The 123,214-nt window shown below is 43.2% G+C and overlaps 1 protein-coding gene across 1 annotated transcript; it reads right to left on the bottom strand.

Moving 5' to 3' along the window:
* Positions 1-1,590: 1,590 nt before the first annotated feature.
* Positions 1,591-40,392, bottom strand: DUSP10 (dual specificity phosphatase 10). The gene is made up of 4 exons (XM_025892183.2): positions 40,257-40,392; positions 37,205-38,058; positions 5,975-6,346; positions 1,591-2,670 (listed from the first exon to the last, which is right to left on the bottom strand). Exons 2-4 carry the CDS (start codon positions 38,013-38,015, stop codon positions 2,405-2,407), a joined length of 1,449 nt encoding a protein of 482 aa, XP_025747968.1. The 5' UTR covers positions 38,016-38,058; positions 40,257-40,392; the 3' UTR covers positions 1,591-2,404.
* Between the last annotated feature and the right edge of the window lie 82,822 nt (positions 40,393-123,214).

The raw sequence follows: 123,214 nt of genomic DNA, 5'->3' as shown, positions 1-123,214 counted from the left end.
GAAAAGAAAGGAAAGGAAAGGAAAGGAAAAGGAAAGGGAAAAAAAAGCCTTACATTACACTCTATCATAAATTTAACATTTGGATTTAGAATAAACAAAAAGAAATGCCTAGTAAATCACCATGTATTTTAAATTACTAATCATGTAACAACTTGACTTCTTAAACATGCTCTAGCACCAAGGAAATTGTTAATCTGAAGAATAGAAAACACTGTAAGAGAAATTTACTTTTCACCTGATTAACTCTCTCGTAAGAATAATTCAAACAGCTCTCAGTTAATTCCTGTTAAGTTTGGTCTTCACTTTTCTTTTTCACTTCTAGTAGAAAAGCTATTTAAAAAAATAAATGTCAAAACATACTATGTCATAGCAGTTCTAAGCAATGTTCACAAAAATAGGTCAAACGTAGTCATCTAGAACTGGACATGCCCGAACTCTTCAATTCTGTTACTCACTCCAGGCAAATTTCAGTTTGCTGTGAATCTTCCCCTTGGCCAAGTCCCTCTAGACATGTATTTTATTTTATTTAAGATTTTATTTATTTATTTGACAGAGAGAGACACAGCGAGAGAGGGAACACAAGCAGGGGGAGTGGGAGAGGGAGAAGCAGGCCTCCCGCTGAGCAGGGAGCCCGATGTGGGGCTCGATCCCAGGACCCTGGGATCATGACCTGAGCCGAAGGCAGTCGCTTAACGACTGAGCCACCCAGGCGCCCCTAGACATGTATTTTAATAAAATGTAGAAAACTTTGAGATCATGTTCTTCCCCTACCCCCATGCCCTCTTTTCCGTGCATTGGGAACTCACGGAACACAAGCTATGTATTAACCAAGTGTGGTAAGAAAGCTATATTCATGATGCTGAGTTCAATTTGCTGCCTTGCACTCTCCATGGTTAATGTTACCAAAAGATGTGAAGTGAGCAAGTGGCAAGGGGAGTGACAAGGGGGCAGGGGAGGAACCATCAAGAACCCTAGATGGCAGATGGTCACAAATATTTATCAGATAGCCACTGGAAAGGTCACAGAATTCTAACCAATCAATCTGGCAGTGACCTGTCATCAGAGCTCAAAGGCTGGGGTAGAACCCCCCTCATCCCTCTAAGGTGACTTCACCTGAGGTTTTCCCTCTGCAGAAAATTGCATTTGCAGAAGAGGGTAGAGTGCTGTGAGAACAGAGGGGATGATGGCAGACTGATAACCGGAGCTCTTTGGTTTCCTTGCTTATTCTCTCTGAATCACGCTGAGAACAGAGAATATTTTCCCTTCCTCATCTCTCTTTCCCCCATAAAAACACGTGTGTATTTCCACGTATGTTACATGTACAAGTTACCAGAGGTAAGAGATGCTTGAACCTGACTTGAGGAAAACAGGAGGAAAAAAGACACGTCCCCAAATGAGTTTCATTTATATAATGAAAATAAATTTTTACACAATCAACAGAAACACATCAAGTTGGTTTTTTTTTGCGAAAAATATTTTTAAATAAATTTTTGTCTTTTTTTTTTTTACAGTCTGATATACATATGTAACAAGGTTTATGGCACTGTAACCAGAATCAAATCAAAAAAAAAAAATTAAAGGAAAAAGGTGGGAAGGAAAGTAATTGATTTTTATTGAATTCCTTTCGATCTCCAAGCTGGCAAATTTGCACTATTTGTCTATTATTCGGCTGCCAGCTCTAACTTGTTTGCACACTCAAAACACCGTATTATTGCACAAGAAGCCAGTGAAGGCATATGGTATAATTGTCAGTTCCTCGCTATTTCAAAAAAAATCTCTTAAACCCAGAGAGGGGGGGAAATAATCCCGAGTATGAAACACACAAAATCAACAGTATCTTTTGTCTCTTTAAAGAATGTGAAGGGTTCTTAGACCACTTAAGCTGCCCTGATTTTCTCTTTGCACCAGTGAGTACAACAGGGCTTGGTTTGGTTGGGTTTTTGTTTCCTGTGTGGACGGCCCAGGCAGCTCTCGGGCCTTCGTGATTCAATGTCTTTTCTGTCTCTTACTTTTGGTTCTTTTTAATTTGTGTAAGTTGTAGTATCTTCGGTCTATGAACCTGCACAGACTATTTAATCATAAACTCTACAAATAGCTTAAAAGGAAAAGGGGAAGAAACAAGTTTTATTATATTTTTATTGTTGGCTTAAAAAAATTACTCCTTTAGCCTCCCTGCTTTATCAGTTCGTGGGAAGGAAATCTCAACGGCATCAAAAGATAAATTCTTCTCACACTTGTGAAAAATAAAAAGTTTTTAAACAAGTTTTGTTTCCATTCACAAACTTTACCCCATCTAAAAAAAAAGAAGGAGAAGAAAGAAAGAAAAAGGAAAAAAGAAAGAATCCATCCTTCTTTCTCTTCGTCTCTTAATGGAGACGAGTAATCCTTTCCATCCAGACTTTTGTCAGACGACCGTTTCCACGCCCATCAGCTTTGGTGTAAGAATTCGCGGTGTCACACCGTTGTTCAGGTCTTCCTCAAACTCCAGTAATTGCCCCATGAAGTTAAGGTTTGGGGAAATAATTGGTCGTTTGCCTTTGACAAATTTATAAGCATCAGTCATGGTCATCCGAGTGTGCTTCATCAAGTACGCAATGACGATGGTGGCAGAACGGGACACCCCCGCCTGGCAATGGATGAGAAGCCCTTTCCCACACTGGTGAGCTTCCTCTGGGAAAAGGGAGAAAGCCAAGAGGTGCAGGAAGGAAGAAAGAGATGGAAAAAGAGAGATTAGCTTTTATCCAGACTTGACAATGTTATATTTTGTAGAGAGAGAAAAAAATAAATAAATTCAAATGGCTTTAAAGCTAAGTATAATTTACTAGTTAATTGTGTAGACTTATGGTTGCAACCTCCAGAACTGGCTAAAAGCAATATTAGCATGAATAAGAATTTACATTTCTCCATTTAAAGAGGGGAGTAGGGAAAGGAATCATTCATAGTAACAGTTCACTTCAACTTATTGCAGCCAACACAGTTAACTTCCATGTTAAGCAAGCCACTGATTAAGTAGACCCTTTTGATAAAGGATGTTAATTCCAATCACTAGGTTGTGTGGCTTATCAAAACTAGTGCTGTTAACAATGTCTCTCCCAGCTGTGATAGAGAAAAAACCATTTCTTTCTTTACATTATAGAATTGCTCTGTACAGGAACTGGTATTAAATGGATTAAGGATTTCAGTCTTACTAAACTCTGAGGTTAAAGAAACAAAACCCAACCAGAAAGTTGCTATGTTCAGCTTCATACCAGAATAGCCTATTATTGCAAATGTAGCTAAAGACTTGCAGTTATCAGGCACAAGGCGTCACCTATATCTGAACTGTCCAACCTCCCCACATCTGAGTCTGCTGTTCCAACATGGCGGTGATGACAAAGACGGAGGAATTCTAGTGATGGCGCAAAAATCAGAGCAACTGAAAGAAGCAGTATTTTATAAGTTTTCAGATACATTAGAAGCTCAGGGGAGTGGCTTATGGGCACTGCCTAAATAGATTCTTAATGACACTTCTAGACTAAAAGGCGTCCCATAGAAAGAATCCCTGAAGGAATATCAAGTAGATGAAGAGTACGGCAGGGGAGTAAGGAGGAGTGATCTAACTTAAACCACTTTTTTTTTTAGTTTATTTATTTATTTAAGTAATCTCTACACCCAATGTAGGGCTCGAACTCATGACCCAGAGATCAAGAGTTGCATGCTCTTCCAACTGAGCCAGTCAGGTGCCCCTAACTTAAACTAGTTCTACTGGCTACCCACCAGTGGATCGAGAAAAGAAACATCATGCAAAATTCCATCTTAAAAATCTATGAATTAAGCTTGTTTCTCATAGATAAAAGTATCTGAAGAAAGAATTTCCCTTTTGCAATTTCTTCTCTTCAGCACACACTATTTACTGACCTCCACACCAAGACTGAGAGGCATGGTGATAGGAAGATGAGCTGCAAAGTGCTAGGTTTGACCACTGGTTCCACTACACACTAGATGAGTAATCAGGTCTGAGTCACTTAACTCCCCAGAGCTTCACCCCTCTGTCTACATAATGGGAGTAATATTCACTAACAAGGCTCAGGGAATATGGGAATATCATCCAATTCAGGAATAAATAAATTGGCATAGTTAAACCCTAAACATACACTCTGCTTAGTTTATATTATTAGACTCTCTGTAAATGTCATTATGGTTACAAAAACTGCTGCTTCCCCTAAAGCTAGACCATACTATTTCAGTTTATCTAATGATATAACAATGAAAATAACATTGTGCCTATGCAGGCTATGATGCTGAATTGTTCTTCAGGTTAAATGCCATTTGTTACTTGTTTTGTTTTCCTTCTAAAAAAATCAGATAAGCCTGAATAACCTGTAAGGAATGCAGGTGCCTTGCTTGAAATCCTGTTGGGACAAGCATGCCTGATGCTACTCATTAAATGGAAAACAATCTCTTAACTTCCCCCAGCTGGGATTAAGTCAGATAAAATTGCAGTCATAACATCATATATCAACCAGAAAGTTCCTCATCTACTTGGTGACAAATGTTTCTTCCTCGGGGCTCAAGGTTTGATTCAAATATCATTAATAAAGAATCTAAGGTGTCTTTGCATCCACAAATGTTGCCATTCCGGAACTAACAGAGCATTGGGAACTTTGCCCCAGCAAAGATAGAAAGGCCCCTATCTCAGAGTCAAGAGCCTTGCATTCTGCTCCCTTCTGACTCTAAAATTCTTACAATCTTGGAGAAGTCACTTTATTTTTCTGAGTTCAGTGACCACCCAGACTTTCCTTCCAGACTGAGTAGTCCATGGTCCTGCACTGAAGGCACAATTAGCAAGGAAAACAGCTGGGTGACATGAGCAGAACTGCCAAGTCTACAGCAAATCTACCAGACCCAAGCCCTTTTTTCTGATAAAGGAGCACCAAACATGAGTGCATTCTTCCTGGGACCTTGGCCAGTAACAATCTGCTACAATATTTAGGAAAAGTACTGATCACCTTTTTGTGGTAATGAAGGTTGTTGTCACTTGAAAAAAAAAAATTGAGTGTCTACTAGGTGCCTGGTGTTCCCCCCAAATAATAATTTGAGCCTTAAAACAATTCGAGGCTATAGAAGCAGCAAAAGTTAAAGTTAGGATTAGGGTTAGGCTGGCAGTTACTTCCTTCTGGAGATTAAAGTCTGCTGTTGTTAGATTTTTCCCCTCCCTGGGAACTACTCAGGCTACACAACCTGATCTTTCCTACTTTAGTGAGTTTGGAGCAAGTCCTATGAAATCTAGTACCATCTCACTAACGCTCATATTCACACCCTTCTGCTACCCAGTGTTTAAGAACTGAAACAAAGCAAGTAGAAGGGAAAAACAACACAGCCCTCTGCTCCTGTCTCTTCTTCATTGATGTGACTGACATGTAAAGATGTTCACAACAGCACTGTTTTACTGAAAAACATTCTTTAGAAGCAGCCTTTCAGCAAATGCCACCTTTGCCTCAACCTCGTGTAAAGAAGCTATACCAACTGCAGATTAATTTAGCCCAATGTAAGAGAGGCATGGGTGAGTTTGGAGATGGTGTCGTCTTCCCTGTATTTTACCTCTCGCAAGGTCCGACAGACATGGTAGACCAGATAGCCACAGCAGCAGCCGCTCTGGCCTCCATTGCTTTCTTCTTGATTACTTCTTTTGAAATTCTGGGACAAAACATATCCATGCTCTTCCCTAACACCTTTTCATTGAGAACTAGAGGGACATGGATTTCCCCACAAAACGGAATCACTGTTTCTTTACACCCATCCCAGGGTCTCCCATGCATTTGTTCAACGGGCTGTGACTTAGAAGAACACTTTGGCAGCACCAGGTGGCAGAGCCTGAAAACACCTCAGAGCAGCTTTTCTGCAATGCAGGCATAAACTTTAGGCTTGATATCAAAGCAAAAGCCAGAGGGGAAAGGAAGGTGGAAGACCAGAAGTCCCCTTGGGAGATAGTTACCAATGAACTCAAATGCCTCTTCAAAGTATTGCCGCAGGTTCTGCTTGTTACTGTCAGTAGCCGGCAGCCTCTTGTAGTTGAACAGGCCTTTCTCGTAGTGGTAGAGGGGCAGGTGAGTGGTGACATTGATGACGTAGCCGATGTTCAGCCGCTGCATCGTGTCCAGGTCCTGAGCGTCCTGCTCATTGCCAAGGAACAGGAAGGGCAAGATGGGCGTCAGCTCTGCATTCTCGATGTCAGGGGTGGTGGGGATGGACTGAGGTAGCATGCTCGAGGCTGCAGATGCGCCGCCCCCCACCTCTCGGCATTCTTGGAGCTGGAGGGAGTTGTCACAGAGGTTTTCATGGTTCTGCTTAAAACTGCTAAGTCCACCTGGAGCAAACACACAGAAAGTGACAATGACCATCCCTAGAACTTCAGAGCTGGCAGAAAAGGCCACTATCCCCAGAGACATAAGTGTACATTCCTGCAGGTGCACGTATTTAAAAATAATATCAGAACAAAAACGCAAGGCCATTTGGGGATCCAGGACAAGCTTCAGAAGATCTCACTGCATGTGGTACTTTGGCAATGTGGCTCTTTACGCAAACTGTGGCATGTTCCCCTGGAAAGAGTTCATTTGTAGCACCAGGCAATTTTACCAGCAGCAGATTTGATCTGCCTCAAAGAGCCATATGCTCAGTGGCCTACATAGAACCTTGTACTTTGGGAGCCAAGGAAAGCATGGTCGACCTCCTCGGGCACTGTAGGCATGTCTTGCACTCTTCCATAAGCTGACCTCACCCAGAAAGACAAGTTTGCTCCCAATACACAAGAGCGGCTATGGACAAGGACCTTGGAAGACCCAGATTACCTTGGCTATAGTCCCAGTAACAACTTCTTGGCTCTGTGACTTAAGCAAGTTAATTTCTCTCTCTGTGCTTTTGGTTTCCCATCTGTAAGATGAGGGTAATAGCATCTACCTTTTAGTGTGGTTGGAAGTCTAGACTGAATGAATACAGGCAAAGTGTGCAAACCTCCCCATCAACAAGTGCAGCATCATTTTGGGGAATATAGCTTAAGAAAGTGATCTAACCAAAGATATCTAGCTAGATGTACAAAGAGGTTTACTACAGCATTATCTGTTTTACAGAAAAGGCCAAGGACCAAAACAAATTTTAAAAAAAGAAAAGTTATTATATTCATCCAATGGAATATTATGAAGCCATTAAAAGTTATGAAAGGAATATGGAAACAAAGAAAATATTTCTATATTTAATGTTAAATGAAACAAAGCCAATTCAAAAACATTCATCATACACGTGATCAAAAACTAAAGGACCATGCAAAAAAGAGCACTTCTTTAAGGTAGGAAATTTATGGATCACAGTTTATTATTTAAATTTTTCCTTTAATATTTATTAGATGTATCACACACATGCATAAACCCAAAGGATTATCAGGAGGGTCAAATGACACAATGTACATATAAGGGCCAGGAAATCTGAGTTGATACTATTCCCACCAAGTGGGCTCTATTTCTCATATTACCTTAGCCTTCCTTTTGAAAGGAGGGGGAAGTTAGAGACTTCTTATAAGCTGAAAGCCTCCAGAACACAACATTTATGCCCTCTGATAGACGTCCTACAACTGTCCTGATAGTTTTAGGAGATAAGACCGGAAAACACAAAGCGTGGACAGGATACGATTGTGTTGAAATAAAGACAGGAAGTCTATCTGTCCACTAGTTTCTGAACGTAACATAAGCCTTTCCCCATTTCAAGTCTCATCTTTGGCATCTACAGCAGGAAGCTCCAGACTATAACCTAGACCAACTCTCAGCGCTGTGCTCGCCCAGTACACAGCCAGCTAGGCGTGACGACTGAGCAAGTCATATTTTCATTAAGGTCCAGCGGTGACACAAAGATCATTCAAAGAGGGTAATATTATGGTCACTCACTGCATCCATCAGTAAGTGCAAAAACCTACCTTTGCTTTTTGAAAAGAAAAACAGGAGCTATAAATTCATTTTAATGGATTCTAGAATTAAACTCTGCCTTTACATATTACTAGTTTACTCTGCTATGAAATCATGATTAAAAAGTTTGTCTGGGCCCTAAGAGATTATTTTTAAAGTAGACAGAAGAAATGGAAAACCAGAAAGATTTCAGTAGTCACTACTTTCTAAAAAAAATTGAAATTACCCACCATCACCATTACAAACCCCACGAAAGAGACTTTAAAGAGTTATTTTTAAATCCGCTCAGCTTTGCCTCCATAAAATCCAAGTAAACAATTCACACTGATTTTGTGATGGGACCCTAAATCACTTTTTTTTTTTCCCTTAAGAAAAAGGCAGTGGTTACACTTTTTCATATAAGATGAGAGGAAAGAACAACAAAATAAATTCAAAAGAAGTCCCTAAGGGGTTGCGGGGGGGGGAACTTTTGTCTGTTCTTATTTAGGGTACTCAAGCTGTAATTTGTCTTAAAAGCAGCTAGTTTAAAAAAAAAATGCATGCCAAAAAAAAACCCACACACAGAAAAAAGCAGCATACAGCTTTTTAAAATTCTGTCTCTACACCTCCTTTCCCCATGACATCAGCTGGAGGCTCCCCACCTGCCCAGTTGCCATAGCAGTTACACAAAGACATACAATGACATCAGTTGGCATGATATCAGCTCTTTGAGTACAAACAATACAAGAAGAACTACTTTGTTTAAGGCCTTTGGTGCAACTGTGTTCTGGGGAACCAATGATGTAATGCTAACAGGTGGCATGGGCCTTCCATTTGCCTAATGGGGGGAAAAAACATGGGGGAGGGGAGAAGGGAATTTGAGACAGACAGACACAGAATGCTCTGAATCCCAGGGGGTGCTCATGTGCAAAACTACATGTACATTGTATGTTTAAGCCATGCCGGAACTCTGCTCATAGAATATTTGGAGATGGAGAGGACAGAAAAGGAAATATTATAACTCAAATACATGAGTTGGACAAGGAAATTCTCCTTGAGGGGCATGAAGAAACAGTCTCCTGTTCACTTGCCGGTCAGCTGACCAGCGTAGGCATCAGTTCTCACTAAGGGTCATGCAAATCCACCCACAGCAGCCACGCAATTCTCCCGGGATGGAGCTTCAAACAAAATCAACCAGTCGAATCTCACAATGGTGGTTTTTTAGAGAGATGTCTGCAGGGAAGATGGTTTTCTTCTCTTAGGGAATTGGAATTAGAAGCTGGGGAAGGAGGGGTGGGCACACTAAGGCTAATATGGTTTTCTCTTCCAACCACCTTCCCCCCGCCCTAACCCACTAGCGGCTAAACTGTCTGATCACTTAATGAGGAGCTTTGATTATGTCCTGTTCCTTATTACTACATAAGAGCCTTCTAACAGGATAACTAACAAGTGAGGTAGAGACAAAGTAGCTGGTGATTAAGAACCCATGTTAGAGGCAGACAGACCCAGGCTGCAATGCTGATTCTGCCCCATAAGAGCTGTGAGTCCTGGTGCAAATCATCGTCCTTCACTAAGCTTCGGTTTACTGATCTGTAAAGTGGGCATAATGTCACCTACGCATAGAGTTGTGGTATGGACAGCCTGTGTAAACATGCTGATATATAACCAGGCATTTGATAAACAATGTCTTCTTACCCCGCTATCAGCACTTGCCCTCATCGCCCTTTGATCCGTCCACACTGCAGTCCGTGAGAACCCTAAGTGCTATGCAGTGGTTCTCAGGCCAGACGGCTTGGCTCTGAGTCCCAGCCCTGGCGACACCAGGTACCAGACCCTGAGTAAAATTTCTTAGCTCCTGGTTCCTCAGTTTCCCCAGATATAAAACAGGGACAATAATCGTACCTACCTCACACTCCCATCTTGAGGATTAGACTGGTTAGTAAAAATAAAGTATTTTGAAACAACATCTATCCATGGTAAGCACTTTTTTTGTTTTCATTACTTCAGAAAACTGCTATTTGAAAGATCTAAAAAAAAAATTTCTTTTGCTTAATATAAAGACTCTAAATGATCAGTAAGCTAATATTCCAGAGTTTTTACTTTTTATTTTATTTTATTTTATTATGTTAATCACCACACATTAGTTTTAATATTTTATTTAAAAAGAGCTAGGGACCAATGTACCTGAGCAGTTTTAACACTTAAATAATATATTTTTATCCTAAAGAAAGCCGCAGCTCCCTATCCTTCCCTAAACAATAGATCTGATTTCATTTGTGTGCCCTCGCTTCCCCAGTAAAAACTGCATATTTTTTGAATTCCTGTGTGGTTGTTTTTTGTTGTTGTTGTTGTTTTGGTTTTGGGGGGGTTTGTTTGTTTGTTTTTTCCAGAAGAGGAGTATGTTTTAAATAAAATGGCTCTTGGCCCATCCCTCCCCCCTGTCCTTGTCGCCACCAGGCTGAGCCATCTTCTTACGCACACGATTGCTTGCAGTCACAGTGCAAATATTTTCAAGGCATGAGCAACATTGCTGGGGGCAAACATTTCCAACCTTATCTCAAAACTGTGTTCTCTGACAAAATTAGCATGGTCAGCACTTTGATTCTGAATGGGAACAACAAGGAAGATTCCACCCCTAAAGAAAAACATGTAGAAATTTAAGTCCCAGTTTCTTCCAACAGTACGGCAACAGACCCACTGAAGCAATGGAGTCTAGTTTTAGTGGGAAACTCTCTGTAGATCGGTTTCAGCTCCTGCTTGGCGGTTTTGCAGTCCCAGAAACAGCAGAGCCTTCTGTAATGTGATTCAGAAGCAGCTCTTTGGGTGGCAAAGGAAAGAACCATGTCTAAATATGGAATCTATAAACCAGAGATTTCCATATTCTGAAGATGGACAGCACTGTCGCACACACGTTTTTTGGTTTCATGCGAAGCTGGAAAGTGAGCACTCTCCAGAAATGTCAGGAAAACTCTCACTGAAGGCCAGCAAATGGAATGAACCCCCAAAGAGAGGTACAGGGAATGAAAATGCAACTCTTCTCTACCAACTTGCTGCGAGCATACCGAACACCCCTTTTTGTTGTCTACTTTCTCTTAGTGGGTGACTAGACTTTTATTTTTTTAATTTTTTTTAAAAAGATTTATTTATTTATTTTAGAGAAAGAGAGAGAGTGCGAGCAAGGGGAGGGGCAGAGAGAGAAAGAGAGAGAGAATCTCCAGCAGACTCCGCGCTGAGCACGGAGCCCGACGTGGGGCTCAATCTCACAACCCTGAGATCATGACCTCAGCTGAAATCAAGAGTTAGACGCTCAACCAACTGGGTAAGCCTGGGTGAACAGTCTTTTAAAGTAAAATAGTACTGGGGCGCCTGGATGGCTCAGTGGTTAAGCATCTGCCTTCAGCTCAGGTCATGATCCCAGAGTCCTGGGATCGAGCCCCACATCGGGCTCCCTGCTCAGCAGGGAGTCTGCTTCTCCCTCTCCTGCTCCCGACCCTGCTTGTGTTCCCTCTCTTGCTGTGTCTCTCTCTGTCAAATAAATAAATAAAATCTTTTAAAACATTTTTAAAATGATAAAAAAATAAAGTAAAACCATACTTTGATGATAGTGGCTAAGAACACAGACTCTGGAGTCACAGATGGCTTGGTTTTAAAATCCTGGCTGCCATCACTAACTAGATGTGCTACCTTGGGCAAATTATTTAATATCCCTGCCCCTCTGTTTCCACATCCACATTATGTAGTTAACCCTGGTATCTATTTCCTAGGCCTCTTAACATGGATAAAATGCTACATGAATTGATATTATTACTACCAAGGGGAGAGATACTGGTGTAAAATGGGCCCTAGAGGATCCTATTTTGTGGGTCCTCCGTGGAAACTGCAGTGCATCAAAGCAGACTCTCAAGATTCTATATACATAAGGATTCTTGTGGAAGAAACAAAGCCTGGATAAACTGGAGGGGAGGCCATGATTCCTGTGCTGAAATGCTCAAAGACGGGGTCATGGTGACATCATACTTTTCAAGGCAGAAAATCACCCACCTTCACAGGAGAAATATTTGGGATAGCAGCTAAATCCATACAGGACACTGTTCCTGCTTGCTTTACATGGAATTGTCTTTATAGTCCACAGAATATATTTTATAGTAGGAATGATTTCAAGTCCAGGGCCAGGTGGCATCCCCTAAACTGTCTTATGATCCTGTCCCCAGGCAACGTGTGGGGCGGCTATATTAAAGAGAGAGGATGAGTCAAGTGAAAGCGCTGTGTCAGTAGGTATAGGAAGAAACAAAGGGATTAAGAAACACTTTTATTACCCGAGGAAGAGAGAGATTTGAGAGGCTGCGTCCAGCAGTTCGGTCAGTGGGATCATGAGTCAGTGATGAGTCTCCCTGTGATCCCTACAGTCATGTCATTTCATCGTTTACATGTGAAATGTCCAACGTGTGAAAAGACATAAGCAAAGAGGTATCATTAAGCTTAATCTTAACAACATCAGGATCTTGAATCCAACCAAGCACGTACTGATGATTTGGGCAAATAGTGTTAATGTTCCAGGGAGATATATCTATGTTGCCTCGTGGGTTTTTTGTTGTTGTTGTTGTTTTTAAATTCTCTGGTCTCTTTGATAGGAGATAACAAGTTATCTACAGATATATTAAAGCCAACTCTAGAAGGCAGTCTATGATGTATAAGGCAGCAGGGGGAAAGCTTTGCCTTGACTCAGAATAGTGGCTCAGCCACAAGCCAGCAGTGTGGCCTTCTGAAAGTTACTGGGTGTTTCTGGACTACTTTTCCTTAAGTATAAAATGGGAATACGACTACTCAGGTCTCTTGTAATGATTCAGTGAAACTACTGGTAAAATATCCATCCTGGTATCTTTAAGAAGGTATTCAAACCCCATAGCTATTTGGATAAGAATTGTCCGTGGGTCCACAAAGATAAGGAGTACCCTGGGTGGTCAGGTGCTGGAGGATGACCGTGCTCTGGCGCGGTAAGAGTTGGGGGTTGAGCTTGAAGGAAGGTACAGTTGGTTCAGAGACATGAAGAAAAGAACATCTGCTAGCACCAGTCCCAAGCAAGGGAAAGAGTGCCAAAGCAGAGGCCACAGGGCACACTGCCTACAGCCCTGCTCTTGTAAAGGTCATATTCAGTGCTGTTGGGTCCCAGCTGAGACTCCACCAATGCAAGAGAAAATGGCACACAGAATGGGGGCTAGGTCTGGTGGCTGATGGTCTCCCCTGGAAACTTCCTTATATTTAGTTATTCATGTTCTAAGATTTCAATAGAGGGAAGATACATAGGGTGATCAACTACACATAAATGCATTCCTGGCAAATTTTCTGGAGATACGTATACACACACACACACACACACACACACACACACACACACACACACACCCCACATATATTTCTAGAAATTTTAGAAATAGAAATATAGAAAAATTGTGTGTGTGTGTGTGTGTGTGTGTGTGTGTGTGTGTGTGTGTGTAACTTTTCTATACTTATAATTCCCCAATTAGTTGAGATGTTCAAAATTTTGCTCGGGGTCACTGTATAAAATCTTAGTTTAAGCATCTGTAATATGAACACATGCAACGTCGCTTCACAGCTAAAACTGCACTTTCAATATTTCCTCATTTTTTTTGTATTTTTCTTCCTACGTATATCTAAATTAAAAGCTTTAATAGAACTTTGGTTCTTGGAGAGCAGGAATAGTCTTATTTAAATCCCTCAGTACACAGGGCTTTGCCAAATGTCACAGGAAGACAGGTGGTTTGTTGATATGTTTGATACGAACAACTGCAGGGAAGAGATATTGAGATAGATGATCAATCCCTTTTTGGAAATAATTTACAAACATTAAAAGATAAAGTAAAAGGATCTCTCCAGTGCCTACTTTACCTAGTGACAAATCATAGGTAGAAAGTATTTCAAGAATACCCCTCACAGTGGTGCTGGGTGGCTCAGTTGGTTAAGCACTGCCTTCAGCTCAGGTCATGATCCTGGAGTCTGGGGTTCAAGCCCCACTTCGGCGGGGGGGGGGGGGGGGTCCCTGCTCAGCAGGGAGTCTGCTTCTCCCTCTGACCCTCCCCCTTCTTGTGCTCTCTTTTGTGCACGCTTTCTCTCTCTCAAATAAATAAATAAAATCTTAAAAAAAAAAAGAATGCCCTCACAAAACTGTCTTCCTATAACAGACTATAGGTCACTCTTTTTCTTACCCTTAATATTACTTAATCTAACCAAGTGATATTTAGTTATGTTTCAAAGAAAATTCCTGAAAAGTTTATACTAGAATTTTCTCAAATTTTGAATTAATAATAAAGTCCTTTCATTGCATTTTTTGCTGGACAGAAATCATAATTTAGACCTCTGACGCTTACCCCAAATAAACATTGCTTGTCTAGTCATCGTAACTCAAGTAACTTACTTATTTGTGTATCCTTCAGATTACAACCCATTGCTCCCACCACAATGTGGTAGATCAATAAAATCCAGCATTCTGGAAATAGGTTAATACCTGACCATAATGTATACTGAGAACTAAAATCAACTCTTGCTCTTTCCCAGTCTTTGTACAATTTGCAATGAGCTCTCAGTTTCATTTTTGTCTCTATATACTTCTACAGCTATTTTCAATCATTAACTTGTTTGGGTGCCCTTCTTTCTTGTTTCAAAATACAGTGCTTCCTTCTTTGATTGATAAAAATCTTTGCAGTGTCCTCAATGGAAAGAATTTTTTTTAATAAATCCCTGCCTAAATAGTTACCTCAAAAAAGTAAACTGAATCAGAAAGATCCAATGACTGAGGAACCGTGATTTTAAAAAAGTGGAAAATGAAGCCCTAGTCACACACCTTCCAATAAACGCTGATCCTGGCACGTTTCTTTTTCTTTTTTTTTTTCAAAGATTTTATTTATTTATTTGAGAGAGAGAATGAGATAGAGATAGAGAGCACGAGAGGGGAGAGGGTCAGAGGGAGAAGCAGACCCCCCGCTGAGCAGGGAGCCCGATGCAGGACTCGATCCCGGGACTCCAGGATCATGACCTGAGCCGAAGGCAGTCGCTCAACCGACTGAGCCACCCAGGTGCCCCTGGCACATTTCTGTCCAAACTGCAAAGATTCTCCTTCTGTCCCCAGCACCCCACGCACCTCCCAGCTCAGAAGTTGCCTCCCCGGGCATCCAAGAGCCCTCACAGCAGAATAGGTCAGAGCAGGCCCCCCACCCCATTACCTCTCAGCCTGCTGCTGGAGCTCCACTGAACTAAAAAAAGCACTTTGTCCTATGAAGGGAGGTGCACTTCTAATGCCCCCCCTCCTACCACCCCTACATTAAGGCTTTCAGGGGTAACCAGGGTTTAGGATACCCCAAGTTTAATTTGGGCGTGTTGGAAGAACACAGCTGGATGGTTGGCGAGGATTCTTCACAAGGATGTAAATAGAGCCTGTTTCTTTAAATCTGTGACCTCATGTATTTACATTAGAACAGAAAGCAGGGCCAGAAGCAACAGCTGATGACAGTCATGTAATTTTCCACAAAGACAACAATCAAACAGCTACGTGTTATTTTAATGAGCAGATGACTTTTCTGTGAGTGGGACTCGAACTGTAAGATTTCAGAGTTCCCACAGCCCCAGGAGCCCCCTCAGGTTTTTGCAGGAGTCAATGGGACTTGAAGGGAGAGCACCCTTTGGCCCCTCTTCTCCAGAACCAGCTCCCCTTTGCTCCCTCTCCCCGCCTCCCCCTGCCTCCCTCAGAAGCCCTACAGGAGAATAAGGGAAGGAAACAAGAAAGAGAGGGGAGATTCTACCTGAAACAGGTGTGATGCTTGGCCTGCCAATGAATCCACAGATTATTTTTGAAACCTATTTTTAAAGAATCCAGGGTAGGGGTGGGAAAAGAGGTCAGGTCCCTTCTCCAGTCTGCCCCTATATAGTGAGGTCCCGTTAATGCAGAGAACCCTATCTTGACACCCACTCTCCCCATTCTGTCAGGAAGGTTTCCAGAAAAACCACCTGGAAGGCAGCGGTGAGCATCATTGACTCCTGGGAGTCAGCCCCTCTGCCTGAGAGGCTGGGGCAAGCCTCCCCCGTGCCCTTGAGCCTGGCTGGACTGGGCAGAGCCAGAGTCGCTGTCCCTGCTGGGTCTGGTTGCCCCCTTCAGCCTCCCTCTCTGTCCGAAGCCCCGCCTGTGGGATCTCATTTTCGCAGGGAGTCCACCTGGCTCTGGAATGAGCTTCCCCCCCACTACCAAAAATGCCAGTAAACGCAAGAGAATGTAATTATTTTCTTTTCACGACAGGGCTTTGGGATTCAATCGTGTGAATGGCTTCCCATGAAGAAGAAAGGTGCCTCTCAAAATACAGCCTGGGTGTGTAGAGGGAAAAGAACGGGGGACCGGAGGGAGTTCTAGCCCTATGTCCCTGGAAACCTCCAAGTTCGGATTTCCCTCTTGTTCCTTTAACCCTCCATGTCTAAACCGTTCCAAAGTCTCAGCACAGACCAACCAGCTCCCAGTGAGAAAGGCACACCTGAAACAGTCAGCTCAAGCCTCTGGGTTCTCTTAACAGACACACCAGAGATACCAGCATATGTTTCCCCTTTATAATCTCTTTTATCTAAGAACAAGCCCACCCAAACTTCTTGGGATTTGAGTGATGTGCTGAAGATGCCCCTTCCCTCTCTCCCTCCCCACAGGTCAGGGTCCAGTGGGAGGAGATGGATGATAAACATATAAACACACAGAAAAAGGTAATGATTAATTATGATAAGGGCCGTGAGGTGTCCTCCAGTTCCTGGGAGCTGCGAGAGGGAACTAATTAGATGGGGTTCAGGGAGAGCCTCCCTGGGGATGAGAAGGGACTGGCTGGTTTGGGAAAGGGGTAGAGGGCAGAGAGAACCACACCGTTGGCAAGGCAGGACACCCGCCCCATGTTTGAAGCCTAATGAGCAGGCAGGGGGAGGGAGTGACCAGCAGAGGTCAAAGAACCCTGCAGAGGGCCTCTTAGGGACAGGAAGCAGTGAGGATTTTATTCTAAGTTCAGCGGGAAGTTCCTGAATGTTCAGAAGTCCATAATAGGGGATTACTATGTGTTTGAAAAGAAAAAAGGGGCTCAAGAAAAAAAGGGGGAAAAATTAATTTACCAGATGGTGCGATTTACCTCTACTCCAAAACCTGGGCAAAAATCACTCCCTTTCTTTCCCAAAATACATCTTTTGTACCTGCTAAAGACTGAACTATGTCCCCCACCCCACGCCTCCAAATTCACATGTTGAAGCCCGACACCCCCCCCCACTCCAAAATGTGGTGGTATTTGGAGATGGGGGCCTTTGAGAGATCATCAGGTTTAGATGAGGTCATGGGGGTGGAGGGAGTCCTTGTGACGAGCTTAGTGCCCTTCTAAGAAGAGACAGAGAGCTTGGCAACTGTCCACCATCGAGGACACAGTGAGAAGGTGAGTGTGTGCAAACCAGGAAGAGGACTCTCACCAGAACCTGACCATCCTGCCCCCAGATCTCAGACTTTCAGCCCCCAGAACTGGGAGAAAATAAACCTCTGTTGTTTAAGTGACCCAGTCCTGGTATTTTGCAGACTAAAACAGCACCACTTTTCATCACCAATACAGCTTACTTGTTAAAAATACAAATCATAATTCCTACTTTTGAAGAACCACGCCCAAGCCTATGGACTGCCTGAGAACCTGGCCCCTGGGAGCCAAACCAAGTCAGTACCATATCTTAAAATCAAGCCAGAGACATTCCAAGGTCAGGATGAGGATGCTGCCTATAGGGCCAGCATGGCCATTACAATCAAGTCCATGGAACCTTCCAGAACTTTAGTTCCTTGAGCCAGCTGCAAGCGGAGAAGCCCACTCCTTTCCCAAAGACACCTACGTCATTCGTTACACACTCTTGTGGGTCAGCATTGACCCATGCCCTCCCCACAGCACCTCTCTGGGCTGAAGAACATTTTTGTTGGACAATTTCTGTGTATTTGGGAGGCTACTCTCTACCACATTAGGGCTCCACCTTCTCTATTCGCTAAAAAGCTCAATCCCGGTTAATCCATCAAGGCGGATTAAGGGAGGGGAAAAAAATCCATGAGATCATACTGGAAAGCTGCAGAGGGAAGAATGTTAAACAGGAGGAGAGCGCTATAAAACACAAAGCCATATTTTTCCCAAGAGCTCAACCAGATACTCTCCATTATTGTTTAATTCTCTGAAAAGAGGGAAAACATTCTTTGCTTTTCAGTGCAGAAGTTTAAATAATGAAGCATTGCTAAACAAACAAACCGAGGAAAGCCCAGTGAAGCTATTCATTAAACAACCCCACTGAACGAAAAGGAGCATGGCTGCTAACAGTCCGGCTCCCGCGAGGACCGACATTTGTCTTAGACCCCAAATTAAACACATCACAACTTCACAGCAAAAGTATGTTTTCCAATGGGATTTAAGTAGAGTCCAATTAAATAAATCTCTAGAAATATCAAGAGCAAGCCTCAAGGGAGAGCATATTTCTACTGTGAAACATTCTCATTGGAAATTACATTCACAAAAGGTCATCTAGAAACATCCATGGCAAGAGGAGGGGAGGAAAGGCAGGAAGCAAGGCAAAGTGACACACACGAAGCCCGGGTGGTTTCACAACCATCGTGGATGGCAGCGCCAGGCCAACAATCTTGGGTGCAGCTCAGCTTGCTTTGAATGAAAGCCCCGTGTCCAAACAAACAGCTTTTATGATGATGTGTTTTAATAGGCTCTGGAGGTCAAAGGCTGTAGCTTAGGGAATTCAGGAAGTGGTAGGGGAAAAGATCAAGTGTCAACATCGAAATCTGAATTGTTTTACAGAACCCATGTTTTCAGTTCACGAAAAGCATAGCAACAAGTTCCTCAAGTCACCGAGCCGAATTCTATATTTGGCAAGAATAACGAAGCAAGCCTGAGCATTTAACGATCAACAGCCAGAAAGAGCAGGCGTGAGCTCCACTTGCAACGGACTCCACCCAGCCGGCCCGTGCCCCACAGTCAGACCACGGAGTGAAGGCTGAGCTCGGAAGGGTGGGCCGGAAGCCAGGGGAGGCCTCGGAGCACAGAGAGAGACATGAGGTCACACCAGGTCAAAAGCTAGCAGGTCCCCACATTGTGGACCACCTTCTGAAATCAAGGGAAAATCACCAAGAGTCCAGTGCATCTCTGAGGAGGGGGGCTGGGATGATATACCATGGACACGGACTTGAGGCTAAGTGGAGGGCCAGCCAAGTCATGGTCAGTTCAACCTGGGACATGTGTGGTGAAGAGCTGGCCTGAGATGCACCCCACATCTGGCACCGTCACACCGCCCAGCCACGTCCCCTTGGAGGCCACGCCAATGCTCCACATTGCTCAGGGTGACAGAAGTCTCAATGGGCCAGCACTCGAAACACAGTCCTTCTTTCCACACTCAAGGGATCCCGGGGACCTCTGCTGCCACTTCTGTGAAGTCAGGAGTTTGGAGAATCTACCCTCCAAATGTTAGCACTCGGTAATTTCAACACCGCTTCGATAAACCAGCTATGGATGGACAGTGGCAAGAATGAGAGGGAAGCTGTCTTACGGTGGCGAGGCCTGGGTGGTCTGCCTCCCACCTCAGGGGCCCCAGCACTTGCTGCTCTCTCTTCCTGGAACCATCTTCCGCTCATTCCTCACATAGGTGGTTCAGACCTTGGATCAGATGTGGTCTCCTCTTGAGTGTCTTCCCGATGCCCAATTTACAGCAAACCTCTCTGGTCGCTCTTTTGTTTTATATCATCAAGTCTCAAAGTTCTATTGTCTTCAGGGCACTTACCACAATCTGAAATTACTTGTTATTTCTTCACTTGTGTATTGTGATTATTAAAGTGGCAAGCCTCACAACCCACCCCCACCCAAGAATGTCGATATGCTGTTTGTCTTTGAGGAAATGGAGCCTAACAGTTCACTGTGCTGGGGTCTGAGCTGCCTCCACGACTTCCTAGCTGTGGGATCTTGGCTAGGCTGCTTAACCCTCTCGTACCCTAGTTTCCTCATTTGTAAAATGGTATGAATAATAATGCCAACGAGCAACAACAGAGTTTTGCAAGAATTGAATGAGCTAATGCTGGTAGTTATTAACAGAAATTATAAAGGTATTTACTGTCCGGCACCCAGAGCAACACCCAATTTGTATAGGTGCTCATGAAATATTTCTAGTTATGTGACCTTTGGAATGAGATGGGGAAAGGCCAGTTAGTTGACAAGCACCTATTATGTGTGGTTCAGCATAATGTTATGGATTTGAGAGAACAAAATAATTTATATATATATATGTATACATATTCTCTGAAAATAAGCCTAATGAGACAAAGAAGGACGAAGGAACATTAGAGGAAACTTAACAAAAGGACTGGCAGAAATCTTTTAAGAACCTACTGAGGGGGCACCTAGGTGGCTCAGTCAGTGAAGCATCTGCCTTCTGCTCAGGTCATGATCATAGGTCCTGGGATTGAGCCCCACGTCGGGCTCCCTGCTCAGCGGGGATTCTGCTTCTTCCTCTCCCTCTGCCCTTCCCCCTGCTCATGCTCTCTCTCTCTCTCTCTCTCTCTAATAAATAAATAAAATCTTTAAAAATTTTTTAAATAGATTTTTTTTAATTAAAAAAAAAAAAGAACCTACTGAAGAGCAACCTGACACGCCACCACCCAGCTGTGGCTCGTATAAGGCAGGTTCAGGGCCCGACAGGTGAGGTCAGCATGAGGACACAGAGATCCCGGCACTCTCTGGCTGGGAAGGAGGGCTAGCAAGGCTCCCAGAGAAGTGGCAGCCTACGGGAGGACCAGGCCTTGCATGTGATAAGTAGCTATGACTTGAGAGGGCTGGAGCCAGAGACAATGTACACCTGGTGGCCTGGTGGCTTCCGACGCTTTCTCCCCTTCCCAGACCTCCCCCCTTGGACATTCTAGATGAGTGATGAGGAGGGGAGATGGATGGAAAGCAGCCATAAGGGAGAAACAAAGGCTCAGGAGGGACGCCAGGTCTCAGGGATATCAGGGACGGTGTGAGGAGCCCCCAGTTCAGTTCCACACACATTTACTAAGCACTGAATATGGGCTGGGGGCTCAGAACTGAGCATACAAATCTCAACAAGCTCTGTTCAGCCTTCTCTGAGCTCACCGGCCCTCCCACCTGGGCATGGCAAGCAGGAACAGATAGATGATTCAAGAAGAGCATCTTCACCACCCCAGGGGCTGTTTCTTCTACCTCTGGTTGAAGGGACACAACGCTGGATCTAAAAATCAAGAATTCTGGGTTCCTCTTACCCCTCTCATTAACCATGCCCCTTTGGGCAAGTTACTTAATCTTAAGATCACTTTAAAGCATGATCATATCATCAGAGCTTTTTCTTCAAATACAGGAGCTTCCTCTTCCCTAAAAAAAGGGCTGTCACAACCCTTGCTCTCTCACGGGAGTAACATTATGGGTGTTCTTGAAAGGCAGACAAGGGGCCTCAGGACCTCTGGTCCTCCGGAAGGGGAGAGGCTCAAGGGCCAGGAGTGAGAATGGAATGCCTAGCTTTCTGTACCTCTTTAATTGTTTCTGATGATCCAACTTCCCTCCTAGAAACTAGGACTGACTAACACTCCTCAATCACTGAGAGTGGCGGGGAGAGCTGCCCAAGGGTTAACTGTCCTCTACCTTGAAAATGACCAGTTCTGAAGAGCAAGCCTGGCATAGGGGCAGGATGAAGAGTACCCAGGCCTGGCCCAAGTTAGAGAGAAATCAAGTCATCTTGGGTACTTCAAAAGACCTCTTTTATACCTCTAGAACCCTTTTTGTTTTATTTCCAGCTTTCACTGGTAAAGGAATCTTCCTTTGCAATCACTACAGAGTTTAGGTTTGTCTCTTCTTAGAAATGTGCCTTCGAGGGCCACCTCAAGATGCCCTTACAGGACTCCACTTTCTAGGAGCTGGTGACCTAAGAGGGCTTGCAGGACCAAGGGCCAGGCCTGAGTAGGAACAGAAGGGTAATGGTTAGTAGGACCACAGGCAAGAGACCATGTCTATTTTAAGCAGGGAAGGAGAAACCAAACAAAAATAAATAAAGCACACAGGATCCTGGCTTAAAAATCCAAACGAAAGCCTCCAAAGAAAAGACAATTGATTTGAACACGGTGTTTATGAGATGTAACGGAACCACAAAAGTATGAATCTAGAGGTGCCTGGGTGGCTCAGTCGGTTAAGCGACTGCCTTTGGCTCAGGTCATGACCCTGGAGTCCTGGGATCGAGTCCCGCGTTGGGCTCCCTGCTCAGCAGGGAGTCTGCTTCTCCCTCTTCCCCTCACCCTGCTCATGCTCTCTCTCTCTCGATTTCAAGTAAATAAATAAAATCTTTAAAAAAAAAGTATGGTTCTAGACAATTAAAACTACTAAAAAAATAACCTACAAAAATACTCCTTACTCATAGCATCACCCTCTATCAGTTTCCTATAAAGAACTCTATCCCAAATCAATATTTAAGAATCTCTGGTATCAAGGAGGTGCTGGTAGGTCATATATGTATGTCACCACCATCATGTGGTACTGTCTGGGGAACGAAGACGCAGAGGCGACCCTAAGAGTTGCAGGCTCGAGGATACTGACGGTGGTAGTGTCAGAGACTTCCCCATCTCCAGGCTGAACCTAGTGGTCAAAAGCTTTGACTAGTGGTTAATGACTCAAAGGCTGAGTCATTTTACATGTCTAGAATGGAACTAGCCACTGTCCCCCATGATATGGGGTCAGGGAAACAAGCAAGTGAAGGTACAGTCCTTCACTTTCCCAATGACCATGCCCCTAAAATATATATTCAGAGGAAAGGGGTGTCCTCTTGTAAGGCTGCAGTACAATCCTGACCCTAACAACACAGAGTCAGCACAGACTCCACAAGTTAAGGCCACAGTCCCCAACAAAACTGTTCTCATTTCAGATGCTAGCCCCAAGTTCAGGAGTCCCAGGCCGTCCACACTTCTGACCAGTGGGCTAAAATTCTGGGATTCCCACACCCCTCAGGTTGGATAATTCACTACAATGACTTATAAAATTCAGGAAAATGCTGTACTTACTTTTACAGTTTTATTATAAAGGATACAAATCAGAACCAGCCAAATGAGGAGACACAGAGAGCAAGGTCTGGGAGGGTCATCATATGGAACTTCCACGCTCCAAGGACCCCATCACCCTCCCAGCACATCAACATGTTCATTAATCAGGAAGCTGAGCTGAGCTCTTGTGTTCAGAGTTTTTACTGGGGTTTAATCACATTGGCATGATTGATTGAACCATTTGGTCATGTGACTAAACTCAATTTCCAGCCCTTCTTCTTACCAGGAGGAGGTCTGGCTAATAACAAAGCCCCCATCCTCTAATCACATTGTTTGTCTTCCTGATGGCCCACCCTTATTCTGAATCATTTCATTAGCGTAAGCTATCTCATTAGCGTAAGCTCAGGGGTGATTAGAAGTTATGACCCAGGAACCAAGGACAAAAGCCAGACAAATTCTCTATCATACAGTTCAGCGGTGGGGAAGAGTGTGGGCTCCAGATTCAGATGGCTCTGAGTTTGGCTTTCTGCTATGTGATTCTGGGCAATTTACCGAACCTCTCTCAGGTTCAGTGTCCTCATCTAAAAAGTAGCTCTGGATAATAATACTGTTATTACTATATAGAGATCAGCACCATTCAATAGAAATATAATGCTAGCTACTATGTAACAAAATTTTTTTCTAGTAGCTGCATTTATAAAAGTAAAAAATAACTGATAAAATTAACATTAATAATATATTTTACTTACCTCAACATGCCCCAGATAGTATCATTTCAACATGCAATCAATGTTAAAACATTTTTTTTGAGAGACAGAGAGAGAGAGACGTAGGGGTGGGGCAGAGGGAGAGGGAGAGAGAGAACCTTAAGCAGGCTCCACATGCCCAGCATGGAGCCCAACACAGGGCTTGATCTCACAATCCTGAGATCATTCATGACCCTGAGCCAAAATCAAGAGTCAGACACTTAGTCAACTGAGCCACCCAGGTGCCCCAATGTTAAAAAAATTATTAATGAAATATTTTACATTCTTCTTTTACACAAAGTCTTTGAAATCTGTGGTAGTGTCAGAGACTTCCCCATCTCTAGGCTGAACCTAGTGGTCTTTTTTACACATGCGACACGTCTCCATTCAGACTAGCCCCACTTCAAAGGCTCAGGAGCCACATGTGACTCCTGGCTACCATATTGGATAGTGCAGATAGAGATCATAGCTGTTGTTATTTCCACTAAATGAGTAACAGCTCAGAGCCATACCATCCCCACTTAAAAGTGTGAACTGAAATATGTATGTGCACATGCTCACACACAGGCAGAAGCAGTGGCAAATGACTAAAACCCAAGATGCCATAAGCCACACTATGTCAGTCAGCTCCACAGAACATGAGATAGCCCCTCTCTTCTCAGGAAAAGAACCACTTCAACTTGGAGTAGAGAGGCTCTTGCATAGATAATCCATAGCGTGTTTTTTATTCCTATGCTCCCACATCTCCCCGACACACGTTTCAAATAGCAAAATCAAGTGACTGTGGGCAATAGCTTTCAATGGGAAAAGACTCCCCAAAGCACGGTGCAGCCAGATGAGGATGTGCAAGGAGCTGTGAATGGCTGGGGGGGGGGCGGGGGGGGGGTGGAAAAAAAAACATACAGAGGCGTTTAGGCTCCTTGAGTCACTGAGGAGCTCCTCCTCACCACGGGCCACCTCCCAGAGTCACTGCCCTGCCACCAGCTAAGTATACCAAACCAGTCACCCCACCCTTCACTCCCTGGAAAAAGTTCTGCACTGTAAATCCAGAAGAATGTCACTAGTAGGGGATGGATTTCAAGGCAATTATTTAAGCAGCTTTGTAGCATCTGATTCTCAGGTCCCAAAGCATCCTCAAGGGGTTTGTTTTGTTTTGTTTTTGTTTTAAACAATGCAGATATTAATGTGAAAGCTCTGTCTCTTTTAATGGCAGCACCCCACATTCAGCTCTCCCAACTTTTGCAAGGGAGAGGTGCCCAACACCCCGACATTCATCCAATTCATTCAATTCTCACTGGAGTTGGGGTGGGGGCGGTGCCAGCCACCCTCAAGGTAGGAATAAAGAGATCCACCTAATAAGGGCAGACGAATGCATTTTTACATAATATGCAAGATTAATTATAATAAATGCAATCCAATTCACATACCTTAACAAGGAAGACAAGCTAATTATCTGTCAGAGAATTAGCTCCTATTTAAAGGGCATTTTACCTCAGTTTGGCAAAAAGAACTAATGGGAATTTCTCTCCATTCTGACGGGTTCTTTTGACTGCATTTGCTTAAACACTCCAACGACTTCAACACCGCCCTAAAACCCCAGGGTCTGAGAAGGGGGGAAGAGGGAGGAGCGCAGAAACACGTATTACTCAGCATCTCACAAAGTCTTAACTCTTTGTGCTGTTATTGTAATGTTGTCCCCTTTAGAGTATCTTATCAGCAGCATGAAACTGGGGGTGACTCATATTTATGAAACGAGGTGGTGTTGGCCTGGCCAGATCGTCCACTTCCACAATGGCTTCTGTTTCTTAAAGTGCTGACTGGCACCTCCACACTTCCTCGCTCTGTCCACCGAAGCAGAAGCCCAAGATTTACAACACACGTCTTATTCGGGGACGTGTGCTACACACACAGTTGAGATGTGTGTGCAGACCTATGATGGAGGACAAAAACATCTCTAAAAATCGGTAATTTCGCTGGGTAGTTGGTTCTCATATTTTGGACAGAAAAGCAGGAATGAACAATATAAGGCCAAGGTAGCTGGCCCTAGCCTCCATTCTTCAAGGTGAGGCAGGGGGTGAAAAAGATTCCAGACAAGGGATTCCCTCAAGAGGTTTCTCTTATAAGACCAAAAACTTGGAAGTAATCTTAATGTCGATAGGCAGATTAGTTAAGTAAAATGTGAGGAATCCATAAAATAAGACATGTTATAACATTAAAAGAAAATCTGTCGGTGATGAGGGAAGCAAAACTACGTGCAATATAAAGTGAAAATGAATTTCAGTTTCCATATGAGAAACGCTGCAAAATATGCACATATATGGGTAAAGAATGAAGAGAATATGTAAAAATGAAACTAGGCCAGGCAGGGGGATGAGTATATCATCTGTTTTCTCCTTTCTAAAATTTTCTTGATATTCCAACAATGGATATATAATTGAGTCTTTGCTGAGACTTACTTTTTGAGATTTCCTTACAGAGAAATAGTCTATAATTTTCCAGTATGGCACCGAGTCAGAAAAAAGCACGGATGTACTTATCTCTCCACCCCATTGGGTTTTTCCAAACCTTTAAACCAAAATCTACCAAGCATTAAGAAGTTGTTTCTATTTATATTGTACCAGGGGCAATGTCGGTTCATTTTTCTGAATTACATCATTCGTATATCCCCTGGACATAAATAGACAATGATGAATTATTCTTGCAGGTATTTCATATTATAATTATGGGACATTTTTAATAAATGCTAGTCATTATGTGTCTGGCAGTGTCCAAAGCACTTGTACATGTGTTATCTAATTTAATCCTCAATTAATTCCACCAGGAAAGTATCCTTACCCTCCCCATTTCATGGATAAGAAAACCAGTGCACACCAAATTTAATGCGCTCAAGTTCATGTTTCTACTAAGCGGCAAAGTCAGAATTCAAGCTCAGCAGTCTGGCTCTGGAATCTGTGTGGTTAACCTCCCTATTATACTTGGTGTGCTAGGAGAGATTTAAATTCTGAAGAAGAGTGACGACAAACACAAATCAGCAGACCAATTCATTGAGAAATCACGTACTAAGCTCACTACAAAGGGAAAGGGAACAAAAACATGGAGTGATCTGGCCAAACACGTGGACCCCCAAGAGTCTTTTGATAACAACTCAGATACAAACCAAAGGATTACGCTCCCACTGGGGTTAAAACAAATTACCGAACCAAGAGTGAGGAAACATGGATCCTATGCTAGTTCTGCTACCAGCTACTTAGATGCTCTTGGGTAAGTCAGCAGTGTTCACATCTGCAAAATGGGACAGTTGGAACAAATGCTCAATAAGTCTGCCTGAATGAATGCTGCTTCTGGCCCAGTTTCCCAGGGGTCTGTTCTGCCAGCCTTTAAGGGTATCAGCTAGGCTTTTTCTAGGGTCCATCCCTGCCATACTCCCTGATGATCTGAGCTGTACTTGTAGGCTTAGGCTGTAGAAGGGAAGAAGGAAGATAAGAAAGGAGAAGGAAGGAGAAGAGAAAAATAATAAAAATCAAATAGTTCGATAAGATCTCTGTTCACTCATCCCAGAGAATTAACTTTCTCAAAGGATAATGATAACACTACTAGAAATTCCTTCCTCATGTAATTCGGCGGGGGGGTGGGGGGGTGGGGGGAATCTACAGTTAATGTTATTATCCACACTAATAGAGTGGATAATGAATATAAAGCAATCAAATACCTTTGAGTATTAGATTCTTGGGGATGTCATCATATATCATCTCATACCATACATCATATCACATATTCCATCATACATTCTTCTTAATCACTATATCTAACTTTGTACCTATCTTTCTTCTGGCTCATTGAATTCCCCCTCTAGAAAGTGAATATATTAATATGAACAGAAGGAACAACACCCGCATATCCATAGGCTACTAGAAGAATGCATCTGAAGGTTCTCTACATTGAAAATGCACCCAGCAGAAGCATAACAGTGCTGGCCCCAGGCTCGAACAGCTGAATGACCTTGGACAAGGACCTGGATCTCCCTGAGTCTCAGTCACTCCCATATAAGCTAGAGTGTTATCATGAGATATAAAGCTTTGAGCACTGAGTCTGGTACATAATAAACACTTCATAAATGTTAGAGATAATTATTACAGTTTTCAAAGTTTCTTTATTCAATCTGTTACTCCTTAAAAGCCTCTGCCATCACCAAAGTTTGAAGTTAGCCTCTGCCATCACCAAAGTTTGAAGTTGCCAAAAGCTGAGACAGCTCTCCTCTGAGAACACAGAGTGGGCCAATTTTCTTAGCGGTGGCATTTTCAATTGAGGGTATACAAGAAAACAGAAGGGAGGGGGGAGTAATATAACCTAGGGCACCTCAGAGATAAAACACAGTTAAAGTAATCATAAGGAATGAGATCTATAGCTCACTCATCAATAAGCATGCAGCCAGCTTGGAAGGAACCTAGGCCTCAACATCCTAAGAACTGGAGTTCCATTCTTGTTTACCAACTCACTAGTTAATAACATGGGAGAAAAATGCTGAGTCTGTTCCTCAAATTCTGCATCTGTAAAACCAGGGATCTACAACATCTCTCACAAAGCTGCTCTGAGAACAAAATAAGACACAGATATGACTGCCCGATGCCCAACTTCCCAAACTATCTGGGAAATAATTTTTTTTAATTTCAGGGATGATAGGTTGGCCAGACCCAGAGCAGTTATATGTGATTAAAGAGTGTTCTGCTGTCAGATTAAATTATCACTTCATGAGAACCATAAAACCCTTCTTATAAAGTCTCATCATAATAATATGCTATTTTAATAAGACTAGAAATACAAGACCCAAGAAAATGCCCCCTATCCCTCCAAGGAAGCCCCCCCCCCCACTTAGAAGTCTGTGTCTAGACTTATTATTTTAAGAAGGAAGCAGACACTCCAGTAGCTAATGACAATAATGCACTGTCTTGAACATTGGAACCCAGGACTCAAGTCCAGGACCTGGAAGGTCCTGTCACTGTGCCCTCCAGGGGATCCTCCCCCTCACCCTGTTCTGTTCCTTCTATTCTACTGCCCCTCCCCCCACTCCCCCCTTTGGGTTTTCTTTTCACTTGCCAGTAGCAACAGCTGGTAATGTTTAGCCCAGTGGTTGTGGACCTTGGGGCCATGATTCAAACTATGTGGGATGATTCCTTCCATAGAATAACTGTAAAGGAAACTGGAGAGCAACGCTCTGCCAGAAAGCGCTGACTGCCTCGTCACCTGCAGACACCAGCTAAGATCGGCTAAGCTCACTCATAACCCAAGAGGTTTATATGCCTCAAAGGGGGCACCAGCCGGGCGCGACCTCTGGATTAGGTAGTTATATCTATTTACCTGGTTGAGAAACTGGACAACAGATGCCCAATGGGGGTCTCGTCTGGGTGGTGAGACAAAGAAAAATGAAACCCTTTGGTGGAGCCCCAAGGAAGTTTGGCCCTGTTTTGTTTTCCATGAAATTCGAGTCTTAGAAGGTGAAAATAAGATGACGAGGCCTTCACTGAAAGTAAAACCTTAACGGCAACACAGATAGTTTGATGAATCCACAAACCCTTTGCTTCCCGTTGGTGATCTTCCACTTTGCCAGAGGCAGGGCTAGGGGTAACAGCCTTTATCTTCCATGAAAGTACGGCTGCACGGCTCATTTCCTGATCCAAGAGCAGAGGCTCAAGGTTTCTTTTCCTTTCAGCTACACATAAAATAGGGGTCTTGCTGGGGTAGAGGAGTGGAATGTATATACGTATGTATATGTATATGTGTGTATATATATATCCCCACACCTTTAATAATAGATGAAACAGGCATAAACTAAAAAAAAAAAAAAAAGGATGCTACTCTATCTTCCTCTTGGCTTATGGATGAAAACATCTCAAAGACTTCATAATTAGAAAATACACATCAATGTCAAATAAAATGTGTATTTCTAATGGACGGTAAAATTCAGGCTGTGATTCATACTCATCACTTTCTCTTCCCTCCAATTTTTCTGAATTAGTAAGGTTATACAATATGAGTAGAGTAGAGTACATAGTATATGCAAATGTAGCCAATGGAACTTTGCCCAAGAGGGACCCACATGGTTCAGGGGAAATAACACAGGCTTTGAGAGGACAGACTTGTGTTTTTATCCCAGCCCTGTCTCCTGGAGTGGTTTTTAATTGTACTTGCAAACTTTTTTTATTTTTTTTCCTTTTTCCTGAGCAGGTTAAAACCTTGTCTTTGAAATATCATGTACAATGCTTCTTTGCTTAGCATGCCCTCTTTTCATAAATAGCATGCAGGAAAAAATAAACGCCAGCCGTGTTCCTATCAGCAACATGTCCAAAATTAGTGAGGTCCAAATTACAAAGTTCCACTCTAATGCACAGAGAGGGCCTGCCAGCCTCGAGCTTCTAAGGCAGAGAGAGAATGAATATTCCCTTTTCCATTAAAAACCAACAATTAAAAAAAAAATCATTTCTCTTTGGATCAAGTCTTTGGAAAGAAATTCTGTTGGCCCATGAAGATGGGCTTATTAGAAAAAGCCAGACTTTATCTTGCAAGGGAAAAAGAAAGGAAGGCCAAATGCCTCACCAACATGTACTTCCCGGGAGAACAACACCCCTGAAGATGAACGGCTCCCTGAACAGGGTTGGACAAGAGGATGTAAAATTCAGGTACATGATCTCCAAGGTAGAAAGATCTGGAATGCCGGCCTGGTCTGTATCTGCGCTCATTCTAGCATTTAGATTGTAAGGGTCCTGGGGGCAGAGTCCCCAGCCTGAAAACTAGGGACCAGCATGCAGAAGGCATTCAGTAGTATTTGTTGAACAAATGAATGAATGAATCTCCTCTACCCACAGGCTGTACCTCCACGGAGACCAACATACCAAAAAGTCCCTAGAAACCTGAGATACTTTGGTACAAGGGTGCATTTTGATGCGTGTTTTCCAGCTCGTTCTTAAACTGTTAAGTTCCCCAGAAGATGAGTTTAAATTGATGTTAATATTTGTCCTAAGTTTCTGGGACCCAGGCAAATATCAGGACCATGAGCTGCCGGTTTCAAAAGAGCTTAGACTTAGGTCCCTATAGTTCTAGACTGAAATCTCAAAATTCAACAAAAAGGGTATCAATACTAAAAATGATTAATTAAATATGTTATTTCATATTTGTATGCTATACATTAGATAACTGTTATCATTAGATAACAACACACACACAATCAACCTGGCAAGACCTATTTTAGCACTAAGGACCGAGGCTCTAAAATTAATCATGCATGTGACCTTGGGCAAGTTAAATCTCTCTAGGCCCATTTCAGTAACTGTATAATGAGAAAACTGGATTAGATCAAGGGTTCTCAAACTTTGTTGCACGTCAGAATCACCAGGGAAGCTTTTAAAATTCTTGATGCACAGCCTGTACCCCCAGACCAATTTAATCAGAATTTCCAGAGGTGGGAACTGATCATCGTAGGTTTTAAATCGCCCCAGCGGATTCCAGTGACAACTCTGCAGGGACAACTTTGGGGATGAGGTTCCTTCCTATACTAAAAACTGGGATGCTTGAGTTCAAAGAACGTGAGAAGACCTCCCCTGGGATCAGAATTTCTATCCCTAATGCAGAGTGTATCCTTGTCTACCTACTTGAAGTCAATTGCCTAGGCATTGCAAACTGATGCATTTTTATGCCCAAACTGCTCCCCCAGGCTGGGGCAGGGAGCCTGAGTGCTGCCAAAACTGAGTCTAAGGAAGCAGTGCTGGCTTGGCTTCTGGTCAAAGGCTCACACCTAGCTTCTGAGGGTGTGTGCCACAGGCTGTGCAGAGAGTTTCTCTGCTCCCGTGATTTTGTCAAACCTCCCTGCCCTTACCCTCCTTTTTCTAATCTAAAATCATTATCTACTGCTGCCAGGAAAGGAGTTTCTTGAACTTGTCCTTGACAAGCCAGATGATTAACTTAACTGATTTGAATTGGCAAAGACAAGTGGTTGATATTAACATGCTCCCATAGTACTATGCTTAGAACAAGTTGCCATCTTCCCTGCTGACCAATGTCCAACCTAAGAGGATCTGAAAGCACACAGGGGTAGGGGAACAGGGCCCAATGGCTGCTTTATTGAGAGCTGTCTATGTACCAGGCACCTGATTTCCGTTGTCTCAGTCCATCCTGTGACGTTTGAATTATCCCTCTTTTATAGTGGAGAAACAAGTGGGGCTCCGGGAGGTGACCTGAGCTCCCCAAGGACACCTACAGTTGGTCAATAGAAAAGCCTAGATCTGAATTCAAGTGTAAGTGGGCTAAATTCCACTTTGCTGAGCACACAGTGAATGAGGAACAGATAAAACAAGGACAGGGATGGGGGAGAGAGCTCACTTACTTCTTTCCACTTACATTTTAATTAGGAAGCAGGATAGTATATCCAAAAGCTCAGAGTACAGGCCACTGTGAACCAGTTCAGAGAAAAGGAATGGGTCTCACTTACACAAACGAGCAGCCCTTCCCACGGTTCCCTCCTTTTTCCTTCACACGCCATCTCATCACAACTCAAAGCTTCGAGAACTTTTGAAAATGAAGCACACTCCCCCCTCCTTCTACCTGCCCTTTTATAGTCAGACTACAATCCTTATTCCAAAAATAAATCAGGCTGATGAGAGGCCAGAAAAAGCGAAGCTTTATAGTTTTCTACTTTCATTATTGAGTTATGGGACACTAGTTGGACAGACTTACCATCACATTTTTACAAATTCCCCTACAAATAAATAATTCTAGGATATGCCCAAATAACTCTGGCCTCTTGACCCAACATGTTTTTATAATTACTTGGCACTCCAACCGTATGCTACTTAAATTAGGGAACAGTCACCAAGTTATTTTTAGGCCATGGCAACACACACACACACACACACACACACACACACACACACACTGCCATACCTAGCTTGTTACTTATACTCCTTTGGAAGGGGAGCTTAGATTGCCCTTTTACTGGTGCCATCATTTCTGCTCAACCACTGGTAATAATAATATGAAGCTACATTTAGCGAGCGCTCACCGCATATGAAAACTGGTCTAGACACTTTGTGCCCATGACATCATTTGATTCCTAGACTAACACTGTGACATAGCTGCTGTTACATCCTCTTTTATAAATGAGGAAATTAAGGAAGTAAGGGATGAAGCAATTGCCCAGGGGCACATGGCCAATATGAGGGGACCAAGACTAGAATCAGACAGACTGGATCCAAAATCCTGCATGAATTTCCCCACCACTTGCTACAAGGCGAATGTTCAGCATGTTTGGATGTTAAGCAGAGGCTCAGAATAACAACACTAACTTTGTGATTATAGGAGGTATGTCTTTATTTCACATATCTTTAAAAAAGTTCCTCCTAACATCCTGCAAGACCAGAGGAAGACTGTGGTTCTCCCATGACAAACAAAGCAGAAATAGACTATTTTCGCGGGGTCTCTGATTATTGAGCATAGCCTTTCCCTTTGTCATCAAACTCAATACTGCCTGTAAGTGTTACTTCAGAATCCTTTGTGATTATGGAAGAATGTGCACTCTGTGTGGTTCATTCCTCAGGAATTATGATGGAAGGTTTTATAGTCTAAAAACCGAACTCCCTGTGTTATCATATCTTCCCTACGAATCAGCCTCCTGAAGTGATTGTCTCTCCTCTCCTGCTCCCCACTGAACACCACGGGTGCAGCAGCAGGTCCGTGGGTGGGGGGGGGTTGCTGAATGGGTCAGCAGTCTTTGCTCCCTGACTGCATAGAGCAAGTACAGGCCCGAGCCCTGACACAGCCACGTGGAAGGGGGGGCTACAGCCTCCAAGGAGGTGCCCAGAGCCCTCCCACTCCGAGGGAGAGCTGCTTCTCCACAGACCTGAGAGCCAGCTAGTCACAGTGGAAATCGAAGTTTGAGAAACTCTCAAGAGGGGGCACATAATACTGAAGTATTTAGGAGTGAAAATGTGTCCATACTATACTATAAAATGTCCGCAGCCTTATTAATTCTAAAACAGTAACTTGAAACCTGAAACATATTTGAATACATTAAAATGTTGTTTATACTATAAAATAGTTCAACAACCAAAAAAGGAAGAGAAAGCCAATAGGGCAAATATAAACAACTGTTTAATCTGGGTGGTAGATATATGGTGCTCTTTATATTCTTTTCTGCTTTTCTATATATTAGAAAATTCTTATAATAAAAGTTTTAAAGGCATAGAGGTCTTTAAGGAGGAGGCAGGTGACAATAGACTATCTTTTCCAACAGAGGTAAACGATAAATTATTTTCCTGAATTCAGCTTTCCTGAAAAGAAAGGGTACCTTATAAACATCAAAACAAAGATGATAGCTCTCATTATGAGAGGCCCAGAACTGCCGAGCCTTCTTATTCAGTTTGGTTAGAAATCATACTGAAAACCAACTTGGGGTAAAACAGACTGTAATTCTCTCAAAGACTTTGCAAATCCCTAAATATTTATGCATTTGGATCATTTTCACCAGAAGGAGTAGAAGCACTGGTCTGATGCCATTTATTCTTCGGAAGAAGAGAATAAAACATGGATTTAGACATAGGTCACAACAGGGAGGGGACTGTAAATTAGAACAGTAACTTAATCCCAGGGGCTTCTGCGCCTCTGATCAGTTTCTTCCCAACCTGACACAGCATTACTAAAATGGTAACTGAGCAGCCGCTCTACTTGACAGGCAGTACCAAAAATGGAGAACGTGGCATTGAAACAGGGGGGACATAAAACTTGGAGAGGGGAGGGTAGCAACCGGTGTTTACAAACATAAACCAGAGAATCAGTTGGGCCAGCCATAAATTACCCGAGATTGTACTGAAATCTCTGAAAATAAATTAATGAGGCCCTCAAAGTTTCTAACTTAGATTCTAACTATCTTCACCACCACAGCTTCCCTGCAAAAAAAAAAAAAAATCATTCATTCCAAAATGGTACCACTACAACTCTGCTAAAATAAAATCTTGCATCACCCAGGGAGGGGATTAGTATAATAAACCTCAGCAGAGAAGCCAGACCAGAATGGTCTGCTTGATCCACTCAAGAACTTGGGAGAAGTCACTGGCCGTGCCTTCTGAGAGATGCCCACCCCATTCTTCACCTCCATGGTGCTATGGTATTAACCTTTGGTATACCCAGACGAAGGGTAGCTAGGGACATCCTAATTATGATCACTCTCCTTTTTTTCCCATCTTGGTCCCCATTTTAAGCCATTCCCCCAAAAGAGACCAAAATAATAATGACGACAATAATAAATAAACTAAATTACCAACCCTTTTGCTCCTAAACTGTCTATTTTCAATCAAATTCCCAGATATTTGAAGAAAAAGCCCCCAAAGCTACAAAGAATCCAACCTCTACCACCAGCGTGTCTTCCAGGTCAACCGCCGCTGTGTCTCACCAACCCGAAAATGACGAGCCCTCACCGCGGCTGCCCGGGGTGCCCAGTGGTGAGGTCAGCAGCATGTCCGGCCCCGCCCCACTGAGGCAATCTTACTTCACTGACACTGAGGAACAAGCCCAGGCTGCCCGGACTCTCAGCTGCATCCACAGGGGAGGAACCCCACTTTCATCGGTAGCACCCGGGAGATTCATTTCCCAGTGATTGACAGGCCACCACCAAACACAAAAATGTCCGCTGAAAACGAGAGGGTAAGATCTCCAATTCCGCCTAATCACCCTCATGTTCAAGTCCAGGGTCATCTTAATTTGTATTGTTTGATGACTGTCCTCAAATCGTATAGACACAAAAGGTCTGCTTTTTCCTAACATCAACTCTACACCAGCAAAGAGATGACCCGCCAGACCATGGGCTACCTCCCTCTTTGCTCCCCAAGACAAACCATTACAAATGAGAAATTCGTGGATTGTATTTTCTCATCTGAAAAAGACAAAACAAGCCAAGATCATGGTGGGAGAACACTAGCTGGGTAAGCCTACTGGGAATCACTCAAAGTCAACCAAAAGAATAGAAAACAATAAAATACAGAGCTACACAGAGGAAATCTGAATGTATCTGTAACCCTAAAAAAAATCATCAATCACAACAAAAATACCTGGGCCCTGCTGAAACTCTCTGGATATGACCTCCACCATGTTCTCCTGCCCACCAGAGCCTACCAACCCTAAGAAAAGTTGTGCCTTTGTGGCAGTTGAGCCTAAGGAGAGCAGGAGGGAATGGGACCAGGGGGAGGGGGAGGGAGGAATTTATCAAAGTAATTCAGAACCATATTTCCAAGAATGCTACTTAACAAAAGGCAGAATGCATCCCTGGGAAGACAAGAAGGAGAATGACAGAGCTGTCACACAAAGACAAAACTAACTTGCTCATCCCAATGTCCTGTTGCAATTTAAATATGTAAGGTGTTCGAAGGAACACAGCAATACCTCTGGTCAACACACTTCAGGAGACTTGGTGGTGATCTGGCCCACAAACTGTGTACCTTAGCTCAAAACACAAGAGAAGAAAAGAGAGAAGATGACCATCTCTCACTGCCATCAAAGGACAGAAGACACCAAAGAGAAAGAGTGGTGTGTAGTGCCCCAAAGGACAATATCTGAGGGCAAAGGGGAGCCAGTCAGATAGATACGAGATGAAGGCTCCCCTGCTGTGTTAGGCAACACTGTGTGGAAGGAGCTCAGAAAACAGTGGGTGATTAATTCTTCCTGCCGGGGCTCAGCAACACTGACATGAGAGTTATTCTGTATTCAGTGTAAGGGGCCAAGTGACCTACCACCCTATCTTGGGAGGAGCCATGATGCCAGTGGTTGTCAGAAGAGGCCAGAAAGAACAACATGTTGAGGAGTATTTCATAAAAATGTCTCTGTCCCCTTGGAGCTTTGGCAGAAGAATGGATGTTGTTGGTACACTTACGCTTTTGAGGGGGGCCTTATAGTAAGGATCTCTGCCCTTCTTGAAGGTCACTTTATAAACCATATAAAAGCCAAGCTGGTCAGAGGTGAGAAAGAAGATTTCCCATAAAAAGCACTGGAACCTGAAGGCTTACTTGAGGTTCACTATAGTTGCTGCTTCCTCCACTCCATCCACTTCGGTTAAATCTGAGAGACAACAACTTTCCAACTGGTTATTGACTGGAATAGAGCCACCAGACCAGCTAGGACTTGAGATACCATCTGGTGGTAGACAGCCTGTCTAAAATATGAGAAAATAGTCTCAGAGAGGTGAAATGCTCGCATAGTGTGAATGAGAAGCTGCATGGAGACTAGAACCCGGGTCTTCTGGCTTCTGGTTCAGTGTGACTGGTTTTTCTCACTACAGCAAAATAGTTAGGGGCAAAGAAGGGAAGACAAGAAGAAGAAGGTCTATTCTGGTCTCGTGCAGCCAGGGTAAGGAAAATGCTGGTACTTCTAGGACAAAACCCAAAGTGAACCCAGGCTAACCAGGACTGTGCTTGGGAGGGGTACAGGGGCATTACCTTTCAACACCAGAGGTTCTTTGCCTTCTCTCTTCAGGGACTCGAGGACTATGTGAAGTGGCTGGGAGGGCATCACTCGGCTCGGCTCATTGGTATTCTCATCATAAACTATAATTTCTTTGGAAAAGATCCTCTTGAAAGAGTCCTTGCCTTCCCTACAGGAAATCAAGTCTAAGACAGTGATCTTGCCCTGCTGCAGTCTCCGCCGGCTGATCTTATCGGCACAGTTAATGTGGACAGCTCCTTGGATGTGACTCTTGTTGTACTCCATGAAGGGCCTGCAGTCGATGATGACAGGGCCCTGGCTCGGCAGGTGACTCTTGCTGCATTTGGTCATCTTCTTCGCCAAGTCATTGGGGTAGATTATTTTGATGCTGGCTAGCTGCTTGGGGGTCCCTGACACAGGGCTGCCCACCCCACCTGATGGACTTAAAGGGCCTGCATTCTCATTGTTGTTGACCATCTGGTTGTCAGGGCAGGCAGTAGAGGTTCCGATGGCAGTGGTGGCGGTGCCGGCAGCAATGGCTTGAGTTTGGGCCTGATTGTCCTTGTCGTAGGTTGCCACAGTGCAGCAACTAGTGCTGCTGCATCCACAATTCAGGGAGCGGGCAGAGCCGCTGGATGAGGGCATATACGTCAGATTCGCAGCCTTGAGGGATATGACGGTGGTGGCAATGACAGGAGGGTGGCTGTTACTGCCTGGGGCGGCAGAGCCAAGGTAGCTAGAGTCTAAACAAAGGTTGAGATCCTGAGGTCGGACGGGCCTAGACAGTGCCACTACTACCCTGTCGTCTAAAGGAGATGGAGGCATGAGGAGGCTGAAAACTGGCAATTGAAGAAGAACTCAAGACAGTCTGTAAAGAAGGGGAGGGGGGAAAGAAAGAATAAAGTCACGTGACACAAAAGGCAGTCTGATCCAAACCCTAGGAAAGGCCTTTGCATCCCTCTGAGTGAGGCTGTCCTAAGGGCCCTTTTTCATGCCATTCTCAAAGCCTGAAACTCATTTTTATAGATTCGAAGAGGATGTCGACCTGACGGCCCCCACCTATTTGGTGACTAAGTCTAAGGTTCCGAGTATGGTCTACACAAATGTTGATGAACAGGCTCTCATTGACCTACATCGAAGTTCAGCCTTGGAGAAAGTACAAGCACAAAGAATCAGAAAAGCTGAAGACAGAAAGGAAGGCTCTTTAGAGGCATCTATTCTAGGCCTCATCTCTTGGGCAGAAGCACAATGCAACCATCTGAGAAAGACCCACTTGTCCACCCTTGCATACTTTCCATTTAATTCCTTCACCCACTGCAAAGGCAACAGAATGACCATGAGCGCTGGCATGGCTCACCGAAATATACAGCAGCTAAATATACATCAGGGAGGATGGCAACTTTCTGCAAATCAGAATGGAAGTATCCCCCTAAGTGAATCTTTTTAACTAGGAGCTATTCTTGCTTTGCATTCCTTTGAAAAGCACAACATAGTCATATTAAAACCTCCCATGTTTCCTGTTAGTCTCTTATAAATTAATCTGCATTTCCCCTTTTGTTACAAACGAAATGTCCTGAAACAAAGCCTCAGGCCAAGGAGCCAGATCTGGTAACCCCCAACCCTGGCAGATCCATCACCCTTTGCTCCTTTGCTGCCCACCTCATCTCCCCCCTTCTCCCCTACCCCCCACACTCCTGCCTTTAAGGAAAGGACCACTTCAACTCTGCTCCCTCCTTCAGTTCCCTGTTGGCACAGACTGTGCGTCCAAGAGCTTCTCTCAATGGGAGGCAGCCACTGTGTATAATATTTCAATCCCCCACAGATAGACCCCCACCCCTTGAAGAGGATGAATTCCATAGAAAGGACTTTCCAATTAGCCAGTGCCTGTTAAAGGGGGCAGTGAAGTGTTGCCCACTGGGTCCATCTCCTGTCTCCTGAGGGGGTGCCTGCAAAGGAAAAGTTCCTTCCTTCCCGTAGGCACAGGGGCACTCTACAACCCAACCCTACTGGCTCCTCTTCTATTAGACATGCTCAGAGAAACCAAACCCCATGCAAGAGTCACTCACCTAAACGAACTTTAAGAGATGTCTGGAAAAATTTCATCTATCATTCGTCTACACAGGACCGTCACCATTCTCCCACACAGAGCCAAAGTGTCACAGGCAGAATCCACACACACGCATACACACAGAGACACGCACCCGACACGTCCACAGATCCCCACGGACTCAGGTTTCTCTTACCCACTTTTGGATGGGAGAGAAGGATTCAACCCCTTCCCTCCCTCCCACCCCTTCCCTCCCTCGCTCCCTTGCGTAGTATTTTTTTGAAGAGCAAGTACTATTCCAGAAGCTGTAACTGTTTTCCAGCTGGACCAAGCGGTGAAAGTCTTTGCTATTGTGTTACCAGGTAGGGTACGTCCCAGGATCAACAGCCCATTTCCTTTGCGAGGGACGCATAAGCGTGTTCGCGGAGTCACAGGCTGGGACCCCCACCTCCACACGGAGTGCGCGGCTCACACACACACACACACACACACATACACACACACACACACACACACACGCCCGGAGTGTATAAAGAGATCTGCATCCCTGCAGCAGAGGGTCGGACGTATATATTGCCCGTGAAAGCATCCAGACTGGCCCAGGAAACCTCCCAGAGAAACACTAAGCTATCCCCGCTCCCTTGCTAGTCGTCCTTCCACCTCTAGGCAGGGGCTGGAAAGAAAATTAAGTCGTTAGAGAATGCTACTTCCCCACTCCTGGGCGCTTATCCCCCTTCGCAACATAGCACACTAACAAGCCCCTGGCATTTAAAACTGCCGCAAAGCATCCCAACAAACCTCATTTTCTTCTTCTCCCCAAATCCAACTCTCTCTGCAGAGAGAGTAAACGCACAGGGAAGCGTGAGCCAACAGCCGGAACCCTTTAACCTCACCTGCTGTGGCTCCCCCGTGAGCATCGCATCACACACACACACATACACACACACACACTCACACTCACACTCACACCGCCTTACACTCCCAGGCTCTCAGGAGTAGCCGCGGTGACTTCCACTTACTTCATAAATAAGTGTAGCCCTCCACCATCTGGCGCTCCGCTTCAGCTAAGGATTCGCCCATTCAGCCCCCATTCACTTGGCTTCATTGATCTCCAGCAGCAACATAGTTACTTTCTCTTTTGCTACACTGTAAATGTAAGGTTCTGAGGGGGCGGGCCGGCTGCCGACCGACGGCACGTTGGGCCAATAGAAATCCGGAGAAAGCTGACCGCTACCTCACAGAGGCCCGCGGCCAATGGACAGCCGGGGGGGAGGGGCCGGGGGCGTGGCATCGTCTCTTTAAGGAGGGTTTATCCGACGCCGCTCCGGGTCCTCAGCGTTATAACACGGGCGGTGATGTCATTGGCAACCAATCAAAAACTTAAAAGGGCCAGCCGGGGCCCGCGCGGAGCAGCTGCTCTCTATTTACATGTAAACCGAACCGGCTGGATGCAGTTAACCCTTTCCGGGGCTGAAGTGTCAATGGGCCGGACTCGCAGCTCGGGCTTAAAACTGGCTCTGTCCCTTTGCCCGGATCCCCTTGCGGCCCCTAGCCCGGGGGCAGATTGCTCTTTTCCCTCCTTACTCAGGACGGAAGATCAAAAGTGTCGGAGTAACTTTCTAAAGGCAAGAAACTATAATCGCCGTCCCCCCGTGGGGTAACCGGGTTCTCCTAGTCGCCCGAGGTGCTTTGACAAACCCTAGACGTCGCCGAGCCGCCTGCGGTGGGACCGACGTGAGCGAGCAGCCAGGGGCGTCGCTTCCGCACCGGCCCGCGAGCACCAGCCATGCGCTGGGGGCCGGGGCACGGGCGCAGCTGGCGAGCCGGCCGGCAGTCCCCGGAAAGGGGGGCCCACCCAGCCAAGCTGCGCCCCGCGTCTTCGAGCCGCCCCGCTCGGCTCAGCGCCGCCGGGAAGCGTCGGCCGCCCGCCCGCAGATGTCGCTGCCCCTCCGGCTGCCCTAGTGCTACCCCGCGCGGCAGTGGCGCGGCGCCCTCTGGCTCGCTTGCATCTGCGCCCCGGTCACGCCCCCACCGTCCCCCACCCGCTTCCCGGGGCTCTGCCGGGAACACCAAGGCGGCTCTGCGGAGGGCTGCTCAGAGGCGGCGGCCTGGGTCCAGGCCAGAAGCGGCAGGGAGCGCGCCCACTAGGCCGGGCGTCGCTGGGCTCACCGTGCGCTTGCCACACCCCGGCGGCCGCATCTCCCGCCCCGCGCGCAGGGTCCCAGCTCCTGGCCTGCAGCCCGCCGTCCCCACGCCCTCGGCAGCCGCCCCGCCACCCCGCAAGGCCCCAGGCGAGCCGAGGACAGCTAGCCCGGCGCTTCTGAAACACCACCGCTGGAGGAAAGGAGTTGGAGCTGAGTGTGAATAACTAGATCGAGTGTAGCCTGCGGAGCGTCGAGGAGGCGGCGCCCCCCCGGGGTGTTTTCCTTTTTTTTTTTTTTTTTTTTTTTTTTTTTTTTGCCGTCCGCTGGGTCGCAGGCCCAGGCATGCGTCCCGAGGAAAAGAGTGGGGGGCGAGGCAGGCCGGCTTGCGCCTGGGCACGAAAATATCAGGGAAACTGCGGGAAAGTTATCTTGGGCTATGCAGAGGAGTGGAGATGATAAGATGAACTACGGAGAGCCTGCATCAAAGAACCCTCAAGAAATAGAGCTTTTCCTTTTCCCTCTCCCGTCTCAGAGAGCCAGAAGCGACGGAGTTTAATAATGACAATGGAGTACATTATATTAGGAGCACTATAGAATATTTGGCTATGAGTTTTTTCTCTTACTAGATTGAAGGTGTTTGGAGATATACTTAAGGCTCCAGGACTATTAAGTAAGCTAAGTGGCAGCGACATATTCATATGATTGCTTTCAGTGCAGATCTAAAATCAGAAGATGCCCAGAGTTGGCCAGCTACACGCTCAAAGAGCTACTAAGAGAAATCCCCTTGGGTTCCTCTAGGGTGGAGGGGAATATATGTATAATTTTTACATATGTGCATACACATACACAGTCCAGCCTTCACACCCATGTTTCCACGTGCAGTAAATGCAAACAATCATCTTAAAAAGGAAAGGGTTTTGGGTATCCCCTTCTGCATTCACACACCAACACACATACACATTCATGCTCTTAATGATAACTAATGAGTACTTAGGGCACACCCTTTCTTTGGTCCTTACACCTTGGGGATCAGCAGGTCCTGGACAAGGAACTGGTTCTGGGTAATTTCATAGAAATCAGAAAAGAAGTTCCCAGAGGGTCTACCCTGGATCTGTCTGGAGCTTTAAGAGCTTGCCTTTCCCTAACCATAGACAATTATTGAAAAATGTTTGCTAATTCAGGGTCAGAAAGTTCTGGTTTTAAGTCCCGATTCTCTCATCTGTAGTGTCTGTTCATCCAGAGTCACTGTGTTTATTTATTTATCTGTAAAATGGTAACACCTCAGCCCAGAAGGAAAAGTCCTGGTGGGAGTGCTGGGGGCAGGGGGTGGCAAGAGGGGACACCATGATGACTTGCTGATAAAAGGCATTCAGTAAAAAAGCATTGTCCTTGCTTCCAGAGACTGGGTGCCTCTGTTTAAAAGCATTTGTGATCTCTAGATTATGAATTCATTGCTAATGCCTCACTATCTAAACCCAAACAAAGTAGGGATTTATATAATAGCAGAAGAGTTTATAACAGCTTTTCCCACAGACCCAGAAGGGGAATGTCACTTCAAAAACAAATTTAACTCATTTAATGAGATGATTATTTTATTATAGTTTAAAACTAGTGGATTATTATAATTTAGTTGACTAAGAGTCAAAGCCATCCAAACTGAAAAATTAGGAAAAATGGCAAAATTCCTCATCATTTATCAAACTTGAAACATGGAAGAATTACCAGATCATTAACGTATACAAACATGTAATTATTTTTTAATTAAGCATCTATAAAGGTATAGCCTATGTTCAAATTATAGAGTGTAGAAAACAGATTACATATGGCTGTTTTTTCAGTCGTTACACTTCTGAGCTGCTTTTGTACAAAAAGAGGTGATTTTGTTTCTTTTCTTTTTTTTTTTTGAGTCATAAATGTGAAAACACTATCTGAAGTACTGCCCGTAGATTTAAATTTGTAATACCAGCCAGCCAATGGCTATGAACCTGATCTGTATAGAAATAGCCAGCAAAGACTTAATGTTCAATTTTAGTCCCAAAGAAACAACAAAGCATCTTCAGTGTATTTGAGTGTTCTGACATGATTGTGCTGAGCCATATCTTTGTTCCAACAAACATCATGAGGAAAATACTGTTTTGGTGGAAAGCACTATATGTTAAAGCCAAAAGATGAAGATAACTTAGGCCAACATATAAGATATAATATGGATAATGTTGAAAAAATGTATTAATTAAATGACTTCCTTAATGTGCCCTCAAATGGTGTTACGTGTCTGGGATGATGGCAGAAGGTAGGGACCGGTGTGAGAGCTGGGTTTTCAAAATAATCCTCAAGGTCGAGATGGATTCATGGAGGTACTAGAATTAAGGCAGAGAAAGGCTTAAAGAAAACTTAGAAATAATACATCACAAGATAAAGGTGATAGTAAGTAAATTACCAAGAAGTGGGGAATGAGCCGAGGGATAGAAAGGTGAGGTGTCCAAGGAGCTGAGGTCATTGAGGCTGGCCTGGAGAAACATCCCAAAGCACTTTCCAGGCCAGAGAAAGGCTGGTGAGAAGGATCCCCTAAAAGAGGTGGCCACTCCTGTGTTTGGGGGGTGTTGGAAATAGAAGCCGGCCCATCTGCTTGTCTCACTATCCACGAGTTTGGACACAGGAGGCCTGTAGATCTTTCTCATTAAAGTCATGGGTAGGTTGCACCTGTGACTTTGGAAAAGGCTCTGAGCCATGGAAGGTTCTGTATCTGAGTTTTCCAGTATGGCAGCCATTTGCTACATGTGACTACCGAACACTTACAATGTGGCAAATACAAATTTAAATGCGATGTAAGTTTAAAATACATGCAGGATATTGAAAACTTCATGTAAAAAATGTAAAATACCTCAGTTATTTTTATGTCCACTACATGTTGAACTGTTTGGATATGTCAGGCTAAATAAAATTTTTTTAAGATTTTATTTATTTGAGAGCAAGGGAGAGAGCATGAGCAGGGGGAGGGGAAGGGGCAGAGGGACAAGCAGACTCCCTGCTGAGTGATTGAGTGGGGCTCAATCCCAGGACCCTAGGATCATGACCTAAGCCAAAGGCAGACACTTAACTGACTGAGCCACCCAGGCACCCCTAAATAAAATATGTTAGTGAAATTAATTTTACCTGTTTCTTTTTACCTCTTAGAATATGACTATTAGGAAATTGGAAGACTTAATGCACTTTACATCTTTTAAAGTGTGGGCAGTGCTGTTCTAGGGCCTGTAATCCCTCCTTTGATTTGAGGACACTTTGGTGCCAAAGGCACCAGAACCACAGAATGTTAGACCCGAAGAGGACTTAGAGCGTATCTAGGCCGGTGGTTTTCAAACTGTGTTAGGATGAACCACAGGGAATGGAGACACCAGTGCCAGGCGAAGGGTAAAGCCAGAGCCCTGGTGGTAAGCTGGAGGAGCTCTGAGACCATGCACCCACCCCCTACCCCCAACTTGAGATGTATTCTTCTGTTCCTGAGACTCCAAAGTAAGATTTCATCTGAAGAAAGAACTCCAGTTGGTATTTTGTTTTGTTTTGTTGTTTTAATTCTGGCCCATCATTTTACCTATAAGGCAACTGGAGGCCCAGGGAATGGCAATGACCTGGCCGAAGCCATGCTTGACCTCAGGACTCAACCTCAACTTCATCTCAAGGTCCAGTGTGGCCTCTACAGTGGAGGAAGTGACTGACCTGTTGGGGACTAATAAACTCCCTGTCTCAACTGGGAGGCAACTGGACACCTTTCCAAACTCTTCCTCCCCCTCCACTCGTCCCTCCGTTTGTGACCTCAGAAATACCTCCTGCTCTTTGTCAAAACAGATTCTGGCTAGGTCCATGTGTGTGGATCATTGACACAACTTCTTTTCTTTATGAAAATACCAAACAAAAAACTCACTGGTGGTTGGTTTCCAGGAACGTGTTGCTCTGGGATGGAAGGCCTATTATTATTGTGTGTTGCTACATCAAAGACTTAACATTTTCCCCTTTGCCAGGCTGAGCGATCATCTTCTCATTAGAAAATGCTGTCAGACCCACAGTGGCTCAGCCCCAGCAGGCTGTGACTGAGAGCTGTGAAGGGACCTCCTGGGATGCCAAGACAAGCCCAAGCCTCCAAGGTAAACATGCCCTCTAAGCATTCCTCAAGCCCCTCTGACCTGGGTCAGGTCTAACGTGAAGGAATTAATCTTACATCCACAGCATCTTTTAGTCCTGGATAGAACAAGCTCCTTCACATGGCCCAGTGTGTCACACGGTGCCTTACTTATCTTTACAAAATTAAACAGGGACTGAACTGGCTTTAAAGATCTGGCATTTGGAAAATAAGAATAACGGGTGCGGAGTCTTGTTTCGTTCTGTGCCCAGCACTGCTGCAAGTGATCTACGTGCATTAACTCACTCAAAGCTTCACATCCGCATCGCGGCTATAAGTAAGTACTACTTTTATTAGCCTTAATTGAAAGATGAGGACACAGAAATACAGTCGGGTGAAGAATCTGCCCCGGGTAACACAGCTACAAAACAGCAGAGGCAACATTTGAACCCAGACAATCCGGCGCCAGAACATCTGCTTTTAACCATTATGTGTGATTTAATTCACTCTCTCTGTGATTTTATAAACTTCTATCGTATTTGCCTCCATCTCCAGACAGCCGGCGTACTTTTAATTGCCTCTTTGTGAGAATTCGCTGTTTTTTTCCTCTGCTTTCTCCTGAACTTCTTTGGAGTCCCTTATGTCCTCACATGGACTCTCTCGCTGCTGGATCCTCCACATTTGGGACGGGATCAAAACCTCCACTTTGTTTCCAGAATCCTCCCAGAATAGCGCTCTAAACTTGGTTAGTGTTTTGGTCGCTGCTGCAGGCAGCGAGGAAAGGCCTAAGACAGCTCCGTTACCCAGACCTGGACTAGTCCACAGTCCCATCCCCAAGCCAGGCACTGGGGCTAGTGTGGAGTGGAGCATGAGCTCAGGAAGTTCCTGGTGAACGAAGAAACGCGTGGCTGAATGATCTGAGCACGTTTCTTACGCATACCCTTGAACTGCTTTTCCCTAGATGCACACCCTGGCACGTCTGATGCCTTTGAAGCTACTGATCTGGGCCTTCTGCCATGGGGAAAAGTTAAGGCACCTCTGAAGTCCCTAAATCCAGCCCTCTTCTGAATTACTTATGCAGATATTAACCAAATGTCTATCTCTACGGAGCCCCATTGTTTGTGCATCCCTTTGTTTGCTTACCATATTCTCTCCCTTCATAGTTTAACTTCAATTTCTTTTTCTCCTGGCTTCTACGGAAATATCAACATCTTCCTCATTACCATCCATCTCATTATGATCCGTATCATACTCAAATTTTGCATCTGTCAGCACTCTGTGCACTGTGATCGTCTTCCATGCTCAGGAAAATTTCACCTTTCGTGCGCGCTGAGTTTTAGCAGAAGGAAGGCATGTTCCTTTTCTCTTTCAACATCTTCCCTTTTGTAATATTCAAAGGCATCCGTTTTCATGTGCTTCTCTCCCGGCCAGGCAGCTCGGCCAGTGTTTATTTTCCAGCATGTAACTGATGCTGATGAATAGATTTTTCAGAAAGAGGCATTTCATCCAAACCCGTGCCTGGAAGCCCACAAGTTCTTCGTCCTACTGAGAATGGGTGATGTGCTCTTAAAAACATGCTGTTCCGGTTCTGGACTAGATGGGGAGCAGTGACCTGAGAAGTCTGTTTTTAGTGTTCTGTGAACACTTGCTGTGTTCTGTGAAGGTGGCTCATGTCCCCATAGGCACCCAGCTCGGGGGAGGGGGGTGGGGTGTTCAGTGTTGTCCCTGATTTATGTGGTGGATAAAGCAACCACTTTAGAATTACATTCTCAGCTTGCAAGCGCTAAGAATGCACAAATGTGGCAGAAGAGTCCCTTTCTGGGTGAATTGAAGTGTCCACCATGGGTTGAGTACGGAGCCCACTGGAACACCCGGGCACGTAGTAGATGTTCAAATAAATGCAGGTCAGGTCAGGTCAGGTCGTGTCAATGCAAGATATTCACAAGTAAGAGTAAAATCCCTATTGAAGTCGACTAGATTTGTAGTTCAAGCAGGAATCTTAGAGAAGAAGAAAATGTTATCGATGCCATAAACTTCCAGTTCACAAAAAATATATACAATTTAAAGAAGATAAATAGATTGGATCAGAAGGTGGCCACACAGAGCTGGTGCTGTGCATCATTCATCTGCCAACGCATGGAGTTTGGGACAGGTGTGTGTAGGGGACATATTAAGATGTATAATTCACAGGGAATTCTTAGCCACCCCCAATATTGCCTTTTGCAATTCCTATTCCTAGGAACCAGGAAAATGGATACTACTTGATAAATTGCTATTCTGAATTTTAAATTGGATTAATAACAACAACCAATCCAATGAAGTGTTTTCTCTATATTCTTCACAGACCAGAAATGCCAGCAGATTCTGATTCCTTTTTCCATGCATCATCCCAATCCTCATGTAATATGTGAGTTCTTGAGAATGTGGATAAAGAAGTTAGATATTCAGACATTTTGCCCATCAAGATCATCCAGCATATTCCACCGATGGTTGCTTCTAGCCCATCTAGCATTTAGAACTACTTTCTAGAAGGTCAAACTTTTGCTTTCCCACTTTCTGCCCTCCAATCATCAAAATTAGTTGTGGAAGGAAGAAGAAAGGACCAAAAGAAGGAAGGAGAGAAGGCAAAAGAAAGACAGAGATGGCTGGGAATTTTTGTTCGGTTTATAAATTTTTTGCTTGTATTTTTGACTGCAGGATTGGGAGGTGTATACTGGGGCAGAGAAAGAGCAAAGAGTGGACAAGTAGAGGAAATGTTGCCAATTCCAGACATTTTTGTTTTCACAAGCAAGACAGACGGGAACAGAATCTGGCCACAGCAAGCAGTTTTGAATGCTTTGCAGCCAAACACGTGGTGGCCCTGATGCTGAGTCTGGCGGTCCCCAGCAGACACTGGACCCCCGCACCTGGGATGGGAAGGAAGCGGTAGGGCTGTTGATCTTGATGCATCTCTCCGAGGGGCAGCTCTGACTCAGGTGGCAACAGTCTGCTCCTGTGCCCGGCCATGGAGCCTCAAGGATGAAAGCATTTAGTCTCTGCCTCTGGGAAAGCTGAATGAGGGGAAATTTTAGGATGTTCCAGTACATGCCCAGAGCCACTGTATTTGAACCCAGGACAATCCCAAAGACAAGTTCCTCTGATCTCACAATATGAGGAGCAGATTGTGCTTCTCTCCAATGAGGGTGCAGAGCATTTCCCTCTGTGTGTTTAAGCTACCATGATTTTCACCTCTGATGATTCATTTCATGCGTCAACTCAGCTGGGCTACGGTGCTAAGATAGCTGGTCAAACATTATTCTGGATGTTTCTGTGAGGGTTGTCTTTTGGATAAAACTGACACTTAAACTGATGGACTTTGAGTGAAGCAGATTATTCTCCATAATGTGGGTGGGCCTCATTTAATCAGTTGAAGGCATCAAAGATTGATCGCCCCCAGGCAAGAGAGAATTCTACCAGCAGGTGGCCTTCGCACTTCAACTGCAACATGGGCTCTTCCTACGTCTCCAGTCTGCTGGCCCATCTTGCAAATTTTGGACTTGCCAGCCTTCTTAATCACATGAGCCAATTCCTTAAAATAAATCTCTCTCTATGTATATTATATGTAAGTCCTTTGGTTCTATTTCTCTGGACAACCCTGACCAATACACCTTTCTTTCTTTTTATGGACAAAGCAGAGAAAAGCCTAGGAGATGCACATTGTGTCGTGTGTTAACCCATCTCCGTTCCTGTCCTGAATTACTAAAGACACACTCAATTGAGTGCATCTTCATCTGACTGTCTTAATGTCCAAGAGTTTAAAACTAGTGAAAGGGTGATAAGGATACTCTCAATAAATCTAAGATAGAAAATCTTTTTAGGGGCACCTGGGTGGCTCAGTCGGTTAAGCGACTTGCCTTCAGCTCAGGTCATGATCCCAGGGTCCTGGGATCGAGTCCCTCATCGGGCTCCTTGCTCAGCGGGGAGCCTGCTTCTCCCTCTGCCTCTGCTGCTCCCCCTGCTGTGCTTTCCCTCTCTCTCTTTCTCTCTCTGACAAATAAATAAAATCTTTTTTTTTTAAAAAAAGCTTTTTAAAAAACTTAATCTAAGATAGGATAACTGATACAGAAGGAAAACAAAGGTCTCACTCTACCCCACCCCACCCCTCACAATTTATTAGGAAAATGTAGAAACTCCCATTTGGCTTTGGATTCTAAAGCAATCTAGAGATTGGAAAGATAAAAATAACCCCGGAGTTATGTTTCTGAGCTCCTTATTTGTGTCCATTTAGCCTGAAGGAAGAAAGATATGAATATGTTTGCTTTCCCCCAAATGCATATTTAATCTTTATCTAAACATCCTGAAATTGGAGCTTGTCGGGAGTTTCCACAGTAAGTACAGATTGCTTTCTCAGTTTTCTATCATGTATTAAGAGCCATTTTAAATCACAGAACTAATGTTGCAGTTACTTAATTCTGGTTACTTTTGCTTTTCCAAGGTAATCGACATGCGGTTGGATCATTATAAGATCTCAGCATAGGAGCCTAAAGAGTGGACTTCTCAAAATGAAGAGGTCACAGTCACAAAACCACATCGGAGACTAAAGCGTCCTCTATTTCTGCAGCTACATAGTGTTTTCAGTTTCCCTGGCTCTTTATCAGGAATGTGTGGGGAGCTTGACTCCAAATCTACAACTCTGCTTCATCCTCCCCAGTTTCTAGCAGACCAGAAGCCTGTTCTCTAGACCAGAGCTTCTCCAACTCTAGATTCACACAGATTTTTACCGGAGTATCTTATAAAAATGCTGGCTCCGATTCAGTAGGGTGGAGATGCGACCCAAGATTCTACATTTCCTAATACACTTCCCCATGATTTTGATGCAGCTGGTCCACAGATCACACATCTGGACCCAGACCATCCAATTCAGTAGCCACCAGCCATGTGTGCCTCTTTGAGCATTTGAATTGGGGCTAATCTGCATTAACATTGACTCTAAGTGTAAAATACATACCAGGTTTTGAAGATTCAGTAGGAAAAAAAGAATAAAATATCTCATTAATAATTTCATCTTGATTACATGTTGAAATAACATTTTAGAAATAAGGGGTTAGGGGCGCCTGGGTGGCTCAGTTGATTAAGCGTCTGCCTTAGATTCAGGTCATGATCTTGGGGTCCTGGGACTGAGTCCCACATTGGGCTTCCTGCTCAGCGGGGAGTCTGCTTCTCCATCTCCCTCTGCCTCTCCCCCAGGTCATGCTCTCTCTTGCTCTAGCTCTCTCTCTCTCACAAATAAATAAATAAAAATCTTTAGAAAAAAATATGGGGTGAAACAAAATATATTACAATTAGTTTCACTTTCTTCACTTGCAATGACTTTTTTTAAATGGAGTTACTAGAAAATTTTCAGTTAACATAGATCGTTTGCATTTGTGGCTTACATTAAATTGCTTTTGGAGAGTTCTGCTCCAGATCAACAGAGCTGGCCCTAGACGTTTCTGTAAGGGAATGGATTCCCTACTCTTTTGGTTCCTTTTCACCAGGCACTGAATTCATCTTTTTATTTTTTGAGAGAGAGAGTGGGGGGCGGGGGTTTGCAGAGAGAGAGAGAGAGAATCCCAGGCAGTCTCCACCCTCAGCGTGGAAGTCCAACAGGGAGGCTCGATCTCAGGACCCCGAGTCCGCAACCCGAGCGAAAATCAAGAGTTGGCCATTCAACCAACCGAGCCCAGGCTCCCCCAAATCCATCTCTTAATCCATCTCCGTGGGTCTCAGAACTGATGCTGTGGTGCGTATTGCTGCATCCCTCTCCCCACCCCTTTCAAAGATGGATTGGTCATCTAACTGCTTGGCCATCTTGGGTCCTTCAATCAGGGTGTGTGCTCTCTGACAAGACCTAGCCCAAAATGACACAGAAATCCTCTCAAAAATTCACTAATGGGGCTCTCGTGTTCCTCCCAAAGTCTGTGACATACATAGAATCTTTGTAAGCGACCAAGTCTCTTAGCAAAAATAGCATGGGCTTTAGAACCAAGAGACGCTGGAGTTTAATTTGATCATGGGATTAATTAGTTAATTGAATAAGCCACTCTGGGCCAGTCTTTTAGGTGGTAGGGTTTCGGTGGTGAACAAAAGTAACACTTTCTCTGCCCAAAAGAGTTTAAAGTTTAGAAGAGAAAACAAGCATTAAGCCAGAAAGCACATGAATAAATAGACCACAAAATACAATTCCAGCGTCTCCTGTTTTCATGTGCGAACATTCCTTATCCCTTCTGAGCCTCGGTTTGGTGTTTGGAACGTGACTAAAAGCTCCAGCTTCCAGGGGTCTGTGAGGATTAGAAAGAGTGATGACATTTGTGCAGGTAGCATTATGCCCAACACAGAGTAGGTGCCTGGCTAAATAAGAACGAGCAGCCAGGATCCTATTTATTTGTTGGCTTATTTATATGCTGCCCTGTGATGGGTTAAGTTTATATGTCAACTTGACTGGGATGTGGGATGCCTGGATAGCTGATAAACATTATTTCTGGGTGTGGTTTGTGTTTCTAAAAGAGATTAGCATTTGAATCAGCAAATGGGAAAGAAGATAGCCCTTACCCTCAGGGGAGGGTATCATCCAGTCCATTGAGGATCCAAATGGAATCAAAAGGTGAAAAAGAGCTAATTTCTCTCTTCCCCTGCTCGTGGATGTTAGAGCTTCTGGTTCTCTGGCCTCAGACTCCAGGACTTACACCCATGACCACTTCCCCACCTCCCCATCCACCACAGGGTGGGTTCTCAGACTTTGGAACTTGGACTGAATTATATTCTATCACCAGCTTTCCTGGGTCTCCAGCTTGCACTTTGTGGGACTGCTCAGCCTCCACAAGCCTATGAGCCAATTCCTATAATAAATCTCCTCTTTGATATATCTGAATATGTCCTGTTGGTTCTGTGTCTCTGGAGAGCCCTGGAGAGCACACTGCCTCATCCCCAAACCTTTGCAACAACTGGGTAGGCTGTTGTCACATTGCAACAGCCTCAACTCAAACTTCTTGACATGTCCTAAATCAATTCTTGGCACATAAGAAGCGTTCAATAAACATTTCTGGAAGCAAACTATACCTGGAACAGACCCCTTGCAAGAGTCCTAGCACAAACCTCCTCATTTGCCGAAGATGCTAGAAGCCAGAGTTGGCACAACTTACCCAGGAACACATTTTCAGTAATCCCTCTGGAAAAGAAAACACTGATCATATCTGCTAGGCACCTGTGGATGGAGAAGAGTCTGTGGAAGTGCAGTCGGAAAAGAGAAGAAAGACGACAATGGGGAGCAGGTTGTGGAGAGACAAGGAGGTGGAAGCCAAGGGGCCATGGAGGGGAGGAAGTGGACATAATGTCAAGAATTCCTCTTTCAGGAGGTTTGGTGATTAAGAAAAGGAGGGAGCCAAGAGCTCCATGGATGAAGCACTAGCACGAGGGGGCTTTCTGTTTGTTTTGTTTTAGAGCGGAGACATGAGCACAGTAGAGGCTGAGCTGAGTTGCTGGTTGAAATGAGGTGTAGACAGTACAAGAGAGGAAGAGAGCAGCTCTGACCCCCAAGCCCAGGCAGAAAGAGGATGGGTGAATGGGTGGGCAGAACAGGGGTGATCGGCAGCCTTAGAAAGTAAGGGGGCGCCTTGGCTTCTGAGATGAGTAAGGAATGTGATAAACATTCAGTTCTATGTTGAGGGGAGAGAAGGACCATTTAAGAAGTGAAGAAGGAGGCAGGACACTCTGGGAGAGTGAGGAGGGCATCATATGCTAGTGTTCTGCCTGGACTTCCAGCCCAGACTCTCCTGAACTTACAACCCAGACCCAGGCTTCTCGAAGTCTGGTCTGTGGACCAGTGCCGGACCACACACTGTTTGTTGCTGGTCTAAATTCAGAGAAAGAGCTTTGTGTCCGAATGCAAATAAACAACATTGCTAAGCACACTGTTTAGTTCAACTGAATTTTTTCCTGTCTGAAAGGAGCAGAACATTAATCTACCTTCTAGCTGAGCTCCTTTTCTCATCACAGTGCACAGAGAAGGTACTTTTGGGTAACTCTGATCTATACAGTCTCCTCCTGACAATTCAGCCTCGATACCCCACAGACCCCTCTCACCAAACTGAATTCATCACCTTAGCTCCCAAACTTGCTCCTGCTTCTTTGCTGTCTTCCTCAGTGAGTCAGTGTCTCCCTCCGACCAGGTCTCCAAGCCAGAAATGTCAGGGAGGGTCATTTATCTCACACCCCCCTCTCCAATCTTGACCAGTCATTCATCAGCCTGGTGGATACTCCCCCCTACATATAGCTCTCAAGTCCACCTTCTCTCCATCCTCATTCTCACTTGAATGAGTGAATGATGTCAAGGCAGAAATGGACAACTTAGTTGATTGCGTACTGAGCAGAGGTGATGGACGTGGGGTCATGAAATGCTGCCTGACTATGGTCAAGGTGGTCTCAGAGCCCAGACTGAACTAACTAAGCCTGTAAATGGAGTCACAGAACTCCAGCAATAGAGGTGGGGGCTGGAATCAGGCAGGCCATTCCTGAAAATCTTCCACTAGCTGAGCTGTGTCTTCTCTCACTGAATCTGGTTCCATTCACAAAAGGTCTCCTGGATCCCATCAAAAGCAGCTTCGGCCAAGACCATCTTTCAAATCAAAACTCCTACCACCTGTGCATATTGTCAGCTACTTTTCATTTCTAGGCTTCCTGGTTTCGCTCTCTTCCAACCCAAATATCACTATCCTCCCAACCCCCACCAACACCACTACCATTTCGGCTTTTGCCCTTGACTTAGACCCTGTTACTTAAAATCTTGTAGTTTCCTTTACATTCCTGTAACATATGACTTGCAGAATCTGGCCCCAGATTGCAACTTAGCAATAGATGGGAAGACCCACATCTGACACTCTACCTTGGTCTTTAGGACTCCATTGTCTATGTTGTGTTGTTGTCACTTTATGCCAAAAGAAAGATAGGTAGGACAGAGAAGGGGTGGGGGGAAGCTAACACAATCATCTGGAGCCAAATAATAGATTATAGCTGGAAACTCCCATCTTGATTTGGCTCAAGGGCCACAGCTATATTTGGCTGGCCCCTGACTGACATAATTATTATTGCCAGAAAGTAATTTTAGAAAGACCTTAAAAGGAGGACATGGGTGATTAAAGTTCTAATAATAACATTTCTAAAAAGTCTGGGTTAATGAATCTGTAACTCAGGTAAAAGAAAAGAGGCTTCAGGTGTTCAGGGATTAGTACCTGGGACTGAACTTGGAAAAAAAAAATTTCTGTTGGGGAGTCAAGTAGGGCAGGCATAGATCACATGCCCCTAAGAAGTCACGTGGAAACAGAGAGAAATGTTTCACAAAGCAAATAATATTTTAAATCCATTCACTGAGCATCCCTTATGTCAGGGTGCCGTACCAGTCCCTTTGCAGGATTCCCATGCGTGTGAGTAAGGCTGGTCTGAACATTAGCCTAGGCATTCTGGCTCTTTATGGCCAGAGTCTAATTGGCTGATGCCCTACCAGTTGTTAAATATTTTGAATGTCACCCTTGGATATAAGGCAAACTTTCTGTCCTAAAATAGCTTACAGTTTACAGGATGAGATATGCCCACGAGTAACTACAGTGCAATGCTGTCTCCTAATACTGGTTACAATTTTATTTCGTGCTGTCCTTTACAACGTGATTTCAGATACTTGATCACATTTGAACTTTACAACAGCTCCAAGGTGCATGTTCCTATCCTCATTTTGCAGATAAGAAAGCATGAAGTTCAGGGAAGGAGGCAGACTTTCACATTGTACAGAGCAATAACTCCTCCTGGCTCGACAACATCTGATTTTCCCTCCCATCCTTACCCCCAGTGCCCATGGCCTCCCTACTTAAAGCAAACAATTGTTTATTTCATGAATTAAGTATTGATTTCTAAATACAGATTTTTATACCCAATAACCACATGAAGATCAGCTTTGTAGATCATCCTGATAGAAAGTTTAAAAAAAAAAAAGCCTCATTCTGGGGTACCTGGGTGGCTCAGTCGTTAAGTGTCTGCCTTCGGCTTAGGTCATGATCCCAGGGTCCTGGGATTGAGTCCTGCCTCGGGCTCCCTGCTCAGCGGGAAATCTGCTTCTCCCTGTCCCTCTGTGTGCTCTCTCTCTCTCTCTCTCTCTCTCCCTCAAATAAATAAAATCTTTAAAATATATATATATAAAATAAAAAGCCTCATTCTGAGAAACACGCTGCCACAAAGCTCAGGTCACACACATTCAGGAAGCAGAGTGCCTTCAGGTACCTCAACTAAGCAGTTATGTGTAAAATAAACAAACAAAAGCAAAACAAAACAAAAAAGCAAGGGTGATGAGAGTGGATTGCAGAGGGAAGAACAAAACTAAATAAGCAAACCAGCAAACAAAAACACAATAGCCTTAAAGATAAAAAAAAAAGTGCCCAGTTATCTGGGGACCAGACCCGCCCCCATGAACAAGCTTCAGCATATTGCCGTAGCTCAACACAGAACCATAGTAGGTGTTCCTCATCCCAGCCCAGAGGAAAAGAGGTTAGATGCTACAAGAGAGTGTGGATGCCTGCAGAAATAAGCTTTGTTTTCTGGGAGCTCGCTCATGCAGAGTACCTCATTTTCCAAGGGCCCCAGATGTATACAGCTGCTTTGAAAGTACCTCAGGTATTTAGAGAAATGGTCACGAACAGCATGCCAGTTGACTACAGGGAGAAAAACAAAATATCTCCCGAGTCAGTGATGCCTACAGTCTACATAATGGCTTGTCCAATGCTCCAGATACAGGAGGATGTGCAGATCCAGGCTCTCAGAGCTGACCCTCTGGCCGATTTCCTGTTCGCCTTCTGCATCTGGCATGCATTTTAGCAGCATTCCATTCATACTCATCCCCCAGAATGATTTCTTTCATGAAACCTTACAGAAATACTTTGTAAGGGTGGGAAGGAAACTTAGAAATAATGCACCCCCTCCTTTTTTCAAAGAAGGAACATGGAATTTACAAAAGTGAGATGACTTATTCAAGGTCACCAAAGAGGTGAGTTATAAAATTAATATTAAAGACTATCATCTCTGGTTGTAGTGACTAGACATTCGTTAATTGCCATGTTTGGAAGAGTCTTACTATCAAACGACTCGTGAAACCAGTAACTCCACTAGGTATTAAAGCATCAGTCACGGAAATGAGGCCACCTTATTAGTACCCGCTCACTGGAACATCCTGCTCTCTATATGAGGTGAATTTCTGAAAAGCTGGGCATATGCACACTCTAGATTATTTAGATTCCATTTTGCACATACTCGCGGATCTCTCTCTGGTGCATCTTTGAAGGGACTCCAGAATAAACTTTGGCTATGAAGCAAAGCAGCTTCTTACAGTGAATATTTGCTGCCCGAGCCATTCTTATGACAGTCCTGACTGTGCTTATCTTCAGGGCTGGCATCCCATTATCACCAGCGTGATTAGGTGCGTTGTGGTCACTGATTCGTTCACTGTGCCACCAGAGGTACGCAAATGAAACCTCTCCGGGGCAGGGGGCATTTGTCTATTTTGTTCAGTCCCGGATGCCCAGGATTTATACTCAGCCTGGAACACAGGAGGGGCACAACACGGATCTGATGACCGAATAAAGAAATTTTCAGAAAGGGAATTTCTAGCCCTGGCTCACTTCTGTCACGATATCCCCCTCCACAGATGCTCTTCCTGCCTGTGAGGAGTGTGGCCATACAGCTATGAAGCACCACCGCCCTGCCATCCTGGCCCCTCAGACAAGCTGGCTTTGACTTATCCTTCTCCTGACCTGAGCAACCAGCCCACCAGCTCAGTAAGTCAGAGACATGGGTCTCAGCTCCTGTGACCATCATCTAGGTCTTCTCGGAATGTGTTCTTCTTCCTGCTCTAACCCATCTCTCATCTCGGGGAAAATGTCCCCATCTACCACTAAGGAGTCGAAGCAACCCTTCCATGGTGGCAGGGAAGAGAGCTGCTCATTATGGGCAGGTGCAACTCAGTGTCTTGTGGCCCCTGTTAAGTCAGAAATGCCCTCTCCCCATGGGAAGGTTACCCAGAGTTACAGGGTGTATCACAATCACTTGTGGAGACAGGATGGCATAATAGTTAAGAACGTGGCCTTGGGAATCAACCGACTCCAGGACAAGTCTGGCAACTTCCACTTCCTATGTAACCTTGGGCAAGTTACTTAATTTCCTTACAACTCAGTTTTCTTATTTGTCAAGTTAGGAAAATACCAGAACATATCTCATAAGGTTCAAGTGAAAAGTAAATGTGAAACATTGCTCAACGCGTGGTACGTATTATAAATGCTTTTTTTACTGCACAAGAGGGGAAAAAATAAATGCTGTTATTTCCAGGAGATGGAGATGCAAATTGGAGAAGTCAAAGAAGGTTCAGATACTCCATATGAGAAGCGAACTGCCTCTGGGGATAGTTTCAGGATGGGGTTGGCTGGACAACATGGAGGCAAAGGGAAGACAGAGAGTTTAGCCAGGCTTAGAGGGGCAGAGGACAAGGAACTGGAAAAGAAGAAAGTGTCCTCTAAGCTTCTCAAGAAAGAGAACTTTGCATGTCGTAAGCAACTTTCCTGACCAGCCCTCATCATCCCCCAGACAGGGGTATGTCCCTCAGACTATGAGAACATACAGCCCTTCTCTTGTTTTGTAATTTTATAATTTGTCCCCACTGGGTTGTAAATTCGGTGTTGGTAGCTCCTCTACAGTCTTGCCCCTTGGTGTATCCCAGTGTCTGGCATAGTCCCTCCCAGAGGGGACACTTGACTGCAGGTAAAGCAGCCCTGGGGTCTTTTACAGTCTTCTGCCAAAGATGGGAAATTGGCAAATCCCTCACTTGGAAACAATTATTGAAGAGTTTCAAGTGGTTCCTTCCTTCCCTTGTGGCTCTTGCTGTGAACACAACAGCGATAGAAAGAAATAAAAGTTAAATGTTTATTTCCCTCAACTTTAGTTCATTTTGGGTGTTAGCCTCCAGTTCATTTGTCCACTCAATGGTGTGCCTGGCTTGGCGAGAGAAAACAAGAAAAGACTGAGGGCTGAGGCTGGCCCTCTCAGGTCTCCAAGTTCTCCAAGTCTCCACTCTTTGGTGTCCCAGGTGGTGTGCGTCTCACCAAGGGACTCCCTGGGCAGACAGAGGGCAGGCTGAGAGACCCAGCTTCTTGCTGCACCCCCACTCAGCCCCTGGGCCATCTGCTGTGCTGCTGTGAGCCCAGTTTCCCTTACCATTCTGACTGAGAGCAAGAGGTACTTCACATGCCCCAGATCCCCTGCGCTGCTCAGAACATGGGTCCAGCTCTCCACCCTCCAGCCCTTGCCCCACAGAGGCTGCATTCCTACCACAGGGCTTTGGCTCTGGCCCCTTATCTCTCAGTCCTTGCTCTGTCAATTCCCAGTCCTCTCCTAGCATGACACTGTGCTTTGCTCCCAACAGTAATGATACCAAGGGTAATAATAACTGACAATTTTTCAGCATTTACAGTATGCCAGCCATGGTGTTACATAAATGCTGTCCTCACATAGCTTCATTCAATCTTCACAATAATCCTGGGAGGCATTAAAACTGTGTGTTTCCATTTCACAGATTAGGACGCTGAGTCTCAGAGAGGCTGAATAACTTACCCAGGGTCTGGGAATGGTGAAACCAGCCCTCAACCCAGAGAACCAGTCTCCCTGTGTCCTTTCTTTCTTCCTCTCCCCATATTTTCCCCTTACTGAACTCTTCTTTGAAAGAAGAGAGTCTCCGGGTGCCTGGGTGGCTCAGTCGATTAAGTGTCATGATCTCAGGGTCATGGGATCAAGCCCCGCATCGGTCTTTGTGTGGGGATTGGAGCGTGCTTAAGATTCTCTCTCTCTCTCTCTCTCTCTCTCCCCCTCTCTAAAAAATGCAAAATAAAAAAAATAAAAAAAAGAAGACAGTCTTAATCAATCACTCCCTTGTTAAAACAACTTCAGCGCTGTCTCTGCCTTTTGAAGAAAACTCGCTCTTTCTTGGTCGGTGGCAAGGTGCTGCAAGGTCTGTCCATCTCACTGCAGGGTCTCAACCATATCCCTTTCTCTTCTATCATTAAACTCCAGCCCCATCAGTTCCCAGAAGGGCCTAACTTCTTTCCAGCCTTAACATATTTCAGCTTGTCATTTCTCCTCCTGAAGTCTCTTCCCCAGGCTTCGCATTTCTTACTCCGTTTCTGCCTTCAGGTCTGAGCTGAAATGTCACCTCACTAGCAGTTTTTCTAAACTGGGTTCTCCTCATGTTCTGTGTCAGAGCACCCTGTTCTTGGTCTTCATGGCAAATAAGATTTTGAAGTTGCTTGTTTACTTGTTGATAATCTGTACTGTTTCTTTCTAGTGGCATGGGTTTTTGATGAGGGCATGAGGGCAGGGACTGTATCTCATTTATCATTGAACACACAGCTCTTTACATATTAGGTGCTCAGTCAATATTTGTTGAATGACTGACTGGTCTGTCTGACTCAGAAGTAGATTTGCCATGAAGCCAATAAATCTTCGGGGTCCCTCTTTTCTTAAGGGTCATAGGATTATGTCCACATGGTCTCATATTTTTGAAAAATTTGCAAAAGTGATGTATTGAAGCTACAATTCTTTAAAACCACAGAGGTGTTTTCTGTGGTTCCAAATACTTTCATGTATAGTTAAGAGACTACTAGCTATTCCAAAGCAAGACTGATTTCCAGGAATACTTCCACTGCCCAGTATATGGGCTCACTTGCTTTTGTGACACAAATAGGCACGGTTGTGGCATCACAAATATGTGGTGTGAAGAAACAAGGCTTGAAATGCATGGCACCTGATGGAAGTCTGTGGAAAGTTCTTCCAAATCCTACAGCTCATTTATGAAACCTCAGTAGAGTTTTCCCAATTTTGATAACGATCCTAAAAATGTATTTGATGTTGCTAAGAATGAGTAACACATCTGAAAGAAATTTCTCTGAACCACCATGAGGAAAAAACAAAGTTCCTGTGATCAGGGACCCACGGCACTGTGCACTTTGCAGCACAGAGTGAACTTTAATGCACACACATTTTTAAAAACCATTTAGGAGGTCAGGAGATCTTAGGATGGAATGCAGAACATGACCGAATAATCTAACTGCATTAAAAATGTATGAAACAGACATCCTGAAAGGGATGGGGGAAAAAGGTGCTGACCTAAGTAACTTTGGAAATTAGTGGTGTCTGCAGGACTCATGACCAAACCAGGCTGTATGTAAGCACTATACTCTAGAGGAAGTTGTGTCCCATGGGGGGGGGGGGGGGGGGGGGGGGGAGGGTTAACAATTCTTACACTGCTGTAAGAATTGGTTAGGTAAGCAAAAGATGGTCGATAATTGGTGGCCAGCTTCCTCACTGTTGATGTAGGAGGTTACAGATGAGCATGGAGAAGAGGCTAGAATGATGATCCACAAGACAACAGTCCAGCATTGGAGACACCGGTACAAACCAATGTTCCACTTAATGCAGATATAGATGGTTATATACAGAACTATTCATATATATATATGTGTATATATATATATATATACACATATATATATAGGCTAGTGTGTACATCTTCAGTGTAAACCAATGTTCTGCTTAACAGACACCAATGGTTACATACAGAAATATTCATATATATATATATATATATATATATATATATATATAGGCTAGTGTGTACATCTGTATTTCCTTGTTTTGTCAGTTGAGAGTCTAGAGCAAATGCAAGGTAGTAGCAATGAATACACCTGATACTTACAATCTAGGTTTCTAATACCATTCTCCAAAAAAAGGAGCCAGAGCTCCTTTGAGGACTGGGGAAGGAAATAGACAAGAGCATACTGGAGCATCCTGTAGAGTCAGAAAACAAAGTATTTAATCATAATCATAATCATAATGACAGGGGTATTTCAAAGAGGCATAGGAGCCCAACTGAAAGAGCTTCTAAAGGTTCAAGTGGAAACAATTTGAGCAACAAAATAAATAAAATAGTATTGGATTATAATCTGAAGTCTGAAATAAATACCATATATTTATAATGATACAAATAAATGATTGAATAAATACATTAGTGGGGGAGAAGAGATAAGTCTTTCATGTTGAAGATTTCAAAATAATTTATGTAGACGCTCTGCCCTCAAGGTGGAAGGTAACTCCCTGCTTCTTCTCTCTCTCTCTCCTCTCTCTGTCATTTTTTTTGTTTTGTTTTGTTTTTTAAGTAAACTCCACACCCAGCATGGAGCCCAATGTGGGGCTTGAACTCATGACCTTGAGATCAAGATCTGAGCTGAGATCAAGAGTCAGATGCTTAACCAACTGAGCCACCCAGGTGCCCTGTAACTCCGTGCTTCTTAAGTGGGGACCACAAATAGTGATTTTCTTTCAAAGAGGACAGAATGAGGAGAAGGAGGGAGGGGGAGGAGTGATACATACCTCTGACAATATGTGATGAAAATGACACTTTATCTCTGTGGCTTTCCTCCCCGAAACCTATAACCTCAGTCTAATAACGAGACAAACATTAGGTAAAACCCAATGAAAGGGCACTCTACAAAACCCCTGATCAGCCCCCCTCAAAACTGGTCCTCAAAAACAAAGAAAGTCTGAGAAACTCACAGTCAAGAGGAGCCTAAGGAGACCCAACAACCAAGTGCAATGTGGTATCCTAGATGGGATCCTGGAACAGAAAAAGGATACTTGGCAAAAACTAAAGACATCTCTGAGCAACATATTGACTTTAGTTAATAACAGTGTATCAATATCCCTTCATTAATTGTAGCAAATGTACCATATTAAAGTCAGAGGCTAATAAGAGGGGAACTGGATATGATGTGTACAGGGTCTACTTACTGTCTTCACAATTTTTTTTTTTTTGCAAATTTAAACCTGTTTTAATAAAGAAAGTTTATTTAAAAAAATTTGATCAGACATGTTAGAGGAAAGACTGAATTATCTTTCCACTCTATAGAAAATAATATTGCAAAGTCATTGTAATATGAAAAGGTGATCAAAGAATATGGAGTCCAAACACATAAAAAGAAAGCATTTTAGAGATGTATCAGGCAGTTTGCTTTGGAGGTCATAGAGCTGAGTCAAGTTCAGTTGTGAAATTGCATTATTTTTCTGTATTTTGTAAAATTTGTGAACCACCAACTTTTCCAATTACATAATGCATTGTGGTTTTCTCGTTCAAAATGAAGTCACTTGTGTATTTAACTTTGTGTGTGCAATTTTGTACTGTTTTTCTTAAATCGGATCCCCAAACTGTATAAGCTTCAAGTCCCCCAAACCAGTAGGTGCCCCGCCTGACTCCAAGCTGTTGCTCCCGACACTTATTCCAGGTCAGTGGGCCTGCCTGCAGCCTTAGCCCAGGTGTTTGGGGACTGCCCAAACCCCTCACTTGCCAACCGCCTCCCTGCCTTCTAGAACCTCCCATCCTGTTGGAAACTCTATTGGAAACTCTAACTTACTGTCTTTTGGTAATTGTTTACTCCTACTATATAGTATTTCTCATACCACAGGGGCATTTTCCTTTTATACCAGACTGCATTGTTCTTTTTAAAAAAAATCATTGTGCCTTCTCCTTCCCCTTCTCCTTCTCCTTCTTCCTCTTCCTCTTCCTCTCCCTCTTCTTCCTCCTCCTCCTCCTCCTCCTCCTCCTCCTCCTCTTCTTCTTCTTCTTCTTCTTCTTCTTCTTCTTCTTCTTCACCACTGTATTGAGGTATAATTGAGATGCAAAAAGCGGGACTTATATGATGTATACAACTCAATGAATTTAGGGATACATATCCATTCATGAAACCATCACCACCATTATGGCTGTAGAAATATCCATTACCTCCCAAAGTTTCCGTGTCCACTTTACTATTTTGTGTGTGTGTATGTGTGTGTGTGTTGAGCACAACATAAGATCTACCCTCTTAGAAAGTTCCCAATATATAATTGAGTATCATTAGCTATAGACACTACACTGTAGAGAAGACCTCTAGAACTTACCTTGGAAAACATGCAGCAATGTCACCTCCCCCATTCCTGTGTGGCTTCTATGGGCTCCTCTCCATCCAGACGCCCCTGACCCCCTCCCCATTACCACTGTAACAGCTCATGCTCTGTCTTACCCTCAGAGTACAGTTTGTTTCTCCAACTACCTCGCACTTATTCCTTCTCACCAGGACTCTACTGTATTGTCAACAATCAATGCTCTCTTTTTTATTTTTAAAGATTATTTATTTATTTATTTATTTATTTGAGAGAAAGAGAGAGAGAGAAAGCATGAACAGGGGGAGCACCAGAGGGAAAGAGAGAAGCAGACTCCCTGCTGAGCAAGAAGCCTGATGGCAGGCAGGACTTGATCCTAGGACCCTGGGATCATGACCTGAGTGGAAGGCAGACGCTTAACCAACTGAGCCACCCAGGCGACCGGCCAGGACTACTTTCCACACAAGTTCCACCATTTCCTCCATTATCATATTCTTCTTTTTGGAACAGAATTAGGTTCTTCAAAGTAGTTTTAAATGTCATTTTCTCATCCTTCTAAAAAATTTGAAGAAACAAAAATAAATAGATATTCCTTCTCAAAGCATACGATGTCAGCCACTCTCTGACCATCTGGGTGATGTCCGCACCATAGTTCTATTGCCTTCAGCAGCTTTTTCTGGTGCTCTGCTAGTAGGCGCATTCCTGGTCCTCACTGGGGGAGGCAGCATGGAGTAGATTTCCATGATGCTATCACCTCTGACTTCTAATTTATATCCGTATCACTTCCTCCACTTTTTAACACTCACATTTGCAGGCTTGCACATGCTTTACTGGTTGTTTGGTTTTTTTAGTCAGTAGTCATAGTTCTTAAACTTCTTTCATTTCACTCAGTAGAAGCGTGTGTGTGTCTGTGCAAACACGCAGTGCTTTCAACATCATCCCTAAAAGAAAAATCTATTTCCTTTTTCTGCACTGATCATAAGGATAAAAATAAATAAAGTTGTCCTGGGAGGATAGTGGAAGAATTTTCTAAGGTAAAACTGGGGTGTTGTTGCAGTTTGGGGTGTTGCTCTTTAGGTGGAAGCATTGGTTGCAGACCCTGAAGTTTGAGCAGATGTGAACAAGTGAAACAGATGTTTTCACTGGGGAAAACCAGGATGGATGTCCAATTATCAACTATTCTGTTAAAGTTTTCTCTTGTTTTGTTTTGTTTTTTGGCAAAATCATTGCTCCCTCTATGATTCCTGACTTGTTACTGGGCAACAAGAATAAAAATCTATTGTTAATTAAACCTAGCTGGAGGGAAATTATTAACTATTCCTGAAAATGGTCAAACCAGTCCTTTCACTCAATTGTTTACTCAGAGTGGAGGGGCGGATGCAAGCACAGGGGCTGGCATGGAGTCCGTGGTCCATGCACTGTGTCCTCGCCATGCATGGCGACCTCATCGCACACAGGCCTCCCTGCCTCCACTTAGTCCAGCCACGCTGGGCTTCTCTCACTATGTAAGATGAGTCTTCGCACATTCAGTTCTCTTTCTGCAACCCTCTTCTCCCCAGTGATGTTAAATCCCCTTGTTCTGCATTGTATCCTTACCTTTTATTCACATCACTCATCTCAAAGTGATTATTTGATTAGTATTTGTTTCCCTCACCAGACGATAAACTTCAAGAAAGCAGGGACAGTGACTGCTTTTTACCATTATTGTTTTTCTTTTGCAGAGATCTTGGCATATCCTAAAACTTCAATTGTATTTTCTGATTAAATGAATTGTTACTACAACTAATAATTGATTGTATGCTGGCTTTTATTGGATTTTATGTTTAATTTGGGTCAATTCATCATCATCATCATCATCATTGCCATTTTAATGCTATTATTTATTAAGCATTTTCTAGACACGCTGCAAAGGGCTTTTCATAAATTAGCTCAATGAATCCTCATAAACTTCATAACAGCCCAACCATAATGGCAGCATCTATTGCCATGACCGTGTTATAGATGAGGAACACGGAGTTACAGAAGGCTATCAACTGGCCTAAGTTCACATAGCAAGTGGTTAAACCATTAAGGGACCAAGCGTTTAGTCTTGAAATTTACTGAGACTTATGTTATGGCCCAGCATATGGTCTATTCTGATAAGTGTTCCATTGGCACTTGAAAAGTATGCATATTCTGAAGATGTTGGCTGTCGTGTTCTATAGCTGTCAGTTAGGTCAAGTTAGATGATAATACTTTGCAGATCTTCGATATCATTACTGAATTCCTATGTGCATGATCTATCAATTACTGAAAGCCAGACTATGTGCATGGTCTATCAATTACTGGAACTGCCAACTTTATGTGTCAACCTTGGTTAGGCTCCAGTATCCCCACTATTTAATCACACAGTAATCTAGATGTTGCTGTGAAGATGTTTTGTAGATGAGGTTAACATCTACAATTATTTGACTTTAAGTAAAAGAGATTTCCCTCAATAATATGGGTGGGCCTCTGTCAGCCAGTTGAAAGGCTTCAAGAGCAAGACTCCAATATCGAGTCCTGCTTGAGTTTCCAGCCTGCTGACCTGTCCTATAGATTTCAGACTTGCCAGCCCCCACAGCTGCACAAGCCAATTTCTTGAAATAAACCTCTTTACACACATGCACGCATACACACATTCTGTTTCTTTGAAGATTTCTGGCTGGTGCAGTGTGTGTTAAAATCTCTAGTTTGATAGATTTGTCTATTTCTCCCTTTAATTCTATCAAATTTTGCTTCATATACCTTTAACAGCTCTGTTATTAGTTACATTCATATTTAAATTTTTACCTCTTCCTGATGAATTTCCCTTTCATTATTGTGCAATCTTTCTCTTTAACATTAGTACTTGGTCTGAAATCTACTTTGTCTGGTTATTAATACAGACACAATTTTTTATGCATCCTCTTTGTACTGTATACTTCTTTGCATTTAAGTAGCCTATAAGTGAATATTGCTTTTTCTATTCAGTCTGGAAATAATTCTCTTCTAATTGGAGTGTTCAATTCATTTACATCGAATGAAATTATTGATATGGTTGAGTTTAATTTACCATTTTGCTATTTGATTTCCATTTTTCCTTCTGTTTTTTATTCTTCTGTTTCTCTATTTTTTAAATTTGTTTTGGATTAATTAATTTCAGTACTCTATTTCATTTCCTACATTAACTTTTTAGTATATATGTCAGCTTTTGTTTATTTGAACAAAATATCCTCATTTTTTCATTCCTTTTTGAAAGATATTTTTCTTCGAGATATGGAAATCTTGGTTGACAGGCTTTTTATTTTCCTTGTAGCAATTTAAAGGCATTATTCCAGTGCCTTCTGGTCCCTGTTGTTTCTAATGAGAAGTAGTCTAAATTTCTTATTTTCCTTTGTATAAAACATATCTTCTTTTTTTTTTAATCTAATGGACTTTAATATTTAGAGTGGTTTTTGGTTTACAGAAAAATGAGCAGATAGTAAAGAGAGTTACTGTATACCCCTTCCCTCCTCTGCTCACACTTTTCCCCATTACTGATATCTTGCATTGGTGTGTCACATTTACTACAGTTGATGAATCAATGCTGACACATTATTATTAACTAAAGTCCATAGTTGACATTAGGGTTCACTCTTTGTGTTGTACATTCCATGTGTTTTGACAAATGCACAATGTCCTATGTCTTCTGTTACAGTATCATATAGAATAGGTTCACTGCCTTAAAAATCCTGTGTTCCACCCATCCATCCTTTCTTATCTCCCCTCAAATCCTTGACAATCACTCATCTTTTTTATTGTCTCTGCAGTTTTACCTTTTCCAGCGCAATCATATAGTATGCAGCCTTTTCAGACTGATTTCTCTAAGCAGTATGCATTTAAGTTTCCTCCATATCTTTTCAGGGCTTGATAACTCTCTTTTTTTTTTTCTCTTTTTTTCTGTTTGCTTTGAAGATTTTCTCTTTAGTTTTGGCTTGCAACAGTGTGACTATGATGTACCTGGATGTGGTTTTCTTTGTATTAATCTGGTTTAAGTTTTCTCAAGCTTATAAGATTTCTAAGTGATATTTCTCTTCAAATTTGCACATTTTCCAGCCACTCTTTCTTAAAATTTGTTTTTTTCCTTCATTATCACTCCTTTCTCCTTCTGAAACTGCAATTACATGTCTTTTATAGTATTTGATATTGTCTTATGCGTTCTAGGCTCTGTTCATTCTTTCACTGTTTCTCCCCTTTTGTTATGCTGACTGAATAATTTATATCTGTATTTCTTCAAGTCAGTCCCTTTTTTCTGTTATCTCTAATTTCCTGTTAAGACCTTTAGGTAATTTTTTATTTCAATTATTTCAATTTTCAGCTCTAAATGAATCTATTTTTTTATTTTATAGTTCTTTTCTCTGCTAATATTTTCTATTTACTCATTAAGACATGGTTTCCTTTAATTCTTGGTATGTTTTAAGTAAAAGCTTTAAAGTATTTGACTGGTAAATCTAACATCTGGACTATCCTGATGTCAGTTTCTACTGACTTCTTTTCTTGACCATAGATCACATTTTCCTCTGTCCTTTCATGTTTAGTACTTTTTGTTGTATATCAGACATTGTTAATTATCTATTGTAGAGACTCTGAATTCTTTTATTCTCCAAAGGGTTGAGCTTTTTTCTGGCAAGCATTCAATCACAAGGTAATCACTTTGAACTTGTTTAGGCTTTATTTTAGGCTTTAGGGAAGGTCTATGGAGAGATCAAGATATTTCCCAAGTTTTTTTGGTTTGGTTCATTTCAAACTGCTCACTCTGTTTCCCATGCAGATCTTGTCAAGGCTTGGTTTTAAGATGTGTATGGGTGGTAAAGAGGAGGTCTTAGTCTGGGGTGTGTCCCTTAGCTCCAGTGTGTTTTTCCTAGTATCTCAGCTGGGTATCTAGGGAAGTTAGCAAGGCCTAAGCTGGTACTCTACTACTCGCCAGCACTGCTAGACCTCAAGTGTGCCTGTTCTGCTTACAGCCCTACATCAGCTACTATCTGATAAGTTTCCTTTGGTCTCTTTCTGTGCAAGCTCAGCCCATTCTTCACTCAAGAACTCATGGGAAACCCCCAAATAGAGTATGATCCTCTCTTCACAGCTTCTAGATTCTAGAAGATTCTAGCCCCTTTAACAGCTTCAGATACTGATCCTTAGTTGAAAGACTCCTACACACCCTGCTTTTACTCCAGGTCTCTGTGCTGCATTGGAGACATTTTCCACAAATGTGATCTTGTGAGTTTCCCTTTTCTCAGAGATCATAGTCTGGTGCTGTCTACTGCTTGATGGCTGAAAAAAATGTCTCACATATTTTGTCCTGCTTAATGTTTATTTATGGGAAGAAGGCTAGTCCAGTTACTGCCAGAGTTAGATGTCTTGACTAAATTAAATCCTTGAATTTAAGTCTTTGTCCATCTGACTCCAGAATTAGTCATCTCAACCCCATGCTATTTTGCCTCTCAATATAAGGCAAAAGAAGTTGAAACCTGTAAACTGTGGTAAGACAAAGTGTATAATTAAAATCTAGATCAGGGAGGCTGAGCCAGGAATTTCGATTTCCAGATAGGGTGGGATGGAAAGAAGCCCTTGTTCAAAGAACAGTAGTAATAACACCACCTTATGGACTTTCAATATTTTCAAAGTGATTTGTACCCATTATTTTATTCTCAAATACAGCAAACCTTGTTATACCCTGATGCATTAGATGCTATCATTCCAGTGTGACAAATGAAGAACTCAGAGACCAAGAATAGCAAAATGGTTTGATTGAGATCTAGTTAGTAAGACAGTAGAGCCAGGAGATATGTATGGGTGGTATAGAGTAGATCTCCTCAAATCCAAATCTGTACCCTCCAATAAATTAAGGACATCCTTGTAGAAAAGGAGTCTGTGGAATGATTACAACCTTATGTCAAGAAAGAAAACCTTGCTCATAGCTATGCAGTGAAAACTTAGCACTAGCTTGTCCTATCTATTTCATGAGTGCTTGGCCAGAGACACACAAAGGAATGTGGCTTTACACCATGGCCCCTTTCAGAGACAGCTCCACAATGGACACACAACAGAAGATGGCAAAGACATCTTTCTAAACCTTTATAACTTGCTTGTCATATTTCATTTCTTGCTGTTTTGAGCAAGGAAAAAATACTGTTCTATGTAAAGTAACCATGTAATAAATAACAGCAAGTCATTCAGCACATACTTCTATTACAGAAGTAATTATTAATATCTTCATCATCCTGAGTGTGGATTTATAGCCTATATACATCAAATGAGACCTGGAAAGAATTTATGTAGCACATATATATGCACGCATATCATATAATGCATACTTGTCCAACCTTCTGGAGGTGAGAATTTATATAGAAAGTTTGGGAATTAATTATAGTGGAGTTTAAACATACACACGCACACTCACACACACACACCCACACACACATACACCCTTCAGTGGCAGCCCTGCTGGAAATGCTTATTAGCCTTTATCGGTAAAAGTTTTCCTGGCTCAGTTATTATTTTATTAATCATATTTAAAAGCAATATTTTTCCTATCAAAACTTTGTCCCATATCTGACTTATCATTCAGACAGGGGCAACAAGAATTAGAAAATGGACATTGAGGGGTGCCTGGGTGGTTCAGTCGGTTAAGGGTCTGACTGTTGATTTCGGTTCAGGTCATGATCTCAGCCTCATGAGATTGAGCCCCATTTTGGGCTCTAAGCTCAGCATGGAATCTGCTTGAGATTCTCTCTCCCCCCCTCCCTCTGCCCATGCCCCCGCATGTGCACACACTCTCTCTCTTTCTCTCTCTCTCTAAATAAATAAAATTAATTTAATTTAAAAAAAGAAAATTGGCATTGATTAGCTTGAAAAGCCCAAAAGTTGGGGCTGATGAGTGGACCCTGCTCTTCTTAGGAAGCAGGGTTTGGAATAGCCTCTGCAGTAGGTTCAGACTCCCATGCCCAATGGGGGTGAGGCAGAGAGGATGACAATTAACCAAGAGGAGTTACCATTCTCTTTTCATGCTTTTGGTTTCCCCACTAGTGGGAAATAAGGACTGACACTTAAAACACAGGGAAGAAAAATCTGAACTGCTGAGTCTTCTCCAAATGGAAGATAGATACAGTACCGAAATATTAATCATGCCTGCCGTGGCGTGGGAATTTCTATGACAGAGAGCAAACTTCAAAATGTCGTCAACGACTTGACTTTTGAGCTACAGAAATGGAAAAACAGAGAATTCACCCAGGGCTTGGACTCCAGTCTCCTTTTGATGGAGATCACGACGAAATGTCTTCGGGAAAACCCCACATTAGTGCATCAAACAGCACCCTGAGCCAGCACTGAAGCAATGGATGGATGACAGGTGAAGGTGGATAGACCTGAGGGGAGGGCTGGAGTATGTGGGTAAGAAAAATAGTCATTATCTCTTACAGCCTGGAGTGTGGCACAGTTCACAAAGCCTCTCTCTGTACTCCAGCTCATTTCCACCCGGCTTCATCCCTGGTAAGAAGTTAGAATAATCTTCTTGTTATTAGAGATGAAGAAAATGAGGCCCAGCAGGAGTAAAAAGCAAGACTGCCAGGCATCTAGACCTTGGGAGAAATGGAATTTGAACCTGAATTTTTTGTACCATGTGCAGTGCTCTTCTGAGGTTCAGAACTCAGTCACCTATGTTCATCAAAAGCCTACCTACCGGCCATGTAGCTGAAGAGCTGAGCCTGCCCAGCAGTGATGAACGGCTGCTTTTGAGAACTGCTGCATGAGCTCAGTGCTAAGGCTACCATTTCCTTTGTATTCCTTCAGCAAATTCTGTGTAAATGGAAGCTTTATTTGGGTGAAGGAGAGTGTCCTGGATTCTTGAGCGTTCCAGCAACATCAGCAAAATGTGGAGAGAAGATCAAGTGGAAACCAATCAAACAGTGAGAGCACGTAGAAAATGTTCTCTCTGTCCCAAATGCCACTTTCTTTTCCTTTCATTTCTTGCTTTTCTTGAGCTTCTCTATTTTCCCCTTAGGATGCAGGCCCCTCTAAGGGCACCACGTCCTCTGCATCTTTATATACCTCCTCCCAGAGGGACAGGCATCATGTGTTGTATGTTGCAGCCACGTCATGGAGGCTTAGTAATTGAAAATTAAGCTCTGTGCATAAATCTATCACAACCCACCGAAAAGTTCACAGTCCTTTGGCTTTTCATTTCCATCTGAGGAGGGCTTCTGAACTTCCTTTGGTGTTTTGAAGACAGAAATTAATCTTGTATTTTAAAAATATAGAGTCATGATTAAAGAGGTAGAGACTTAGGACAACTCCAAGTTTTCCCTATGTTGCAAAAACAGATGGCCAATCCACTTAGTTCAAAGAAAAGATATTCAAACAAGCTGTTCAGTGCTTCCCACAAAGATTAATGTGCACTGAAGGATTTCACCAAGTTGGATGGTAGCAATGGTTCGTAATCTTCCATTATTAGCACCTAACAATTGGATGGACATTAGGGAAAATACATTTGAGAGTATATGCTTTAAAAAATCCTGGTATTTGGGAAACCTGGGTGACTCAGTCGTTGGGCATCTGCCTTCGGTTCAGGTCATGATCCCGGGGTCATGGGATAGAACCCCGCATCGGGCTCCCTGCTCTGCGGGAGGCCTGCTTCTCCCTCTCCCACTCCCCTTGCTTGTGTTCCCTCTCTAGTTGTCTCTCTCTATCTGTCAAATAAATAAATAAAATCTTTAAAAAAAAATCCTGACATTTGACTCAACTGCACATTTTGGAGTCAAAGGCTGCTTCTTTGTGTGTAAAAGCCATCAGTTGAAAATAGACAATTCCAACTAACTGGTTATGTGGTCTACACCCTTGCTTCCCAAAGTGTAGTCAAAGGAATAGCATGGGCACCCCTTATTAGACCTTATTAGAAATGCAGATTGTCAGGCTGGGTCCTGGACCTTTTTGATCAAAACCTGCATTTTAGCAAAATTGCCAGCTAATTCAAATGCACATTCATGTTTGAGAAACATAGAACTTCATTTCTAGCTGTTTGTATTTGGGAATATGGAGGTACCTGATATGCCCCACAATTTGGAGCAGGCAGAGTTAGAGGAATTTCTCACCCGAAGACAAAGTCAGAGTAGCCAGTATCAGGTAGTGTCCGGTTTGGGAGCCCTAGGGGAAGTCACAGTCAGAGAAGATTAGCACAGTCAGTGCCCAGAGCTAGTTTTTTTGCTTTATAATAACAACTTATTGAGATATAATTTATATACCCTATGATTCACCCTTTTAAAGTGTACGATTCAATAGGTTCTGTGTATTCAAAGAGATGTGTGACCACCACCCAATTAATTTTAAGACATTATCATCATTCCTGAAAAAATTCTGTACCCATTAGCAGACACCTCTCAATGCCCCTATCCCAGCCTGGGCAAACACTAATCTGTTTTCATCTCTATGAATTTGCCCAATCTGACCTTTCATGTCAAGAGCGTCATGTAATATGTGTGGCCTTTTGTGACTGGCTTCTTTCACTGAGCATAATGTTTTCAGGGTTTATACTTTTTTTTTTTCTTTAGAGGGAAAGATAGAGCAGGAGCAGGGGATGGGGCAGAGGGAGAGAGAGAATCCTAGATAGGCTCCACGCTCAGCATGGAGCCCAATGCAGGGCTCAATCTCAGGACCCTGAGATCATGACCTGAGCTGAAAGCAAGAGTCCAACGCTTAACCAACTGAGCCACCCAGGTGCCCCAGAGTTTATCCCTTTTTAACATATATCACTACTTTGTTCCTTTTGATGGCCGAATAATGATGTATCTCATTTTGTTTATCCATTCATCTGTTGATGGGCATTTGGGTTGCTTCCTATTTTCAGTTATTATGGATAAAGATGCTATGAACATTCATTTGCAGGTTATTTAGTTGTGTTGTGTTGTGTTGTGAACAGATATTTTCACTAGAGCCATTTTTGACCCTCAAACAAGTGGCTGATGTGGCTTCCAGTAAGAGAACGGCAGGTAGGCAAGGCTCCTGGAAAGAACGTTGACCTATGGAAGAAGAAACCCTGGAGCCAGACCCAGTTCTACCAGCAATGTACAACCTGTGCAACCTTTAGCAAATCACCAAACATCTCAGAATTACATTTGTAAAAAGGAGCAAAAATGTTCGCCACATCAGTCTCACAGGGTTTGTTTGTTTGTTTATTTGTTTGTTTTAGGGATATGTGTGAATGCCAAATAGGAGGGTAAACATGAAACCATCTTTAATTGCAAAATAGTGCACAAACGTAAAGTAGTCTCAGGAGTCTGATTGTCCTTGTTGTTTTATTATCACCATTCGTTTGGCAATCCTTGGCATTGTCAATGGCCAGTGAGCTAACAACCTCTTCACTCAGAGCATGGGGAGGAGAATCATATGGTAGGCCTCCCTTTCTGGTGCCTAAAAAGATCCTCCACAAAGGAGAGATGTGAACTCATTGTGATTTTCTGAAGTTGTGCTTATGTAAGTTTTTCCATAAACACACAACTTCTTTGGGGGAAAAGAAACACTTTACCCACAATGACTTGCTCTAGAAAAAGAAAAAAAAATTTTAAATAAAAAGAAATGTTAGTCAATTAGTTTTCAGCGATTGTGATGGCTCAGTAGGGAACTACATGCTTATAGAGGCTGGTGGAATGTGGGCCAGAAGTACAGAAAAACTTGAAATAGTATGCTGGCCTCGGGGGAACCAATGGGCCACATGAGCTCTCATAGTGACTATCAGAAACATAACGTAGTTCTTGTAAGGAATGTATTCTAGAACTGGCCATCAGAAGCCCGCTTGCAAAGAGTGGCCCAGGGAAACTACGATCCTTTGAAGAAGAAAGGGAAACAACAGAGAAATAGAAGAGAAACATGGGGAGAGGATAGAAGTGAGCAATTATGACTGCTTCCGCCATCGAGGAAGTAATGAAGCCCACGTATAGCCCAGGGGTGTTTTGAGATAAATATGATGCCTGTGGTTTCCCCCAAAACCCAATTTGGTCCCAGAGGCAGGGAGGGATGCAATGGCCACAAAACCCGAGACTCTAACTTCATAGAAGGGAGGAGAGAAAGGTAGGTGTGTGGGCAGGAGGGGATTTACTTACTTCCTGTTCTAGTCCCTTTTGCTATGGCAAAATGCTGTGGTTTTACTGGTTATACTTAATGCAATTCCCTGCGATTGCAGGATATATGTGTGATAATAGCACCATCTGGGTTGGTGAAATAGATACTCTCACGTATAACAGACTAAACACAGCAGGATGTTCATAAAACTCTTAATCCGGGCCCTTTGGGCCACCGAGAAGAGACACAGAGGTTATATAAGCAAATTACTAAGTCAGTCTGAAACCAGACATACTCACATTTTCATAATTTAAAAAATCCACACACGCCACAGAGGCCAACTCTCAGACCACTCTCTGAGAAATACTAGACCACCTTGAGGAGCTGGTGTCTTGAGCAAACATTGTCCCTTGTTGCTGTACGGCCACCACCTCCGGGAGACCCCTCCTCTCCTGCTCTGGGCATCAGGGCAACGTGGCTAAACAAAATTTCCTTTCCAGAGCATTCCATTGCTACATTTTGTACTGATTTCTACATGAGGGGAACTACCCTTTCATTTGAAGACTTCAGATCTCCTTCCCAAAGTCATAGCATGGTAGGAGAAAGTAAACTGGAAAAGAGGCTTGCAAACAAACCCCAGTTGCAGCAGCTGGTGAGTGGTGGGGTCCTGAGCAAATGACTTTGCCTCCAGGAGACTTTGTCCCCTCATCTGTACACAGTGCTAAGGGTCTACTGTACAGAAGTGTTCTGAAGGCAGCACCTGCTTTCATGCCTGGCACCCCAGAGGCATTCTGAGAAGGCTAGCTCTTCCCCCTATGAGGTGATTACCCCTGCAACCAAGCCAGAAGGAAGCCATGAAGCCCAAGATCCTTGCATGGAGAGTAAGTACCAGAGAGTTATTACTCTCCAGTCCTCACTGCAGGGGTGGAGGAACCAGTCCAACTTGACAGGTCTCACCTCCTCTGTCTACTCCCAAACTTGACATCCCACAGAGAAGGCTGGTGCTATTTTGCAGGGGCCCCAGAAATGCATGCACTTCCACTAACATTTCTGCCTACACTGAGCTCTAACCAGAGTGCCTGGCTGGGGCAGTGACCTGGTTTGTTCAACAGCTTGGGTTGAAAAGGACCTTGGCTAATAAGACACCTAAGATCCAATGAATGTCCCAGTCTGCATTTGTGACTCCTAGAAAAGTCAAGGGCAGATGGTAGACAATTAATCTGATAGTAAGGAATGGTCCATTCAGGAGACTAAAAGGGAACCCACTCAGAGATGCTTAGTGTATTCAGAGCCAGGAGAAGAGTGAGCTTGTGTGTAGGATGTGTGCTAAGAAAGGGATGGTGAGGTGCATTTTGAATAATCATAAAAATGTGCACACCTAGGGTGGGAAGTCCTTATGGCTGCTTTGCAAGAGTTGGGGTCTTTCCCCATTGTTTGAGGCCCCAGGGTGATCCTTCTTTCCAGGGGCATGCTCCAAGTGTGAATGGACCAAGCGCAGAGGGCTGAGGTTGGCCAGGTGATTCTGGGCAGTTCTTCTTGCTTCTTGTGGCCTCAGTTTTCCCATCTGTTCAGTGATATTAAGTACTCCAGCTTGTCTCTAGCCTTGGCCTGTGCTCTGATGATCAGAAAAGAGACCTCAAGCCAGACCTCAAGCCAGAGCAGCCAAGCTGTTCCTGAATTCCTGCTTCTCAGGAACCATGAGAGATAACAAGTAATAATTTTGTTTTAAGCCACTAAGTGTGGGAGCTACTTGTTACACAGCAATAGATAACTAATACTTCATCTTCTTTAGTTTCCCTGAGGCAGTGCTCCAGCCATCCATAGAACTCCCTGCGATTTCATGGACAATCCACAACCCTATGCCTGCTTCCCATCCCAGCCATGTGCTATCCCATTCCTAGGACTCTGTCTTGCTGTGAGTAAAAAACCAGGCTTTTCATGTGAGTTCTGAAATAAGACTATAACTAGGGAGGATCCCCTTTGGCAAATCCAAATTGGTACCAAGAAGATACTCATGAAGAAGAAGGAGCTTCCAAAACCCAAGCACCCTATAGTGTGGGTTTGCTTTCATTTTTAGCTGCATTTAGTGCAAACTCACTGCAAAGGGACTGAAATGCCTTTTCCAAATATGCCTGTGTCCATTTTACAGAGGAGGACACTGAGGCTTGTGGGGGAGCCCTTCCTGGGCTTGGTATATGGAAGGGCTCAGCCCTTTGGCTGACTGACCTGCTCTTGGGTCATACTTTCTGCTTCACGGGCCACAGTCTGGTATTGAGCCACATGTGGCCTTTTTGCCTCGATACACTTGACCCAGTTCACTTTGGGGAAACAGTGAAGTGAAACCGCATGATGTCATCTGGCCGCTGCCCAGCTGCAGACCACCCATCTCTCATGGCTGCTTGGTCTCAGAGGGATCATCACCTGATGCAGAGGCCCTGGGACAAGAGGAGGAGCCAGGGGTAAAGGCAAGCAAGGCAGAGGCCTCAAAACCGGAGCCAAGCACCAGAGTGTGTACCCCGACACAGGCCCCGACATCAGCTGCCAGATTGGAATAAATAAATATGATAAATTGTCTCCTCAGCCGTCTTGTGAAAGGGCTTCAGAAATGCAATGTCATCATTAATTTCCTTACTGGTGTTCTCCCAGGCACATTTAAAATATCCACCTAAACTGGAAGCTCCTAAGCCCAAACATTATGGAAAAATGGATTTGGTATCAAGACATTTTTCTCATTTTATTTCCTCCCCCCACCCCAATCTATAGTTAAATATTAGCAAGGCAAGAGGTAAATTGAAGCAGTGAAAGGTCTGGAAAGAGCCTGACATTGCAAAAAGATGGCAAGTCACACAAGGGGATGAAGATGTTCATTGACAGGAGGCATGAGTGAGCCCAGGAGATCCCCCTGTGTGTGTGTGGCAGGGCCTGTCCCGAGGGGAAGTGATAGAAAAATGACAAGGTGCACAGTGAATTCACACCCCACCTGTCCCCACCACTACTGATTTCCCCAGAACTGGGTTTCCTCTCTCCCCAGGGTTTGAATGAGAAACTTGGGGTGTGAAGTACACCCATGCCAGGAAATTTCAAGAATATATGGACATCCCTGTTGAATGCAAAGTCAGAAGCTGCCCTGGGTATCTCCAGGCCCCCATCGTGGTGTTGGGCCTGAAGACTGTCCAGCTTTAGGAACACCTCCTCCCAAGGGGCTGACATTAGTTGAAATCCTGCAGCATGGGGCAGAGGCCCAGCACGCGCCGGCCACATCGGTCAATGTGGCTTCATCAGCATGTTTGAAGGATCCACATCTTGTCCACAAGGGGGGCTGTCTCTGCTCTCTGGCCCCCTGAGAGCAGAAGAAGAAACGATAAGACCAGCCGCTAACACTTAACTAGCCTTAATTGTGCCAGCACTGCACAAACACGGCCTCATTGAATCTTCACAACAGATCTATGATGGAAGAATTATTGATATCCTTATTTGCAGGCTGGAAGTGGAGGTTCAGAGAGTTTAGTAGCTTGCCTAACGTCACATAGCTGGCAAGCACCAGAGCTGGTGCTCAGCTCGAGTCCACTCTCCCCACCATTATGTGGATTCCCAGCAGCACTGGCTCGCCAGCCACGTGGAGCTCCACAAAGGAGACTTTTGAGATGCCACACAGGCCACTCCTGTCTCCCACTGCTCCCCTCAAGCATGGCACGAACTCATAACTGTCCCTACAAAGGAAGGAGCAGAGTTAGGTGGCCCCAAAGCCGCTGAGGACCCCATGGCTTTGTCCTGTTACTGGTGGTTTTTCTCCAGCAGTGATTTTCTCTTTCCTTGTGCATTTGGGCTCTGGCACCTCCACCTACTGCATGGGTAAGGGACCCAGACACCCAGGATGCTAACATGAAAATTCAACACTTGCAGAAAGGCAGCCCCAAGCTAGAGAATCCGATGGGCTTAGGTGTGGTTCAGAGCTCTGCCACGTAGAAGCTGCCTGTCCTGGGTCAAATTATAGAAAGTTACCTTGGTTCAGACCCCTCATCTGTAAATTGGGGATCAACAAAAGTTGACCTTGTAGAGTTGTAGGGACACAATGAGACCACATGTGTGAAGCTCCTGGTCCAGCACTAGCTTCTCTGACAGGCGCCTGATAACTAGCAGTATCTCCCTGGTCATAAATGAAGAGGATTCTTGTTCTGTGGGGAAGTGTGCATTCCCCCCTCTATTTCATTTTCAGAAATAGGAATTTGTAAAATCTTTTTGTCTTGCACCACAATTGACTTACCATCTGCCCATTTTATGCTGAGGGTTGGAGAGGTCACAGCTGATTGACTGGAGAGGCCACGTCTGAGTTGATAACAGAGCAGAATCACTTTGCAGCAGACAAACATGGAATGCTATTTTTTTCCCCAACCCTGTGCTGGAGTGCATGTTTTAACAATTTACCAGACCCCCTAGCAGAGCAATTGACCCCGTGTAGTCAACTGCCTAAAGGCACCAAAGAGCCCCAGCTTCCGATCACCTCCAGACATCCTCACGCCTCTCCACACAGCTGGGGCGGGAAATTTTGACATGAGACTCTAAGGAGGCTTCTGTGCTTTTCATAGCCCACATCCTGCTTCCCCACTAATTGGGTCTCTGGAAATGTTTTCTGCAGACAGAAGGAGTCTCTAAAATATGCTGAATGAATGAATGACAGAATTACCCAATCTAGGATGAAAAATGGACTCAGGATAGATAAATGCCAGCCTTTCTAATTTCCAGATGGCTTAATTGGTCATGTTGCTCCCGGGCTGGATGAAAGCCTCCATCCAGACTCCACCTGTGCATTCTACACAAAGCCATTCCCAGCACAGGGCGGGAATGGGGTCCAGGTAGTGTGCTTTCCAGGGTACCTGTCTCAGCTGGGGTCCAACCAGGAAAACAGAACCCACTCCAAATATTTAAAACAAAGGAAATTTGAGAAATTGGTCATACAGGTTTGAAGGAAGAGGGGAAGAGGGAAGAGTCTGAGAGGGAAGTGGCTTTATTTGACATGGAAAATTCAGAACTACCTGGGTAGTCCTGTCTGGCTCACTGAGACCCGGGAAGTAGTGGGTTCGACTCTTATTATGCTGAGCAACAATGGCAAGGCTGGAGTGGCTCTCCCTTGGGTTGCGGTGACCTAAGCTGAGTAGAGACACTCCTTTGTGAATGTCATGGGCTTGCAGTGACCATGAACAATGCTCAGGATCCCAGAGGAGTCACCCATCATGCAGGAGCCTGGACCCAGAATAGAGCGACTGGGCCTAATAAATCCAGGTGTCCTCCACTAGGTAGTAATGGTAGGTATTCTAAAATGCCGATGACACATGAGTCATCCAAGTCAAACTACTCGTAGGCTTTATCAGCCACCAGCCATGACAAAAAAGGGTGGACTGGAAAACCCATTCAAACTTTACAACTGGCATAGTGCAAGCCAAATCATTAAGCAGAAGTGAGTGAAACTATTTTGATTAAATTGGCCCCAAAAAGTAGAAGCCAAGCTTTCATTTGCAAGCAAGCTTTCTTAATCCAGTGAACTGAGTATTCAGAATGTTCTTCTTTTTTGAATATATTCATTCAGCCCTGGGTCTGCCTTTATGGTCATGCCCAGAAGTATTGCTTGAGACGCAGGTTTGTCGCAGAGAAAACTCTTGGGAAGAAAGCCACCCAGACTCTCCAGCCTGTCCTCTCTTTCCAGGCTTTAAGTGTGCAGAGTGACCTGCCTCTCATTCCAGCCTCACGTCTGCATGTAAGCCACTCCTAATGAGCTCACTAATAGAGCCCCAAGTGTTACATAGACTCAAAAGGGAAAGCAATTTAAATGCAAATAAATATGAATATCTTTGTATCTCATAGATTAAGGAAAGTTGCAGGAGGAAAACATGTACTAACTATAAGCAGAAACCATCTCAGAGATCAGAACATGATTTGAGAAGGACGGCAGATACTTCCCTCTGACTTCTGCCAAACTATCAACCAAGTCAACATAGGTAACTATCACTTCCTATATTCTTAAGATTCTGCTAAACGGACCAAATAGCTCTCTGTCATTGGTCCCTAAGTTTAACAATTGTTGTCTTCTTCCTGGTATCTACTTGAAATCTCCTTTTAAAAAATGGGGGTAGATCTTGCTCCTTATTCAGTCCATGTGACAGCGTAGTGGCTCACAGCTATTCTTGACTTCTGAACATCTGATAAACAAAAGAGATGGGAGGGGTACTGTTATGGGAATGTATTTTTTTACTCAAAATGTCACTTTTAAATCTACAACGCTCTGTCTATAAAAGAGTGGCACCCGAGCTGGGGAGTCTCTGGCAGAAGGAAGTCTGTTTTCAACATCTTTAGCCACAACCTCTAATCTTTGATTCATCTTGAGGCTCCAGGGAAACACTAAGGATATTCCTATGTCTGTCCACAGGTGCAAATAAGAGCTTCGTGTTGGGACTTACTGTGCTCCAAACATCTGGAGAGTGAGGAAACCTGTCAGCATCGATGTTACAAAGCATTGTGATGGGCACCAAGCCTTGTTGCCACATTTTCCTCTGGCAGAACAAAACTTTGGGATATTATACTGTGAATCTAGCCCTAATTCAGAGAGCTTCTATCTCATTCTTTGAGAAATGAAACTAAGAGCATTTTCAACCCCATTCAGAGACACCCACAGGCTAGGACCTCATAAAAGAGGTTGTTTCCCTGGAATTCAGAGTCGTGGCTCACAGCTATTCTTGACTTCTGAACATCTGATATACAAAAGGGATAGGAGGGGTACTGTTATGGGAATATATTTTTTTATTCAAAATGTCACTTTTAAATCTACAACACTCTGTCTATAAAACAGATAGATGTGAACTGTTCTGATGAACTAGTCACTGAATTATCTCAAGTATCTGTAGCTAGGCATTGTGGTAGTGTCTTCAAAGATGCCATCAACAATTCCTCTGGCTATGTTGCTCCTCTCATTGAGGGGTGGAATATTTCTCCTCCCTTTGAATCTGGGCTGGCCTCATGACTTGTTTGACCAATTAAATATGGTGGAAGCAATAAATTTTTGCTCTCTTGGATTCATGCTTTTAGGAAGTCAGTCTAGATTACTGGAGGAAGAGAGGCCATCAAAGGGTGAATTGTAACACCTCAGTTAATGGCCAGCATCAACTGAAGACATGTAGATGAAGCCATCTTGGATGTCCTAGCCCCAGCCAGGCATAGGCCTAAGTAAAGCCACATGCGTGCCCCAGCCAGCACCACACAGGGCAAAAGAGCTGCCCAGCTGAGCCCAGCCAACCCCTAGAATCATGAGAAATAATAAATAACTGTCATTTGAAGCCACTAATTTTGGAGTGGTTTGTTATGCAACCATAAATAGTTGAGCAGGTAGTTCAGATGCCCAAAGATGTTTAACAGTCAGGGTTAGCCTTATGCACAGGTAAGAAAGTGCCTACAGCATCTGTACTGAAGAATGTTTAGAAGACAGGAAATTTCTCCAAGACTCTCTTAATCAGATGTCACTGTTTATAATATGTCATCACTAGGAACTCATTTCACTGGGCAAACCATTGTCATTTACATTGTATATCAATGTAACCCACAGGGATGTAGTGAGCAGAAAAGAATCCAAAGAGTCAAAATTGCTAAAAGAGAACTTTTCTCCTAGAGCTGCAGTAATTAGAATGTAGACGACAGCTTTGTATATTAGGTATGACACTTAGCCTGATGTAAAGAGAGAAAAAGGGAAAAAAAATTTTAATTGGAAAAGAATAAAAAGAATGGACCAGTTGTTTCCTGGGTTGTTCCCCCATGTATCTTATTTTCCAAACTGGAACCATGGCAGCATGATAAAGAGCACCTCTCAGCTTCTGAGGGTGGCGATGACAGGAACCATCAAGACCCCAGTGCCCCACTAGGATGACATGCATCTGATGAAGCCAGGTTTGTCATCTGATAGCCCGAAGGGATGGTAGGAACAGGAAAATGAGACCAGTGATTGATATGAACCATCATTAGTCTTTAGCCAGCAGTGAGGGTAGACTCTTTTTGAGACCTCAGCATGTAACTCACGTGGCTGTCTCTGGATAGTTCTAAAAATTCACTTTTAGAGAAAAGTGGCCAAGGTAAAAGTTCAGCTTTGAGAAAAATGTGCAAAGACCAAAGGGGAAAAAATAGATTGGTATCAAGCATCATTTCTCTAAGTATATCCCATGGGACGCTAGTCTTGCCAGAAGCTCCATCCTTAAAAAGGGCTCATAGGCAAGTAAGTTCGGGAAAGGCCCTCACATGCATGCTCTGCCCTCTTGCAGAGTGACAGCACACATCAGATATCAGAGCTCTGAGCTGGTTGAGAGTAAAGGAGCCTTCTTGGCTTCATTAAACCTAGAGTTTCTTTGGGGCGCCTGGATGGCTCAGTCGGTTAAGCGTCCTGCTCTTGATTTTTGCTCAGGTTATGATCTCGGAGTCCTGGCATCAAGCCTCACATGCGACTCTGCCCTGAGTGGGGAGTCTGCTTGAGGATTCTCCCTCTCTCCCTCTCAAATAAACAAAATCTCTTTAAAAAATTATGAAAAAAGCCCCTAGCATTTCTTTTATCACGGGGATTATTTTCCCATTACCCACCATTGCATCTCAAGTAGAAAGTTAGAGGGGGTGTCCTTTTTTTTTTTTCCCGAGTGAAAGGTCATTTGAAAAGTCTCAGGACTGAAAGGGATCAGTATTGGATGATAGTCCTCAGGTCTGCCTTTCTGCAAGTTGTCCAATGAGGACCAGCCTCATCTAGCCACCTGCATAGGCTGTTCAGCAAGACCAGATAACTAATGAAGAAAATTGTGTAAATGAAAACACTGGGGTAGGCATGGAACTCCCATCCTTCCTATTAGGGACCCACATCTAGATAAATAAATGTCACACTGGGATTATTTCCTCTGTTCTGCTGAATAGTCCTAAAGAGAGGCAACATTCTTCCTGACATAATAAGCCATCAAAATACATTTATGACAAATCCCAGGTACACCAAAGTTATCTGTGCTGCTGACAATGGGTTTGCTTCCCACTTGTCTTTTTCATTATGTTCCCAACAAAGGAGCTATTACTCTTGCCCTGACAAAAGATAGCATTTCGGCCCTTGGAGCTCTGACAATTGCACTCAGGCTATTTAATTACTTCCAGCGCAGGCACACGCTCTATTAACAGAGCCAGGATCAGCAGGGGCTTCCTGTAGGTCACAGGAATGGTGGTTAATTGAGACTTATTTATAAGGAGCTATGCACACACAAAGAGGACAGAAAGAGTGGCCATTTTCTATCCTGTATATGGAGGTCTAGAAATCAGAATCCAGTCCACACAAGAGGCTCCAAAAGTTGACAAGTCAACAAACAACAGCAAAATAGGAATGGTGAAAAATGGGCTTTCTGTGCATTGTCTACATGTTGAGAAAATTAAAGATCCCCCAGACCTTGAAGTATAGTTTTCTTTTGCCTTCAAACCCATCCATTACCCTCTCCAGCTGCTGCCCCTCTGACCCAACCCATCCCCCAGCACCCCTAAAACACAAACAAAAACCCGAATTTATCCATGTTAAAATGTTAACTGTTGTGCAAACTTTCCCCATTGGTCCATTTGTGCAGCAGTTATCTTGGAGCACCATACTTGACCATTTACTCTTAACCTGCTTGCAGGAGGTCCCACCAGAAGCTTAGTGCCTCCCCACTCCTATGCAGCCCTGTACTGCTTTGTGGCCTCCCTACCTGTGCACACACTTTATAGAGGGGAAACCCCAGGGCACCTTCAAACACTAACTAAAAGAGGCCCTAGTTGTAAACTCAGAGATTAAGGCATTGTCTTCAAAGTCTCTGGAAATACCCTGTGCACCTCCTTTGCTGTGAAGGGGCCTCACCACAGCCTCAGATAAACTGCAAGGGGAATCATTTGGATGCATTCATCGTTGGGGCTTCAAGCTCTGCCCAGGCCACTTGGATGGTAGCTAAACCAATGTGACCAAAGGAGGAGGCAGGGGAAAGGGGGGTGAGTTAAATCTAAGCATGATTTTCTTGTTATTCAACCAAAGACAGTTTGTTTCAAAATAGAAGCTGCACTCAGGGAAATCATGGCCATTTACTTGAACTTTATTTTCTAAGTTAAAATACCTTCCATATACAGTCATATATTTCTTCCTTCATGGCAAGTTACAATGAAAGAAGGTCTAATAGTTCAAAGGTCTGGATAAACATGCAAAATTGTTGAGAGTTCATCAAAATTTTCTCAGATGACCTAATCAAGAAACCCAATTAGGGGACCTCATGAGAACAGAGCATCAGACACTCATGGCTACAAATACAATTTTTCCGCAGTCATAGCCATTCACCCACTTCATGTCAGGCCAGAGAATTAGAGCAAAAGATTTCTGGAGATTCCAGAAAGACTTTCTCCCAAAAAGGAGAACAATGGAAGAGCTAAGAGTGGGTACTCACATACTCTTCTCCAGTAGGGCAGATGCAGAGGTAGAGGTTGAGACCTGGGCTCCAGTTCTAGATCCCCCATCACACAGGATCCCCTCCACCTAACTGTAGACTCAGTGAGGCTACAGCTCTCATGCCTCACCTCACCATGGTTCTCTTCGGGATCCTACAGTAGGGGAGAGATTGTGTGTGGAGGAAGGCAGAATCTAAGGAGGAATGGGTAGGACACAGATTCATTCATTCAAAAAACTACAAGAATCTTTACCATATACAAGGTGCTCTACTGAATATTATGAGAGACACAGAAATGTTTACAAGGGTCACTGACTTCTAGTACCTTTATAGACTCTAGGGAGTGACTCATACCAACAAGACATAGCGCTACTGTGCTCTGTGCATAAATAATGACAACTATGTGATGAGATAGAAACAAAGAGTAAACTTAATCTATGCAGCAGATGTGGGCTGGGGCCACAGGGTAGCCATGATGAGCCATGAACTGCAACAGCTTCCCTAGCATAGTTCAGCTTTGGGTTCTCATAAGTAGAAATGGAGGAAAAAAACACCTTTTCCTCCAGGACTTGAATATGAAGTGAGGGAAGGCATATAAAGCACCTACCCCCCAGATGGACACCATCAGATGGCTTCCTGAGATTGATATCAGGCCCTATGAGCTCTAAGTAGCATCTCTCTGGACTTATTCGTGGTTTCTGAGAGTGCCAGAACCCCATTTACCTCCATGAGCTGGAGATCTCCTAACCTAGTAAAAAGTAATGCCAATTACTCATGTTTATGGAGCACTTAATATAAGCTGGATTCTGTGTTATAAAGGCTTTTCAAATAGCACCTCATTTAATCTTTACACCACATGAATAAGGTCTCAAAAAATCCTCAATTTACAAATGAGGCACCTGCAAGTCAGAAAGGTTAAGTAACTCCCCTAAATTCACATCAGATCCAAACCAGGGTCTTTCTGATCCAGGAGCCTGTGCTATTCATCACTACCGACTTGTGTCTCCAGGTTTCGACTTTGGGAGGATATATGTCAACAGCAATAGGTCTCAGAAGTCTGCTCCCATCAAGTGGGGCTGGCCTCAGTCAGGCAGCCAGGACAATAGACAATAGCACAATCTCCCATCCAGGTTGGGGAAAGAGCTCTAAACGCAGTACATCTTCACATACACAGGAGAACACCTGTAAATAAGTCTTCATAATTCTTGTTCTGAAATGTTTTTCTAACTCAGGGGTCAACAAACTATGGCCCAAGAGTCAAATCCAGCCCATAGTCTGCTTTTGTAAATAAAGTTTTATTGGAACACAGCCATGCTCATTTGTTGATGTGTCTGTCTCTGGTTGCCTTCACACTATGATAGCAGATATGAGTAATTATTACAGACACTAAATGGCCCACAAAGCCTAGGATTTTTGTGATCTGGCCCTTTACAGAAACAGATTGCCAACTCCAGCTGTAAACTTTTTCCATTTCTGTTGCTTGAACTGTTGTTGTGACATTATGAGAAACGTATATTTGGTCTCTGTCCCCAGTTCCTGACACAGAACTCCTAAAACACTTGTAGTTTTCTGAATAATAGGAACATCTTTTGTCCTAATGAAGAGATATTTGGCGGGCTTCTGGAGAGCTTCAGGATGGGCATAGATTACCAGAAAGAGCAAGCCATGATTAGGAGCTTGGTACTTGGCTCCACCTCCCATCCTCCACTAAGAGAAGAGGGGGGCTGCTGATTAAGTTAATCAATCATGTTTATACGATGAAGCCTCCATAAAAATCCCTAAAGTACAGGGTTCGGAGCCTCTAGGTTAGTGAACACATCCATGTACTGGGAGCTTGGCACACCCCGACTTCATAGGGGCAGAAGTTTCCATGTGTGAGACCCTTCTGGATCTCACCTTATGTATCTTTTCATTTAGCTATTCATCTATATCCTTTATAATACCCTCTATAAACTGCTAAACAAAACCAAATGTTTCCCAGAGTTTGTGAGCCATTCCAGCAAATTATCTAAAGGGGGTGGAGAGTATATGGGAGCTCTTGACTTTGTAGCCAAGTCAAACAGAAGTGCAGGTAGCCTGGGGACCCATTACTTGTGACTGGCATCTGAAGGGAGGGTGGTCTTATGGGACTGAGACCTTAAACTTGTGGAGCCTGATGCTAATGCTGGTAGTCAGTTATCAGAATTGGGTTAAATTATAAGATACCTCGTCAGTGCCTGGGGGGTCAAAAAATTGGTTTTGTGGGGAAGAAATCTCCCCCACATTTGGGGTCAGGAATGTTGGAGTAAAGAAACAGTTTTCCTTTAGTTGTGATTTCCAGATTTGAGATTTGCTTATGTTACAACTGAATATTTCTTATTTCTTCAGTGACTTCCAGTCATTTGTCTTTGGTCCACATCCTGGGGGAATTCATCACACATCCCCTTTCATAACTTGACCCCTCACTAGATTTCTATCTTCTGCTCCTGTCTGTTTCTCACCACCCTCACACACACAGGCTTGTGACAGAACCACAGTGACTTACCCTTCAGCTGTAAATAGACCGGACTCTTTCAGGCACTGGTACATTGAACTCTGTTTTCTCTGCCTGGAGTCCCCTTCTTCACACCAGGTGAGGAGCCATTCTTCCTTCAAGACCCAACCCCTCTATACTTTAGACTTCACAGCTGTCCCTTTCCCCTACGTTGTGTTTTAGTTATTGGTGTTCACATCTGTCTATTGTGGCTGTATGTTTCATTTTTTTTTTTAAGATTTATTTATTTATTTGACAAAGAAAGAGAGAGCGAGAGAGGGAACACAAGCCAAGCAGGGGGAGTGGGAGAGGGAGAAGCAGGCTTCCTGCTGAGCAGGGAGCCTGACACAGGGCTTGATCCCAGGACCCCAAGATCAAGATCTGAGCCAAAGGCAGACGCTTAACCAAATGAGCGACCCACACACCCCAAGATTTTATTCATCTTCTATCTCCTGTAGTATTTTGCATAGGATAAACACAGAATATATAAGCCATTTTATATATTGAACAAGTAAACACAATTGCCTCTGGAAATCATAAGTTAAACTAGATGACAAGGCAGCAAAACACAGTGATAAGAAAAAGTATAAATTACATACACAACCGAAATCTTACAGTTCGTTCAGAAAACAAAATAGCACCAGGAAGTTGTTAGAAGTTTATGGATGGAACCGAAGAGGTAAAATCAACAGTGTTGGTGAAGCCTTCGAGACCAAAGTGAGATTTGGACTCTGTGGGAACAGAAAGGAAACTCGCCTCTTCTGTAGAAAAGCTGGGCTCTCTAGTGGCATTATTTCATTCTGTCCTTCAAGCCACCCAGGATGACACACAAAGGATCTGCCTAAGGTCACCCAGCAGAGTCAGGGCTCCAAGTGACACTTCCCAGGTTCCAAGCCCATGTCCTTTCCATGGCATTCTGCTCCCCAGGCAGGGGCAAGGGTGGAGCAGGGGCACGGGTAGGGTAGGGCAGGGGCACTCAGTCCCTGCAGTTGGGTGGAAACCGGCGGGAAAGAACAATGGTACAAGGCAGTCATGAGGCAGAGGGGACAGCAGCAAGGAGAGCAGAGCCAGCAAGTCCTGTTGGGGAAAAAGGAATGCACAGCTCTCCCCCTAGGGAAGAAGCTGAGGGGGGACCTCTGGTAGGCAGCAGCTAGCCCAGTGCAGAGTGTGCTTGCTCAGAGCAGAAAGTATGCGAGAACTGGGCCCAGAGGTGGGGACAGTGATAAGCCCAGGAAAAGCCTTGGACTGTGGAATGCTCTGCTCTGGAAGTCAGGAGGGCAGAGGAGGGGAAGGGGTAAAAGGAATCCCCAGGGAAGAAGGCTGTCCAGAGGCATGGCCTGTCCATCAGATGCGAGTATGTCTCGGGGCAGGTGCCCCAGGAGGAGCCAAGGCCTTCCACTCACGGCTGCCCACATGGAAGTTATTTCTGGTTCTTAATCTCGAAGCTGGTAGGAAGGAAGCAAGGAGTCAATGTGCAATTTGGGAAACCTCTTTTGTTCAAAGGGCCCATTTGATTAAGTCAGATATCACATTAATCCAGCCAAGAAACCACTTGAGTTGTTTTAAACAAATAGATTTGCCGCCTAATTACTACATTGAGCACTGATCAACTTAGCAAGTAAATAAGGCATATAGATCTGGCATTAGATAATGCCAGCCCTGTTACCCCTACTACTGCTGCTAGTACCAGTAATTATGAGTAATAGTATTATTGTTGCCGTATTTCATTTTATTACTCTGGCAGGTTCCATTTATTGGGCACCTTCTAGCTGCCAGGCATACTTCTAGAAGCTTTACATCCTTACTTGCTAATAATACTCAGTAAACTCTAGCAGTAAATACTACTTGCCCTGTTACGTGCAGTCTCCAAGGCTTCTTATCTAGGACAGATGCTTTTGTAGATTGTACCTGGGAACCCAGGAAAGAAGGCTTGTCAGCTCAAAGGAACTCTAGGAACCCCATAAGCCCTTCATGAACTAGGTGTTCTTTTAATACCTTAATTATCATTCCCTAGCCTTGTATGTGGGGCTGAGATGCTAAAGGGGGCTGAGATTGTAAAGCTGGCATTTGTGAGGGGGCAAGACTTCCTCTCGGTATCCATCCAGTCAATGCTCCCTTACTCCCTCTGCTGGGGCGGGGCGGGGGGTTGGTGAGGGGAATTAATCCTCACCAGAGTGAAGAGTCAGCACCAATGAAATGCTTTATTTTTAATTAAATCACCAGTGACTTTTGATTCATGCCAGAAACAAATGTGTGGATAAAAGATGATATTACAGGGGGGTAGGGGGATGGGTTAGCCTGGTGATGGGTATTAAAGAGGGCATGTTCTGCATGGAGCACTGGGTGTTATACGCAAACAATGAATCATGGAACACTACATCAAAAACTAATGATGTAATGTATGGTGATTAACATAACATAGTAATAAAAAAATATTAAAAAAAAGATGATATTACAGACCAAAACGACTAGGGTCCTGCCTGTGTCCTCCTCAGAGGTGTTAGCACAGCCACAGTGACCTCACCTCTCAATTCTCGGGAACTCTTCAATGATCTGATGGCAAATAAAAATATGTAAGAGTTTTAAACCAGAAATCTTATGACCTCCTTGTCCACCCACATGCCACCCAGAAATCAGCTTCCCTTTTCCCCATTCTGTCTTATATCAGACATCAGCTCTGCTTCAAAGATCAAAATATGATATTTTATTAGCCCATATTGTGTTTTATGTAAGATGTCTGTCATAACAGAACTACTCTTATTATTAAAGAAGTTAAGAAAATAAGAGAAATTCACTTTTAGAATCAAGTCATGCTACCATATTTTTGTTCTTCATATTTCTTGAAAAAATATATGCCTTATCAAGTCATCTTTTATTAGAGGACTCAAGGGGCGCTGGCGTGCCTCCGTCAGTTAAGCGTCCAACTCTTGGCTCAGGTCCTGATCTCACAGTTGTGGGATCGAGCCCTACATTGGGCTCCATGCTCAGTGGGGAGTCTGCTTCAGATTCTCTCTCCCTCTCACTCACACACTCTTTCTCTCAAATAAATAAATAAAATATTTTAAAAATGTTTATTAGAGCACTCTAGCCCTCGCTCTCTTCCCCACCACGGCCCCCACCCCCTCTGCTCAGGGACCTTGTCAACTGCACACTCTGCTCGCCTGATGGTTTTGCCCTCAGGCGCAAACCTACCTGGTTTCTATCCTACCCTGATAGAACAGGGTAGGACAGTTGTATATATGAATATATGTACACACACATATATGCACGCAGGTATAAATACACATACACATATATATACGTGCATACCTATATATAATCAGTAAACCATGTCTACTTACTACCATTGTTGGGCACCTACTATGTAGAGGGATAGGGTCCTGAAATGAACCATAAAGGAATGGAAGCACCCTGAGAACAAGGGAGTTGTCTTCCTGTATACACAGTATATGTGCTTCATTGTTGCCTGAGTCCGTTGTCCTGTCTGCCACAGCAGACATGAAATAAACTGCTGTTTACTAATGAATGCAAAAGACTAAGGAAGGGAGAGGAGGAAGGGAGATGTGATCCTCGGTGTGTACCTTCAGGAGCCAATACACTTGACTTTTTTTTTTTTTTTGATTTTATTTATTTATTTGAGAGAGAGAGAGAATGAGAGATAGAAAGCATGAGAGGGAAGAGGGTCAGAGGGAGAAGCAGACTCCCTGCCGAGCAGGAAGCCCGATGCGGGACTCGAACCCGGGACTCCAGGATCATGACCTGAGCCGAAGGCAGTCGCCCAACCAACTGAGCCACCCAGGCGCCCAATACACTTGACTTTTAACACCGACGAGGCTCTAGCCACATGAAGGAGCCTCTTGCTTCTACCATCTCCACACTATTCCAGGTCTGTGGTCAGGGGTCCCCGAGGCTAAATGAATGGAGTAAGAGCAAGGAAATTCACTCATTCAGCACTTTGCTCATAAATTCTCCCAGCCACTGGTTGGACCAAATGTCATTTGACCAGTGCACTGTTTTAACGTCCTTTCCCAAACCTGAGCCAGTTTTACAAAGCTAAAAACCAGATTGTGTTCTACCAGAATAACAAGTTCAATGGAAAGCACCTAGGTAGAAACTTCTGCTTACATTCAATTATTCAAACAGAATAAGGCAAAACAAATTTAAAACTCGCTTGACTGAACTTGATTTTTAAAAGTGTGTGAGGTGTGTGTTTAGAGAGACAATGTTGGTCCACAGCATATGCTGAGCACCTCCTGCTTGCAGAAGCTAGCGTGGCTGCCTGAAGAAGATATCACCCAAAGAGAAGACAAATGCAAGACACAATTGCACAGTTGGGCAAAAAGACACACTCACAGGGACGTCTGGGTGGCTCAGTCAGTTAAGTATCAGCCTTCTGCTCAGGTCATGATCCCAAAATCCTGGGATCCAGCCCCACATTGGGCTCCCTGCTCAACAGGGAGTCTGCTTCTCCCTCTGCCCCTCCCCCCCACTCTCTCTCTCTCTCTCAAAAAAAAGACACACTCTTAGACAATGTCCCATATTTTTATGCTACAGCATTCTATGGTGAGGCCAGGAAAGAAAGGATAGAAGAGCTACAGTAGAAATGGGAGAAGAAAAGGCTTGAAGAACCGAGATTTACAGAGTCCAGTCCCAGACCTTTAAGTTATATTGAAGCCACTTCGCGGAGGACAGGCACGTAGTCAGAGTGGAAAGGACATGGCACCGTGTCCAGAGGCTGGTGTTCCAGCCATGCCTCAGCCTCTGGACAGCTTTGTGAGTTTTGGCCAGCCACGTAAACTCTACAACACACAATTTCCTCACCTACAGAGAGGGGTCATCTTGGTGTTTCCTTCCAGCACTAATATTCTAAGATGGTTGTTTATCTTGTTTTAGAATATTTGTCCTGACCTCCCCAGCTAGAAAGTTCCAGAATTTAATGATACTTGTTTCCTTATGTCCAATTGGAATCTCCCCTCCTGCACTTTGAACTCACTTCTTTAGCCTTGTCCTTGGTAGAGTTATAGCAGAATAGGCACTTACATGATGATGAGCCACAATATGTTTAAAAAAAAAAAACTTAATTTTCATTAAAATAAACACATGCTTGTTGTGTAAATACTTGGAAATATAGGCGAAGGTAGAAAATAAAATAATCACTGCCTACCATCCCACCCTGAGAGCTAATCACTGCTCATATGTATTCCCTTCCATATTTTTCTTTCTTTTTTCTTTTTTCTTTTTTTAGTGTGGGACCATATGCCAAACATACTTTTGTACTCTGATTTTTTAAAAAATTATCATATCTCATGAGCATATTCTTTGTCATTAAAAATTATTTAAATGCAGGGGCGCCTGGGTGGCTCAGTCAGTTAAGCGTCTGCCTTCGGCTCAGATCTTGATCTCAGGGTCCTGGGATCGAGTCCCTGCTCAGCAGGAAGCCTGCTTCTCCCTCTCCCACTCCCCCTGCTTGTGTTCCCTCTCTCGCTGTGTCTCTCTCTGTCAAATAAATAAATAAATAATCTTTTAAAAAATTATTTAAATGCATAAATCATGTTAAAGATGGTTTAATATTCTATTATATGAAACATATGAAGTCCATTATTACACTTTTGCTGTTGTTATTTGTGATTCCAGTTGCTTCAAACTAATATTTTTACCAAACTAATACAAACATATATATAAAAAATTAAAGGTTAAATATAAAACTTTTAGGAAAAGACAGCAGACCCTTCCTGACTCTAGAGCACTAATCCCAATGAGAGACTTTTCTGACCTTTGACTGTGTTCTTATATGATTATCTCCATGCTTCAACATTATGTGCTTCTTTCCTCACTCTCAATTCATGAAGTTTTTGGCCAAAATGGGTGACCGTGTATGATGGCAGCTGAGGATTTAACACTCTTACCCCAATGGCTTCCACCAACTCTCCTCTTGCAATTCTCCCATTAGAATAAAATCACAATTTTTGGTTAAATCAAGAGTCAGCATGGATATTATTATGATTTTAAAAATATTCTTCTCTGCTGAGACAAGGAATACACTGTGATTAAATTTATTTTTTTCCACGTACATTTTATTTGTATATGCTTGCTAACTGGATATTTTTGGTTTTGTTGTTTGGTCCATTTTCTATGGACATACCATGTTTTTTTCCCACATTTGCTTGAAACTTCCAACATTTCTAAAAACATCAAATAATCTATGAGTTCTGTTTGTTTTCCCTGAAAACATCCTGCTCGGAGCCCCTTATTATCCTGTTCTGTGTCATGATTGCTTAAAGGCCGGGGGCACATCTGTTGTCCAGATATTTATCATGGCACTCATCCCTTTGCCTCCCTTGTGTTCTGTTTCTCTTGTTTGTTTAGTTACTCATTATTTATTTTTATTTTATTTACTTATGTTTTTATTTATGTGTTTATATTTGTGTATACATTTTTGGTTTTCATGCCTCACTCTTTCTTATTTTACTCCTTTGTTTAGATGAAGCATATCTTCCAGTAGCTTTTGGAGAAAAAGTGCATGAAAGGTATAATTCTCAGTCTTGGCACCTGTGAAGATGTATGTTTTTTCATCACCAGCATGATTGGTTGATAGTTTGGCTGGGTATAGCATTGTATGTTGAAAATCCTCCATAACTTTGAAGACGTTGCTCCACTGTCTTCTAGCTACCTTTTTGCTTTTAAGCAGTCCAATGCCATTCTAATTCCAGAATTTACACATGACACATTTATTCCCTTCTCTGGAAGTTTTTGGAGCCTTCTCTTTATTAATGGCATTTTGAAATTTCATGATGATCTGCCTTGAAGTGATTTATCTATTAATTTATACATTCATTCATTCATTTAGTTAGCTACTTGGTGAGCCCATGTATTATTGAAATCTATGTTCTTTAGTTTTGAATTATTTTTAAAAATACTAACTCTGATAATTTATTCCCTTTTGTTTAAAAAAATCTTTGCCAATATGAACAATGAAATACAGCATCTATTTTAATTAGATTTCTTTATAACTAATGAGTTTGTAATTTTAAAATTTGCTGTTATTTTTTATTACACAAATAATACATGCATTTTTCATCTTGCATACAATTTGAACAATAGAGAAATATACAAGCTGTGAAAGTCTTCCTCCCTCTTGCCTACATTCTTACTCTCCCTAAAATAACCACAGCTAAGATTAAGCTGTATATCTTTCAGCCACTGCTCTTTTTACATGTACATAAATATACATTTGTATGTACATATACATATAGTCTACATATTTTTGAAGGGATTATTTAAAATATATGAATGGAATCATACTATACTTCTAATTTTGCAAGTGGGCTTTTTTTTCACATATCAATGAGGCCTGGATAATTTTCCATAACTGTATGTATATATTTCATGGTATATAACACCACACTGATTTATTCAAACATATATCTATTTAAATGTTTCCATTTTTCTTAATGATGTTTAAGAGCTGGTTATTTATTAAAGTGTTAACCTTTTAAAATAACACTTTACCATAAACAGTCATATTATTTGATGGAATTTGTTACAAAGCGCTTAGGCTGACTTGCTAGTCTGGACTATGAATCAAATTTGGTGGCCCTCCTACAGCTCACTGAGAGAGAGGGGGAGAAATCAAAGATATGAGGAGAGAGGCAGCAAAAAAAAAAAATAAAAATAAGTATTCTGGTTTACATGTAGCTCAGACTTACCTTCCAGAAATTGTACTGCGCCCTGGGGCATGTCTCTGTTCTATTGAGAAGGAGGCTTGTCACAATCTTAACCCTGCTTCACTGGGGATGGATGATTCTGAATCTTTGGCTATTCGATCATGTCCCACCCCCAGCAAAGAGGTAATAAATAGAGCCATAATAATGGTAATAACATTTGTATAGCACTTTAAGGTAACAGACTTTCTAAATGCACTACTTCATTTGCTGTGCATGGTGCATAATAACAACCATGCAATTTGTCCTCATGGCTCCCGTCAGCCACATATTTGTTCATGCTCAGAGTCTGGAACTGTGTGAGCTAACTTTCCAGTCAGGCAGGCCTGGATTAACAAATTCCTCCTTGTTATTCTACTAAAGAGCTCATGACTTGGGGCCACAGCTCAGTCTACCTTAGTCTCAGTTTCCTGAGTTAGCATGCAATACTATGTAGCATTGTTGCTTTGGTTGAATAATATTATAAAAGTAAAGTTTCTAGCACAGGGCTCACATCTTTTAAGCATGCAATAACAGAGCTCTGTTTTCCCTCTTTCCCAATCCAAATATCTGGTGAAAAAAATAAACATATTTCTTTTTCTCTAGTTGTTCTAGGGATTTGCTTCTGTAAAAAAAAAAAAAAAATGCTAATGATGCCTTAGAAACTATACTCATTTTGCCAGGCCAGATGGGGAGCGGGAGCAGAAGACAGAAGTCATCAAGAGGTGGCAGGAGGGTGTAATGTGGAGAATGTATTGGTATGAGGGAAAGTGAATGGTGTCCATTTAAATGCAGAATACTCTGTGTTCAGGTAGTAAGGCTTCTGGGTATCAAAACTGATTCAGCAATTAGTAAACATAGACTCATAACATCTTCCACATTGATGAACTCCAAATTTTAACCGCAGACACCTGTAATTAAGGGTTTGGGTGACATGGTTCCAACACAGCCTCATTTAAGAACTGCTTGGCTGTAAACAGTCTTTGGATGCTGGGGCTTGGTACTCCCAGAACCTCATCCCAGTAGGTAGGAGTGATTCAGAAGAGATGACTCAGGTAATTTGTAGCAACAGCAATAATAACCTGCTGGAATTTTTTTCCCCCTCTACCCCCTAACCTCCTGACCCTTTCCTGTGTTCTCTGCCCTTCTTTCAAAGTATTATAGGACCTGACTCCATGGGGGGACCAAACAAAGAATAATTGAGATAACACTGTATCTGAAATAACCAGCCCTCAAGTGTACAAGGAATGGAATAATGATTGGCAGGATCTGGTAATCTTGGAAAACATCTTTGCTGTTGTGAACTATTCTTTAACATTATTTGATGATATTGGTTTATGATTATTTCCAGCTGGAGAGTCAAGTCCAATTATGGTCTGGCTAAAAAGGCCAAGAAAAAAAAAAGGCTGCCTATATTGATCTTCAGGGATAAAAGCCAAGTGTGTATACTAGTAATTATTTTTTTTTTTAAGTAGGCTCCACACTGGGCATGGAGCCCAAGTTGGGGCTTGAACTCACAACCCTGAGATCAACAAACTGAGCCACGTAGGCACTCCCACACAAGTAATTTTCAACGATCTATTGATATACTTGAAAGATAACAATGATGATTCCATTTAATACGTTAAATTCAAAGAAACAGAGCTGGAATATTAGCTAAGTTTTATTGATTATTAGACACAGAAGGTGGCATTAAGTGCTCAATTTTCTCCCTCTTGCTCTAGAAAAAAAATGTCATAATCAAATCAACTTTCTTTCGAATAGGAGTTTTTCTATCGGGAGGCAATACATAATGATTAAATGAGTTCATAAGCTTCAGTGATTATGGATTTGGGTTTTTCTGAAGAAAATAACATGGCTGACAAGACCTCATTAAATAAACTCATTATCAATCTGCTATTCCATGACCAAAAAAAAATAGCTTTATTGGAAAATAATGACAAAACATTTCTCAAGGCAGTTCTAATTCTTGTTTGCTGTTTTTGTGCTTGAAAAATATTTGCTTAATCTCATGAATTATGGTATAAAAACTCAGCTTACAATAGTTTTTAGATGCTATTTAGCATACCTGGATTCCATTTATCTTGGAAAAGGTACACAAATGTATTCACCTTTGCTTAACTCACTTCCCTCTTTTTTTACTCTTTCCTATCTCACTAGGGTAAAAAACATGAGCAGCACTTTCTCTTGTGCTTCTTATGTCTGGGTCCTTGACAGGGCTTTTCAAGCTCATGTAATCTGGGTATTTGTCTGCTGTATTTTTTATTTGATAATTCATTCCCCTTGTTCTTCTCCAATCTTTTGTTGTGGGACTTCCTGTTAGTGAAATTTTATACTTTTCCTCTCCTATTTTTCTTTCTCGTTCATTTTGTGGTATATTTTTTTAAAGACTTGTTTATTCATTTTTACAGAGAGAGAGAGAACGTGAGCAGGGTGAGGGGCTGAGGGAGTGGGAGAGAGAATCCCAAGCAGACTCATCGCTGAGTGTGGAGCCTCACATGGGGCTTGATCTCAGGACCCTGAGATCATCACCTGAGCCAAAACCAAGAGTCAGATGTTTAACCGACTGTGCCACCCAGGTGCCTCCATTTTGTGATATATTTTATTAGCATCCTCTTTCAACTGCTCCATTGATTATATAAGTTTTTTCTGTTCTCACCTTCTCTCTCTTATGCTGTTTTCTTTTTTTCAATAGCATCTCTTTTTTCATGAATGCACTATCTAATCTCTCTGAGGCTATTATCATAACTTTTTGAAATTTTATCTCTCTCCCTCATTTTCTTCATTTCTTCCCAATTTTTTTTTGTTTCTTTTCTTCCTGCTTTCTTGTTTTGGTATTTGTTTCAACACTGCATTCTTCCTCCACATGCCTGCTGATTCCTCATTCTCTGTTTGCACTTAAAAACCAAGCACTAAAAATCAGATTGGGACCATAAGCAAAGTTAAAAGGAAAATTCCAAACCAGAGAAAGTATTTGTTATATATGACAGAATAATGTTCAATGTTTATGTTTCTAAAGAGCATGAACAAATCAATAAGAAAAGATAACTATTTCAATAAAAATGGATAAATGTCATGGGCAATTAATTTGCAAAATGTAGTTATCGAGAAACATTTAAAAGTGCTTAACTGATAATCAAATATAAACTAAAACAACAAGATGCCATTTTTAGCACTAAATTATCTTTTTTTTTTTGAGTTGTAATTCTAAACGTTGGGAAGGATAGGAAAAAGATACTCTCATACATTGGTGGCAGGACTATAAACTGGTGAATTTTTTCAGGGTAACAATTAAGTTGTATGTATTAAGGCTCTGAAAAAAAGTGTACCTTTTGAGCCAGCAATTCTACTTCTAATAATCTTAAGGGAATAAGCAGTCAAGTTTGCAAAGATCTATGTAGAGTCCACTGTTGTTTATTATAGTGAGAAATGGACACAATAAGTGTTAAACATTAAAGGATTAACAAGATGAATTATTGTTACACTTATCTGAGGAATACTACTCAGCTGTGAGGAATACGTTACTGTAATTTATTTATTGACAAGGAAAGATGTTAATGATATATTGTTATATCAAAAAAGTACAATAGAAGACTGTATAAACACGGAGCTCCATTTAAAATGATACTATTTATGATATATACATACACAGAAAAAGCCGAAATGGTTTATATATATAAACTGTGATTATTTCTAGATCGTGGCAATATATGAGTTTTATTTTCTTCTTTATGTTTTTATATATTTTCCAGATTATCTACAATAAACATAATACTCCATGCATAACAAAAATATTTCTTTAAAAGAGAGAGAGAGAGAGAAAAGTGGATTTAAGCCCTGAGAATGTGTGTGTATGTGTGTGTGAGCATTGATTGGGCATTGTTTGCTCATCAGTAGGCTTTGCCATAGAGTAATGAGATAGGAACCGAGTCATTTCACTGGAAAACCCCTTGTACCAGTCTCTGTGAGCATCCCAGGACTGTGAGTCTTTTTCTACAAAGGTAAATCTTCCATTCTCTTTCTGAGGAAGTATGAGATTAACAGCCAGTATATTCTGGGAGCCGGGCATCTCCCATAATGAATCCTTCACTTGATTGGCCCTGTTTGCAGCCTGGCATTCTCTTCCTAATCTCTGCTGTGCCTGGGTACTCCAGAAGAGTCTTCCAGCCTAAATTTCTCCAGAGAAAAACTTCCTGCTTCCTGCCTGGGTGAAGGAAGTTTAGTGGGCTGCTGGTGAAGAACTGGATGAGGACTGGCATCTCACTACCCCTTATACCGACTTTTAACTGAGCCTCCCATTTCAAGCTCCATCCTTCCTCCAGCCCTCACAATATCTACTGCCTCCAATTCCTACATCTTCCCAGGGTTCCGCAAGTCAGATCCACTTATTTCTTGTGCCTCTCTCCTCCCCATTCTTTTTGGGCTCTAATAAATTAGTTACTAGTCATCCAGCTGTTTTTAGATTTCAAAATTTTGTTGACATTTCTTGTTTGGTGAGGTCCTCTTTCCTGTTCTCTCTCTTCTTATGGATTTGTATCTTTTCTTTTTTCTACTCTCATCTTAATACAATTTCAGAAGAAGCAGAGATAAATATTTGCATTCAATCTGATACATTTAACAGGAAGTCCTGTGGATATTTATGCATTTGCTCCTATTCATAAATAACATTGTGCACAGATGCCTCATATAAGAAGCTTCCAGGGCTTGGGAAGGCAAGTTAATGCTAACTCAGTGAAAAGAAGACACATGATGCCACTTGGATTCACCTGACCTAGCTAGAACTTGGGACATGAAGATTCTTTTCCTTCCCTAATTTATCTAGCCATGACCAGGGATATGCAAAAAACCAAGTGGCAAGCACAATATGCCAATTTCTCTATAATAAAATGTTGTGCTTGGATAGGAAGGAAATTGCAGCTGTTCAGTACAGATGGCAAATAGCTGACTGCTTTTAACAGGAAACAATGAAATATCTAAAGTGAATAGACATATCAAGAAATAGATCTGTGAGCTAAGTTCCTACTTCCCATTTAAAAAATCTTCGAATAGTTAACATTTACTTAGATTTTTTTAAGTGAAAAATTCCCCCAAACCACTGACCCATGTAGAAATTTCCCAAAAGTCAATTCACCAAATACTATCCCCATGTACACTTACACTTGCCTAAAATGGATTGATTTTTCAGGAATAATCTTTGTGCCCTCTGCTTCAAAGTCTTCATTACTACATAGATGATGTAATAAGTACATGTCTACCTGTGTGTAGGTGTGTGTTTGTATGAATACATTTGTTCACTTAGCCTCTAGATCTACAAAATTAAAATTTTTTTGAGGGGGGTGGAGGGAAAGAGGGAGAGGGAAACTTGAGCATGGAGCCCAACTCAGGGCTCGATCTCATAATCCCGAGATCACGACCTGAGCCGAAATCAAGAGTAGGATGTTCAACTGACTGAGCCACCCAGGCATCCCCAAAATTAATTTTGAAAAATTCTTGTTTCTCATAGCACCCAACCCTCAGCTATACACATGGTTGGGATTCAATAAATGCTTGCTGATTTATTAATGGATTATATTGTTGAAAAGGGATGTTTGACCTCCAACAAGAGTACATCTCAATTTATGAAACATAAACAAGTTGACTGAGGAAAATATTGCTTAACAATTGTCCATTAAATAAGTCAGTTGCAACAGGACACATACTGCATAATTCCACTCATATGAGGTACCTAGAGTAGTCAAATTCATACGGACAGAAAGTAGAATGGTGGGTTCCAGGAGCTGGGAGAAGGGGAAAATGGGAGTTAGGGTCTCATAGATACAGTTGGGGAAGACAAAGAAGGTCATGGAAATGGATGGTGGTAATGGTTTTGTAACAATATCAATTTGACTTAATGCCACAGAACTGCATGCTTAAAAGTAGTTAGAATGGTAAATTTTATGTTATGCATACCTTACCACAAGAAAATAAGAGAACTGTCAGTCACATCATCAATGCCTTGGTGGGTCTCCTTTTACCAGAAACATGTTGAATCCTAGAAAGAGTATCTTGTTTACCACCAAGAGTACCTTGTTTACCTAGAAAGAGTACCTTGTTTACCTGTTTACCTTGATTCCAGCCCCCTGAATCTCTAGTTCATTGGATCTGATGCACGGGGATCCGGTAAAGGAAAAATCATATCTGAAAAAAACACAATGAAAACTTACTTCTTACATATTTCATAGAGACTGCTCTCTGCCGATGGGACTCTATCATTTAACCTCTTTGGGGAAGATAAAATTTCCATTGGATATCGTCAGGCTTTGAGAAAGTGCTCACCATTTGAGGTTTCTAGTGAGATCCAATAGAGTGAGCCTGGGTCACATTTGTACAGATGTGTTCAGGCTGGATTGACAGCCGAGCATGGGATACTATGTGAGTAACTAAAGGGAGCAGACTTCAGCTATGGAGCTCCTGTGGTGGAAAACTCTTCTTCCCATGGAATTTTTTCCCCAAGTCTCCAGACATTTCCTTCTTTCTGTATGATTTTGTATCCCTTGGAACATCTCAGCAATGTGATTCATTTACAGACACAATCCTGAGAACCCCCAGATATTTGCTAAGTGGGTTGTAGCAGTTTAGAAGAGCTGGCAATAATGCCCTGAGGTTCTAAAAGTTTCCCCAACTTGGTTTTTGGAAGTCATCCATGAACTGGTCAGACTTGCTCAAGCATTATCTGGGAGGCCACGGTAAACTCTGCTCATCGGGACCTCTATTGAGGTGAGGTGTTTGTGGGGGCTGAGCAGCACTGCTGGGCTGTGTACCCAGTATGGCCTAAAGGAAAATCCGAATTGTGAGCAAGGATGGAAGCAGAAGTTTAAAGTTAGGAAGAGCAGAGCAAGGCTCTGCTGGGGAGTCCAAGGTTGTGAGAGAGATGAAGGTGTCAGAGGCACACAGCTGGGTGTCACTGGGGGCAGGGGTGGCTGGTGAGGTAGACACAATGTCTTAAATTTGCTGGGCAAGACCAGACACCAGGGAGCAAAGCAAATTACAGAGATGGTAATCCAAAAGTGCCATGTGGCCACAGAGAGTCACAATATTGATGAAAAGGAGAAAGTTCACTTTCGTTAATCAGATGTGTTATCTACATGATATGAAACCTTTGCCTACATGAAATCTTCAAGTTGTTAATTAAATTTTTCACTTTTCTTCCAGCGATGCAGTGACATGGAGAACCAGCTTGCGAGTGTGCATGGCAAGAAGAGAGAAAATGGTCCTAGAATTTCCGTTTCCAGGATGGTTTTGCCACTTGTTCTTTTTTGGGGTCTCACCTCTGTCCTCTCATCTTCAGGGCTTGATTAACTAAAGGGCACATCCTGGTTTGGCATGGCTGAACTTCCTCCGAGGAGTAACTGCTCCTTGACTAACTCAACTTCCGTCAGCTCAGTCTCCTGCACCATTACTCTGTTGATGTCTTTGCCCTCAGAACACCCTCCCAAACTTCCTTGACTCCCTTAACTTTCTGAGAGCCCAGACATAAGACTCACCCAAGCAGCCTCTTCCTTCCACGGGGAGCTCCAAGAAAAAAACAAGTTTTTGCAAAAAAATAAAGGAACAGGGAGCCATTTCCTCTGCTTGAGGACTGAAAATTTAGCTATCTCATAGCTGAGGGTTAAAAGACTCAAAGACCTCATCCTTCATAACCCTTTGTTTGAAGTCAGTTTGGAGCTGGAGAAAGAAGAAAAATATGAAGAATATCTAATTTCGTGAATCTCATTTTCAAATTCAAATCTCAGATGTTCCCTGAGGCACTGGATTGCCAAGGCAGCACAGTGATGAAAACTTAATAAAAGACCCAGAAAGATCATAGATCACACTGGCCCGTCAGCTGTCATAGGTAAGGGAACAATAATGACATTATTCTAATATTTGGGATGTTCTTGGCTGTGTTTCAGTCTCTGCAATGACACCAAGCTGGACTTCAAACTTCATCACTGTCTGTCATGAGCTTATCCACAGTTACTGGCCATTTCTGCCATGTACCATTCTTTCTTCCTTCTGGTTCTGTTTTAGAAATATGTTCAGCCACAAAATCTATGCATGATGATGTCTTTATGTCATGACTTTATGTCATTAATTTTAGTCACTTCCCATCCCGGGCTCTCCTATTTTTCAGCCCATTACCCACACCCACCCCGCTATCCCTTTATAACTGAAGCAGGGATCACATAAATGCCATTCTCTGATTTGCCCATTCCTAAGAATGGAATACAAAGACTTTACAATTAGAACTTTGACTCATTTGACAGCCTCACTTCCTGTCACTGTGGCCCTGCCCTTCTCCGTCCCCAAGCCCCCACCCCCCACCATGCTTTATGCTGGAGCAATCCCAAACATGAGACACCCATTTACTTCTCCATGCTTTTCCTGGAACACTCTCTCTTTTTCTCTGCTTGGACAAAGATGACTTGGTCTCCACAACATATGAGTATCCTCCTCTATGAAGTCTCTCCTAAACTCATGCCAAGATAATTGCTCTACTTACCAGTGATACGGCATCATATTGGAACTGTTTATTGATATGTCTGGGATCTGTTCCTGTTCCCATGACTTTACTCAAAGACACACTAGACTGGGCGCCCCTCACTTTTGCACCCCCCTTTTCTGTTACAGTACTCGGTTCCATGTGCTTAATTAGTGTTAAATAAAGGAAAGAAAGAATGAATAAAGAAAGCGAGGAAGACAATCTATCCAAGAAGAGAGAGTAAGCAGTCTGCCATCTTCAATGGAGCAAAGTTGGCTTGGTACCACTTACTGTACCCAGGTACTGGAGATGCGCCCCCTCTCTCCTCCTCCAGGAACTCCCACACCGCATATTTTGAGAAACCAGTCCATCTTTGCTTTTTTTGCTGGTTGATTTCCTACTAGAAGTTCATTTTCTCATTGTCTCATTGTTCATTTCTCACTGAAATGGAAAGTTGACTTAGAGATGGAAAGAAGTACCTTATATGTGTACATCTGGTGTGACCTCAATTCCTCCTTTATAGTCAGGACTAACAACCTCCTTAAAGGAGACTGGATAACTTCCCACACCTGTCCCCACCCCACTCCCCAAACACACACCCATTCCCAGAGATCCAGGATAGCATGTGTTACTCCTTCCCCAAACTCCACACTCTGGAAAAGTCACAAGGACAAGCTTATCAACATTCTTCTGCCTGCTGCTGGGAGTGTTAATGAGCACAATTCTCTAGAAAGCATTGTAGGAGAATTCATCCAAAGTCTTTGAAACCTTCCACCTGGTTGATCCAGCAATCTCACTTCAGTGATGGGGGAAAATATATATATATATCGATGTTAATCCCAGAATTACTTATATTAGAAAACCATTTAAAAGGCAATGGCTAAGTTAATCATGGAGCCTACTTTAGTCAGTAAATATTGTATTGTAGAAAAATATTTAACAGCATTCCCCCAAGTAGCTATGTTAATTTGTTAATGAAGAACCAACAAATGAACAACACCTACCAATGTTTCCATACTCACAACAGTTAATGTAAAAGAATTGGAGACTTTTTCTTCTTGACCCCAGGAATAGCCTCATCCTGAAGTGGGAAAGATAAGCCAGTGCTTAGCTGATTGAAGTCTAAATCTCACAGAGCTGAAACAAGCCTCTCCAGTCACTCCTTCCTACATGTCTGTCTCTACACAGGGACCTGTATGACTCCTTCTGGTGTCTTCTGGCGTGTGCACTCCTCTGCTGGCTCCTCACAGCTCTCTGCCACCTGCTGTTATGTCTTTGAGGCTCCCAAAAGATGAAACACAGGCTTGGTCTTAGCTCACATCCCAGGCAACACCCCCACTTCCAGGAGCCAAGAGATATTGTTGGAGCACTGGTTTCCCAACCTTGAACTGGGCTCACACACTCACCCTCTTTTGTCTTCCAGATGAGAGCCTTTATGTTCCACCTCAGGAGCACATGGTATATCTGAGGTGCTGACACCCACTTCTGAATCTTACCACCCAAATGCTTCTACAGTATGAAAATAAAAAACAGGGATAATGAGACAGAGAGAGAGAGAAAGAGAGAGAGAGAGAGAGACTAAAAAGAGTCCCCCTCGGCCCTAAGAATGTCCACCCTGTGTCTCAGGTACCATCCCTTAGTGGCTCTTTCCATAACTCTGATGCTCCAAGGTCCTTCTCTGCGGGGGCTGAGTAGAAGAGAAGGGTGAATTGAGATCCATGTGATTCTGAAAATGCTTTCGTCTCCTTCCTGCTCACCCTCCTCCCCACCAGAAATGCTCCAGGTTAATGACAACTGATCACCTAAATGGAGCATGGCATTAAATACAGACACCCCGACCCAACCTGTTCTCTGAAAGAAAAAGTGGCAGTTTTGTTTTCAGTTATTTAAAAGAAGTCAGTGTCACAGGATAATCTTTTGTCTCTTTACTTTCTGTTTTCCAAAGCAGACACAGCTTGGAAAGCATAGGGTTTTCTGGCCAAAATGACTCTGTCCTTCCCTCACTGTCCCTTGTCCAGCATTTTGGGGATCACTTCAGGTCCTTTGCCTATTGCCCTGTTTTATAGTCATCCCCCTCTCTTCATACAGCACTCCTTAGGGAAGTCTTTCCATGGAGGAAAAACTGACTCTCCGTATATTTTCTTATCTGGCTCAACTGTCTCTCTGCACCCATTTTCTCCAGCTTAACAGATATTTTGTCACTAGTTTTCTTCATCTGAAACACACCTGCTACCGCTCTGTGACCTGTGTTACCAGACAGGCAGCATCTTTGTGTCTTCGGGCTTTTGGAAATTAAACTAATGACACAGCTGCCTACTTGGCAGGCACTCCTGAGGCTCCAGTGTGCTTCCTTGGCCTCTGTCCTCGAAGGTGAGTAATGGTTGTAATAAAATCATGGAGTCAAGCCTTCCTGTCATGGTGGGGCTCCCAGGGAGCTGGAGCTGTCCAGCCAAGATGCATCTTAAAACATGATTCCTCTCACCAGGAATAGCTTCAGGCTTGAAGCAGAGACAAAGGACCGAGCAAGTCCTTTCAAAGGACACTTGGAGGGAAAAACGTCCAGAGGAAGGGTTTACAAAGTGGTCAAATCCTGACAAAGTCTTCTGTGTGTGCCAGGAATGGATGCTGCTGAGGCAATGGGTGTTGGGGGATACACTAGAACTGAATGTGTGCCTTGTCTTTCCAGAATGGATTCCTAACAGCTACGTCCTCAAGTTATCAGAGGGCAGCAGTATTTCTAGGCTGATGATATTCTCCAGACGGAGCTGAAGGTATGATGGTATGATTCTTCATTCAACAGTAGAGTTAAAAAAATTAATCACAGTGGAATGAAATTACCTTTCCAAAATTTAAGGAAATCCTTTCCCATCTGCCTCCACAAAAGAAAAACAAAAAACAACAAAAACAAAACAAAACCTCACACACTGGTGTCTCTTTGTCAAGTTTGTACTTCACACTTTTGAGAATTGCAACTTGGTTCTAATATCTCTCCTTCATACTTTCCATGCCCAGTGATGCCCAACTCTGGAAACATAGATACTATGTTGCATCTCTTGGCAGAGCCTCTATTATCTGCAGAGGGAACAACATGATTCTCTTTGTATCTCATTGTCTGAGCGAATCATTTTAGAGCTCAGTATTCTTCAGATCTTCTCCTACTTCAATCATTTCAATTTCTAAACGTTGATCAAGCACTTTCTGTAGGTCAATCATTATGTAGTTGTTACAAAAATCATAAAAATGAGCACATGGTCTTCAGATTCAAGTAGCTCTGAAGTTACTATTTTTATACAAACATATTTATCTAGGCACAAAAAATAATATTAGACACATCCTATTATGACAATAGTAGAAGTATTATAGTGAAGATATTCACTTATTGGAATTTTAAGTGGACATGAATGATGTTTGTAATGAATTACTAATGACTTAACAGTAAAATGAACAAAACTCACCTTTTTGTATATGATATGATTTTGTGTATGATATTATTATAATGATATGTACACATTTGTACACATAGGTACATGGGACAGGAAGAATGTTTCAAAAGTTAATATTAGTTAGCTTCATGTTGTAAAGATTTTAGATGATTATTTTACTTCTTATATTTTTCTGTATTTTCAATTTTTTTTAAGTAAACTCTATGCCCAATGTGGGACTTGAACTCACGACCCTGAGATCAAGAGTTGCTCTTGATTTAAGATCAAGATGTTCTACCAACGAAGCCAGCCAGGCACCCCTTGTATTTCTGATTTTTAAAACAATTACATTGATTTTATAATCACATATCAAAGTTAATAACTTTTATTAACTTATTAATTCAGCAGTTAATGAATCAATGATCTGTTAATGTTCTGATTGATGAACACTTATAAAGTTCTTACCATATGCCAGGCAAGGAAACATCCTTTGTGAAAATAAAAAGTCTACTGATCTGATGTCCTGGCTCTCACTGAAAGTTACTTAAAATTCTCATACTCAGAAAGAAATGAAATGAAATGTATTTAACATAGCACAACTGAACCATCATTAGAAGTGAAACCCAAATACATTTGTTTTCAGAAATGGGAAGATTTATCTTTTTAGGTGTAAGAATAATGTGAAAAGCCAGAAAGTCTGTAGAAATATCTGACCCTTTGGAGAGGACAGGTGTAAGGCCTCAACAGTTCCCATATTTGAGGAAGTGTCTCAAGAATGGAGGGCACGTTTTCCATCTCCAGAGAGTAGTTTGTCTCTTATGTAGTGAAGGTAACTGGTAATGAGATTGTAGTTAAGAGCTGATTTGAAATGGAATTTTTATAGAGCCAATTTTTTGGTTGCTTAAAGTTAATTGCTTTGTACCTAATTTAAGTCCCACAGGGAGCAATTCTGATCTCCCCCAGCAAACTTTATCTTAAATGAGGCTGATCTATAATCCTATTACATGTGTCTGGGTGTCTATCAGTAAATACCATGGGATGCAGTAAGTTTTTAAAAGATACTATGTGGTTTTTACATCCTCAAAGGACTTTACTTTTGGCCAGGAAGTGGGTTGTTTTCCTGGAGCTGGGTCAGTTCACTGTACCAAATAAAAGTTATGAGGAGATGGTGAGAGTTATATTAAATTTGCTTACTCAAACAATAGATCCCACTTGCCTGGCAACTTGTAAGAGATATTATGCTGTAAAGGGAATGAATGAAACAGAGGAATAGATGAAATGTGGCATTGAGCATCAAAGGGCATCAGTGTTGCAATAATCGGAAAGAATCCAGATTATTGCCAATTGCAAGCCTACAACAGTGGTTCTCAAAATGTTGTCCCTGGACCAGCACTATCTGCCTTGCTTGTGAACTTAGAAACGCAGATTCCTGTGAACTTAGAAACACAGATTCTTTAGTTCCCATCCCAGATCTATTGAGTCAGAAACTCTGGGTTGGAGCTCAACAGCCCATACTGTACCAAGCCCCCATGTGATCCAGATGCACACCGAAGTTTGAGAAATGTTGAGCCAGAGTATCAGGATTTTGCTGAAACAGAATCCAAGGTGAGAGGTGAGTATGGTCAGGAATAGGAGCTCTTATAAATGTGTCAGATGTTCTCTGATCTGTGGAGACAGAGATGGGCAGCCTTGAGAAATGGGCTGCTAACAGAACTTCACCCAAAAGGGCTCAAATAGCTATTTCCCTTTTGGAGAAGGAGTGGAATTGTAAGACATGCCACGTCAGGAGCCAGGAGGTATAACAAGGATGATAGAAAAAATTCTGGGATCAGGCACAGTTTTCCACTCCCTGCTGGTTTTTACTGGCATCTCTTGCCTGGAGACACACTGAGGTTACTGGAAATCTCTGACAGGGGAGGTAACTGCTGAAGATGAAGCCTAAAGGGAACAACTCTTTCATTTACCCAGTTTCAAGACAATGCACCCAAAGCTAATAGAACTGAGGTCACCGGGTATAAATAGGTGAGCTATGGGTAATGGGAACAAAGAGAACTTTCAGAAAAACTCAATGACGTTCTTTGACACCATTCCAATCTTGGTGGACAATGGGGATTTCATTAGTGTGAATAAGATAGATCGTTAACAAAGCATTCGATGCCTCTCTCAATGGATCTTATTATAGAAATAGCAGTACAGAGTTATTTGACATAGAGAACCATGCCAAGGATACCAAATTATTTTATAGAATCCAGAGTACATGAAGATTATAAAATATAATTGGGAGGCCTTGTGACAAGTAAGTTTCCAGAGAACTCATGTTTAGCCATGGATTCCAACGATCAGGGTGGCCTCCAAAAGTGACTTGAATATTAATCATGTATTGATTAAATATTAAACAAGATTGGATCATTGTTTGGTCTCTGGCCCAAAGTTTGCCTGAAAACTCTCCTTCCTGGATGTCAGAACCCAATAACTAATAAGTAGTAGGAGTCAATCAAAAAGGGTCAGTTGACCTAGAACAGTGGTTCTCAAATTCAACACACAAAAGGATCACCCTAGAGAACTCATTAACACGCAGTACGGAGCTCCACCCCCGGAATTTCTGATTCCCTAGGTCTTGGGTGGGGCCTGGGTATTTGCCCTTCTAGCAAGCTAGAAAAAGACACTGCTATTTCAGGGACCACATTTTGAGAACCAGTAGAGGAGAGAAAGCACTGACCAGCATCGATGCCTTTCTAGGATTAAACCACAGGAAAGCGGCAGCAAGTAGCAACACTCTACTCCATAAAACTGAAACTATTTTCCTTTTGCTAAGGGGTTCTGACATCCAGGAAGGAGAGATTTCAGGCAAGATTCGGATGATTATTGGAGATAACTTCTGGAAGGTTTAAAACAAAGTCAGGCTTCCTAATGCCTGGATAACTTTCAAGAAGTTTCCATTTCACCGGGAATCAAAACAATGACCTAAAAGGAATTATCTTTCAGGCTATATGCCCTACCTGCTGAGTTCCTGCCCAGTGATCTGAGCCAGGCTGGCTGCTGGTTTCCAGAAGGTTAGCCAGTAACTGTGAACGGGTGGAAAACTGCCTTCTTCTGAAACTCTTGAATAGTCTCTGGCATAGGGCTGTCAAGGGAAGGGTGACCTGGACAGTCTTCCCAAGGACTCCACTCCTCACCCATTAAGGCTGCTTGTAACCCACACTGTGACCCACTGAACCCCAGAGCATCAGCATCACCTTTTCCTCAAATAACTTGGCCTAGCTCAGGTGTCTCTCTGGCCTCAGAATGGAACATTTGTACTGAGGAGTGCAGGAGGAAAGCTTCTTTGCAGAAAGGATTTGAGAACAAAGAAAAGCACTTGCCTGTCAAACTTGTGCCCTTGATGTTCTGTGCCTGATTGTCACTAAGTCATTTTGTTCTCAGTCCATCACCATCAGGAGTACGCTGCCTGCCCATTGCCCAGTGACCCATGGGGCAGCTTGAACCTGTGCAGGTTGGGAGTTGGAAAGGATAGAACCAGCAGAGATGATAAGTTTACTTCAACCTATAGCATGGAGATTTTTGTAGCCACACTCTCTGAAAAGTGCCACCTATGAGGAAGACAGAAGACCAACAGTGCACAGGAGGTAGGACTATTTCTGTTATTTATATGTCATTTGACCCAGCTAAGTCATCCCCATAGCCCATAGCAGAAGATGCTTCCCCCAACACTTTCATCAATTTGGGGAAGGGCTGAGTAGGAATTTCTAGGCCTTGCTTTATTCCCATAACGTTTTTACCCAATAAGAGGAGGAATGACTTATGCGAGTGGTGACATTGATGAGAACTCAACTATTGTTGGCTATGTTCCTATTACACATAGTTAAAGAGTTCAGAGTCATGGCCCATGCAGGCTCCCCCATCTTCTGGTTTACCTTGGACCAGCCTATGTTCCAGAGCAATGGGTCCCATTATCTCAGTCTCTGTGGATCAGCCCCTTTGTGGGACCACTCCAAACCAGAGAAGGCTTTCTCTGGCTTTTCATCTTGGAACTGGGTGGCTAAATCAGCACTGCAGGGCAGACTTGGCTGAGCTCTTGGTTGGAGGCAGGAAGCCCTCATACATTCTCTATTCTACCTGTAAAAGAAAGTCCTCAACGAAACTGACATTATCATCCTCACTTAGCAATATATTTTTTATCAACCAGAATCCTCAAGGAAAAGAAAGTGGGTGTGTTAAGATCTGGGCACCAGCCATCCCCAACACCCCACATTCCCAATAAGCTCTGAGATGGACACTTTCCCATCTGGGCTCTTCTTGTGTCAGGATTTATCAGGTGGTGTGGAGGTTTCCTGGCAGCAGGCCAGTGCCGGCAGGAAAGGACCGAGACACAGCACCACACACACCCACCAAGGTGGGGCAGGCCCAGCTAACAGCAGAGGTTCAGAGAAGGCACACATGTAAGGAGTTCAGCCTTCCACACTCTCATTCAGCTAAATAGTTGGCACCAGGTACTCCAAGTCGAGTGTTAAGTTATGCCAAAAGGTGAGAGGGACCCACTGGGAATTGGGGGCAGGCAATTCTTGAAAGTCAGGGCAGGCTGCCAGCCTCTGGTAGGTTTGTCCACAGGAAGTCAGACCTCGGAACTGAGTGAGAGTCAGTGCTAGATTGTCCCCAACTCTGATAAGAAGAGAGGGTACATCAAGAGCAAGAGAAGAGACATTGAAATGGGAGCCAAGGCCAGAAAGGCCAACCATGGCTCGCCAGGAGAAGCTTATGTGTACCACTCTGTAATCACAGTGGGGTCTTACCTGGAAGAGCTGCAGTCCAGAGAGAGGGAGGAGGCCCGTGGGGAGCACCAGCAATAAAGAGTGAGGGTGGATCAAGACAGGCAGGGAGCCCAGTGGTCAGTGGTTCAGGCTTCATTGGGAGAATCTTTTTTGACTGTAGAGACCAGGAGCCTACAAAGGAAGGCTGAAACATCTGTAGTACATGCACAACCATGCGGGCCTGGTGAATGTCCAAGCTGACCTGGGGACCCCCAGCATCATCTTAATTCAGATGGCCGTTCACCCCAAACAGACACGGAGTGTGCCTTGCCAAAGCCTGTAGACAGTGACTCTGGCAGGGCCCCCATGACAGCAGCTGGTACCTTGGGGATGGGACATCATCCAGCTCCCTCCAAGATGAAGTTAGGGTGTCTGGCCTCATTCTTGGCAGACTTCTGTTGGATGAGTTAAACTGGAATCATCTTGCTTTCCTGGGAAACTGTTGTTCTTCTTGTCTGCTAGTCTCGGGGCAAACTCTTTAGGTCTCACTTGCTGCTATTTTCCACCCTCTAATAAATAGTTCCACTGTTGGGCAGACATAACACAAATGCATGTCTCATGATCCTGGGGACCCAGGGGATCTCACCTCCTAATTTTCTGTGAGTTCTTTCTTATAATAATTGTTTTTGCTTGGTTCTCTTTATTTGCCCACAGTTGGTGTACAGAAATAAACAAGCAGTTGATGGAGGAAATCAATAAAATATCAGGGTATCTTGAGTTGTTCTGGTGATCTGCTTTTTCCATAATTTTCTGCCCTGTCCCCATATGTGCTGCTCAAGGCACTTCATGCAATGAAACCATCCTTAATGTGCATCATAAGTATGCTCACTAAATTTGCTGTGTATCCTCAACACTCTGACCTGACCATTTGGGTAGCCTCTACACCTCTTTTTTATTACCTTGTTTTGCATATTAACAGATAGGAATCAGGCATATCCACCCTTTCACCCTCCACTTAGAGCATTTTTCATTTAAGATATGTTTGGTTCATCTTCTCGAACCTCCACTCTACCTCCCCTAACCCTGATCCTCAACCCCACCCAGCTTCTTTATTTCCTTCTAAAGGAAGCAGAAAGGCAAAAGATTTTGCCACCAAGGAGAAGAAACCTGACAATCTGGAAATTAAGGAAGGGCAGAGAAACTCTCAACCATGAAGGTGAAGCTCATGGGAGTAAGAGCTCCAAGAACCTGGGACCCCAAACCTGGGTTTTCACCTTTCCTGTTAGAGTCTTAATGGAATCTTCAATTCAGAGCACAGGCATTTCTTTGTCTGCCTTAACCTTTTTACAGGCCATTTTGGCAGTCCCTCACAGCTGTTTGATGGACACAAAGTACTTCCCAGGCTTGTGCGTGGGGCATACTTTCCTTCTGTGTTTCCTTTGCTCACTAAGACTGCTCCTTCTGCCATCATGCAGCCAGGTGGTACCACTCCAGACAGAGCTGGCCATGACCTCTGCACCATTCTTCCAATATGTATCAACCTGATTTCCAACTCCCTTTCTCCACTTTGCCTTCACCCACACTCCCCCTACTTACCTAGTCAGAATGCTCTCTTCAATGATGTGCATCCAAATCCTCTATGATTCAAGGTTCAAAGCAAGTTCCAATTGTGCCATAAGGTTTTTCTTTCCACTCTGGTTCTCACTGGTATTTCTTTTAATTATATTCTTTAGCATTTGTTATGGTGATTCATATCCTGGATGCTCATGTGAATCACCTGGGGACTATTTAAAAAATATAGACCCTGACCAGACAGACCTAATCAGAATCTCTGTGGGTGAGCTATTGGCATCTGTGGTTTTATAAAGCTTCACAGGAGATTCCAACATATGACTGGGGTTGAGAAACACAGATTATATATAGATGACTAATTTTCGTATTTTAGCATACCTTGCTCTTATCTACCTTAAGAATACATGCATTGTACGTAGAGGACATGTCTTACCGTCATGCATTGTATGCATGTATGTATCAAACAATACATGTAAGCATTGCATGTAGAGGACATGTTTTATCTTCCTACTGTATCTAACCCAATGTTAGTTACAGGGCTGAAACTTTTTAATGAATATTTTGACATACATTTCTGAGAATAGTAAAATCACCTAAGAGTTCAACAGACACTTTGAATACCTTTACTGTGCCAGGCACCAGAGCTATGAAGGTGAAAGCAGTATCAGCCCTTTTAGACCACAGTCATTGGCTAATGGGTAAATGCTGTTGAGAAGGTTATTGGTTATTGATGTACACGTGGGGCCACGTAAGGGTTGCAGAAGGATAACTTCTGAGAGACAGCACAATATGGAAGGAGACTCTGATTGTGTGAAGGGTGAGAGGCTCCTGATTATCTTGAGAAGATTCAAATATTTGCTGCCATCCACATTTTATACCTTCCCATACTGTGCAACAATCAGGGAGAATTTGAAAACCCAAATGCACTTGCATATCTCCCCAAGTTACCCCCAAGATGGCCACTCAGTTGGCAGAACTGTCAATAGCTTTCCTGCTAAAGGAACATGTAGAACTACATGAAGTATGTAAATAAGAATATATTATTTGCTCTGGCACTAACATGAGGATGTGGCCACCAGGTCAGGTCTGTAGCTTGCGGCAAGCATCCCTTTGCCCCATCCCTCTGTTCCCAGGGCTGCCCTAAACAATACTGGGAAGATTGTGGGAGGTATCGCTTCAGTACCCCACTGTGTTCTTCCCCTATGCTTCATCTTCCCTGCAGTATTTGCTTCTTCCAGCCCCAGGAGCCAGGTATCCCCAAGATCTCTCTTCCTTCCAATTTAGCAAAATCTGTTCTTAAAAATAGGTCTTTAAATGAATTCAGAAAAAGGTACACTTTACTGTCAAATCATTTGCACCTTACCAAATAAATAAGGGAAGGAACATTTATGGAGTTCCTAATGTATGCCAGCTCTGCTATGTTGAGTGATTATTAAAGGCTGGGGTCTCCTTCTCCTCAGCACCCACAGCACATAGATGGTTGCTTCCTCTTCCTTCTCCCTTGTAAGAAGAGCCCTACCTGCTGCTTCCTGGGGTGGGTGTGGGGAAGGGTGGGGTCAAACACTTAACCTTTATTTCAGATGCCATTCTGAGATCTGCTATCCCTTCTGAGGCTTTGTTTTGTTTTGTTTTTCTGTAAGTATCCAGTAGTTTTGTTTCCCACTCTTCTTCGCAGAGGTACAAGGTTACTTTCTAAACTAGGCCACTAGTTACTAGGAGCTCAGGGAAAGGTCAGTTTCCAAGTGAGTGCTGCCATCTTGACAGATGGTCCTGCTTGGTCTGAATGCACCCTCTATGCAATCTACATGTAATATCAACCTTTATGAATCTATATGCAATATCACTTTAAATATGTAATATCACAATTCCATATGCAATGTGACAGTCATTTATTTATCCCAAGAGATCATAATAGTTCCTATCTCATAGACTGGTGTAAACATTCAATGAAATAATGCAGGTAAAGAACCTAGAACAGAGCCCAGCACATAGCAAGCACTTTCCCGAATGTCTGCTCTGTTGTCAACACATTTCCTTTTAAACAGACAGTTGATGGTCTGATGTCTGTCAGGCTGCCTTCAGTAGTACCAGCCCACCCAATTTCCTCCCCACCTCCCACCCAAGCTATGTCCTCTTCCTCCTTCAACACAGCTTCCATTAATGGTGGTGGTAATAGTAGTAACAGAATTACAAGTTAATAGTAAATTCTTTCATAGTGCTTACTTAGTCATCACTAATTATAATCACTTCCTCAGCATCAATAAACATGAAAGAATTCTGGTGGAAAAGGCATTTTATGCACTGCTCCAGCTCTCTCCTCCCTGGCTGTCACTTATGACTCTGAGCTATGACTAGAAATATAGCTCTGTGGGGTCTGCACATGCTCTCATCAGGAGCTTACTCTCCTTTCTGAAATGGAGACCTCTGCTTTGTTAATGTTGACCCAGTTGTGATGTCAAGAAGAAAAGTGGGCAAAATTTGGGTTCCGATGTTATAAACACCTCCTTTAGGATGCTCTGGTAGAGACAGAAAAACATAGTGAGTGTCTTGAAGATCCTAAAAGTAAGTAATTTATCACAGCATAAACATAATTAAAGGGAAATTGACTTTGTAGCATAAAACAGTAAAATATAAACCTGCAGACAGAAAACAGAAGACTCTCAAGTTAAAATTATGGGTTTTGGAGAGGTCTGCAGAGTGAATTTAAAATAAATGTATAATTATGGAAATGGCCGAGGATCTCAACAGGAACTTTAGCCTCTAGATAAATCATGTGATGCTAGAGCAAAATTAAACAGGCCAATGGAAGGTGGCTCCGTAGCGCAATGGATAGCGCATTGGACTTCTAAACAGGCCAATGGAAAGACCCTGCTCTGCCCAAGGGTCACTGATGATTTTCCTGGCCTGACTAAGGGAGACTCCAGGAGGATTCACTTCTTGCCTTTGTGTGGGGAAAGTACTACACCCCCCCCTCCCGCTTCTGCTCTTGACTAAATAGATTCTACACATTCCTCCCCCTGAGATAAAATGGTCAAGGTCCACTAGGAACCTTTGGGCAGAGCCAGCCAGAGGTTTGATTTTCTCTTAAATGTTACTGCTTCTAGAAAGCAATACACCTTTTCTTGAAAGGAAGTATGTACCTACATTTTGCTTTAAGAGAAAAAAAAATATGAAAAATTTAAATTACACAGACAATGAGGGGAAATTGATTTACAAAGTCTTCTTTATCCTCAAGCCATGCAATCAGAGAGAGGGGAACTACAGTGAGGCACTCCCAGGTCTTCTGGCACTTTGAGAGGCTCGAGGAGAGCTCTGCTTAGTACCACCAGTGGGAACAAAAGATACATTTCCAATGGCTCAATTGGTGCTGGACCGATTCTGCATTCCATAGGAATTAGCTATTTTGGGACAGATAAAGGCCACCAAGATCAAGTGCTTAAGCCCCAATCTGATACTTTCATGTTTCTTCCAATAGACCAGGTCTCCTCATGCTCCTGCTTCAAAAGAACACCCACATGTAGTGAGAGCTTATTAATATGGATGTATGGATTGGTGGATGGATGGATGCATGGGTGGATGGATGATGGATGGGTAGATGGATGGATGGATGGGTGGATGGATGGATGGATGGATGGATAGATGTTAATGTTAATAATAGGACATAGATGCTTTGCTAGAATAGTTAGGTGGCAAATGATCCAAAATCATGACTGTTAGATAGGCCCAGGTAGTGGTTTAGGATAAGGTACTGATGAACCAACATTGATGAGGATTGAGTTCAGTAGCTTCTGGGTGGTTTCATATATATTCAGAAAATATGTTAGAGAATGACAACAGGGATGACTCCAAAAGTTACAAGCTCCACCAGCATTTAAGCAAATAGGTTTAGTGATTTTACAGCTTCCCCCAAAGAAAAGCTTATGCAAAGGAGTTCTGTTGAATCACAGACTGTCTGGCTTCACCCACTTCTCTTGGCCCATGAGACAGAGCCATTGAATTTTAATGGACTGGGTCTATAGTCTGGCCTGACTTTCCACTGAGGAAGGAGAAGTCTGTGGTACCGAGGAAATTGGAGTCAGTGAGAGGTGTGATAGTCATTGATGAGACTGTTTCCTGTGCGGGGAGAAATTACCCTAGAATCTGGATCTCTCAGAATGGATTGTCAGGTCACTGAGCTTCAGTCCCAGGGCAAGTTCCCACATTTAGGATCTTCATTTTCTTGGAAGCAAGAGTGTCCTTTTAGCTGCAGTGTCTCTGACCTGGGGCTTTGACAAATAGGAAGGAAAAAGGCAATGGGGGCTTAACTAGAGCTTCTAGAAGAGTAACAAGAATGACCACTCTCATTTATTGAGAACCTAGTACTATATAATAGGTACTGTGCTGTGATTAGATATATTAATATGATTAATGATTATATCTTATGAGGTTCCTGGTCTTATTAGTTTTGCTAATGAGGAAACACAGAATGAGAATCATGAAATAAGTTTCTTAAAGGAAGTGGCAGCATCAAGGTTTTGACACTATAGTCCATCCTTTTTCTCTTAGGCTCTGCTCTTCTAGAGCGACCATGGGATTAATGAGTCATCGATAGCAGGAAACAGAGTGCCAAGAGAACATGTATTTCATTTATGTCATTGCACATTGGTTTATTTGGGGGTGCTTTTCTTTCATATGATTTGGCAAGAACAAAGGACTTAAATTAGATGATATTGAAGGGGAATCTGCAACCAGATTCTTGCTTTAAGACTTTTAAGGCAGGCACTAGTCGTGGGACCTGCTCCTGTAGCATGGCCTTGTGGAGGGGAATGTGAACTGGCCCCTTCTTTTTGAGCTACTCTTCTAAGAAATGAACCGGAGAAGCAGCAAAAGGTTACAGTTCTCAGAAGAAGCAATGTTCTTTCCCAACCTCCTCTGTTGTCTACCCTGCTGCCTAAACAAATATTATCCTAAATATTTGAAATAGTCATGTTCCAAGAATGCACCTGATAAATTCAAAACAGATCAGGCTCCTGAAACGGAAAGTCCACACGATTTCAAGATCACAGAGAGGTTTTGGACTTTTCTCTGGATGTTTGGCTGTCTTCCTTGGTGTTTTCCTGATACCAGTTCATTAGTTTTCTGGTTTTTCTCCTTGGCTGAGTTCCTCCTTGTAACACTGTGCAATTAACAACTGTTAGCTTGGACTAGTGGCATGGATGGCTGACTTGCATGGACAGAATTCTTTAATTCCAAATTTGGGCATCTGCCATCCATTACATCTCTCTATATTATTAGAGATGGTGCAATCAACACAAATAAACTTCAGGGGCCCTCGGCTACAGGTAAACCGTGCCAGCATAAATCAATGAGGTGTTGAGAAGCTCAATGTCGCATTCACTGATACTCTGTAATTCTATGGTTCTGGTTACTGAAGCCCTCCCACAGACTCCAGGACTTGGTTTAGAAATCTCCCTGCCTTTCCCAACTTAGCTCATAATGATCTCATACAAAAATTTGGACTTCTCAGAAGAGACGCTGGAACAATGGGAACTATGGGGGCTGCGTTATTCTTACCATTTGACTAAATCTGGAGGACGTCCAGTTCGACAGAGTCTGGTCAAGTCTCTCTCAAAGTCATCCTTGGACAACTGGAATCAGAAACAGGCACTTGTTAAAAACGTAGATGCCTCTCTGGACCTACTCTCCATTCAGAATTTCTGCGGTCGGTACCCAGGAATCTGAATTGTGAACAAGCTTCCTGTTGATTTTTGCCCCTGCAGGAAATAGGTGACACACTCAAATTAGGATAATTTGAGGAGAGTTTAATGAAGGGGCCATTCTCAAAGAGTTAGGTTCTGGTGTGTGAGCACCCCAGCTCAGGGATGTGGGGAATGGAGAGGGAGGGGTTACTGAAACTGGAGTAGCCAGGTTGGATGGGGAGGACCACCAGACAGGACATCCTTGAGATTCTCCTGATGGAAGGAGCTAGGAGAATAAATACCCCAGGCTTTCTTGGCTCCTGACCTCCAACCTCCCTCCAGGACTCCCCATATGTGAGGGGCACACAGATCAGCCCCCAGGGTACAGGGCAGTGTAAAGATAGTGGTAGATCTGCAGGGAAGAAAAGAGGCTGTCCAGCACTGGTTCAAGTTCCCTGAACCTGGAGACAGAACTAAACTTTTGTCCTGTCACTGTCAAATCAAAGGCAGCCTCAGTTCATAAGAAAGTGAGACAGGAAGAGGGGAAGAAGGAGACCAGGAGGAAAATGAAAACCCACCAATGCGAAACCCAGGAAAAGCCAAAGATCCAGAAAAGGAGAAGTAGGCAGTCAGAGGGGTACAAGCAAGTCTAGACTTCACTTCGCCGAGCTCTCCAAATTCCCCCTCCCACTGCTCTCCCAGTCATATTTCCACCTGGCGCTCCTCCCCAAAGCCCCCCAGGCTGTCACAAGCCCTTCTCCCCCATGTGCTGGTAATCTGGGGCAGCATTTTGTGTGTTTCGGGGCTCCTTCTCATAACCAATATCACTATAAGTGATCTCCCTGGTTTATGGGCACTTTTTTATTGACTCATTTGACTGATTCCAAAAGTTCTGCAAAGAGTTATTATCAAAGGTGTGACATTGAACAAGAAGGGTACAGCCTGAGTGACAGCTCCAAGTTACCTGATGGACCCTAAGAGGAAGGGCCTTTCAACATTTATTTTTAAAACTTTATTGAGAAGTCAGGCCAAATTGAAGATTACCTAAGTAGTCTCAAAATCATATGTCTCCAGACTAGGAAATGCCACCAGCTCCCCAAAAGTGTCATTTATCTCTTGGGTATCTTAGCAGTTAATGTAGCAGAACTTGTCCCAATCTACCCTTTTTTTTTTTTTTCAATAAGAAAAGCACAGGATTTTTTTTCCTGTTTGATGACATATTTTGCCCTTCAACTATATTTTCTTTGGCTAGAAATTCCCCTCACAGCTACATTTGGCCATATTCCAGCATCCTTCTTGTTCCACCAGAGTCCTTATAAAGCCAAGGAGTGCAGCTCGTGTCTAACTGGGGAGAATGAAAGCAAAGCTTAAAATTCATTGACTTTTCCTCTCTGCTTTTCATGGAAAATTAAACCTGAAGTTTTCTCAGTCCCCCGCATCTTAAACCCATGCAACAGCCCATCCAAATGCACAAGCATTTAACCAAAAAGAATCAAATCCACAGAGAAAGAATAACAAGCAACAAAAGTTACCATTTAGTGAGGACATATTATATGCTTGACACATTCTAAATACTTTTTTCTGGCTTCTTTTATTTAATCCTCATAATGACACTATGAAGTAGGTATTATGATCATTGCTTTTCAGGTATGGAAATCGAGGTACAGAGTAGTTAAATAACTTGCCTCACATCATTCTGCTAGTAAATCTCAGAGCCAGGATTCAAACTAAGGCAGTCTGACTTCTGGACCCATTCCCTTAACCACAAAAAAGCATGCTACCTCCCTGAGTATTATAAGCCCCACATTTAAGTTTATCATTTTGTTTCCATTTGTTAATTTTTTTTCAAGATTTTTTTCAAGATTTTATTTATTTATTTATTTGACAGAGAGAAAGCATAAGCAGGGGGAGAAAGAGAGACAGAGTCCCCGCTGAGCCGGGAGCCCGATGCGGAGCTCCATCCCAGGATCCTGGGATATGACTTGAGCCTAAGACAGACACTTAACCGACTGAGCCACCGAGACACCCCTCCATTCATTAACTTTCATCAGTAAACATTCCAAGGGTGCCAGATACTAGTGGTACAAAGCTACACACTGATTCTCCCCTTAAGCAGGAACATCATGGGTCTACAGGATAGAAAAGAACAGTGATATATCATTGCAACATATACAAAAGACACAACTGGGTGCCCAAATAAAGTAGCATGGAAAGACAGAAAGGAAAGTGACCAGCTCTTTTTAGGGAAGTCGCAGAAAACTTTCTGAGGGACATGACATTTAAGCTTGTTGAATAATAGGTACTTGGTAAATATTTGTTGAATGAATGCACGGCAATAGAAGTTCATCAGGCAGAGAAGAAGATGATAAATAAAGGAAACATCAAAGGCAGAGGGTGACTATTGACCCTGTTTCCCATCTGGGGATTCAGTGAATATGTGTGCTAAGTACAGGGTGGGCAGGCTGGAGGTTCCTGAGATCTAACTTCCCTGAGCTTCCCCGAACACCTGTGTGCTGGATTTGGGAACTACCTGTAGCTGGAAGCCTGGCTCACTGGGGTAGCACAGAGCAGAGTGATCGGCCAGGGCAGGGGGTGAATGAAAGGGAGTCATGGCCATACTAAGGTGTCTCTAGCAGTGGCAGGAGCTGAGGGAGGCCAAGTCAGCCCAGGAGCCCCTGCGAGCCCAGAGAGGAAGATGATGGGCAAGAGTTAGACCACACTAGTTGCAGACAACATGCGGGAGGGGCATTTTCTCTGTACATTCTAGTCATGATGACAATGTGTTGGCACCCCCACTGCTCCGAGACCATGAAGCCAATCCTTTCAGAGTGTGGAAGGTTCATTTCAGTTGGACCTGCCAGATCCATCTTGTGTGTTTGGCCTTAATATTAGAAATGATTTTGTTTTCTTTTTTTCATTCACAAAGGACCAAGATGGATTTTCAGCCTGGATGAGTTGGCGGGGATTCTGCTCAGCGGCAGGGGCCCAGACCCCATGTCCTTCCAAGAGCCCTTCCAGACTTGCATTCAGCAACCCCATGAGGATCACCAAGAGTCCCCACCAGGGACCCAGCCTCAGCTACAGAGTCACAGACCTAGGGCTGCACCAGTCAAATTCATGGATCTTTCCTGTCTGTGTTGTCTCTGACTCACCCAGCACAGATCACTCAGAGCTGTGAGGCTGGGCACACCATGCGCCTGGCACCAGCCTGGATGGGTAATGCTGCTAGCATAGATCCCAGGCCATAGGCATGCTGACTCACAAGCCCGATGACAGGACATAGGCACAGGCCATGCGTTTCTCCTTCCTTCCCCCCAGGAGCCTCAGTCAAGTTTCCAGCCTTGGAAATCTGACCTTCCCTTGCAAGGGATCTTGAAGTTAGGGGGTTACAGGTGGAGACTGAACCCACAGCTTCCACCTAGGAGAGGCCTTTTGTCCTAAAACCCCATCAGAGCACAAGTGAGGAGTTTCCATTCATCAAACTGGGTATGATTCAAAGTTTTGCCAAAGCACAGACCCTGTTCCTCTCCCTGCTCCCTTCTGCCACTTGGGTCGTTCCTAAAGCCTGGGGAGAGAAAACAGGAGGAATTTAAGAGAGGAATAAATGATTTCTCCTACATCAGGCAAGTAGACTGTGAGTTCGCTGTATATTGTCAGTTCTTTATGGGCAGGGACCCAGGCAGGACTGTGACATCTGTCAGCACGTGACTTACAGGCTCGATGACAAAACAAAGATCCCCTTAGTTCTCTTGCCCAGCCCGGGTCTCCTGATTTCCTCTGTTGGCATCAGATCTCTCCTCCGGGAAGGTAAATTAATCATTAAAACCTCTGGTCAAGGACAGTCGGCCAGATCCGTGATATTACCTCACATTTGCATGGGATAGATCTAGAGGTCTCTGTGACTCTCCCAAATACTATTAGGGCCCATCATTTACCCTCATAGAATGTGGAAAAGCATGACTCAGAATTTAAGTGAGCTTTTTCTGACCCTTAAGGAGGATTAAAGTGGAAAAGAACCAAGGTGAAC

This window comes from Callorhinus ursinus, unplaced genomic scaffold, assembly GCF_003265705.2.
Source record: "Callorhinus ursinus isolate GAN/ISIS: 27379988/994484 unplaced genomic scaffold, GSC_fseal_2.0 scaffold54, whole genome shotgun sequence".
Taxonomy (NCBI): domain Eukaryota; kingdom Metazoa; phylum Chordata; class Mammalia; order Carnivora; family Otariidae; genus Callorhinus; species Callorhinus ursinus.
The sequence above is the reverse complement of the archived record's forward strand: the minus strand, read 5'-3'. Positions and strand labels throughout refer to the sequence as shown.

Bases quoted from the DNA above. Each gene is read 5' to 3' on its own strand.
- DUSP10 (XM_025892183.2), bottom strand. From the start codon at position 38,015: ATGCCTCCATCTCCTTTAGACGACAGGGTAGTAGTGGCACTGTCTAGG. The intron at 6,347-37,204 runs GTAATGCCCCTG...TGTTTGCTCCAG, and splicing joins AGAACCTCTGGTGTTGAAAG to GTGGACTTAGCAGTTTTAAG. The intron at 2,671-5,974 runs GTAACTATCTCC...CCCTTTTCCCAG, and splicing joins AGAGGCATTTGAGTTCATTG to AGGAAGCTCACCAGTGTGGG.